Genomic DNA, 144,179 nt, shown 5'->3' on the forward strand with positions numbered 1-144,179 from the left:
TTACTTAGTCAAATTTCACAATCAATATCCACTCATTTTTTATATTTATTTTATATAGTGACATTTTTTTCATAAAGCACATAAATTAGCATTAGGTCCACATTAGTTTAGTTTAGTGTAGACTAAGTCCATAAATTTTTTTTACATTAAATAAGATTTTAACTAGTATTTCGACCCGAGCGTTGTCCAGGATCGATATTGTATTTTCGAATTTGATATGCATTTTTTTTTTTTGCATTCCCATTAAAATATATTAAGGAAAACTCAACATTTAATTAAAAGGTACAAATATAATAATATAGACACTTAAGGCATGATTAAAAGTTAGTTGAGATGGTAATTGTGTCATGTATAATAGCAAGAGGTCACAACTCACAAGTTCAAATCTTGGTTTAAGGTAATTTTACTTTTGTTAATTGATATGACTTATGTATACATTGACAGTTCATATAGAGATTAAGTTTTTTTTTTTACGAGAAAGAAATAGTGATATCAATTGATAGAAAGTGTTTGTCCGATCATACTTAAGTCGCAAGGAAAGTGCAATGCATGCAATGTTTCTAGTTGAAACATGTGGTGTACACGTCAATATTGGGTATTTTACTCAAAATCCTGGGTCTAAATAGGAGGATTATGGGCTAAGGATCTGTTTTTTCCGGCGTAAAACAACTGAACTGAATTAAATTGAATTGAATTGAACTGAAATAAATAGTGATATGTGAGAGTAAAAATAATGTCTAGAACTGAATTGAACTGAATCGAATTAAACTGAACTGAAAATAAGCTGAGAAAAACATAATAAAGTCAAGGACTCAAGGTATTGTCTATATGAAAATTTCAAAGTAAATTTATTCTTCAAGAACATCATCGTAGCTCTCAGACTATCATAAAATGTGAAATCTTATCAAATTTTTGATATTTCATCCACCCTCAAATTTTTTTTGAGGGGAATAAATTGACTCTATTCATTAACTCACTTTAGCTCTATTTTCTTGCTATTATATAAAGAAACACTTAATTACGTGGAATTTTTTTAAATTTGTCTCAATTTATACTTGCAAAATATCAACGTTTTATAACTTATACTTATTCATAATTAAATATATCAATGATCAAATAAGCGTATTAAATTATACGAAAAAGTGAATGTATTACTTATTTAAAAAAAAAACCGAGAAGTATGTGTTTACGAACAACAAATATATTCATAAACTAATAGAAGTGCATATTATATCTCATGCTAACTCACAAGTATATTATGATAATTATATAGGCGTGCCCACAAAATGAAGGTGCACCAAATTAGTAGAGATAGTACCATTAATGTTTTTAAGCAATCGAGGAGTACGTTAGAAGTCGAAGTATCTTATATCTTATATATCATTTATATCTCAAACACAACAAGATATTCATATAACCGAGAAGTATGTGTTTACGAACAACAAATGTTTTTCTTTTCTTTTTTTGTTTTCTTTATTTTATCATTTATATCTCAAACACAACAAGATATTCATATAATTCGGAAACTTGCTTTTTTATTTTTTTATCTGAAAACATAATGTACTACTGAAATTATAGTACACATGGCACATTTGCAAATCAATATACATAAACTGAGATGAGATCAACCTCCTTTTATTTTTATTTTTTCCTTTTATATTAGGTGACTTTTTTTTTTATAAACAATATTCATATCTTCACTCTATCCTAACTTACACAATACTTTCTTTTTTATCTCCATTTTTTTCTTATTTTTTTGTCTTATCCCTTGAGTTGACTAGGCAATATAATTATCCTGTCCTCTCTCTTTTTTTTATTTATTTACTTTTCTATGTTCCTTTTTGCTTTTGTTTTTCCTTTTTTCCTAGGAGATGTTTACAATTTAGATTACTTTCCAACACCAATACACCATGATATCTTCTACCATGTCAATCACGCTATTTATGCACCATCTTAATTGTTCCATTCTTTCATTCTCTCTCCTCTCATTAGGGATGGCAAAGGATCGGTCTTGGATCAGATTTACATAATCCGACTTTATCCCTATAAGAAGTCATATTTTAAATTTTTAGTTCGACTCCTATTCGGACATCCTACTCCGAAAATTGAGTTTGATCCGACTTAAAATTCTAACATACAACTCGATCGATCCGACATATTTTTAGCCCCATTTTTAATAAAAAAATCTTCTACAATACATATAATCTAATTATTACTATTTTATTAATAATTCGTATGAAAATTATATATAATTAAATAATCTAAACATTACTATTATTTTTAACAATCATTTCTTCAGTAGAAAAATCTAAATAACAATTGTCTTTAAGCCAGAGCCAGAATTATACATACATAACACATTAATACAAAAATAAAAGGATTAATTGCCTTAAAGTCGGAGTTGGATCCGGGTGTCGGATTTTTTATGGTATCCGACTCCAACCCTCCTCCGACTCGGAGTTGGACTTTTTAAACGAAATCGGATCATTTTTTTTATTGCAGTTGAATTCCATTTTTTTCTTTCGGATTGGATTGTCATCCCTACCTCCCGTGTTTGTTCTATGCTCCCTTAACTCGATTTCAGAAACTGCATTTTCGCGGGCCAAAAGGAATGATCTCTAATGAGTAATGCATGAAACTTCTATGCAACCAACGCCTCATTAGCTGATTCACAAAATGGGTCTTATGCATCCCGTCTTTGACATATTTTTAAGTTATTTCTTCCGTATCAAATTAAATGCAACAATTCCCTTGACACGGAGTCCTAGGTAAAATTTCTTAAGGTAAGATTAATGCAAAAGTTTAGCATGTGTGTAGATTAATAAGGAGAGAAAAGGGGCCAAAAAATAAAGGGGAACCAAAACTGGGGAAATTTTAAGGGGGGAGGGGAGCTATGGGGACTGCATGTGGGAGTAAATTTTGGCTCCAAAATTATTTGCTCCAAAATTTCAGATTTTTAGGACATAAATGTTTTGACACGTAAATTTCAAATAAGCAGCCCACATAAACATTCAGATAAATCATATCAACATGAATATTTAAACAACACGTGTTATCGTAGACACATGAATTTAAAGCAAAATTTATGACAAATGTCAGCATGCATGGTACATTTATTATAAAACTGGTATTCAATATATACTTACACAAACACACACACACAAACACATACACACTCAAACAAATACTACCACAACTTTGAAAATATTGTTACTTGTAATGGATGAAACACATCGAGTAATGAAACAAGCATTAAGATAATTTTGCGTGACATGCTTATACAACTTAATCTACCAGTGCCATATATGGAATTCATTCTGCCACTGATGACAAACTGAAGGCATACGTTGAAATTCATGGAGTTCCAAACTTTCCACATACACTAAGATTCGTCGGAATGACTTCTACAGAGGTCAATCTTTCACAAGAAACTGCAGCTCAAAAGCCATTAGCTTTCTTCGAGAATACATACAATGTTGACATTGGAGATTACAATTATTATCAAATGAAATTGCTGGAAGATAATTACCGACACTTACTTTTTCTGTACAACAAAATGTTTTAGAACTTATTTGTGTTATTACATAATGTATCCGAATCTCATAAGATTAAAATCTATGTAACAACTATATAAGATATGGTAGAATATGTATTTACCTTTTTTTTACAAGTATTAATATATTTGTATTATGTTTTTTAAGATCAGATTGTTTTATTTACTACATCCATATTGTCATAATTATTTATCTAAGGGTATAAATGTTCTGACACGTAAATTTCAAATATACAGTCCACATAAACATTCATGCCAAATCATATCAAATGAATATTTAAACAACACGTGTTGTCGTACATATATGCATTTAGAGCAATCTTTGTGGCACATGGCAACATGCATGTCTCGTACTCAATATATATTCACACACACACACACACAGATAGAAAGAAAGTGAAACACATACACACTCATTCAAATACTCACAAAACTTCGAAAATATTGTTACTTATAATGGGTGAAACACATCGAGTAATCGAAACGAACATCAAGATAATTTTGCATGACATGCTGACACAACATAATTTACAAGGGCACACTATGGAATTCATTCTATCACTGCTGACGAATTGAAAGCATACGTTGAAATTCATGGAGTTCCAAATTTCCCACAGACACTAAGATTCATCGGAATAACTTCAACAGAGGCGAATCTTTCACAGCAAACTGCAGCTCGACAAGCCATTAGCTTTCTTCAAGATACATATAATCTTACATTGAGACTACAATTATTATCAGATGAAATTGTTGGAAGACATCACCGACACTTACATCAGCTATACAAAAAATATATAGAACCTAATTTGTTGTTGCATAATGTATTCATGTTCAAAATTAGATTTTATGTAATCAACTATGTTTTATTAACTATGTAATATATGGTACAATATGTATTTGTCTTTTTTCACAAATACTAATATATATCCATTAAGTGTTTTTTTTAAATCATTTTGTTTTATTTACTACATCCATATTATTTCATAATTATAGTTACTTTAACAAATATTATTATATAGAAATGACAACAACTCAATTTCTTTATCTATCCTTAATACAATATTATAACAAATAAAAAAAATGTATATACATAATCATATGCGGATAACTATCAACATTTTACTTAAATCAAAGTCATTCAATACTATGACACCTTTTTATAACTGATAACTGGTTGACACATATACAACAACTTTTTAGACACGTATAATAAAAGTTTACATTGAATTGACCACCTGTCTTACACGTATTTTTGTAGATATCTACATCAAGACACGTAGCTGAAATTAAGTTTGTTCATAGTTTACCTTTCACAAATCTATTTCAGTTCCTTTTGTATTCTATATAAATACAAAAAAAAACATCAACAAGTACAATAGTTCGTCCCTTACATAGTAATTAAGAATGTACTCATACAACTTACATATCTTAAAATCTCAAATACTATATTGCTTATAATTGATTAACACTCTCCTTTTCTATTTCAGTATCAATGGAAGAACCACGTCGAGTAATTGAGGTAAATATCAAAATTATATTAAATGATATACTAATGCAGTTAAGTCTACCACATGCAGATTTTGGAATTCATGCGGCAATTCACGACAAAAATAGAAGCATATGTCGATCTTCATGGAATTCCAAACGTTCGTGGACCTCTACGATTTATTGGATCATCATCTACACAACTAGGCCCTCACAACAAAATGCAGCAAGAAAAGCAATTAAATTTCTAGAAGAAACATATAATATTGAAGTTGCAGATTTCAACTACTATGAGTTCAAAATATTGCAAGATACAAATAGCCATCTACTTCAAGAATACAACGACTATATCAAGATCAAAGATAAAAACTTAGATGTTGCTATCTCTTAGAAAAGTATATTTTATGTAAAATAATATATCATAGGAATGTAATATTTGTTTTTTCCTTCGATGTTTATATCTTGGTCTACATGTAATTATGCCCAAAATTAAGCTTTTATATATGTTATCTTATAAATAGGTGTGTATGTAAATATATTTATATATATAACTTATTATATGAAAAATATTATTCCAAAATTGAGATTATTGTTATAATTCATGTTGGCTACCGCGTGCGTAGCACGCGGTGGTCCAACTAGTATAGTAAAACTAAAACAATACTATAGAAGGTTGTCAAAAGTAAGTTTTATAAATAATATAAGGTGGTCAAAAGCGTGTGGATTACGGTTACAATCATAGCCGTCGAACTAAAACAATAGGGGGGAGTATAGTTTAACACACGTAGGTATATATATCGTGAGCATAATACACCTGACATATTTTTGTTCATTACTCTTTGAAATCATCCAAAATAAGCAAAACGTAGAAAAAGAAGTGATCCAAATGAACATATATTAATTTTGGGTGTACCATATACATGATATGCCCGAATTTACGATGAATGGACTTTAAAAAATCCTAGATTTTGTTTGGTCGTAAAACCGACATTGCTTGTTGTAGTTGTAGGATTCTCATCTCATAATTGTCTGGGTTACACGTTGGAATCATACTATTAGAATTTATAATTTCTTGAAGTAGTTGAGATTCTCTTTGTGAATGTTACCTCCGTTTCATAAGTCCAACCAGTAGGGGAGCTTATCACACGAGCCAAGCCCAAAATATATTAAGCCGGCTTGGCTCATTTATCATTTAGCTCGGCTTATGAGCTCGATAAGTGAAGCTCAGCTCGAGCTTGTAAGCTTCTCTCAAGGCTCAAGCTCGACTGTGCTCGAGCTCGTAAGCTTCTCTCAATTTCTTGAATTTATAATTGAGATTATTCTCTTTGTGAATGTTACCTCTGTTTCATAAGTCCAACTAGCAGGGACGCTTATCGCACGAGCTGAGTCCAAAATGTATTGAGCCGGCTTGGCTCATTTATCATTTAGCTCAGCTCGAGCATGTGAGCTTCTCTCAAGGCTCAAGCTCGACTCGACTCGAGCTCGTGAGCTTCTTTCAATGCTCAAGCTCATCTCGGCTCGGCTCGGCTCGATTTGAAACAAATTAGGAATAAACCAAACAACATTAAATTAAACAGAAAATTCATTTTTAATATTTAAAAGATTTTTGACATATCTTGTAGAAATAAGACTAAGTTCAAAAAGCACCACATATAAACATATTTTATTTACTTTCACATGCTAACCAAATAAATTGCTTACAAGTATACATAAAAATCGACAAACTAGATTTAAAAATATACAAAAGAAAAATAAATTGTTCAATGTAAAAAATGGTATAAAAGGAGAATTTTTTCCTTGAATAATGCTAAAAAGGGGATTAATTCCCAAAATGTGCCACAAAATTTTTTATTTCCCTGCGTACCGTCCACGTAGGACGGCACGCGAAAAAAAGTTTTTTTTTGTTTTAACGGAGATAAACCGCTACTCGGAGTAGCGGTTTACTTTAAAGAAAACCGCTACTCCGAGTAGCGGTTCATTCACATAAACCGCTACTCACAGTAGCGGTTTTAATGAATGAACCGCTACTCTGGGTTTTCTCCATCGGGTAAACCGCTACTCCGAGTAGCGGTTCATTCATTAAAACCGCTACTCCGAGTAGCGGTTTTGTACCCATTACACCCCACACTGCATTGTTTCCACATAACTGGCCAACTGCCAGAAAGCCAAAAAAATTCCAGCAATCCCAAACAAGCATCCAACCTCCAATTCCAGCAATTCCAAACAATTATCCAACCTCCAATTTCAACATTATCCAACCTGCAATTCCAAACAATTATCCAACCTCCAATTTCAACATTATCCAACCTGCAAATCCAGCACCAAATTCCATTCAACAACACCAAATATAAGCCACACATTGATCACTCATCACCAAGTTCATACACATTCAAATGTATGTAAAAAAATTTTAGTTACAAGTTAGAGTGAGAAAATAATGTTAACTAACTACATAAACAATAAATGAAACTTCTAAAACCCTCTCTTCTTCTTTTGTGAAGGTGTAGATGAGCTAGGTGTGGTTTCATGAGTCTCTGCAATGGCATCAAGAGAAGGGGGAGTAGTGTCAGAACGTCGTCGATAGGCCCTCTGAGTGACTGGAGGTGAAAGCAAAGCTGACGTGGTAGATATATGGGCAGCAGACGTAGAAGATGTAGAAGTCGATGTATATCCAGCAGAAGTAGGCACGCCCTGTACGATGTGGCCATGTCCAGCTCGGCCAACAGCATCAACACACAGTCCCCTCATAGTCTGCAATGTCTGCGCATACAAGTCACGCACCATATCTGGAGGCAATGACTCAGAAGCCTCTAGCACAGTACCGCACCTATGAGCAATATCAGATAAAGTATGTGCCTGAATAGAAAGAAAAAAATACATATTATATAGTTGTATAAATAAATAAAAGTGCAACTAAAAATCAGTGAACTTACCAGTACTATATCTGCAGACGCAGGCTGATAATGTGTAGAAGGTGGTCGCCTCGATGGATTCGTCAGGCGTAACCTCGTGATGCGACGAAACCATATCATATACTCGTCAAAGGCATGAGTACGACCACTAAAAGGAGTGCCCTGAACTATGTGTCCCTCGCGCTCATCCCAATGTGCAATGTAAGGTCGATGTCTGAGCGGATAGTTCTTGTTCTTCGACCTCCGATCAATGGCATGAAGGGTTGTGCTCGTATCAGAAGGTGCGGGAATCGTCTGCTCGAATCCGAACTGGCGCATAACTCGACCAGGGAAATGGAACTCTACAATGTCGAAACAGATAAGTGGGGCCATTGTGCGCCATACATGTCGATCAGCTCGACATATAGCAGGTAACAACGCCAGTATCGCATCAGTATATGGCTGCCAAGTCATCTACAAAAAATAGAATCTTACAAATATTAGGCAAAGAGTCTACCAATGTATATAAGTTAGGCAAGTACGAGCCTATGTACCCTCGTCCGTCTGATGGTCAAGTGCATCCCTGTAGTAAGGAAGCCCACCTGCTGTGTGGGACCTACTGATGTGTACTCGAAGCCAACTGAAAAGAAATATACGTCATTATCCATGAGAAAAATGAAACTAAAGAATGTCAACAAATGTGAGACATTGAATCTTGTAAACCGCTACTCAGAGTAGCGGTTCATTAAGGAAAACCGCTACTCAGAGTAGCGGTTGATTTTAAATATAACCGCTACTCTGAGTAGCGGTTTTTATGCATTAACCGCTACTCTGAGTAGCGGTTTTACTGTAGTTTTTTAAAAAAAAAAAAATTTCGCGTGCCGTCCTTCGTGGACGGTACGCAGGGAAATAAAAAATTTTGTCACACATTTTGGGAATTAATCCCCTTTTTGGCATTATTCAAGGAAAAAATTCTATAAAAGGATACGTATAATAACTTTTAAAGTGTTTTAGTATATAATAACTTTTTAAAAGTTTAAGTTATATTATTTTTTTTTTATGTAAAATAATAATCGAGCTTGTTCACGAGTTTTTTTAGTCGAGCTTGGCCTAGTTCAGCTTGACTCGTTAAGATCTCGAATCGAGTCTGAATCAAGCCGAATTACCATAAATCGAATTTTAATCGAGTCGAGCTCATTTTTCCATGTGCAACCTTGAAAGATAAACACCTTTAACCTATGCCATATTTTTTGTCGATTACGATTTATAAAAAAAGTTAGTCATTGCAGTTTTGAAAGTTGGGCTTGTATACATGCGGATAGGGTGATGTATCTAGTTAACTCTTGAGCATATCACTTCCGGAACTTGGGCTTCTTAACAATGAGTTTTGTACAGATGCGAAGATATTTGTAGTCATCCATGAGTTGCATCACCGCGTATCTCAGCCCATTTATAATCTTCTGAATTCAGTTAAAATGTGCTTCTATATACGATTTTTAACGTTTTCGTAAAAAACTCTTGCACTTCTTATCATTGATGAGTGATGACCGATGTATGTCAGCATAAAGCCATACACTCACCAGTTGAGTAAGTGTGTGGGACTCTTAAAATACATCGGATTTGGAGGTAAGTTCCTAATCACGCAAAAAATTTAGAAACTAGTATTTGGGTTCGAGTGTTGTTACGGATTGATATTGTTTTTCGAACTCGATACGTATTCTTTTTCCATTTTAAAATATATTAAGGAAATCTCAACATTTAAAAGGTACAAACATAATAATGTGGACACTTAAAACATGACTAAATTTTAGTTGAGATGGTAATTGTGTGATGATATAATAGCAAGAGGTCACGAGTCCTAATCTTGTTGCAAGCTAATTTTAATTTTGTTAATTAGAGGTGTCACGTGACATGTATATATTGTCACGCAACGTTTATATATATAACTAGTTATTAGGCCCGGACTATACCCCGGGTAAGAAAAAATTTCATTATTAATATAATACTTTATGATAATAGCACTAAATACAACTTAGTCTAGTGGTTAAGACTTTGGTATATGTATTTGAAGTCTCGGGATCAAGCCCTATACTACGCAATTTCTAATTTTTTTTTTGTTGTACATGTTTTACATGAAGTAAAACTCCCTAGATAGGGAGAGCGTCACGTGGCACAGTTTCTTGTTTATGCACGCCTTTTAATATATTTGTATAGATACTAGTTTTTTTTTTTTGCCCAGGCGATGGCTTAAGCCAGTTACAATAAACAAATATGTTATTATTTTAAAATTTCATAATTTATTTTGTTACTTTTCGAATTTTTATGCATTAAGAAATTGAAAAATTCACGTTACGACCTGATAAGTAAAAAAATTGAAAGCTTTGAGTTTGAAAACAATATCTTAAAAGGAATTGGGGTAAGAGATTATGATAACAATATTTTCTTGTAAGTTACGTAATAAGAGTGTTAGAAATGTATATACTTGTTTAAGTCTTTTTAGTTAATTACAATTATTACAAGATTTTATCATATTTTATTTGAAACATTAGACAACAAAGTCATAGTATATTGATGGTTAAACTCATACTTTTCATTTAATATCACGTGTTCGATACCTTGTACTTACATGTTTTTTTATATAAAGTGAGGAGTACATGTAGACATAAAACATTTGCATTAGAAACATAAGGAAAGTGTCATGTGACACATATGCTTTCTTTCACACACATTTTAATATATTTGTATAGATGTTTATATGTACGTGGGTATTAAGACCCTGTACTTATTTTCAGTACAGATGTTCATACTTTCTTTTGTAATATTTCAATAACAAACAATAAGTATAGGAAATGAGATTTCTAGAATATGCGGCTTTGTATTTTTCAATGAAAACAACCACTAAGTTTTTTGGACCTGATCATGCTTCATTACTTCTGCCGAAGAATGTTGGCCCAATACCAGCCCAGATCGTGTCCAACTTTGAAAATGCGAATCTGGGGCCCGGACTCACATGCTCAATAATTGATCCGAGTCGTTAAGCTGCGATGGGTCATACTTTGATTGTGGCCCATAAGAGCAGAGCCACTCATTTTTTTAATCATGAAAATGCATCATGGAGTGTGATCTAAAAAAAAATTGGTCTTTCATTCATGGTTTTTGGATGATCTAATTTGGATCATTCGACAACATTTTGCAAATTTATCACTTCATAATCTAAGTCATGAAACAAGTCATACAGCAAGTAAGGTGGGACCCACATACACAATTTATAATTTGAAATTTGTAATTAAAATATCTTAAAAATTTAGAAGTATGATAAAAAATTTATCAATGGTCATAATTTTTTGAGATTTATAACGGCTTGATGTACTTTTGTTGTAAAATTAGAGTTCATTCAACCGATTATATGCGATTTGCGAAGTACTAATCGTCGTTGCAATCCCGCACAAAATCCTACCACTAAATCAACTTTCAACTGGAGTCAAAGTCCAAATTCCGCTAACATGGAAAGAAACCAACATTAATCTTTGACATATACTTCATCCGCTCTATGAGATTCATCTAGACATGTACTTCATTCGCTCTATTATTATTGCAACATTAACCTTTGACACATTGTTTTAAAAAGTCATATGAAGAGCAGAGATCGAAATAAATTAAAGGTGGAACCCATGTGATAAGAGAGAGAAAGATAATATTAGCAAATAAGAAAACATTGCAATTAATATAAAATTTGTAAATAAGGTAAACGTTGCAACTTTTAAAGAATGAATGAAGTACTTTTAAAATATCAATTTTTTAAGATTTTTACTAGAGATATTTATGATTAAAGTTATGTGCTGTCAAATGTGTCTAGAGAATCATTTTAAGTAACATGAAATAGAGGAATTATTACCTCCATTTTCTTTTGTTCTTTCTATATTTGGGTTTTTCACCATTTACCCCTAACAAATTTTTGTTTGCATCGTATACCCTAGTAAGTTTCCAAATTCACCATATACCCTCTACTTTTAAAAAAAAAATATCTACTTACCCTTATGACTAACGGCGTTAGACTTCGTTAGTCATTATGCTATAATCTCCCCTAAACCTAATTAACTAACCTAAACCTAAGTCAAACCTCTAACCTCCTAATCTAATAATCTAACCCTAACCACCACCCCTCCCCTCTAGCCACCCACTGCCCCACCACCCATCCCCCTTCCACCGCATCCCCTCTCTCATCCTCTTCCCAACCAGTCGCGCCGCCCCCATGACCTTCCCCTGCAGTCGCATAGCCGCCCCTCCCATCCCCTTCCCCGCAGTGCAACCCCCTCCCCTTCCTTTCGCGCACCCTTGAAACCCCTCCAAACCCTCGCACCTGAAACCCCTTCAAACTCCTCCAAACCGTCGATTTTTTTTTCATTTCAGGGGAAGGGGAGAGGGTTGTGCGAATTTGTGGGGGGAAAGGGATAGGAGGGGGTCGCGCGACATTGTCGGGGAAGGGGAGGGGAGGGAGTTGCGACAGGCAGACAACAGGGGAGGTGGAGGGGGGTCAGCCGGAGAAGGGGAGGGGTGGTGGTGAGGAGGTGGTGTTGGTGAGAGGGTGGTGGTGAGGGGGTGATGGGGCAATGGGGGGTAAGGGGTGGGGGAGGGGTGGTTAGGGTTGAGGCCCAAGTTAGTGTATTAGGTTTATGATTTGGTTTAGGTTAGTTAATTAGGGTCAGAGGATGATTAGGGCCTAATGACTAGGAAGTCTAAAATTATCAGTCAAAAGGCCCAAGTTAGGGTATATGGTGAATTTGGAAAATTGAAAGGTATATGGTGCAAAAAAAAAATTCGAGGGATATATGGTGAAAAAATCGTTCTATATTACTCATTGAGAAATTTCAATATGTTGTTCTTATTTTGAATTTCATATACAATGTAATTTTACACTTAAATTCCCTATTAGTTTGAATGTATAATAAACTTGTTCAAACTATTCAATAGTCATGTTTTACCCTTTTACTCTTTAAACTTTTGTCTCATTGGTTACCGTATATAGAGTAACTCAAAGATTTAGAATCTTAATTTTATTCTTTGGGGCTATGCCAGTCCTGTGCACCAAAAAGTTTAATTTAATTTGATTTAAAATAGTGGTATCTAGACCATTTTTTAAGTTCAATAGTTTTTTTCTCCGGTTTTTTGTAGGAACAATAAAAGAAAAGGCATGGAGAATTAGCTATCATTTTATGCATATTTCATATTAGTTTATACGTATCGGTTTAAATATTATACTAGCTTTTTCTGCACACTATGCGTGCGGTGACATTTTAGGTATAACTATTACTCAGTATAAAAAGAAATGAAAAATAAAATTATGAAAGTATGTATCTACATTCACCTTCATTTTGTGAGTAAGAAGTATTTAAATACTTACAAATAGTATATAAAAACATTTTTAAAGTAATATAAGTGATAAAATTGCATATCCAAGTAATGAAAAACTGAATTTATTTTGGAGTTTGTATTTGTGATTACTATTGTACATGAGTTGTCTTTATAATGAGAATGTCATTTTTTTATTGTATGTGGTTATTAATTTTTGGTAAGTTCTTGATTATGATTTTTTTTAGTTGATTGAATCTTTTTTATTGCCAAGTTTATGTGATTGACAATTATATGAGTTGATTGGGTTTAATAGAGATTTGCTTGATTTTTGTTTTTGGTAAGTTTATGTGTGTAATGGTTTTAACTTGGAAAATTTCCCCAGGTACTCCTGAGGTTTGACGTAATTCTCAAATTGCCCCTCACATTTGGAGAATTCCCCAGATACCCCCGAACTTTGACTTTAGGTTCAAAATACCCTTACTATTGACAAAACCCTAACATCGTTAGGGTTTCTTTCTCTTTTTCCTCTCCATTTTCATCTTCTCCCGGCCACAATTAGGGATGGACATGGGTCCAAGACCCTACGCAGACCCTGTTGGACCCGACCCTAATTTAAGGGTATGGGTCCAACTTTTTCAGACCCTAAGGGTCCGGGTCTGAATCCAAGTGAATTTTTTAGCGCCCGAGTCTTAAAATTTTGGACCCAGACCCGACCCTTAGACCCTAAACTTATATAATATATACATTTTAACTTTTTTTTTAAAAAAAAATCTGGTTTTCTAAAAGGCTAAAACACCAAACACCCATTCTGAACTCTTATGTAAGTTGTGTTTGTTTCGTTATTTTCAGTTTGTATGTTTGTTTCGTTTTTTTTCAGTTTATATGTTTGTGAATTGTGTTTGTTTCGTTTGTGTTTTTTTCGTTTTTTTCAATTTATATGTTTGTGTTTGTTTCATGCCAATTCTTGTGTTTGTTTCATGCGATTTTTTTTGTTTGTTTCATGCGAATTTCAGATGATTATTAATATTAATAATGCTGAAAATCTGGCTAAATAAAGAATTTAGGCCTAGACCTCTAGACCCTAAGGGTCAGGGTCCAAATTTTTCATACCCTTAGGGGTCTGAGTCTGAAAAAAAAAATAGGGTCCTGCTGGACCCGACTCAGACCCGATCCTTGCACATCCCTACCCACAATCCTCCATTAGTGACACCTCAAACCTTCAATTTTCTCCTTCTCTTTCGACCTACATGCCTCTCTCTCTCCTTCCCATCTTTATCTTGTGAATTTCTCCCGTTTTTTACGATGGTAAAGTTAATTCTCTCTCCTTGTGAATTTCCCCCAAATTGATGATGGTTATTGTTGTTGTTCTTATTGTGAAGCTACTATGAGAATTTCTAGGTTTTAGAAATGGATTTTACACACCATTTTCATGGATGTAGTCATAGAAAATTGGCCTAGGTTTTATTTTCTTCTTCTCAAAGTCGGGGGAGTTGGGTTTTCTAGGTTTGTGCTGGTATTATGACAACAACGAGGAATGAAGTTAAAGGGGTTGTGAAGTTTAGGAGAGAGAGAGATGAAGAAGATTGAGAAGAGGGTTTGAAAAAGGATTGATGGGAGACATGAACATGAAGAGAGATGAACAAGATGAAGATGGGAGGAGAGATAAGGGCATATAGGTGGACGAAGAAAGAGAAAATTGAAGGTTTAGAATGTCATTAATGGAGGATAGTGGGAGAAGATGTGAAGATGGAGAGTGGCGGGAGATAGAGGAAAACCTAACGGCGTTAAGGTTCCATCATTAGTAAAGATATTGTAAGCACAAAGTCAAAGTTCAGGGGGTATCTGAGGAATTTCCTAAATGTGAGGGGCAATTTGAGAATTACGTCAAATCTCAGGGGTACCTGAGGAAATTTCACTTTAAACTTTTATCTTGTGGAGGGGTGAATACGTAAATTCAAAGGGGGACACCATAGCCCCCCCCCCCTTGCCTTATAGAATAGAGATATGTATAAATTGATAGCAGATCTAGATCGTTATCATTTATGTATAAACTAATATGAAATATGTGTAGTCCAATATACTTTTTTAAAGATAAGATAAAGTTCCTTACAGGGGGGGATTGGGGATCCCTACTTGAATTGCAAGGGATAAGATTCGATTCCAAAACCTCTGGGATCGGAGGTGATGCCAACACCACTAAGCTATCACCTGTTGCTCTATGTGTAGTCCAATATCCTAACAACAAATATGTACAAGTATAAACTTATAACACTAGTGGAAATATAAGGAAGGGCTGCGCTAAAAAAGGCCCGTAGGGCTGCATATTTTGACAACAACCCTTTCCATAGCAGCCCTTCACTTTTTAAGTAGGGCTGCGCTTTTCAAATGCAGCCCTTCACAATGAAGGGCTGCGTTTTTGGCCCAAAAACGCAGCCCTTCATTGTACAAAAGGTTGCGTTTTTGGCACAAAAACGCAGCCCTTTTGGCCCATAATTTTTTTTTTTTTTACATTTTTTTAATTTACTCCTAAACATACCAAGAACAACTAAAATTTACGAACGATCACAATGTGCACAACCAAATATGCCGCAAAAATCATCTATTTGTGGCTCAAGAACATACAAGTTCAATTCTTCATTCTTTTTGGCATACACATCAGATCAAACGTGCAATGCAATAGACCATATATATGTAACATCAAGAATGTCTGAATGTTCTAGAAAAACCATCCATACGAGAATTAATTGAGAGCAAGATGGTCTGATGTGACCGCAACATTATAGATGAAAAGATCAAATGAATACTTCAACAAAATGAAATTATAAATTAACAAGAACATCAAATTAGTTCCACAAAAAATGAAAAAAATAAACAAAAATGAAAAAAAAAATCCTAAAATTATAGATCTGAAGTTCCTGCCAACAAACGAACGAAAATAGAAAAAAAAAGGAACGAAAATAGAACAAAAATGAAAAAAATGAGCAAAATAAACGAAAATAAACAAAAATGAAAAAAAAAACCCCTAAAATTATAGATCTGAAATTGCTGCCAACGAACAAACGGAAATAGAGAACGAACAAACGGAAATAGAGAACGAACGACGAACACGAACCCGACGAATGACGAATTAAAGATTGAGTCGTGAAGATCCGTGAGGGAGTAGAGGACGGTTTTTTTTTTGAAGAGAAGAGGAGAGAGAGAGAAAAAAAATGGGAGAGGAGAGAGAATGAAGGGCTGCGTCAGGGAGGAGAGAGATTGAGCCGTGAAAATCCGTGAGGGAGAAGGAAAGACGTGAGAGAGGAGAGAGAATGAGGGAGAGGAGAATGAGCCCGCTTAATATGGTAAACCCGCGAAAATTGTTTTTCAAAAAAGCCCATAAAGGGCTGCGTTTTGTTTACAAGCGCAACCCTTCACTTAGTAGATCTACGCTTGTAGAAAAAGTGCATCCCTTCTGACTGTAAGAAGGGCTGCGCTTTTTTAACAAACGCATCCCTTTCTCAAAAGGGTTGCGCTTTTCTTCAAAAACGCAGCCCTTCAGTTATATAGGGCTGCGCTTTTTTTAAAAAACGCAGCCCTACAATAAAGAAGGGCTGCGTTTTGAAGAATGCGCAAACTTTCCAGCGCAAACCTTCCTTTTTTCCCCCTAGTGTAAATTGATAGGTAATATAGAAATAAATTGATATGTAATATAGGGGTGGCCACACCTCGTTTTGCTGTTTAGTAGTTTTATTTTGTACGGACTTGACCCTCTTTTGCATCAAGAAAGATAGGTAATATATCGTATAGAATCAATATACTGACCAAGAATATGTTAACCATGTAGCCAAGAGAAAAGAGACCGCCCACTCTCTTTCTTTTTTCTCTCTAAAACCCTAGCCTCCCCTACCATTTTTTTCATCAGTTAGGAACTGTCATGAATGAAGTTAGTCATGTTAAGCTCCTTTTCCTCTTTTATTTCCAGTTTTTAGTTCATTTTTTTGTAATGTTAAATAATTTAGTATCTCTTTATGAGATTTTTTCAGACCATGTTATGGAGATTTTAGTCTCTGTTGTGGAGATCTCCTTCTCCCACATAGGAGTTGTGACTATGTTTTTTTTTTGTTTTTATTTATGAGAAATTGTTCTCATTGGTTGAAGTTCGAGACTCAAAATAACGGGTCGGGTTTTGGGCAAGCCAAAAACGACTTTTTAATCTATTTTTTGGCCCGATCCGTTTTGGCCCGCAAAGCCCGCTAATTTAGGCACGAAATAGCGGGCTTTGGACACAAAAATTTGGCCCGATGGGTAATTTTTTTTGGTCGCGGCCCGGCCCGAACTCGGCCCGGCCCATGGTCACCTCTACTCAAAATGAAGGTATTTGAATCTCAGATGCGGTTAACATGGTTCGATAAAAAATGTAAACTATGTCATAATGATAGACTTCGTCATCAATAGATGTTTGATTCAACAAATAAAAAGGGGCTATGCTATATTGCGAATTTGATTTAACCTTATTTGATTGTATCTTGTTGTTCTTTAATATTTATTTTAGATGCCGTTTGACTAGAGGTGATCATGGGCCGGGCCGCGGCCAAAAACATTTGCCCAATGGTCGGGCCGGGCCTAAATTCGGGCCGAATTTTTGTGTCCAAAGCCCGCTATTTCGGGCCTAAATTAGCGGGCTTTTGCGGGCCAAAACGGGCCGGGCCAAAAAAAAGTCGTTTTTGGCTTGTCCAAAGCCCGCCCAAAGACAAAAAAAATCCTAGCAGGCTCGGCTCGGCCCGCGGGCCCAAAAATTCTGCCCAAAACCCGGCCAAAATGATCACCTCTACGTTTGACACTCCATTAATAAAATTTATCTTTTAAAAAAATACATTAACCATGGTTTTTGTCAAATATATGGCATGGCTCACGGGGTATATTAATTTTTCCCTGAATTTAGACTATATAATTTGACCCCTTTAAAAAATAAATTCTGAATTTTGGAAGGGTGATCGACTACCACCAACTTTCAAGATTCTAACGGTATATACTTGTCAAGACACACGGGAGCCAAATTTGAAAACTCATGTTATTAGTGACAACACAAATAGTGCCACCCCCACTTACTTTCGCTTTCCCATTTTGCATACCAACAAACAAAAAGAAACTCAACGATTATTCAATTCCTTTTCATCTCAAAACTCAATCAAGTGTAATGCATTCCCACACAAACCACCATACACTCCCCAATCACATTTTTTTAAAAAATATTGATAAGATAAATTGCATTAACATCCTCCTACTTAGGCTATGTTCAGTTCACCTTATTTTTGCTTATTTCAGATCTAATCAGATCAGATCAGAAAAAATAAGTTCAGATCAGATCAATCAGTTTTTAAAACTTATTTTTACTATTAAATATCTTTCATTACATATTAGTAAAAATTATAATAATTGAATATTAATAAAGTACTCATTGAGACGAATCAAACAAGACCCGACGTGACTATATTTTTTCTTATATATTGAGAAAAATCTAAAAAATAAGATCTTGTAATCAGATCAGATCAGATCAGAAAAAATAAGTTCAGATCAGATAAGTTCAGATCAGAAAATTTCAAGTGAACTAAACATAGCCTTAGTACATAGTAAATTGCAATTTTATATTTGTACGTTTAACGTATTGCTTATGTGAGCAAAATATATGACAAATGTGTAAGGGGGCGTTTGGTTCATATAATGATATGGGTTTGGAATCAGGAATGAAACCAAGTTGGTATGGGTTTGAAACTTGATACTTAATACCTTGTGTTTGGTTTCATTTAAGAATGAAAAATATTCTTTTATTTGATACCTAGAGGTAAGGTATGAGCCATACCCCCCCCATGGGTTTCTAAACCCCATACCTTATGAGTTTGAGGTATGGGCTTAAAATTTAGAAATAAGTTAAAAAAACACTAGGTATGGGTTTTGTTCATTCCAAACCCATACCTCATACCTAAAACTAGTGAACCAAACACCCCCTAAAAAATGTGTTTGAGAGAGTACATAGTTCTAAATTGGATTCAATCCCCTTGATAAGAATCAAACGCAAAATAAGTGGACGAAAGATGAATGAACTTACCATTTTCAATAATATTGAACGATGTCCTTCTCTTTACCTTAACAAAATAACTTTCTTTCTTTCAAAAAAAAAATAACTTAGATATAATAAAAATTAATTAGATTCAGTTTAAGTTTGATGAGGCATGAACATGGTTTCACAACTCACGTTGTTAGGGGTTCGGGGAAAGGGACGATCATCTTTTCCCAACAAACAATTGGATAAACAACAATAGAGATAACAACAATGACAAATAAGACACACATATTTAACGCGGAAAACCCTCTCAAAGGGTAAAAAACCACCAAACAATATTACTAAGCACAAAGATGAGTAATACATCATACTACACAAAGCGTCCCGAATGACTAGGTATAATACCTATTGTCTCAAACAAGTGACTCTATCCTCTAAGCCACCATACACCAACGCTCGTGTGTATATTAGTTGTGCACGTCCCATTATACACCAACTCCAACCCATTTGGTGTTTACACTCGCAACTCACGCAACACATGTGTTTCCCATTGCCTCACCCACCAAGCTTCCTCAACAATGGTCGTCAACTACCACTCGTTGCCCGTACGCGTGTTTCCTCAAGCACCTACATTGTGCCTCACGGTGGGGTAAAAACATTCTCTTTCACAATGAGTCTATAAGCTCCTATATATAAGACTTTATACAACCTAAACTAGACCAACTAGTAGTAGGAAAACTAAACAACCTTCGTAGTACAACCACTAGATATTCTCCATAATATGTAGAATATCTTACAACTTTTCTAAATACAAACAACTAGTAAATAGGAAACAATAACTAGGAATAGTGCAACCATTACAAAGAAGAAACTAATTAACATGTCGTAGAGAACAAATCAACCGAAGCTTCTTGTAGCTTTTCACGCGGAACAACCCATGGATTGCTCCATGGGCCAACAACTCAAAACCCGTGAACCAGTTGACAGACCACTTCTTTACTTGGTTCATCTACTTCGTTTCTCTTCGAACAATGTAATGGACAACTATACTGGGCTTGTATTCCTAACACACATCTCCAGCCAAACACATTGAATTTTTTAAAGTTTGACAAATTAGGCAGTGTGCCCCAAAGGCCCAAACCCATGCCGTGTCCTATGCGAATTTTTTCCTTCAATCACCCTACAATCTTTGTTCCAATCATGGTTAAGACCCAAAATTTAAAGATTGCTTCACTATCTTATTTCTCACTCATGGTTAATGGTACTCTGAGAAGAAGCAATCCGACAATCTATGGGTGGAATATGAAAGGGCATACCGCCCACAATCACATTGAACGATATATTCTCTTTTTCTTAAAAAACTTCAATCCAATCAAATTTAATTACAATCTGTCTATATTCAATGAGGCATGAATATAAGGCCTTGTTTGGTTGAGAAAACAAATCATGGGAAGTGCAAATTCCTAGGAAGTAGAAGTATATGAAGTTGTTTGGTTGGCAAAACCATGGGAATTTGCACTTTCTAAGAAGTTCTACTTCCTCCAAAATGGAGGAAGTTACTTACCGAGGTCACCCTAGGTAAGTAGAGTTTCCCATAGGAAGTTCTACTTCCCATTATCAACTAAACACAATTTTACACTTCCTAAAAATTTCAAATACATAGAAAAAATAACTTCCTAAGAAGTATGACTTCCTATATACAACCAAACAAGACCTAAGACAAAATAAAAGATGATTAAGTTCAATTAAATCTAATAAATTTAATTTAGATAAATTACGACCTTTAAATCATCTCATGATCTCATCAATGATTTGTTGGAGCTCTTATTTATAACGTGGTTCCATGTACATTAGATAACAGAAAACAACAAAAAGTAAATTTCAAAATACAAATTTCAGATAAGAATTTGATTTTCCACAACATTACATTTTATTTTCTACACCCTACAAATCTAATCGTCAAAAAAAATGGTCCGTTGGAAATAGTGACAGAAGAGGAGGAGAGAGAAAATAACATTAGAAACAAACAAACCCTAAAAACCATTAACATACCATACAAAGCTTCAAACAATTATCACTACTATTAAACCAGAAACCCAAATAAAAATGGCTGCAATTGAAGAAAATCCGAAAAACCCTAACCCTAGCGAAACTCCAAGAAAGAGAAGAGCAAGTTTACCTGAGCTGTGGTTTAAAGATCAGCAATTGAAGCACGCAATCTTTAGAATGCAGCAGCTTCAACAAAATCATACCAATTCAAAAACCCTAATTTTAGGTTCTGATCCTCTCTCTCTCATTTCCGATGAATCGTTAACTTTAATTCTTTCCAAAGTACCAATTTCGCAGCATTTTACGAATTCGTTAGTTTGTAAGAGGTGGTATTCAATTCAAGGAAGATTAGTTCGTTCAATTACACTGTTGGATTGGGATTTTCTTAATTCGGGGAGATTAACGAATCGATTTCCTAATTTGAGTGAGATTAATCTTACTCCAGCTTGTTTTAGAAGTTGTGGGAGTTCCGGGATTTTAATGTCGCATAAATTGGTTTCGATTCATCTTGATTCGGAGGTTGTTAGTGATTGTTTGATTGGTAGAGAAGGTATTTTAGGGTCTGGGTTGATTGATAGAGGGCTTAAAGTTCTTGCTAATGGTTGTGCTAATTTGAGCAAGTTAGTGTTGGTTAATGCTAGTGAGGGAGGGTTAGGTTTTCTAGCTGAGAGATGTTTGATTCTTCAAGAGTTGGAGATACATTGCTGTGAAGATATGTCGTTGATGGCGATTTCCGGGTTTAAGAACTTGCAGATACTCAAATTGGTGGGTTGTGTTGATGGGTTGTACAATTCGGTGGTGACGGATATTGGGTTGACGATTGTAGCTCAGGGTTGTAGGAGGTTAGTGAAGCTTGAACTTAGTGGATGTGAGGGTAGCTATGATGGGATTAAGGCCATTGGCCAATGCTGTCAAATGTTGGAAGAGCTGACCCTTTGTGGTCATAAGATGGATGGTGGGTGGTTGGCCGCGCTTTCATTTTGTAGCAATTTGAAGACTTTGAAGTTCCAGTCGTGTGAGAGTATAGATAGTTGCCCCGGTCCTGATGAGCATTTGGGTTCTTGCCCAACACTGGAGGAGCTGTACTTGGAGCGGTGTCAAGTTCGGGATAAAGGGAGTGCTAAAGCTCTGTTCTTGGTGTGTGATTCTGTAAGAGAGATTTCTTTTCAGGATTGTTGGGGATTGGAGGATGATATATTCCGTTATGCAGCTCTTTGTAGGTATGCGTTTGGTTTATTGCTTTATGTTTGTTTTCTACTGTACATTGTGCAATGCCTTTTTATGGCAGGATCATATTATTCATTTCCCCCCTTGTATAGCTGTTTCCTGATTTTACCGTTGTTTCAAAGGTTGGGTTAAGCAAAGTGTTGGATAGGACTTATATTTTCAGCTATGAATTGCTTTTGCTTTCTACTTTTGTACTTTGTAGATGCAGATTGCCTTTTTCGCATACAGTGGTTTACCTGTCTATGGTTCTAGCAAGAGCTCAAATGTTTTTTTTGAAGAGACATGTTGAGATTGGGAGACTATTATACTACTTGTTACTGAGAAGTGAATTTGGACATGGATGTGTTGTCACACAAGACATATTAATTACGTCATCTCTGTACTTGAATTAAGAAAAACTACGTCATCGCTTCCTTTATATGAATTTTATATCAGTTGAGTACTTGAGTGATGAACATGAAAGGGTTATCTAGCATTAGCATTCCTTGAAGCAAATAATGGAGCCACCAAGCTACCTCAAGGCCTACTTCTATGTGCTTTAGGTAATATGTATGTTGCTTTAAGCCTCTGATTTAAGCTTGATATATGGGGAAGGTATGTCTGAGTGAAAAGACCATAATTCAGAGCAGCGGTTGCATATATGTTGTTTGTGATGAGATGAACTTTGTGCGGTGTCCTCTATGTCGTTAGATAACATTTATTTCTCAAGCGTGAAGATAAATTAAGTTTGAAACATGCTCGTACGGTTGTACTGCTCTATTGAAGCTTCATTGCCAATATAAGAACATTGGTTTTTAAGACATGTCAGATTTCTTCTGATGATATATTCTGCTACTTGTAAAGTATTATAGTATTATACTGACTTCTTTTACTACTAATCCATTGTCCAAAAAACTGACCTTTTAGACAGCCGTTTTAGTTTTTAGTAGTCCTTAACTGGTCAAAAAATAAAGCTAATATGGTTAAATCCTGCCAAGACATTCCGTTGAGGGGGAATACAGTGCATGTTGATGTATTTTTTTAGTGGTTTCTGAAGCACAAGCTGAGGGAATTAGAGAATGGGGCTTTGTTGAAAGTGAATTAGATATGCTGTTTAGGAGCATGCATGGTTGCAAAGTATGTTGATGGTAGTATTGTACTATTGTGTTACTGCTTGATTGACATCATGAATTCTTTAGCCTGAACTGTATTAAGTTTTCAAGCTGCAGAAAAAATGTGAAAAGAAAGCAAGGGTCAGAGGTAGGATTGAGTGCAGAGAGATATGCTTCTTGTAGGGAATATTGCAATGTCAAGGTAACTTGTAGTTGTAGGAATCCCAATATCCCACTATTGGTTAATGGGTACTGCGCATATGGACAAATCGTTGATGTTGATTGTATAATCAACCAGGAAAGGTTCTCTTATTCAAACTATTTTAACTTGGAAATGCAGGTTTGAGTAGGCTAGTTCCTTACTAGGTTGGAAGTTATCAGGAAAAGTTGTATTCTGGGTACCATGTGACACAAGCTTGAGTTTAATTCAATGGTGAGAATTGAAAGTCTATAATCCAGCACACGCAGTGCATAAGGTAGATATGGTTACTTGCTTCACAATTCGCCATAAGTAAACCACGGGTTTTTAGAATATTGATTTGCTTGAAATGGAATATTTGTTTTGCTTTCTAGATCTCTGGTTGTTGATTTTTATGATCGGTTTGCTCTTTGTTTTCATGCTAAACAATGATATGAAATCTGACTTGTTTGAGAATTGAAGTAGAGGCTTATGGGAGTAGAGGAGAGGAGTGTTGAACTTGCATGCATTCTTTTTTTTGCTCTTGACTAATGGTTGGATCAGGAAGATACTAGCTACTGGGGTAAATTGGAGTTGGTTTTTATAAGGTAGCCTGGTAGACTGTAAATTTGTAAGTGACAACTCGTTAGTACTCGTGTACCTGAAACTTTGGAAGGGGCATTTGTTCTGGATGGTGTAGGTAAGTTATCGGTCTCTATGACCAGCAATAACTACCTCTTGATTCATTTTTCATTTTTTCAGTTTTTTTTTTCTTTTTAAAAAATATGCTTTATTGTGAATCTTTGACTACTGTGCTGTCTTTACCGGACCTGTCAGAAGTCAGAACCTAGAAGCGGATCTCGCTCGGATCATGTTTTGTCCATTTATTGGGTTTTCATCCTTCTTGTTGTTCTTTGCTCTTATAACTGTTTTTTAGCATTGGATTGGTGACAGCCTCTGCTGTCGCTGTGGTAATGCTGCTTGCATATGATTCCCCTTTAATTTGCAATAGGTGGGAGCCTCAATGCCGGCGTTGGGCTATTATTGATGCTGTCATTGTTAGTGACGTTTGATACTTTTGGGTGGACTGTCTGAATCTGAGTATTTATGATGGTCATAATTTTTTATAGGAGGGTGAAGTCTCTATCATTGGAAGGATGCTCCTTGCTGACAACAGAAGGTTTGGATTCCATGGTTCAGAGTTGGAAGGAGCTCCAGACACTTAAAGTGGTGTCATGTAATAGTATAAAAGATTCTGAGATTACTCCTGAGCTGGCCACTTTGTTTTCTGTCTTGAAAGAATTGAAGTGGAGGCCAGATTCCAGATCTTTACTAGCGTCAAGTCTTGCTGGCACTGGAGTGGGAAAGAAAGGCGGTAGATTTTTCAAGAGGGTATGAGGCTTTACTTTTAACCTAGTGGTGAGAGTTTAGGCTTCAATGTTTCTATCCAACTGTCTTGGACAGCCACTTTTAAAGGTTTAACCTAGGTGTTGCATATGTACATTTAATCAATATATGCTTTAACTAGCTTATTTAATTCTTTTCAGATAGTCACAATGGTGGACAAGAGAAAGTGATTGACTTTCTACAAGCTGCCTAGGGAGCCATTGTCAACATTTGTATATACTCTTCGTGATCCCAAATCTGTATGTGGGGTTCCATTTTCTTATGGACTTCAATAAGAACAATTCTGTTCATGTATTTCTTTAAAATGTAGCTAAGTTATATTCTATTTAATTCTGTTTAGTTGAAACAGTTAACTGGCAGTACTGTGCTCAATAAGCCCCCTACACTGTTATATGATTATATGATGACTGAACTTGATTTTCTAATCTTTTTCTGAAACCATGATGACTCTAAACTTTGCAAAGTTACATAGATAACATAATTGCTTTAAAGTGGCTACATTTACCAGTAGAAGGCCATTATCCCTATCTGAGGTAGTTTTTCTGCTAGTTTGCTTCCATATGAACTAATACCAACGGGCTCTAAAAATCTTACAGATGTGTGCCATCCATGTGGTTATTAATATGCTGTCTTAGGTTCCTAGGATACTCTTTTGGTACATGACCCCCTTGTTATGTTTTCTTGTGCCCTATTCTATTGCTGTTCTATTTTGTAAATACCGAAGTAATTGTCTCCTGTCTCATATGAAGGTGTCTAAGGTCCAGATTATTACGCTCTACTTTCTGCATGCATGCTTTTAATTCCTTAAAAGCACGCGATGTAGAATTTCAGAACTTTAGATTGTGAGTCTATTAACTTTCAATTTGGCAAGTGGAGAACTTTTGAACGGTGGAGCATTCAGAAGGATAAATGACGTATCTTGGAGCAATGAATCAGAGATGCCTGCCAGGTAATGTTATTCTTCTTCACTTGAGCAATTTTGTAGTTTTGAACTTAGCATGAAAAATTCTGTCTTTCAAGAGCTAGTTGGGAGTTGGGCTAGAACTATAATCACTAATCAGTGGAGAAGCTTGCCATTCTGAATGTCTGATTGCTTGATGTGTCTGCTACTAGTTGATGTTGACCTAATTGTTTATGTAGTTATCCTTGTTTCAAGGAAGTGTGAAATGTTCATTACTGTGCAGTAATGAAAATTTCTACTTAATTCATTATGGTTGCTGATATCAAAGAGATTACAATTCATTATGGTCACAGGTTCAAATCTCTTCGAAGTTATCTTTCCTAATTGCTCTTCTGATGGCAAATAGTACCACACCCTTCTACAGATGCTCGTCTGCTTATCATTTTATTGGTACGGTAGTTCCACAAGCGGGCACGGGACAGAAGTACTTGATTCCACGAGTTACTGGTTTCTGAGATCATCTTCATGGTTCAGCTCAACACGAGAATTAAAGACAAGATGATCCAAGTATGTATTAAATGTAAAGCACTCTGCTGCATTGTCTTTCGTTGATGAAGTTCCTATAGTTGTAAGAATGTAGTAATGCATCACCGACTGTTTCAATGACTTTTTGAAAGCAATCCTATCTATGAGAGAAGAATGAGGGTTACCAAGGATGTTTTGGCCTAGTGGTTAAGATTTGAGGTGCTGTAGGTCACAGGTTCAAATCTCTTTCCCTTCTTTGTACTGCTTTCGTGGCTCATATGGATCAAAAAAGAAAGAGAAGAATGAGGGTTAAGTGAAGTTTATACCCTCGATGACCATCAAGTAAACTAAAGGTTCATTCAGACAACAAATTTTGGAACGCATAAAATAGATGTCAAAAGATTTGTTTTTTTTTTTTTTTTTTCCTCTGTTTGTTTTTCTTTGGAACTAGGCATATAACATGATGTTTAGGAGGTGAGTGACTTTTAATGAAAATTGAATACTTCGTGAAGATGGAGAGTAGTGATAAAAAGATGAGATAATTGTATGAATATATGATATCATGGGCGGATCTAGAGGGGGTACAAGGGGTACAGCTGTACCCCCATTATTTATGGAAAATAGTGAAAATAAATCAATAAGTTGAGGTTTGTCTTGTTGGTAGCAAAAGGAAAAAGAAAGATCCATGAATTTATGAGGAGGTCTCGAGTTCAAAACCCCACAAAGTTCTTTTTATGCTTTTAATTACTTACCCTTTGACTCATGTTTAATTTATCTTCAACACTTTTACTATATACTACTCTCTATGGGCCTATGGCTATTAGTGTGAAACTAAAAATTTATTAGTAAGCTTACTCTGCAACTACAAATTCATAAGCCCACAAAAATAAAAGCTCCGAAATAATAATTTTGTCTCTATTCTTTTTCCTTCAAAATTTCCTCATTTATATACTTAAACTACTGTTTTTAAATTGAACAACTTATTTTAAAGATCTGGTTATTTAAATTGAAACATTGAACACTTAAATAGTTAGCAATTATATCTAAGTTCTTACTTAAACTTAAGGAGAAATATTTTTTCTCATTTATATACTTAAACAACTGTTTTTAAATTGAACAACTTATTTCTAAAGATCTGGTTATTTAAATTGAAACATTGAACACTTAAATAGTTAGCAATTATATCTAAGTTCTTACTTAAACTTAGGGAGAAAAAAATGTTAATAAAGCTTTATTTTGAAAAAAAAAAATTAACGAGTCTAACTACTTACGTATTCGTACCCCATGAGTAAATTCCTAAATACGCCACTGTATGATATATTCTTTATTGCATGCTATGATACTAATATCTGATATGAACTTTCAGATTATTGACGTGGTTGTCTGACTTGAGATGATGTTCATACATTAGATTATTGATGTGGTTGTCTGACTGGAGATGACGCTATGATGCTAATATCTAATACGAATATCCCTTGCATGGGAAAAAAAACACGTACTGCAAAGTGAAAAAATAAATAGGAGATAGGTCTAATCCTAACTGTTAGAATCGATTTTAAGATTAACATGCAATGAATGTATAAAACCTTATATTTTTTTTGGTAACAAGTGAAAACAAGCACAAATAACAGAAACCAGTTAACAAAAAAAACAAAAATCATGGTTGGAGCTTTCCTTTCAGTTTTGTGAGAAGAGTTCGATTTTTGCCTCTTGTAAAAATGGGATCTCTAATTTTTCCCTTTCCCCAACTTGTATAAGAGATATTCGTATTATGTTTATAAAAAAGAAAAGTTGGAAAAAAAACACAGAAAAGACACCCTATAAGGTACAACATCTTGCTTGTGTGGCATTAGCAGCTCGTCTCGATTTTGGGTGTATAAGAGTCCTATCGACATTAAAATCCAGTCAATAAAGCTCATAAACTAGCTATGGAGGGGGTGTAAACGGTAAACCTACTAGAGAATGTTTAAATACTTGTTACTGATAGTGTTTTATCATCCCTCGATTTGTTGTGTTAAAAGAAGTCTGATGCTATATTGAAATGTTAAATAATGTGTATCAGTGTATGTCATATTTGGACTATGATTGGACACTCCTCATTTGATAAGATTATTAAAAGATGTCCAACTGTCTATGAATTAAGGCTGTCAATTCGTGTTAGTAGGTTGTGTTCGTATTTGGTTTCGGGTTGATTTTAGGTTGGTCCCCGAAGGTTTCAAAAATGATATAAAAAGTAGAATAGTTGCATAATATACGACACATTTCTCTTTCATTGCACGAATGGGGGTTGACCTCGTGTCATTCGTGTGTGACGGGTTCATGTTTCTCTCGGTAACTTCAGGTCGGGTTCATGTCGTGTTAGGGATTGTCAAACCTACCATTAATCCTAATTGTAATTATAATACTCCGTATTTTTAATGAGTTATTAAGTATAATTTTTAAAAGGTTTTATTTACTCAAAAAGGGTTATTATTTATTATAAAGGTTTTTAAATAGGCTTTTATAATATACTCCCTCTGTTTTTTTTTATCATTCCTACTTTTCTGTGCGCGTCTTCCAATGCACGTTTTAAAACTTTAATATCTTTCATTATATATTAGTAAAAATTATAACGATTGAATATTAATAAAGTACTAATTGAGACGAATCAAACAAGACCCCACATGACTATGTTTTTTCTTATAAATTGAGAACATTTGAGAAGATTCTCTCTATGCATGAATAGTGTCAAGATTCCAAGTGAGAAGGATAAAAAAAACAGAGGGAGTACTATGGATTTCAATTAAAGTATACCAAATTAAATATTGAGCGGAAATTTACTTGCAGTTAAACCCAAGTACTTTGTTTTAAATAAAACTAAAAATATTTTAAAGGCAAAATCCAAAAAGATTTAAAAAGAAAATAAAGAAAAATAAAAAAAATAAAAAAAATAAAAAGCTAGTTGCCGGCGCATAGCTCACGGTCACGGCCATTGAGTTCGAGATTTTTGCTTATTTCAGATCTAATCAGATCAGATCAGAAAAAATAAGTTCAGATTAGATCAGTTCAGATCTTGCTTATATTTAAAAATTATTATATCTTTCATTACATATTAGTAAAAATTATAATAATTGAATATTAATAAAGTACTCATTGAGACGAATCAAACAAGTCCCCACATGACTATATTTTTTCTTATATATTGAGAAAAATCTAAAAGATAAGATCTTATAATCAGAAAAAATAAGTTCAGATCAGATCAGAAAAAATAAGTTCAGATCAGATAAGTTTAGATCAGAAAATTTCAGGTGAACTAAACATAGCCTTAAAGTGATGGTTACTTTATTTTTTATCTTTTGAATTCTAACTTATAGATTATTTATCCTAGATAATATTTCCTAATCCTAGCTATATGATTTTTAAAAATAGTGGATCATCTCAAGTTATTTATCTTTTCTCTTAAAATTCATCTTTTATTTTTGAATTCTATTACGACTATATGCCCAACCTTTTTTTGAAGGGAATATGCCCAACTAGTATAAACAAGGACTCCACTCCTAATTCATATTCTACTTCCAATTAATTAATAAAATTAATTAATTATATTGATTAGTATTATTAATAAAAATATCTTTTATAAAAATAATCTTTTCCCAAAGTATTTTCAAATATTTTTATCTAACCTTTTTAATATATTTTTAAACAATCTTTTTACAAACCTACTAGATTTCGGAAACATATTGCATCCCAACCACCTAAACCTATATATATATATTACCCGCCCTAACCTTTCTCATCCCTCAACACAAAAAATTCTCTCACGGCCCTAAATATTCATCACACTCCTGATAATATCACATCTTCACGTCTAACACCAAAATATACCAAAATCCGCCATTGATATAATTCACACAGCACATCACCATCACCATTCACGCCAGACATCCATACATAATACACATTTACTACATACTACCTCCGTACTTTTTTAGTTGCACCATTTGGTTTGGTGGCACTATTCATCAATCAACTTTGTTAAGTTATCTCGCATTATTATATAAGAAAAAACATAGTCAAGTGGGGTCTTGTTAGATTCGTCTCAATGCGAGGATTCCAAATATCAAATTTTTATATTTTTTACTTGCACCCAATAAGAGATATTAACGTTCAAAGAATCGTCTCGGCAAATGTGAAAAAGCAAATGGTGCAACTAAAAAAATACGGAGGTAGTATCTACTGCCATAATACACCGCCTAATTATCCTAAAGTCTCAAATCCCTCGCACCACAATACAATTATCTTAATATACAAAACCCATACTATAGCAACTAAATATATAACAACATCATACTTATTTGATACCAAAAGCCACGATCAACACCTGCTATATTACAAAACAATCGTACAACAATTCAATCCGAGATCAGTATATATATACGACCTCGAAAGGTGGTATAATGTTTGAGGGTTAACTACATTAACTACTTATTTTATTTCTTTATATATTTTTATTATTTTCTTGAAGTTACTAACATTTTATTTGTGATAATTGATGTAGATTTTTGTTAATGTATTTCCGCGACGGTAGGTATTGTATATTTATATTTTATTTTCTTATTTTTATTTCTTATTCATGAGCATATTTATTTTTTTGCCTGATTGTAATATATATCACCTTGTGTTTATTGTTAATCAAAGCCTAAATAACTGTTCTGACATTGATTAGTTAATTTGGAAAACCATCTGGGTACCTGTAATTTAACATTCTATTTGTGATATAGATTTTTGTTAACGTATTCCCGCGACGGTAAGTATTGTATATTTTTATTTTCTTTTCTTATTTTTATTTCTTATTCATGAGCATATTTATTTCTATGCCTGATTGTAATATATATCACCTTGTGTTTATTGTTAATCAAAACCTAAAGAACTGTTCTGACATTGATTATTTAATTTGGAAAACCAGTTGGGTACCTATAATTTGATTGCATAATATATATCACTAAAAAGTAGTCTTTTATGTGTTTTTTGAACTAATCTAAACTAAATATTTTAGGGTGTTTAAAACATTATTAGGACGGAAAAATCTACATTGAATAAGTCCGTAAGTTGTCCTTACGATTCCCATATCCAATTAGGTTTATGAGTTTCCTTTATAGACGTGTTGGTGACTTCAAAACGTATTCAATAAAACCTTTACAATGAGATAGTCAAATACACGCTCATCATCCCGCGTAGGCGTAAATAAAAACATGCCTAATACACCTACCCTTTTTCTTCTCCATTATCAGTTATTAATTTTCAAAGTGTGTGTATATTAAATCTTTAATTATTGTTTTGCATACGTAGTATATATCATGTTTTAGTGTTATTTTAAATTGAATTACATATTTTTGTGAATATTATGAATTTACATGAGTATATTAATTTTTTTGACTTACTATATACTTCCTCCGTTTCTAAATAAGTGCAACATTTCTTGTTTTCACGTTTGCCAATGCATTATTTTAACCAGTAATATCTTCAATTATCAATAAGTAAAAATTATAAAAAGTTGATATTAAAAAAATTCACATTTAGACGAATCTAACAAGATCTCACATGACTATGTTTTTCCTAAAATGCAAATCACTAAAGCTAATTGAAGTTTAAACTGTGAATAGTAAACACTATGCAAATGTTGCACTTATTTAGAAACGGAGGAAGTAAGTGCAGAAGATCTTTGTCATCATTGCCATATTGTTAGGTTTCACGTTTCAACTAATCTCCAAACGTAACTATGCAGTATTGTGTGGATTTTTAAGAGGATTTCATAAACAAGTTATTTTATATCTTTATATGACTAAGGGCCTGTTCTCCCCAGCTTATTTTCAGTTCAGTTCAGTTCAGTTCAGCTCTAATAAGTTCAGTTCAGTTCAGTTCAGCTCCAATAAGTTCAGTTCAGTTCAGTTCAGCTCCAATAAGTTCAGTTCAGTTCAGTTCAGATCAGTTCAGTTCAGTTCAGTTCAGCTCTATTCTTTTATAACCATTTTGTTAAATATTATTATTATTATGTTGGTATAATTTATTTTACTAATTACTATTATTATTATTTAAATATATATCATTACTATTAAGTATTATTATTATTATTATTATTATTATTATTATTATTATTATTATTATTATTATTGTTGTTTCTATATATTTTTTTTATTGTAGCTTTACTAATTATTATTACTATTATTATTAGGAGGAACATGGTTTAGGTCAAAGCACAAATAAACCCACTTTTTTTAGCCCATAAACCAATCAAATCGCGTCAAGACGGTTTATTGTATAATTTCGCGGTCCAACCCAATCATTATTTTTATTACTAAATATTTTTAAGTTATTAAATATAATTTAAAATAGTAATATTAATTTACTTCTTAGATATTATTGTTATTATATTTCATCGTCAAGTATTAATATATTAATACAAATAATATAAAATAATTATTATTAATTATCATTACTATCATTAATTATTATTATTATTATTATTAATTTATGATTATTAATATTATTTATTTATAACTATCATTTAAAAATATTCAAAATATTACTATTATTATTATTCATTATTATTACTTATCATTATAATTATTATTTAATATTTATATTATTATTGTTTAAATTATTATTTATATATTTATTACATTCAATTTATTTCAATGTAATATAATTCAATTCAATTCAATTCAATTCAGTTCAGTTCAGTTCAGTTCAGTTCAGTTCAGCTCTGATAAGTTCAGTTCAGTTCAGTTCAGCTCCGATAAGTTCAGTTCAGTTCAGTTCAGCTTTGATAAGTTCAGTTCAGTTCAGTTCAGCTGTTTTATGCCGAAGAGAACAGGCCCTAAGTTTATAAGAATTATTATTGTTTTTAAAGGCAAATTATTTCCAATAGATTTTTTATTAGATATATAATACTTTATGATCGTAAATTATAAAGAATTCACGGTCTCTTATTTATTAGCAAGAACATTATCACGTGGCGTTAATACTCTCAAGTTTCTCACGGATTTTATATTATAATATATTCTTCAAAAAGAGAGAAATTGGGGTGTTACAAAGTGGTATCAAGAGCCTTTAGGTTTATTAATGAGAGTTTGGGTAGATTTAAAAATGGCATATAAGTTAGAATGTCGTATTTTTTGTGGATAATATTTTGCATTTTATGTGCATATATTTTTTATTATTTATGCAGCCTAAAAAGTTTTATTTCCAAGTATAAATATTTTCCAATTTATATATTTTGAAGAAAAGAATACTTGTATTGATTTATTTTTCCGAGAAAAGTTATGGCTCAGAAAAGACTTGGTATATAAGTTGGCCGTTTGTGCCGCACCTCTCTTTCCTTGGAACTCCCTCAATTAACTTTTCCATGCACGAAAAACCTAGTAGTCAGAATAAAAATTTACCATATACATATTTATATATACTTAATTTTTCGAAAACACAAATAATTTGATTTTTTTTTTGGTTTCCTTATCTACACTTGCATTATTGATACTTATGAATAATGTATGACATTTTGTCGAGTTAAATATGAAAATATTATTAAATTTTCATAAGCAAAGAGATTTAATTGTCTTTATGACAGTATATGTGGTACTTACTATTTGTAATTTATTTTACCACAGATTCATTATGAAAATTCATATTCCATTTTTTGTACCCATTCTAGTAAAAAGATCTGAAGAAATTATGACTGATTATGTGCATAATATTTTGAAGTATGCGAACTTTCTAATAGAGCAAGGACACCAACAATTTTATTATCATGGACCAACAATTGCTCTACTTTTAGATTATTTATCTTACATCGAAGCATATCATTGGTTATACAATAAATATTATAATTTTGTTGAATTTGTTGGATAAAAAGCCTAATATGGTGGATCATTAACAAGAGGGAATTTGGCTCGCTACTATACCATACTTCATGATTGACCTCTGATATGCTGAATTGTGGAAAGAGCAACAAGAAGTATAAGATATGATTAATGCATACCAAACTCCGAGCCATTCTTATCATGAATCTATAACTAGTTCTGAAACCTCCAATGTTCAGAGCAACCTGGCAAGCATAGAGTGTAGTCCATCATCTAGTGAAAGAATGTGGTATAATCTTCTTAGTGAATACCTATTGAAAGAAGGATTCGAAAATAATCAAATCAGTCCTTGTGTATTCATTAAGTGATCTAAATCAGGATTCACCATCATTGTTGTTTATGTCGATGATTTGAACATTATCGAAAATCCTAAAGAACTTGAAGTGATTACAAAGTAGTCGATAAAAGAATTTGAGATGAAAGATCTCAGTAGGAGGACAAAATTTTGCCTTGGCTTGCAAATGGAAGATTTGAGAAATGGAATTTTTTTACATTAATCAAACTATACAGAAAAAATTATTAAACACTTTTTCATGGACAAAGCCCACCCAATAAGTTCTCCAATAATAGTGCGTTCCTTGAATGTGAAAGATGATTCAATTTCATCAAGGTTTCGAGAAGAAAACGAAAAATATTCTTGGTCTTGAAGTACCATATTTAAATGCAATTGGTGTCTTGATGTACTTGGTTAACAATACTCAACCTCACATAACTTTTTCAGTAAACTTGTTAGCTAGATACAACACTGCACCAACAAAGAGACGTTGGAATGGAGCCAGACACTTATTACGTTATCTTCGAGGAACACGAGACCTTGGATTATTCTATCAGTCGAAACCAAATGTGTCATTTATTGGTTATGCAGATGTTGGGTACCTATCAGACCCACATAAGGCTAAGTCTCAATCTGGATATCTGTTCATTTATAGAGGCACTGCAATATATATCTTGGAAATCCACGAAGAAGATCTTGATTGCTATATCATTAGATCATGCAGGACTAATGCTCTTTATGAAGCTGAACGGGAATGTGTATGGCTAAGGTCAATGATCAAGAATATCTAAGAAGAGTGTGGAATGGAAACAATGTAACACCCCGATAATTCTCTCTTTCTAGAAAATACTTTATAATATAAAACTTAGAGAATTACCCAGGCATTATCGCCCGTGTGAAAACGTTTCGGCTTACTCAGAATTTTGCAGCGGAAAACTTACTAAAACAAAAATCAACTTTATTAAACTTATGAACCAAATGACAATGTCAAACTTAAACACACCAACTAAATAACTCAACTTAATAAAGATGTTCCTACGAAACAACTTAAGTAATACTAATGACATAAAAGCCTCTCCATTCCAGATTCCCCAATGGTATGCATCTTCGAACCTGTAATGTCAATGCTTTATTGACTCTGCTCCCCCGAAGGATCACCACAGGATCAATAGGCAAAGCCATGATCACAAACACAGCAAGCACGTAATCAGCAAAGCTGAGTACTACATATCAGACAAAATAATCCTAAACATGATACTACACATAAATTGCAGGGATAAATATATAACATAAATAAGTAATACTCTGCAGACGACTCTTACTGAACTAAACTTAAATTAGCTTTTTATCACTTTAATGGAATAGTTATTAGACGAGTTGTCCTGCCAATAAAATGAAATGGGGCGCGACTCCGCATTTAGAGTGACCTGCGATATCGAGGAACCTTTGAATAAAAAGGATGGTGATCAACCCATTCCTAGAAAACTATGGCACGCTCACCATAACCCCAACCCTTATGTCCAACTCTAGACGTGCACTAGTCTAAAGTCTATAACTTATTCTCGTTTCACTTTACGTTGCATTCTTTTAATACTTGTGATGACACCACAACAACCAAATAATACACAATTCATAATCACATAATCATAACAAATTCCTTTTATCTTTAGATTAACAAGTGTTCACAACTTATCAATCAAGACTCCTTTTATTTCTTTTATCCTTTGTTGAACCCAGCCAACAGAAATCGTACCTTTACATAGGTATAATCCATACTTACCAAATAAGATCCCGGTTCTTATAAGATAAATAATAAACTCAAAGAATCCATGATTCCAATTTACTTACATTAATTCACTCACGAATTAATACCAAACTAAACTTAGTTGCTTGCATCAAACTTCCATACAAACAAGTCATACTTAACATATTCTTAGTTTACATGTAGCATCACAGCAAATAACATGTAAAGCCATCATAGTAAATCATATATATGAACTACAAGGTCCTATACATGATACTAAATATAAAAACATCCCAAAGCATGTTTCTAACCATTTAGCACGTAGACTATGTACGTACCTCGTATAAACGTAACGGTAGGCCACTTTTAAGCACTAAAAGTCCCCTACAGTGAATTCTCCGCCTAAAACAACCAAGAAATCGAGTAAATACTTGTACTAAAAAAAATACAGCAACTTTAAAACGTCCCAAACCCTTTAAACTTCTTTAAAAATCGTTTTTATAATTTAAACTCTCATTATTTTTAATCCCTAGTATAGATAAACTATTCTAGTGATTAAAAACCATTAAAAACCTTAAAATTAACTTTCTGAATTTCCAGCAACTATAAAATTTTCTAAACCTTCTGAAAATATTTTAAATGAATATAAAAATCGTATTCCAATCAAAATTCATATTCATACTCTAAATATACGATTTCTAGTGATTTAAAACCCTAAAAATCACATCTTTCATGATTAAAACTAAAAATAATAAATCTGAAATTTTTCTTTTATACATATGATCCGAAAAATACATATTTCATAATAAAAATAATAACTCAAATCGAAATCATGCAAATAATAATAAAATAACAATAAAAATTAGAACTTTAATGGAATCTTAAAGGAGAAGTAAAGAAAACAACCAAAATAAGAGGAGGAAGGGGCGCCGAGCTGGGACAGCAGCAAGGCCGGCGGAAATCATTTTTCGGCTTCAAGAAAAGGTTTGTGACGTTTCTTGTTCAACAAGAAACGTTACTTAGCGAAGAAGAAACGATTTTTGAGAGAAAAATGAAAGTCACGCTCAAGAGGAAGAGGAGAGAGAAAATGTCGAGTGAGAGGAAGGCTCAAAGATCACGTGCAAGTGAGGAGAGAGAAAATAAGTGTAGGGCAAAAATTCGGGTTTTAGGATATTTAAATAGGCTAATCCTATTGGGCTTAGGAAAAAGGAAATAATTAATATTAAAACAATAGGCTAATCCTATTGGGCTTAGGAAAAGGAATTCAATAATTAAAACTTTGATGACTAACAAGATGGGCTTGTTAGGACTTTAGTCATCAAATTATCCTTTCCCTTTTTATTTCTTTTGGGCTTTCGATTCCATTAAGTTTCTTTTCAAATATACTTTTAATAATTAAACTCTTATTTAAAACACGCTTAATTAAAATATCAAACTTTATTAAGCTTAGAAAAATATTTTTAGTTGACTTTTAAAATAGTCAACCCTTTTTAAAAGTCAAATCATTTTCCAAACTCATTTGGATTTAATATAATTACATAAATAACTTAATATATTTATGAAAATCCTTTAAAAATGTGGGGGATTACAGTCTACCCCCCTTAAAAGAAGTTTCGTCCCGAAACTTAACACAAAACCCTCTTGTTTTCGAAAGTCTAACTCATCATTTCGAAAATCTTTGAAGAAAAGATAGTGCCTCTTGTGCACTTTCCCATTTTTAAACACTTGTGTTACTTATGAACACTTTTCTTATGCGGAGACTCTACTTCTTTTGCACTAACATGTGCAAATTGCCCAACATAGGCATACATATACATGAAAATGTCATAAAAATAGACAAAAAGCGCGAAATTTATCGCATTCTACCCCCCTTAAAGAAAACGAGTTACGCCCTCGTAACTCACCTCAAGGAATAGGTCTGGATACTTTTTCTTCATATCCTCTTCGGCTTCCCACGTTGCCTCTTCTGACTCGTGGTTAGACCAAAGAACTTTGACAATATGCACATCCTTGTTACGCGTACTACGCACTTTCCTGTCGAGAATCTTGACAGGTCTTTCCTCATAAGTGAGGCTACTATCTATCTGCACTCGTTCAGGCTCTAACACATGGCGCTCATCAGGGATATAGCGCTTCAATTGGGATATGTGAAACACATCGTGCATCTTTTCAAACTCCATTGGCAATGCCAATCTATAAGCTACTTTCCCAATGCGCTCCAAAATTTCATATGGGCCTACATATTTAGCACTCAGCTTGCCCTTTTTCCCAAATCGCATAACGCCTTTGGTGGGTGATACTTTCAGGAATACTTTATCACCTACAGCGAACTCATCTTCGCGCCGCTTTAAGTCTGCGTAACTCTTCTGCCTATCTTGCGCAGCTTGAATTCTAGCCTGAATCAATCTAACGTTCTTGACGGTCTCCTCAATGAATTCTGTCCCCAAAACTACATTCTCACTATAGTCGTTCCAGCAAATGGGACTTCTACACTTCCGCCATATAACGCCTCAAAAGGTGCCATCTTGATACTCGCATGGTAACTATTATTGTAAGAGAACTCAATCAAATCTAATTGGTCCTCCCAACTTCCTTGAAAATCTATAGCACAAGCTCGCAACATGTCTTCCATAGTTTGGTTAGTCCGCTCAGTCTGACCATCGGTCGCAGGGTGAAAGGCGGTACTCATCTTTAATGTTGTCCCAAGGTTTGCTTGACCTTCTTCCAAAACTTAGATAGAAATCTAGAGTCACGGTCTGAAATAATGTCCTTTGGGACTCCGTGCAATCTCACTACATGCTTGATATAGGTTGTAGCGAGTTGCTTCTTCTTCCATGTCTCCTTAATAGGTATGAAAAAGCGGACTTGGTCAGTCTATCCACTATAACCCAAATGGTATCATTTCCACTCCTCGACTTGGGTAAGGCAGTCACAAAGTCCATAGAAATCGAATCCCACTTCCATCCAGGAACCTCTAGTGGTTGGACTGTCCCCATGGGCCTCTTATGGTCTATCTTCACTTTCTGACAGGTTAGACACTTAGACACATACTCGGCTACCTCTCGTTTCATGTTCGGCCACCAATATATCACCTTAAGATCCTTATACATGTTGTCACCCCCAGGGTGCACAGAATATGGAGTATGTGCCCTCATCCATAAGACGTCTCTTTAAGGTCTTGACATTCTGTGGTACACACCACCTCCCTTAAACCTTAGACTCCCATCTCATGAATCTTGAAGTCTACTTCCTTACCTTGCTTCATTTTCTCTTTTATCTTATCTAGATGCTCATCCCAACTTGACCCTCAATGATCTCATCGAAAATTGACACTCCCAAAGAAAGTTACTGAGTCTAGCCTCACTTTCCCCAGGATTTAAAATTTCTAGGTTCAACCTTTGCATATCTCTACACAACTCCTCAGGAACTATCAAAGCCTCAAGCTATGACTCGATTTTACTCAAGGCGTCAGCACCACATTCTTTCCCTCATGATACTGGATGTCTAGATCGTAATCCTTAATCAACTCTAGCCATCTCCTTTGTCTCATATTCAAGTCTTTTTGGGTAAATATGTATTTCAAGCTCTTATGGTCTGTGAATATCTTGCAGGTTGCCCCATAAAGATAATGTCTCCAAATCTTCAATGCAAATACATGGCAGCTAACTCTAGATCATGGGTAGGGTAATTAGCCTCATAGGTTTCAGTTGACGCGATGCATAAGCTATTACCTTCCCATTCTGTTGCAATACACAACCCAAACCATTCTTCGAAGCATCACTATAGACCTCAAATCCCTCATTCCCATCAGGTAGGGTTAAGACAGGTGCAGTGGTTAGACGATCTTTCAAGATCTGGAAGGCTTCCTCACACTTCTCATTCCACTCAAACTTGGACTCCTTTTTCATTAAATTAGTCATAGGTCTGCTATCTTTCGAGAAATCTCTCACAAATCTCCTATAATAGCCAGCTAAACCCAAGAAACTTCTAATGTCAGTCACACTCTTTGGAGTTGGCCACTCACTCACAGCTTGAATCTTAGCAGGATCTACGAGACTCCTTCCTTAGACACAAAATGACCCAAGAATGCTACTTTCTCCAAACGAAATCACACTTAGAGAACTTGGCATATAGTTGGTTCTTCCTCAAGGTTTCCAAGATAGTCCTCAAATGTTCATCATGTTCGGTTTCATTCCTCGAATATATCAAAATGTCATCAATGAAAACCACTACGAACTTATCTAAAAACTCATGAAAGATTCTATTCATCAAATCCATAAATATAGCAGGAGCATTTGTTAACCCAAATGGCATTACAGTGAACTCGTAGTGACCATAACGCGTTCTAAAGCAGTCTTAGGTACATCCTTATCAGCTACCCTCAACTGGTGATATCCTGAACGTAAGTCAATCTTCGAGAACACACTAGCTCCGTTAGTTGATCGAATAGGTCATCTATTCTAGGCAAAGGGTACTTGTTCTTATGGTAACATTATTCAACTCCCTATAATCATACATAACCTCATACTCCCATCCTTTTTCTTCACGAACAAAACAGGAGCTCCCCAAGGCGATGCACTGGTCTGATATAACCCTTATCCAAAAGTTCTTGCAATTGCGTCTTTAACTCACTCATCTCAGGAGGTGCCATTCTATAAGGTGCCTTAGATATAGGTGCAGTTCCAGGAACTAAGTCTATGGTAAACTCGACAGCTCTTGCAGGCGGCATACCTGAAATTTCACTCGGAAAGACGTCCATAAACTCATTCACTATTGGAACATCCTCAAGTTTCAACTCGACTTCTTTACTCACATCTTGCACACTACAGAAAAACAGCTCACACCCCTTTCTCATCAACTTCTGCACTTGTAGAGCAGAGATCACCCCAAAGTTTTTAGGTTTCCCAAATCGTCTATATGAGGTAAATTTTCCCGAAGGGTTTCTCAACACTACTTTCTGGACAATATTGTATGTATCACCTAAGTAAGCGAAGAGTACATCAAAGGAGACCAAACTAAACATTTATCACTAAAACTCTTTTTCACTCATGAACTCCAAAAGGAAGAGACAATAAACATCCAACATATCCAATCATGTGAAAATCTTCCAGATTTATTTATGAAATCCCTTCCAACGAAGAAATTTGAAGAGTTAGTCTGAAAAATTGGAATGCGTCACCTTCGCGATATATGCTAGATTCAGGGGAGTATTATATGTGTTGCACTCTTTTTCCATTCAATCAGGTTTTTATCCCACCGAATTTGTCTTGATAAGGTTTTTAATGAGGCAGTTAATTTTAATCATATAAGGATACATAGTAGTTGTATTTTTTCCCTAGTTATGGATTTTTCTCACTAGATTTTTCCTCACAAGGTTCCTAACGAGACAACTAATATCCTATTAAATATGGGCATTCAAGGGGGAAGTGTTATGAAGTCAAAAGTTGAATGTCATGTATTTAATGCATGACAAGTTTTTCCTAAACCTATATATTAGGGTAATGTACATCAAAAATTATTAAAAGAGATAATCTAATTTTAATATAAAAGTAGATATAGTCACTAAATGTATATATTAAACTTGTCACTGATGGGTTTTAAAATATACCGCAAGTGCACGGTGTCTGTTTAGCAGAGATTCATGCTCAATTATCTAACTACTTCAAAAGAGGAAAATAATTGAGGAATTAATAACTAAACTAGAATAAATTAGAACGCAGAAAAATGGGAAGTTATCAAATAATTAAAAGCCTAGGGCAATCGATCGGTCCATCATGCTCATACCAGTTTAATCAATATAATATAGTTCAACAACACTTGGATTGAGGTTCGAATAAATAAAGTATTTCGTTAATCCTTGGTCAGGCATTAACAACTCTTAGATTAACATATGCCAGTACGATCGCTCAACATAATCAAATCTACATATTGTAACAAACCTCTAATGAATACGATCTTTCGATTCTAATTCTTATTAGCTAAACATAACTCATGATATTGCGCAATTACATGAATTAAACAAGTATAACAAATCAACATGAATTATTCTAATTCAATCCAATTATTGAAGAACATCAAACCACAATAAAAAAGGTATAAACATGGCTTCCCTTTCTAAGCCCTAGAAATAGACTACTCACTCATGATAGCAATAAACTCAATAAACATAATCAAACTAAAGGAATTCATTAAATTAAACTAAGTAGATAAGAATACTGAATGATTGAAGAACAACGAAAACGCTTTATAATCTTCCAAATCAAAAGTTAACACAAGGTAGAGAGAGAAAAAATAAGTATTTAGCCATAAAAAACGTAGAAAATAAGATAGTCTAAACGAAAATATCAAAAACCTATTTATACTCTTTACAAAACCGGTTTAAAAACCCGAAAAAACGCGTCCAGAGAAGCCGCCCGGTCGACCGGGCGAAATCCGCCCGGTCGGGCAACGGTGATTAGGAAATTACGACAAAGAAGCAAATCCGCCCGGTCGGGCGCGCAAGCGATTTTGGCTCTTTTCTCACCCGGTTGACCGGGCTAATTTGCCTTGCATCGTAGTGAAATTTTGATTTATGCGAAGGCTGTATCTCTCAAACCAGAAGTCGGATTTGAGCATGTGACCTATCATGGGAAAGCCCTTGAAGTCTAGTTTCCAACCCAACTGGAATTTCTTGATTATCAATTTTCTATCAAAAGTTATGATCAAAATAGTGAACATGTGTCAGTTTAGACACTTCTTTCACTAACTCTTTGCTTCATTCTTACTCGAAATTGTCCCGAAAAGATGCATTGTGATCCTTGTGCAAGATATCTTCATCTTCAATGATTAATAAACTTGATCTTAGGTAATCATAATCAATTTGCATCAAAGTAACCTGAACATGATAAAAACACGCAAACGGGGTAGTAGAGCACAACTTACGTAATTCATTCCATTATACACCTAAATGCTCTAAAAGGAGTTCTAAATGCAATCAAAATGCATCTAAAAACTACATATAAATGTGACATATCAGTCACAGAAAGAAAGTAAGCTAGTCATTATTGAGTTAATTCTCTTTTTATTATTGGACTTACCATTGCCTAATTCTAATTTTAAAATAGACGGTCTCTTACAAGACAAACTCAATGTACATATATTGACTTGTAGTATATTTCTTGTAGTATAAATATAACATTTGGCATAAATAGTAATACGAAAGAAATAACCACTTCTATGCTAAATTTCACTCTATAATCTTCTGTTCACCATGTTCAGGGCCGGTGAATGGGCTGTGCAAACAGACCCACTGCACAGGGCCCCCAAGTCAATAGGGCCCCCCAAATCAGTTTATAATCATGTTGTTGTGATAGAATAGTAAAGGTTTATGTTGTAGCACATTGGTACTACCTTGTAATGATTCCTTGTCTTCGTATTCAGTCAATGGTTCGAACCTACGAGGTAGCTTTTGAACCCCTTTTTTCCTCTTTTATTTATAGACAATCAAACTAATAAAAGCAAGTATGCTTTTCTCAAAAAATAGTCAAGGATCATTTTCGTAAAAAATTACCAACTCTAGAAATTTATCTTTTTTTTTTTTACCAAATTAACTCTTAATATTTTTCATTTTTTACATTCAAATTTTAAATAATGCCAAAGATTCTCATTCTTAGGTAGTATTAGTTTATTCTCAACTATGAATTTTGTCGTTTGAAATAACAATTATGATATTATATGCCTCGTATGTATTTTTACATATGTCGTAGTTATATATTCTAAAAATTTTGGGACCTAAATTTAAAATTAACACAGGGCCCTGAATTGTTTAAGACGGCCCTGCCCATGTTTAATTTCACAACAATATGCATATTTTTATACATAATAATAAAGGAAAAATTGACAAAAATAAGCCAACCTTTGGCCCATCTTCCACATATAAGTCAACTTTTTGAAATTCCAGAAATAAGTTAATCTTTGCATCATTTTAGCCAAATTTAGGTCAGATGACTTGTGACCGGTTATATAGGTATAATTTTGTTTTATTTCTTTAATTTTCTCTTTATTCTCATTTTCTACTCTTTATTTTTCTCTCTCCTCTCATTCAATCTTCTACTTCCTCTCTTCTCTCTCCCTTTTTCCTCATCACCCACTGGACATCCACCCACCGGATCGCCACTCATCGGATGTCCACATCCACAGCGGACCTCCTTTCTCTCTCCCTTCGATCTCCTTTCTCTCTCTCCTTCGAAATCTTCTTACATTGGTTTAAAGGGGGTGGTGTTTGGTTCGAGATGGGAGTTTCACGATGAGGGTTTTGGGTGGTTTCACCGCATGGGTTTTGGGTAATTTGATGGTCGGGGTTGTTTCGGGGTTTTGGGTGGTTTCACGGGTGGGGTTGTGGTGGTGTCAGGGTTGGTTAGGGGTTTTGGGTTTGGTGAGGTGGGGTGGGATGTTCGGTTGTGGGTGGGTGTGGAAGGTCTAGGGGGTGTTAGGTTCGGTGTTGGGTGCGTGGGTTTTAGGTGGTGGTGGCTGGTTGTGCGATGGGTGGGGTTGGGGTAATGGTTTGTTGTGACAGTTGGGGTGGTGGGGTGGCAGTTAGGGTGGCGGAGTGATCTGTTGTGACAGTTGGGGTGGTGCGATGGGTGGTGTGTTAGCAGGTAAATGAAAAGCTCTAATCTAAATTTGACTAAAATGATGCAAATATTAGCTTATTTCTAGAATTTCAAAATGTTGGCTTATTTGTGGAAGATGGGCCAAAGGCTGATTTATTTTTGTCAATTTTTCCTAATAATAAATATCGATATGAATTATGCACATGTACTTCCACCCACGTCTAGGACGTTACCTAACACATTGATTCACGTTTCTTTTTTTCCTTTCTCATACAATTTTCAACTCAAAGTAAAATTCGGAGTATTTGGGATCAACGCGTCATACGTGGCACCTAACTATTGGCTCAATCTATGTGGAGGCTTCATTACTCTCGTTACCTCTGCATATATAAACTTACTAACTGAAAAAAAAGGGATTGAATCAAATATCAATATTATTATTCAGCTTTTTCCTTCGATCGAAAATTTTCTACCCTTGTTCTAATTTCTTAAATCTCTTTCCCTTAAATCTTTACTCGAGAAATTCAGGTCAGTTTTTATTTCAATCTTTAATAAGTATAATTTTTTTCTAGATTTAGCATCTGTTTAATCTTTGATTTTTGGGGTTCAATTTTTTTTTTTTGCATGTATGAATCTGATTTCTGATTGCAAATTACCCTACTTTTCGATCTGGGTATTATGTTAATTGAAGACCCAATTTCTTAATTTTTCAGATAAAGACGCGTTTTTTTTAGTTCCTTGAAGAAAAAAAATCTAAATTTTTGGTGCAGAAATTGGAAGATAGTAGATCCAAGTAGAATAAAATGTAAAAACTGTGATTTGTGTTGAATTTGATCTGTTTCTGTTTGTTAATGGTGAAATTAGTGTACTTTGTTTTTAGCCGTTGATTTCTTGTTGAATGGTAGATGTTGACTATCTATGAAATATTGAAATTCTCTCTCCAATTTCATGTTGTTGGATTTGGGTTTAAGTTGTTAATTGATTGGATTTTGATATGCCCTTTACTCCTTTAGTGGTTTTGGTATGATTTGCTGCTAATGAAAGGCGATAATTTGTGTAATGTGTTTTAGATTTTGTGGGTCAATTTGATTTGTCCAATTGGGTGAATAAACTTAGGTAACTTTGTAGATTGGGAGGGTTATATGTAGGTTTTTAGCGCAATATGATTCTGTATGATTGTGAATTGCCGGATAAATTTGATTACTATGGAAGTAATATTGAGCTGTGATGTTAAGTTTTTGAAATTGAGGTTATGATGCTGTTAGTCTTGGGAAAAATTTCCTGTTTTAGTAATAGGGCTTTGTCTTTGTTATATGTTGAGTACTTTCTCATCCTAGAGGGTAATAGTGCATAATTAGCTAGTTTAGTGAGTCGAGAGACGGAGAGATGAGAGATGAGAGATGTAGAAACGATCAAAATACAGATGTGCATTCAAGCGAAGAACACTAGAAGGATGATGAGGCTGTTACCTCCTCTACTTTACATTGTAAATAGAGATTACATTTTTGTTGTTTAAGTTTATGTGTTGTCGTTGTTGATAAGTTTGTGTATTAAAATTGATCTTAGCGGTGTTGCATTATACCTATATTAAAATTCATCGGTTTCCGTTTGCTTGTGATTGAAGGCCATGATTCATGAACATCATTTATATCAGTAATTGTTAATGGCAACATCAAGAATCCCATGTTATTTATTTCATTCGCTTTAGAAGTTTGAGTTGTAAGAAAAGTATGCTAAGGGAATATGGGAAACGAGGATCAAGTTTCCACTTAGTGGTTGACCCTTGAGCTTGGCTTGGGAATTAGTGGTTGGCCCTTGAGCTTGGGGATCATCCGCTCTTCACAAATCAAACAAGGGAAAATCAACCAGGAACATGTTGTCCTCCCTTTCAAACACTCTCTAAAATGTGATCATTGAAGAAGAACAACAATCGTTTAATCTGTTTGGAGATTGTAGTGCTGATTTCACCTAGTGCTCTTTTTTTTTTTTTTATCCCTCTTTTAGCAAACCATGGAAGAAAATGTTTTTCTCTTTGTTTATATGGTGAAATCATCACTAATGCATAATTGGATGGTTCTCTTTTTGTTGCTTTAGTGTTATGACTAATCCACCCTTGTAGGTTTATCTTTGATGTCATCAGGTTCTTAAGCTGTGTTATGCCTTTTGCAGATATGGCCACTGGAACAGCTCCCCCAAGAGGAAGTGCAGCTGCCGCTGCCAGCCTTAGGAGAAGGAGGCCAGCAGCCGGAGGGGCAGCTGGAGGAGGGGCTTCTGGAACTATGCTGCAATTTTACACCGATGATGCTCCGGGTTTGAAGATCTCCCCAAATGTTGTTCTTATGATGAGCATAGGTTTTATTGCTTTCGTTGCTGTACTTCATGTTGTGGGTAAGCTCTGGTTGGTCAGGAAAGACTGAAGAACCCATAAGATGGCTAGGCAGGCGTTGGTTGACTCGAAGTTTAGACAGCTTTGCAGTGTTTTTTGTTTTGTATTTTGCTTCGATAACCACAATAGAAGTCTATGGTTGAAAGTTTAAGAATCATCATGTTCTATTTGTACCAAGGAGAGATTACTGTTTAATATATCAGGCCTTTGAGTTACAGTTTTTATCTTCGTCTCATGAATCTGACCAAGTCACAAACCTTTGAAGGTCATTATTGCTTCTTTTGGACATTGACTGTCTTATAATTCTTGGGATCAATATTGGGTAACATATGTTCTTACTCTTAAAAACGGAAAAAAAAGGGTAATTTGAAGTCTCTTGCAAGTAGGGGGAAAATTTGGGGGTCCTTACCAGGAAGGCTTGACATATGTTCTTAAAGTAGAACGCTTAAAACCTAAATTTAGGTTTTGACAAACACAGATGAACATGTTGGCCTCGAAGTGAACTCCTTTTATTAGTTAAGAAGAAAATTTTTGGGTTGTTATTAGGAATCCATTATAAGTTAACACAAATTATGCATCTCCACCCATCTTTACCCCTTAAATTTCAAGCAAATATGTAGGAGTAGAAATTGAACCTTACACTTTGCTAGTAAAGATGGAAAAGATTACCACTTAAGCTTACTCTTGACGTTGAACTTTAGTTTCGTGAATGTATTGGCATTGAATTTCACTAATCAGAATATATTGGCCTTAAACTTCGCTTGTCTGAAGTTGTCGTATGAGTTAGAGTAGCTTTTCTCAATATTGTCCCAGTCAACTGTTTCATCCTATTGTTTCTGAATTCAACTTACCAAAAGAGGGAACTTTAACTTATCTGAATTGGTGAGCTGAGCAAAGTCGAAGTACTTCTCTATTTGTTCTTACCTAAAAGATTCCAAACAATTGCAACAAGTCATCTTGATCAATACTACATTTCTTTGTACTTGCTAAATCGCTTTTTTATTTGGTTTTTAACCCAACTTATTTTACTTGTATAGGTTAGAATAGGTCCTCTTGATTTTTGATGGACAATATTTTGTCTTTCTAAGCTCATCCTTAATCAACTGGCAGACTTTCTTTGAACATACATACTATTAATGAATTATTGAAAGTGCTGAAATCCAACAAAATCTGATTATCTGCATAACTAAACTATAGAAAAAACGTTTTAAAGGGAAAATCATTAAAATCATAGTATTATCATTAAGTTGACTAAACTTTTGACCCTATTAGATGCATTTTCTTAACTACATTTTATGTGGAGTGCTCAAATATTTTATATGTTGTTTAGCTAACTAAATTTAACCAAATAGAATTTTCTAACATTTTCAACTTTTTAAGAAAAAAAAAAATAGTGGTACAAGTTACTTAAGAAAATAAGTTGATTGCAATCACACGAAAATTATAATATAAAACGTTAGATGTTGAAAGTATCTAGAATTGGGTTAGGGATGATAGTTCGATTTAAAACCAATTTGCAAAAATAACCTAAATATGAAACTATGAAAAGAAATCATAATGTAATAAATTGTGGAACTCATGCCAAATTCGAAGTAAATGAAATTAATCAATTATAACTTAAATCTCATCAGTTAATTGATTAAAATTATATCGTAATAATATTGTTGCCTTTTTAGAAACCAAACAATCTAAAAACCAAGATTGTAATGCTAAATGACAACATACTCCGATTCATATCAAGTCCAATTCAATTAAAAGAAAAAAATCCAATCCAAGTTTTGAGAAACAAAATCAAATAATCATCTAAAATATCGAAATTCAAACAGAGGCAGATCGAATATGGAGTATGGTAAAACCAACCTCCCAAAGACCCAAACTAATCTGACTTACTGCTATCCCAAATCCCCATCTCAAACATGTAAGAATTAATTTGGGGTAGTGATCTAGATGACTAGATCATAAATAGTTGCACGAGTTCATTCATCATACACCCAAGATTAATTTCTGCTCATTTGCTTCTTTGAAATTATCTTTTTTTAGTATATTTCGCTTGAGAAAGAAAAAGCTTGAATATACGACATTTATAGGTCATAATATAATCGAATGTATGATAAAATAATAAAATATGTAATATTTGGGCCACTTGTAATAGTTGCGCACACAAGACATCTGTTTGCATCACTTGAAAATTGAAACCCAAGTACCCTTTTTAAATCACAGAAAAAACAAAAATTCTGGCACACTCAAACACAAACCTGATTTCAAGAAGAAGAAAGATGAAGGCTAAAACAGAGAAATTGGTCACTGAATCCAAGAATCCTGTAGTAAAGAACAATCATTTGATAAAAACCCAGAAATCCCAAAAAGCTGAAGATCATGTTTTTGATAATAAGATGATGAACAAAGAATGGAGTATGAAATCTCTAATGGCGGAACTTCCTCTCTCTTCTTCCCCATTTCCCATTAACTGTGAATCACCAACTCTTCCTTGCGATTCTTGTCGCCCTTCTACTGTCTTCTACTCTCCAAGATACCAGGTTTTTTATTTTATTATTATAATTTCTCTCTGTTTTTATGTTTTTTCACCCAAGAACTAAAATAGCACTAAGAAAACACAAATCTAACAATGGGAAACATTTATTTTACAAATTTTATGAGTTTTTCTTTCTATACCAGGTTTTTTTTTTTGCTCTTTATTGTTCTGAGTCTCTTTTTTTCTCTTACTCTGTTTCTACTTTTTTTTTTCTGCATTTCTTTCATTTAAGAATGAACAAAAACACTCAGAAATCAGAATACACAATTTAGACAGTAAAGAGAATGTGTAGTATTTTTATTTTTTTCAAAATTTGAGTTTTTCTTTATCTGGGTTTTGCTGTTTTTTTGCATTTGGTTTTTCCATTATGATTCAGTTTACAAGATATGATAGAAAAAAAGGGATAAAACTGAGCAAGTTTTGCTGATTTTTGCTTCATCTTCATATTTATTCTACAAGAAATAATAGAAATAAAGGGTAAGAATCAAAATGTGGGAAATACTGGTTATTTTCACTTCATTTTCATTTATCCCCCATGTATTTCCTTTTCTTTCAAGAAATAATTGAAACAAAGGTAAAAGAAAAGAGCAACTTTGCTAATTTATGCTTCATCTTTTTGAATATTTTTGGACTAGATAAACTGTAAAACAATGATATGATTAATTTGGGTGTTTTAGGACATAAATAATTCAAGCAGTTTCTCACATCCAAAGAAGCAATTTCCCAACTTGATGAATATCTCAAGTTCATATGATTCAGCAAGTAATATTGGATTTTATGGAAGAGTTGAGAGCAATGGATTAGATAAATCAAGAGGAAGATATGATTATGAATCTTCAATTGGAGTTACTGATGATTACAGTCAAGTATTATATTCTGTCCCTCCAACAATTTCTGAAGAGGATTCACAAATGCTAGGAACTCAATCTGGTGCTTCCAAATATGATCAGTTCGGAGAGGCAATACCGGTGATGGGTGTGGAGCGAAACGAGCATCGATTGAACCACCGGCCTAAGGCGTACCAAGAGTTTTTGGATGAAGTTCAGAACCACAAGCAAAGAGCTGAGTTTAATGCATTGAGGAACACTACATATACTCATCTGCTTAGAAAGTATGTCTGTCTCTTTACTGTGTATGATATGCAGTATGATTTGTATGAATGATATAATAAAAAAGACTGTTTAATTGGTCAGACTGACAGAGAAGGAAGAAGCCATTGATGAGTGGGAGTCAAGCCGTAGGAGAAAGGCAGAGTTTCAGCTGGACAAGCTTGAGGTTTTTAACTTTTTTACTACATCATTGAAAATAAAACAAGTTACAGCATGATAATGTATTCCCTTCTGTATATTCACTAATATATAGAACAAATGTTTTCAGTTAAAATGTTATTAAATTTGTCTTCATGTTTATTTTCGAAAATATCAGATGTTTTATAGTATCTTTTTACAAATTAACAAGTAAATGTACTACCTGGAAAATTACAAGTTTAACAAATTGAAAGTCAAAGTCATTGACCAATGTAAAAGTCAAAATGATTAAAGTAGAAAACTGAGTAAGTATAAGTGTATGATCCTATAGATATTATGCCAAACTTCCATTTTAACCATCCGAAAAGAAAGGTAACAAGACACTTTTTTTAGTGTTAGATTTCAAACTCTCTCATGTTACCTTTCAGATACTCTCAATTAAAGAGTCCTACAAAAAAAAGTGTTATGTTAAAGATGGTAGAATACAAGAAGTGGAAAATGTTTACTGTATTTGAATTAATTCTCTAACAATGACCTTAAATCGATGTAGTCTACTGTATAGGAGGTAATTTTTTTTTTTTTTTTGATGAACTATATGCGTGATTCAAACAGCAGATATAGTTCATTTTCAATAAAAACTCGATTTGCTAAATGCTAATGGGTGATTGCTTCTGGAATAACAGAGGAAGCTGGAGAAGAAACAGGCAGAAGCAGTCCAGAAGGTGCACAAGAAACTTGCAGAGGCAAAAATGGAAGCTCAGAAGAAGAAAGCTAAGGCGAGACAGTTAGCTTTGAAGGAAATGGCGAAACACTGTTCACAGCTGAATTGATTGACATCAACAAGGCTTCTGAGAAATGCAACTTTCTTACAGAATCAGCTCAATAAAGACAAGTACTATATCATTTCCTAATGTAAATTTAGCTTTTAACCGACTACAATTCAAAAAAAAAGTTACATATAAATTGTCTAGTAGGTCAAAGTTGCAGCTAGAAACTTAAATGTACAAAATGAACAGTGATTTAAGAAAACGCGTTAACTATACCCATCTTGTTGGTACATCTGAAAATGTGCAATATTCACAGTTCTGTTACATTTTTACAGCCCCTTCTAATCATGTTAGAAGACTAATTCTAACTAAGACATTTACAAATAAAGTTTTACTTCAATGGGCGCTTTCGGACAAACCTCCTGAGCCAACCATGCTTTCATTAACAGGCTTTTGGCCCCCACATGATCTCGAAACAGACTCAAACAGTTTTTCAATTTCAGGTGCACACCTAGTGAAGGAACGGTTCCAGAAATTGTATCCAGGGTTCTGTACATAAAGCAAACAGCATTTAGATAAATAAAAAGCGATGACCATATCAAATTTATGGAAGATTTGTACTTAGAGTAGGCGTTAACCTTGATTAATTCGATAAATGTAATCAGCAGACCCCACGGATGTGGCCTATTTACGATTAGCCTTTCTAACAATACTCTGGTAATTTGCTCCTGAGCAATTTCCTGCAGAAGACATGTCATTGAATAAACCAACAGGCGCTAATCTTATAAATCATATTACTACTTCATATCTGAAGGTAATTCAATGAATGGCAATTTGATGTTCCGGAGCAGCAGAAAAAAAATTCAGATAACCTTCCATTCCAAAACAGAAGGACGAATCCAAATCTAAGTTATTGTACTTACACTTCGTTTTCAAATCTAAGTTATTTTATGTAAACTTTGTTTGGATAGGAGGCATGGAGGAAAAGGTAAGGGGAGGGAAGGGGCAGAAAGGAAGGTGAGGCCGTGAGGGGAAAGTAAACTTGCAATTTCCATATTTAAATTTAATCACGTAAATAGGAATCAATAAATTATAAATTTGTTTAGGAAAGAACATTCATGTCTGTTATAAACCAAACATTACTTGGTTTGGTGGTTAAGGCTTTAGTGTATAAGCTTGAGGTCATGGGATCAAATCTTCTAAGATGCATTTTAAGGATGGGAGTTAGCTCAAGTGGTAGAGCGCTCCCCCTTGGCCCTTGAGGTCAGGGGTTCGATCCTTACCCCCAGCATATGTTGGGGTATTTCCTTAGCATGCTATGCATGCCTTACCAGCCAATGTGTTGGTGTTTCCTACAGGCTAGTAGCCTTGTAGGGGTTAGCTCTTGGGCTAACTTAATTTCCTAATCAAAAAAAAAAAAAAAAAAAAAAATTCATGTCTGTTATACTATCTTAATAGTTAATACCATTCCACAATTTCATATTTGACATATAAATAGTTGAAGTTTCTATACATATACGACCTTTCCATAATAGTTCCTCCGTAACAAAGTAGATGTTACACTTTCAAAATTGCACTATTCACCTAATAAATTTGACCATGTGCATTTTTTATCTTTAAATAAATCAATTGTTACTATATGATATCATTGGTGTGTTGTTGGATTCCTCTCAATATATAATTTCGTAACATTAACTTCTTATAATTTTTACTAACACACAATTAAAGTTATTTATGGTCAAAGTACTGCATCTACAAGCGAGAAAGTCAAAGTTCAACATCTATATCGTTACGTAGTAAGTAATTAATCTGGATCAAATGTTGTATACTTCCTCCATTCTTTTTCTATTGCAACATTGGGTTTGGGCACCGTTTTTAAGGAAGTGATAAAGGTGGGCAGTTTAGTATAAAGTAAATCTTTAGTAAAGTAAAAACAACTTTATGAGGCAAGTGAGTAATTAATGATGGTTTTAGCAAGATAAAGTAAGGGCAATATCATCAACTAAAGTTGCTTTTTTTTTACCCAAAAGTTGAATTGATGCAATAGATGTTAACCTACCCAAAGCGGTAATTGTTGCAATAGAAAAAGAGCAGAGGAAGTATTACTTAGTGCAATTAATATATATAAAAGTTTTAAGTTTTAGACTTTTTAGATAATACATATAAAAGTTTTAAGTTTTAGACTTTTTAGATAATATATATATATACATGTAACAAGAATTTTAAAAGTGTATAGCATGGTCACAAGTCTAATCTCTTAAAATTTCCATGTTTTCTTGCATTAAAGCACTAAGTTGCATCTCAAGTATATCAAAAACAGCTTTTTCATTTAAATAAGATAAATCCAAGCACATCATTTAAAGGTTAGGGGAAAAAGATACCTGGTGTGCATCAGTGAATAAGTAGAGAAGGACGACGGAAAAGTAATGTGTTTGAGTATTTGGATAACGCAACTGATTAGCAATCGCATTTAGGAACAGATAGCGGCCCTCTGTATCTAAATCCCTCATCAAAGTCTGAAAAATATCTAACGCTGCTTTGATTGCCAACGGATCAGAACTGACTGGTTGAGATTGGGACCGATTTCGTGCCTGAAGAAGCTGAACTGCCTGTAGTAAAATCAGAGGTAAATCTTTAAAAACAAAAACCCACTATAAACAACAAATAATATACAACTGTGGGTGATCCTGCCAATTGATCTATTTCTAGGAGGTTCAGATGCACCATCTAGCACGAGAACAGCTGGGTTTCAGAAATGGGAAAACTCCACCTCCCAGCCATTTCCATGCTTCATGGCAGACGCATGTAGACTGCAGTCCCCTCTAATTAGTTTCACACAATCTGTCTAGTATAGAGGGTAGCTTCACTTTCGGCATGTCCCAAGCTTAGGACAGTTATCAGGGTATTGAATTCCATGCCAAATTTGTAGAGTGAATATAATATCATATAGTTGAAAGTTATATACGCAATGCAATTGTTTCCAATTTGAATGTAGGAAAATGTGTTTATCTCCAAGAACATCAACAAGTCCCAATTTGTTGCGAGCTGGACCACTTTAGGATCACAAGTCAGTTAGACAATGGCTATGAACTATTGAGTTTGAATCAAATAATCCAGAGTTCTTCAGTCCTAAACGTTGAGAATACACTTGAGCAGTTGAGCTTTTGCAATTTTCTATTTAGGATTTGCAGGAGAACTCCACGTCAAAACCCCCCAAAAAAAAAAAACATTCACATCAAAGCACCAACCGGTCCTCTGCAGCAGCTCAATAAGGCACATATATAACCAGAAAGTTACAGCAACTTGGTGGTTTTATAAAAACTTTCCCCTGTGTCATAAACTAGCATTTGCTATTGATGGAGTGTTAAAATATATAACATAGCATACAACAATCACCTGAATTCCAACATACAGCACAAGTGAATTGATCAGAGGTACATTATAACAGGTCCCAGCATGTGTGACCTCACTAGGTGGAAGTAGAAATCTCTGCTTCAGTTCACTGAGAAATGGAGACGATTGTTGCCTTGTCTGCAGTTGGTTTGAGAAATAGCAATCAAAATAATGAGATAATTCAAGACTAACTGATCAATTTGGTAAGGATCAAATATAATTACCCTGAGATACTCATCAACATCTGCTTTCATTTGCTTTGCCTTCAGAACTGCATCCACATCGGACAATATACGAGGTGCTTGGCTCATCTCTTCCAGCAAATCAATCTGAAGAGTAGAACTCACAATGGTTGGGACGAGTTGTTGCTTAAAAAAATAACTTTTATAGGGTGGACAAAAACCTTCAAATTTGGAGTTGAAGGATCTGGAAGTCTCATGTTGCGAGGAAAAGCACTGAGGATAATATTTCGCATCTGTATGCAGCTAGGGGGAATAACATCACAAAAGCTGAAATGATAGTCGCACAGGAATTCTGGAAAATCATGCAGCAGCACAAGCAGCACTCTCAGAGTTCCTTTGTACAGAAAGCGTATCTTGAAATGAAACACGGCATCTTAATTAATATGATGATAATAGAGTAATTAAAAGAAAAAGGGATCTATAAGATACAAAAGAAAAGGGGATCTATAAGATTCAAACCAATTCTCCCATTTCAGCATTCCTCAAGAAAGGCTCCATGAACTGGAACAAATCCACCAACAAACGGTGAAGCAAGGGCCATCCTTTCTGAGAGTTCCCAGCAAGCAATTTAGGCATGAAAGTTCTGTGACTAACAAGCTCAAGCCACGCAAAGCTGAAGACGTTTATGAAAGGAAGAGACGTTAAAAGTTGATAGACAGGCAGTCTATATTTATAATAAATATTTAAAAAAACTCCGACATATAGATTGCCAGAAGTCGAAAAACAGTACAGCAGGTTGTTAAGAAACATATCAATGACTTGCATAAAGACAATCCAAACTTTCATGACCATCAGCATAAAATTGACGTTCTTCATTTGAAGTAAAGACGGCTTGATATCCATGACAACCAAGTGACCAACATCCAATCACATTGGGCAAAGTCCAATACAAGGGTACCACTTTGGACTAGTCAAGGAGGCTAGGATAGTCAGTATACTTGACTATAACGAAAATTTACTCCAGGATTCAAAACCACTACGTAACATAAAACAGAGTAGTTCTGTTTTTCATCACAACTGAAACTAAATAATCTACATGTATCTTAGACCAATAAGCAAGTTCAGCATACTCTACTTAGCTAAAGTAATTGAACTTCTAAAATTTTAATTACTGACTGAAACCACGTTTGCCACAACTTCACTCGGAAAATACAACATTTACCCAGCTGACGTTAGCCTGCTTACGCTAAGATATAAATTTGAAGACTATGAATGTTGCAGACAATCAAAAATTTGGGACCAAGTCAGCTTACGTATCTTTCTGAAGCTCAGAAGACAAGGATAGCAGTAATAAACTGACGTAAAGGCAACTATAGTTACCTGAAAGCAGGTACTTTAAGGGGCTGCAAGGCATGGAATGCATTTGCAAAAGCTGACAAAACCTGGAACCAGAAACCACAAGCAACCATAACACCAACAAAGAACTATTAAAATGGAGCAAGAATCAACTTCCAGAGAGAGGAGAGTAAATTCTGTGGCAACTAAGATATACCTGGAAATTAATACCATCGTGCACAGGGTCTAATGAACCAAAGTCTAACAACCAATTTATAAAGAGCCTATAATATGGCCTGGGATTAAATTCTTCTTTCTTTTCATCCGCATCTTTTTGAATCGATCTGACAGTTACCACTAATATCTACAAGCAAAAACAATGTATTATACACTAAACGCAGTAACATATAAACCAAGAGATTTTGGGTATTGTAAAGAGATATATAATAATAAACCAAATATTTGAAGTTCAGAAAGAAACCTTGGGTAAGAGAAACAGTTTGCTAGTTCCCTGATCCACTGGGCAATGCTACAACAATTACAAGATTTAACAAAGTCAAAGACAATACTATACAATCAAGAAAACATTCCAGCGAAAAATGAAGATACCTTTAAGATTGAATATACTAGTTTAGCATAGCTATCAATGGCAAGGAAGGAGGTCTGGATTAGGTGAGGTGGTTGTTTAGGTGATTGTTGCACCACTTCACCAAAATGTGACACAGATATTTCCTGAAACAAATATCAATTATTCATATAGGATTGAAGTTTAATAATCAAATAATTAAAACCCAGCTCAAGAACGGAAATAATAATCACCAAAAGAACCCGGAAAAAGCGGTCTGTTATATCATCCCCTCTAAGTAAACCACTTTGATGTAGCTGTAGAACGAATCTCATGCATGCATTATCAAAACCAGAAGAAACTTCACATATCTGGTACCATTCTGCAAAAAGTGGAGAAACCTGCACAAGCATTTGTCAGAACTCTGTGAATACTGGCTTATAAATGTTGTGGTTGTTTGTTTGGTCTGATACATATGATACAACAACAACGACAACAACAAAGCCTTAGACCTTAGTCCTAAAATGATTTAGGGTCGACTAACATGAACCATAATAAGAAATCACTTCCGTGAAAAATGAAGCAATAAAAAGAATAGAATAAGTCAAAGTAAACAAAAACAAACTGAGTAAGTGAATGTGAGGGAAGTAAGAGACAACCAAAATATGGGGATATAAGATAAATTTTGAAGAAGTCTTATTAATGAGGGTAAAGATAAAAAAATATATATGAGAAAAAATAAATGAAAAAGGTTTAAGAAAACCTTAAAAGGAGAATAAATAAATATACGCTTCACGAAGTTTACTTCGCAAAAACACAAGGGATAAATATAGAGTCAAGTCGAGTCATCAGCATAGATTCTCTCCTTCCACTCCGCCCTATCCAACGCCATGTTCTCCTAAATCTCATGTTAGTCTACTTGATTGACAACAAGGTCTCAGGCATGAAGACTAGGCTGAATAATAACGTCAGCAAAGCAAGAAAATAAAATTGAAAAAACTCTTCCAGCAAGACCTTTGTCAATCAAGTATTACAAAGCTTATCGGTAAAAAATACTGAAACCTGAATCTGAAATTCAATCGATAACCAAGAGGACTTATACCTGCTTCTGGAAATTAGAGGCATCGGGCTCCATGACCTCTAAATTGTTGTAGCCGCCCCTACTTGCCAAAGATTGAGAAACCTGTCCCAAAAAAAAAAAAAATCAATCTTTGATGACATAACTAAAACATCAAGACTCTTCAAATGATTGTCATAAAGTCTGCTAAGACCTTTTTGTCTCTAGCCTGTCTGTTCTTATCATCTTTTCCAGTATTAGGACTGGTAAGGCCACCAACAGTAGCAGCCGGATTCTTCACAGTTTCAACTAGTTGCTGCAGCAACTCAGGAGACCCAGGCCTCACAGCAAGCTGCTATTACAATTTTTTTATATATGAAATGATTATATGCAAACTGAATTCAGCACCCTCACTTGTAGTGTAGGACTAGACTAACCTTTGGTAGAGCTTCAACTAAATTCTGCAGTTCTGAAATAACCTTAGGTTCCTCATTCACCAATGTTTGAAGAAGGGAAACAGCAAATTCTGTCGCAAGTTCTGTATGATACAAAAACCTAATAAGATATAAATCCTTGGCCATAATATATAGGGAAATGTCAGTGTACATACTGTTCCTTCCTCCATCAAGAAGCTTTGCCATATGAATATTATATTCAGCCAAGTTCAGCAAGTCTCTTCTTATAAGGCTAACAGTAATGTCCTTATCAAACTTACGCTCCTCATCTGAGTAAATCACCTACAAAGAAAATAAACAAGTCCAGAGTCCAATAAATCTAGAGACAAACTCAGCTTTAAAAGAAAGCAGAAGGTCAAGAGAGCCAGTTGAATATCTTTCCAATATAAAGGTAGCAGCATAACACGACAAAAAAATATATAAATACAAATATATATATAGATATACATATTCACATAGACATAAAACATACCCAGCTAGTAAGCTCTTTCACCACAAGCTTGCACACATCACGGATAGCAGATAAAATTGCAAGATGAGCAGTAATGTGCAAACTACTGCCTCCGTTCTCATACAAAGCTTTGTAAACCTGCACCAGGACATGTAAACAAAATTCTTAACGCACAATACAGGAATAATCCAAAAGAAATTAAGATATATATGCCATCTTAGAGACCTTTTGTGCAACAGCCACAGCAGCTTCATCTCGACTGACGCATCTCAGTATGATCTGTGGAACTTCCAGGACAATAGACTACAAAAATAGTAGAGAAAGAAAATCAACATTGGGTGCCAAAAAATGTGTATATCACGGCACGGAAACCACCCAACTACACACGGCAAAGAAGAATAATGTTTCTAATGAAATAGCGAGGATACCTGAATCTCCCCGTCTCTGACATCATTAGCTAGTGCTGTTTCCAGCTGCATTCAAGAAGTAATAATCCAAAAAGTGTCTCAGAATGGATGTACAAAAATAGGTAGAGCTCTTACAAAACAGGAAAGTAAATAGGCAAAGTTCTTATAATCAGTATCAGACAAATTGTTCCAAAGCACAATCAAAAGCTATCCCCTGCAGACAACCTTGGGAAATAAAAATCTACACCTCTGCTCTACTGTATAACTTGCCCATAAAGTATAATACAAGATAACACAACCATTTTCAGGCAATGTAACATTCTTTTAGAACTGGCACCATGTAAGCTGTGCCTCAAGTAAGTATCGAGGAGTACATATTCGTACAGAAAGATCATATGGACAACATTCACCCATGACGCTTAAGAAAGATAATAGGTATTAGACAAAAATGACAACTGCGTGAAATGAAATATAACCTTCGATTCAACTATCTGGTATTTGTCCAGCGCATCTCCAGTTGTCAATAAAGGCTCTGAAAGACCAGTTCCTATAGGTGCAGATCCCAGAGGAAGTGGCTGAGAGGTTATTCCAGATTCCTAATATTACAAACAACTGTCAGTGGAAGAACTTGGGCACACAGAAAACAAACTGACAAGAGCATCGCCGACCTTAATACTTGCAGTGGATTCAGCTGATTGTGGATCCAGAAGTGGCCCAGCAGAAGAAGAAACAGGTGCCGAATCAATCTCAGAGCGCTGAGAACCCACACTATCAGAAGTTCTAATCTGGCTTAGGGCAGAAGTGCTGCCATGAAAAGAAAAGGCATAAATTCTTAGTGCACAGGAAAAGGGAAATAAATCTGCAGATGCCGGATAGGGGAAGCTGCTGCAAACTGAAATAATTGATACGAGAAGGCACTATCAACATATATTCAAGCATTTTATGGCAAACAGCATTATGCCAGCATCCGCTTTTGGCGAAGTCAATAGTTCAGCTAAAATGTTAGACTAATAGAATCATGGATTAGAATATTGGACTTGAAACTCAATTTTTGCATTATTATATAGACAACATTATCAGCATGTTTTAAACCCAACAGCAAGAATAAGGATAATAATAACTATCGTCTTAAGGGCTAATAATAAGAATCATATACATTACCATAAGTGGTACTCCACCCTCACTTGGAATCTTAACACTATTCGAGATAATCTTCTAAATTGTTCTCAATATATCAAAAAAAATAGTCTTGTTTGATTCGTCTCAATGAATACTTTATTAATATTCAGTCGTTATAATTTTTAATAATATGTAATAAAAGATATTTAAGGTCAAAGAAGTGCATTGGAAAACGCACACTCCAAACAGGCAAAATCAAAAAATACGGAGGGAGTATTATATTTGGAACCCATGATAAGATTGAGCATTGATTGGTACTAATTATGCTTCATTATATGCAGCCTTAGGCTGCAATATATCATTTTCCATAATTATAAGCTAGCTCAATCAACAATAAACACGCAGTGCATGCCTATGTTATGCAGCAAATACTAAATGCTAGCTGTTTACTTTATTAGCCAGACAAGATGATGCACTCTGCAAACCACTAAATTAACTACTAACTGCTGATAACCAGACAGGGCCTTAATAACTAAAAAGAAGCATGGAAGTTATATACCAAACAAAATCCCACTCCCTCATCTACTCCAAATACGCAAAACACGTCAATTATTTTGTGTTTCAACAAGCACCAAAAAAATAAGAAAACATGCAACAAATTGGTACTCAGGCATGATCAGCTCCTGTTTTGGTACAGACCTTAGCATCTGAATTGATGATGATTCCATCTCCTCCGAAACCAGATCAATGGACTGAGAACCCACACCAAACCCAGTATTCCCTAGTCCAGAGGAGTAAACATTCGCACTTGGTTGTCCTGAAGATGCACTAAATGCACGTGGGAAGCTCCCACCAGCAGGAGAAGGAGAATGAACAGGAAGTGCAGGGTTAGCACTTTGAGTTGACTGTTGGTTTTGCCACGGAAGCCGCACAAAATCCTGCAGCAATAGAAAGTGCTGATTCAGAAGCTAAGAAGAGAAAAGCCAATGCAAATTACAGCAACAGCTAATTCAGAAGATCTTGGCAGAGCGGAAAAAGGAAATAGGTGTCAGGCTCAGTACTGTACCTCATAAACACGTTGCTGGGAAACAGACAAGCGTCCAGGGGTAGGACGAAGAGTTTCTGGTAGGACACCCATTGGACCTTGTGCATATATGCTAGCATCGTATATTGAGGAACCAAGACTTTCTCTATGCTTCCTTCTTAATGACAGCTGTTGCGAGATGTCCCCATCAATAGTTTGTACAGCCTATAGCAACAAAAGAACACATCTTTTTAAAATGAGTCCAATTTTCTACCAACCGACCCCATGAAAAGCAAAACAAAAAAAATCCTGTAAAACGTCGCTTAATAATTCAGGAAGCATATCCGAGAACCAACCCATTTCCCAACCTGGCCTTTTCCCTCCATTAGTGAATTGTTCTCCTAAGACAAGGTAATAAAAGCAACAAAGCAAATATTACCGACGACATAATAGAACATTCACTTCAACATCCCAATGAAAGAACAACGTTTGGGGGCTCTAATCATCTAAGCTAGTAGTAAAAAATCCGGCATTTCATCGGAATGTCGGATGCATTAACAAAAATCCCCAAACACAAAGGTCAATGTCACTCAACAAGAAGATCTCCATCACCATGTATAAATTAATCCAAGGAAAGAGAGTACACTTAGGAAGCTTAGATCTTAACCTTCTCTGTTGCTGCTTGTTCAATTATGGCACAGCCCAAGTCAAGGTTATCATTGGTCACAAGCTGCACATACTGTTCTAAAACTTCACTTCCGATATTCACTCCCTGAATCATATTACGCAGCTGGCTAGATATTGAGCCTCGCAGAGGTTCCTGCAGTAGAGAAAAAAAAACTCTCAGAATCACTGTGTCACTGCATATGAGATAGCAAGATACGAAGATCATCTCCATAAGGAGGATAAATCCAAATATCATAGTAGCATCATATTAACATAAAGCACTAGAGGAATGTCACACCTTGCAAGTCACATGAGCTAGGCTTCCAGCAAGACTAGCAACCATCAAATGTGCAGCATTGTATATGCGGCTCTCATCCGACTCCAAGGCATAATCCTAAAATTTGAAAATATATATGTATGTAAATATAATAAATAACTCCGAGTTAAGAGAAGCAGCAAAAAACAATTAAGCAATTCAATAGACCCTAGTGGCATATATCAATTCAAACAGAACCTTGATTACAAGCTCCTTAGTTGTTTGATTTGCAATGGAAACACTACGCTGCACTATACCAGGCACAATTTCTTTGATAGCTCTATCCATAGCAAGTGGAAGCACCCTGCAAGAAAGAAAAAAAAAAGAGAGACAGAGAACAAATTCAATATCACACAGAATTACTTAATTCTAGACATGACAAAAAAGCTCGGAGGAAATATATACAGACCTTTGAAAGTGCACGTGTAGGCCCATACTATTGAGCTTCGAATTCACAACGACATGAGCTCCAAGACTAGTAATTGAAGGAGGTAACTGAAATATCATGCAGGATTTAGTTGCTAGCAATTAACTATGTAACAAATATAAAGGAAAAAGAAAAAGGATTTGATCCAACACACAGTATATAAAGAAGTCTCTTTCACCATCTCCGGAAACATTTTGCTGTATTTAAAGAACTAAGAACTCAAACCAAACAGCCAGAACTTAATACATTGCCCCTTAGGCAAACTAGAAAATAGTAGACGTTTATCACACATAGAAAGATAGTTAACCATACTCTTAATCTCTTATTCCACCTATGCTCTTCACTGCTGCTATTCTTCAAAGTAAGCATAAGAAGGAATCGATCACACTTCAAAAAGTTTTGTCGTACACTCATCATATCAGAAACATTGACCAGCTAAAAGAAAGCACTAGGACTTTTTTTCATTTCGAAATACAAATCTTAATTTTTATAGATCAGGACACTACAATAATTTCTATGCAAACTTAATTGCTCTAAAACCGATGACCTCAAAACCTTCCAATGGATGGTGGACATGCTGATAGCAATTTCCTATCTCTAAATCAAGAAGTTAGCATTTTTGTACTTCTGTAGTCACCTTCAAAAGATTAGACCAAAGGTACCAGGCAGTAGAAAAAAGATGTTTTGGCTAATTGGTTATTCAACCAAAAGGCTAAGAGTACAGAAGGAGTAATATTATTCATGAAACAGAAAATAATTCCAAAATCTTGAATTATCCTGAAACCGAGGGGAACATACAGCAGCAATAAAGCAGTACATCCTCAGAAGATCTTCCAAGGAAAAGAAATTTCAGATGTTGGAAATGCAACCTTTACTAGCAAGACGAGGAATTCAGATCCTCATATTTTACATCCTTCCCCTACCAGTGGCATTTGACAATTTCTTTTCTAGGGTCTTTGGCGTTCAACCAGAATAGGTGACTGTTCTTCTGGCAGTGCAGTAAAGGTCAAAGTATAAATTAATACCTGGGCCTAAGCTCAACAATAGAACCTCACCGATTTGAGGGTATATCTTATTCTTATTCATGTAAAGCTTTCATATTATCTTGGATATGTAGCTATAAACTTTATTTGCAACATCACAAGTCATCTTTTAATCATGTGTGTTTCTTTGGCTAGAGGACACTAGTATCCGGTACTTGTATTTGTCACTGGTCTCTATACTTTGAACCCCTTTCTAAGTTGAGGAATGAAATCTTAGTCCCAACTCCCAAACCATCTAGCCTCTCATCTGTAGATGGGTGAGCCTCCCCCCCCAAAAAAAAAAAAAAAACCCCGTTTCTTTATGATACCTTACTGAAAAGGGGCAACAGCTCGTTATATTCCGAAGGTATTACCCTAAACAGGGAAGGAAGAAAAGATGGGGAAAAAACCAAGACCACAAGAGGATGAATAAGAGCGGGATTTCTATCAGGGAAAAAAACATACAATAAAGAAAGGTTAAAATGATCCTAGCTGTATTCTCGATTGAAAATTCTAATGAATAGTGCTTAAACCAATATTTATCATGTCACATAGCTAGCCTCTGCCTTAGCAAAAATCAGCAAGTTCAATAGGAAACACTGAAACAAAAATAATATCACTATACCTGAGTCATATTGTACGGTGATTGAGAACTAGTAGATTGGAGCAATCCTTGAGCAGAAGGAAGCTGATCAGAAAATCCCATACTGCCCACTTTATCATCCTCGGGAGGAACAACATACTGAGCAAAGAACAGAAAATTAGAGTATTACAAACACACAATATCAGCAAAAATTCAAGAAACCTTCGATAATACTTGTGCACAGACCGGAGAAATTGGAACAGGAAGCTGGGATTTAGGAGGCTCCATGGGCTCAGGTATTACCACTTGATCTTCAGAAGAAACTGGTGGTTGTGGTGCTACAAAATCTTTGTTTGAAAAATCAGGATTTCCTTCAACTACCCGCACACGATCTCTCAAAAGAGAAGTGGGCGTCACTTCTTTTATCTGAACTCCAAGGTTTTTAAACAGCACCTATAAATAACAACAGCAAGAGCAACAATACAATAAACACGTCAGTGATATTGCATTAGGAAAGCAATAGCTCTCAAAATTAACACTTCAGATCATGTCGAAGTCAATAACCTCAATGTCAAATTTAAGATTCATCTTTAAGTTTGGCATTGCGTAAATTTCAGCAAGCAAAGCAAGAATCCCCATTGTCCAAGGATTTGGAGGTTGATAAGCTAAACTGCTTTGACATGGTTCCAATATCTGAAACAATTAAGAAGATTCAATAAGCATTTACAGAGAAATATGACAGACACGGAACTGGTGAGATAGAATTACCTTGGAAGTAAAAGGAATAACAGCAATCATCAATCCTTTCTCATAGGCCTGTGAATAAGAATCACCATATATCCAAGATATCAAATGCGAAGTACAAGAAAATAGTACAAACTCACGAACAGAAAAAATACAAATTATCATTCAATGCCTGTCCAATAAGAGGACAGTGGAAAGATGTGCAAGGATAAAAGATATAATGAAAGCCATTTCACCTCTATAATCAAAGATTTGGGATCAATATCACGAGCCCTAAGAACTTGATTTCTGCCAATTGTAAGTCTCCCAAGCCAGCTTCCCAAGTTCTTTAGCAAAGAGCGCTCTTCAGAACTTGATTTTATGAGCTCAGAACCTAAAAGAACCTAAAACATTGAAAAAGACACTTAAATTCCATACATGATTCGAAGCAATAAAACAAAAACTATCAAATAAGTTATCCAGCTACAAACCTTGCAATTCTCATATGTTGCCTGAACAATTTCCTTATTCAGCGCTTTTAAATTTACTTTTTCCAGGAACTTTAGGTACATCTCTTGAAAATTAAGCTCAATGCTAGCTCTGCAAAAGCAAAATTCTGTGGTATGAAAGATGGGGAATAAAGAGGTAGAGTAGCAAAACACCAACACATAAAAAGCAGACATCAATTTCCAACCTTTTCATCACCATATATTGTGCAAACCAAGGATAGCATTCCTCCTTTAGAATCTCTGAAAATTCTTTGGCTTTAGCTTCCATGTTAGTAGTAGAGATGTTGTTGACGATGAATGAAATTTTATCCTGGGCCTCAGACGATGGCTGGAAATTGAACATGCGAGGATCAGATGACAGAGAAGGTGCTCAAAGAATGAAATAAATAGATACCACAAGACAGCACAGATTAGAATACAAGTTTAGAATTGAAAAGCTCTTTCCTCCTATCATTGCTTCAATTTTATGTAACTAATAGTCAGATTTGCACCTCCATTGGGCCAATCTCAATGATAGTCAGGCCATCTGTATATGATGGAAGTAAGGGCAAGAGCCCAAAATATACCAACAATAAAGTCTGCCACTAAGGATGCTATGAGGCAGCCTCCCCTAGGACGCTAATAACCAGTGGATACAACGATAATAAGGCAATCCCTAGGACAAATAAAAGTTTTACTTCGAGAAACGAGAACCCAGAGATTTTGGGCATGACAAAGCTAACCTCTACAGCACCATTAAAGTAGGGCAATGTAGAAATGTAGGGAAACTGAAGGAAAGAATACTCAACGATTTTCCTATCTACAGTTCATCTACCCCAAGATGCCCAGACAGAAAAAATATATATATATTATAAAAAAAAAGCTTCCTCACAGAGGATTTTTTTTTTCCCATGACCCTCTGCACTTCCAAATAACGAAATTGAAAACCCAGCAAACAGGACAACCACAACAGAAAGTAAGCAACTAATAAGCAAAGATATATGGTATCGCCACCTCTATTGGAGGATCTCTTCGTTCTGCTGCAGCAAGGAGTGTCTCTATGTTCAACGCCGAACCAAACCCTGAGTATGAGAGTGATATCAATATGAAAGCACGTATGACACTAAGGGCCCGTTCGGCATCATTGTAAGTTTCAGTTTTCCGTTTTATAAATATAGAAGTCATATGATATAACTAGGGGTATAATAAGCTTAAAATTAATCATACTTGTACTAAGCATGTCAAATTTGAGAGCTGACAAGAAAACTGGAAACTACTTATTCTGATTTCCATATTTTTGTTTTTGGTTTTGGTTTTCAATAAAACTGCAAGCTGGAAGCAGAAAACGATAACGAACAAGCCCTACGACAAACACAAGTAAAAATCACTAAGACAAACAAATTCAATAGAAGATAATTACTGGCATTGGTAACTCCTCGGCTACGAGCAATCCCTTGAGATGAAGACAGCATACCAGGTGCAGTCAGTGGACTCGGAATCTGTTGAAGAAAGAGAAAGATCAAATTAGGTCTTTCTTGAACACATAAATCTCTTTTTATTTAAACCAAATGTACCTTTGGAACACTAACTGTTTCTGCTACAGATGTAGCAGTAGATTGAGCAGAAGCAGCTACAAATGGCTTTGTGAAGCTATTCAGACTTGAAGAAGTCTTAGTTCCATCATCAACCAGCATTGGGGGCCTTGGTAGGGTCGGTAGTGGAGAAGAAAGCGTTTGCCCCAATTGTGATGCAGTAGATCCAATTATCTGCGAAAAAAGGATGTTCAGAATATTACAAAGACACTTTCCCTTAGCACCGAAAAAAAGTCATGCCGGGTCTTTCAGAAACAGCCTAAGGGTAAAGAGCCAGTACAACTGAACTTCCCCAAGCCTGCCATAATGCAGTTGCGGACAGATTCTCAGAGCATATTGAATCGAGACATTCAAACTCTGCTTAGTTTACCACAGTATTACTATTTGAAAGGTATGAGAATGTAAGTAAGGCGTTCTCTCTCTGTTCAGGAAGGAGGATTTGGATTATAGCAAATTGCATAAGGACTTCCCTGAAGAAAATTTTGAAATCAAAAGTTCAATACTTTAATCCCCCACCTGCCCTTCACCACACACAACCAAACTGCATTCTCCAATCTCACCCTTGGGAAGCAGGGGAAGAAAGACACGAGGAAAAGATATATAATTCTCAGATGCCAATATAATATTACCATTACATTACAGCTACTGCAATCATACGATGATACCCTATAACATGCACTCAGCAAATAGCAGAACAGATCGAGGCACTATAAATGCATGGCATTAGATTCTTTATGAACCCACTTCATAACTCAGAGTTTCACATATATACAAATAAAAGGAAGCCAGGACAGCATAAATCAGTTCACTGTTACCTCACTGCCCGTTGTTCCAAGAGATGAGATATTAAGTTGGTCAACAGGACCGTTTCCACCATGAGACTTACGGGTAAGAACCCCTTCGATATATGCAACGAGTTCAGGCTGAGTACCACGAAGGTGAGATATCTGCAAGATATGATTGCAATATTGGGGCCACTCATCCAGACGATTGACAAACTGTTCCAAAGCCTTGGTACCAAACGCAAACATCTGTTGCAGAAATTTCAAACTTTAACTTTCCATCTCCAGAACCCGAGAGCATATATAGGCGAACTTAAAAAGAAAATAGCACACCTTTGAGTCAGCAGGCTTTCGTAATGCGTCCAAAACACAACGAAGTGCAATTCCAAGCGGCAGATGAGTAACTAGCTGATGCTTGATGATAGAGCCTGCAACAGGTCAAAATGCCATCACTACTCGGCATATTTCAAGCCAATGTGGTAAAAATTATAAGCTGAAAAGTCTATGCATGAATGAAGTCTTACCAAATAACAGAGCAGCAATTCCAAGCTGTCTCTCAGGGTATTTAGGAAAGAACCTGTACTCTTCAAATAAATTGGAGATCATGCACTCAAAAATGGATTGTTCCCTGCCATTCGACATATGGTGTTTGTTAAAAATTATGGCATTCACATCAATATTTAGTAGGTATCAAGGGTAATAACACCGTCATTATCTACACAGAAGCAGCCCATTTTCTTTTTAGATAAACATTAGAGAGCCAAAAATAGCTTCATCACCTTCATGAGTCACAAAGCAAGAGATCTCGAATCCCATACATGTAAGACGTACCTAAGGAAGGATTAATAAAAGAGACCAAATTATACAAGATGCTAATCCTATCCTGAGAACCTTCGCCTCCTAGTGTGGAGAAGAGGAACAGAAATAGAAAATTGAAAACCATCCACTACTTACAACTTCAACAAAGGGCAAAAAAACCAGTGGAAGTTGGTTTTAGATGGAGAACATTATTGTAAGGCTCGGTTTGGTTTGATGGAAATTGGTTTTAGATGGAGAACATTTCTCAAAGAAACGTAAATGGATATTAGTTTTCCTTTGTTTGGTTTGATGGAAAACTATTAAGTTAAGAAGCGGAAAATGGAGAAGTTGAGTTCTTGTCAGCAACATAAGCCAACCATCTCAAAAAGAAAACATTTTTGTAAGGGTCCGTTTGGTTTGATGAAAATAATTTTTCATGGAAAATATTTCTCGGTAGAAACAAAAATGGCTATTAGTTTTCCTTTGTTTGGTTTGATGGAAAACTATTAAGCTAAGGGGAAACTAGAGATGTTGGGACTCACAACATGGACGAAAATGGTTTTCCTTCAAATTTTGGAAAAAAATGTTTACAAAGGGGTGGAAAACTCTTTGAAACCCTTCTTGGGTAGTGGGGGATGACTTTTTGTACCTTAAGACAAATCTTTTCAATTAAGGTAATTGTTAGAAATCGGATATTTTGTCAAGAAGTAAATTTATAGCACATTTTTGTGAAAAAAGTACTATCTATAAATTCTTTGTTGTCAAAAAGCATCTTATTAGACAAGATCTTTGAAATATAGAACCTTAATGTTGGTTTTTGGACAAAAAGTCAGCAATCCAATAAATGACCTTTTTTCCACTTTCTTGGCATAAACAATCAGTAATTCTTACTTTCCTTCCATCAAATGCACAAAACACTCGCCTACATTTGGTCATATTTTTCTACTACTTCATCCTACGCCTAATATATCTTCTAACTTCGGAAGATAAGTCTATAGTTTCACACAATATAACACATGAGCAAACTATTTGCCAAATCAGCCCATGCGCTCAGCTAAGCTCTATCTACTAAATTTTGCAGGGACAAAGAGAATCAAGATCACTTGAAAAAGAAGGAACAAAAGCATGGATAACAAACACTATGAAACACAGTAAACTAGTATAGGTGCACACTTAAACTCAAGGGGAAGAGGATATAAATAAATTAATTGAAAATTATGTATTCCCTCAATTTGAAGAAAAAAAGCCGAGCTGAAACAAGGCAAATGAAAAAGGCCAACATCAAAAATTACTACTTATATAGGTGGTCAAACAAACCAAAACAGATGGTGAGACATTCGATGAATAATAGCGAACATATGGTGACACATTCGATCAATAATAGTGAAGGCTACTTACTCCCTACATCTTATTTTCAAGCTGTCAAATTAAAGAAATTGAAAGAAAAAGGTGAAGAATAAGGAAACATCAATCATTGTAAAGCCTTCCAAGTTCCAACCATTTCAACAAAGAAAATAAAAGGGGGGGGGGGAACAAACAAAAACTTCAAGAAACTTATATTCAGAACTCTGGCTTACAAAACAAACTGACAACTACTAAACGACAAAGGGTGTGCATCTCAGGGGAAATCAAGAATCTCTATTATATAAGGCAACACATGGGGGACACCAAAAAATAGAAAAAGGAAAAAAAGAAAAAAAATAGAGGATAACTAACTCTTTTATTTGAATAGAAAAAGGGGGGGAAAGTAGGACATTTAAACTGAACATCAGTTTTTTGAGAAAATAAAATATAAAGACATTTTTTCTACCCAATTAATTTTATTTACTATTTGATTTGTTATCATACGTTATCGCACGCATTGCGTGCATGTAAGACTAGTAGCTTTAACCAGGGTGCAAGGAGGAACCTTTTCTCAGAGGATTCTTTAAAACACCCAAGCATTTGGACCATCTCATCAATAGTAAGCTGTTGTGCAAACATGCTCTGAAAATAGGAATTTGCCTCTGCCTCAATATCATCAGAATATGTATTTGAGGAGGATGTATCATTCACCCCATCATTCTGCTGAATCAAACTGCCATTCATCACAGATACATGCATTTTCTCGATTTCATCACAAAGACCTTTGGAGGTCATTGTGCGAGCATTGGCTTGAAGGACCTGCAAAGTGGCTTTCACTGTCACTACTACAATTCACACACAATTACACGGCAGGGGGGGTAGCAAAAATCATGAAACACAAAATTGATACAACTGAAATTTTCAACCAAGCAGAACCTTCAAGATAACAAGAGCACTCTGCGAACCAAGATTAGCCGATGAAGCAGTTTGATGCAGCCTGTTAGCATTTTCTTCTGATACAGCTTGACTCTGTATCTCTTTAATATAGTTAAAGCATTCCTGCAAGGTGACATTTTAGGTGTTAATCCATGGATTTTGAGCTTGTCAAACTAATTTGACACCAACAACATATGGTATCATTAGAATTTAGTGTTAAGTACCTTAAAGAAAGTGTCTTTACTTGTCATTAAATTATCACTTAACCATCTCTCAAGATCTAAAAGCTCCTTTTGAGAAGCAAATGCAGCCAGTTTGATAGCAAAAGAGAAAGGCATCCGCTCCAAGACATGGTTGAGAATCTATATGAGCAATAACAAGATAGATGAGCAATCAAAAATAAAAACAGACTTTCTTGAAGTGATCCCTCGTTGACAAGCAAACACTGAAATCAATGAGAACAAATATAGGAAATGTCAGTATGCTATTACTCTTTCCACATCAAAAAGAAGATATTACAGTGATGTTTCTGATGCCTTTTAAGTTCGCTGACACGATAATCAAGACCGAAGGTACCGTGTTAACATAGGGATGTGAAATTTATTAGATGTCACACATGATGTGAGCAATTGGACTCGTCCTGCAATATAATCATCAAGATCTAGTGGATGTGTCATAAACTATATTCAAGAAAAACAATTGATCTGAAGAAAACGATGACATGTGTTAAGTAGGTTCCACACACACTTTAAAAGTTACATAGTCCTGGATAACCAGCAGTATAATTCTTTTGATATTATACCTTTGTTTCCTGGCATATATCTAAAATCCTGTGAACGCTGTCTGAACCACTAGCTAGAATATCAGCAAATCCACGCAATACCAACTGATGGTTGATGTGCCAGAGGTGAAGGATTACTCCTTTTCTGCTAGCATTAGCAATTATCATTGGTAGAACAGTAGAAGAAACTTCATGCTGAAGAAGATTATATGTTGTCTGGAAAAAAAGAGAAAAAACAATGATAAGGATATGTAAAGGAATCTACACGGAAATTTTGACAGCTAGATCAGCAGAAAGTTAGACAGGGAAACATTCGAAAATCCCCAATTTCAGCATCAAATACAGTGAACACACTATTCAGAGTCAGAAATGCAAACTGACTACATTACACAAGGATAACAGGGAAATTACATAAATCACATTTGACGAATAGATCAATTCATCAATCAAAACAAACAAGAAGCTGAAACGTAGAGCAACCAATTTTTGCACCTCAATTGAAGTCACTCTCGTTATCAAAAGCTAACTCGTCATGAGGGAGATCATGGACTTTACAATAAATTAATAGAGTGCGCTAATCCACACATTTAGTAAGGAGAGAACGTTACATGGATTTGTGCTACCCCGAGAAGCAGTACTTCAGGGCAGTGCTTAAGAGGATACTCAAGCATGGACTGAATAGTAGCAGCATGGCCCCTCTCAGCCAACTGGCATATTACATCCAAAAGATCAAGACAAAACCATGCATGATTTGATTGTCCAGATTGAGTTTTCAAACCAGAGACTTGATCAACAGAACCCTACAAAAAGATTCCACGTCGAAATTAGTAGAGCGAACAGCAACAAGCAATGATTCCAAATGTAGCCCAGTTCACCTCACCAGTTGCTTAATCGAATGTGCAAAGGTAAATATATCAGGTGATGCAGATACTGCATACTTGAGAAAGGAGAGTTGCCCCTCAGAATTCTTCCAAACTGACCCGCATATAGCATGGAGAGGAAAGGAGTCCTGAGAAATTGTTATCTATCATTAGTGCCCCATCAGCAAGAGGTTTACACACTCAGTAGCAGATTTCATCAACTTCCTCTCCCTAACATGACTTACCTGACAGGCATGCTTGTAAATGGTCATAAAAAATGCGAAGGCGTTTTCGTTTGGGATGTGGAATCCCTCATGGTCCAGATTCTCCATGACTTCTACCCAATTGGTTTCAGGTGCCTGTATATTGACATATATGCAACAACAGAGCAGAATAAGAACAATATAATGTTTGGCAAGATCCCCGAAAGCTTCCCCCCTCCTTTCATGGATTAACAGGCGACGAGAAGGGGACAGTGAGATCCCAAACCCACATCAGAAGTGTGGGAGATGGGAATCAAACCATTGATTTACATCTTACCATTAATATAGAAAGCACAAATAGCGTGAAATCTGAAGTAGACATACATGAAAAGTGAAAGCTCTGCATATGTAAATGCAACCTATCTTATGGGGGTTAGGTAATATGGAGCCCACCCTTGGATAAGGGGATAATCCGCCAAAAAGGAGCTTGTTGCACCTATAACTCGGAGGTAGAAAAACCTATAATACTTGGAAAGATTTATATGGGGTTGTATCACATGCCGGCGAGATGCAAGACCTAGAAAACTTTGATCTTTTGTCATACGTGAATTCAAGCTTCGATGTCTCAAAGAAACTGACACTTGACCAGCTAACTCAAATTTCACTCCTCCAAAGTCCAAACACTACAAAATCTCTTTCAAGTTATGATTTCTAGTCCCAGCTGAAATTATATATAAGAGACACTTTAGCTCCTTGGTGTCATGATGCCACCTCAGGCCTGTCTCTTTGGTGTTTAAATTAGATGATGCTGTAATATGCATCATGGCTCCAGCAGGGAAATAAAAGAAATTTTAGTGAGGACAGAAAGTATAGCACATTCTTCTTTTACACCAATGTGGGAAATTGTGGGGTTTTGGTTGCTTTTTTTTCCTTTCTCTTTCTTCATTTATTTTCTACCATGTCAAACAAGCTTCCCCTAGTCTTTGACATTGTTAATTTTCAAATATTCCTTACAAAACCAAACTTCATAGTCAATACCGAAAAAGGGGGAATTTATACAAAGACTACCAAATGCATCCTTCAGAATGGCTCCTACACTTACGTAAGGAATACACAAGAACCCACATACAAATTATGTAGCTTAAGTGAGGCTTAAATTATAAAGGTCATAATCAAAAGAAATATATATATATATATAGGCATAAGGAAGTAACTCACAAGCAATTGAATTGTCTCAACAAGAATATTAACATCCCAAGAACTGAGGTATGGGAGATCAGCCAAAGGGTTGCTACCAATTGCAGATAGGAATGACGAAAATGTAGTTGTATTGTCCTCAAGACCAGCATGAGTACGGACAACAATGCCCAGAATCCTAGCAATGGTTGCTTCAGTAAGTGGCATGAAAAGAGACAATATTTCCTTGCATTTTGAGGCACTCATCGTGCATCCATATCCCAATTCTTTCATGACATCTGCCATACTGATCTCCTTCTCCATTTCAGCAACAATAGCATCAAAGTCGTCCTCATTAGAATCATAGAACAAATCCATGCTCCTGCTGGTCGTCGTAGTCATATCGATGTGGAGAAATTACAACTTGCTCCAAGTATAATAAAACAGAAATAAGTGGCAACAAAAGATTACAAGAGAAAATAACCTGATAAATTTCGTCTCATTCAGATCATCTGGGAGCAGGGGAGACAAAACAAGTGGGACCCCCTCTTTCAGCTGCATCAAACTCAACATCTGCGTAAAGGTATCAACATGCTTTGAGAGACCCTCACATCGGTGAAGGAACATAAAGATATTCTGGATTTGCTCAGTAGGTTCAATGGTGCTGGGATTGCCAAACAACCCCTCAATCTGAGTCATGCAGAAGTTTGTCCCTGCATGCAGCAAAAGTTGCTTCACACATAAGAAGAAAAAAACAGCTTTGAAAAAATTTCTCAACAAAAGGTGATACCATACCAATCAGTCTGGCATCAGGGTTTTCAGACTCTGAGAATGCAAGACCAGTGGCAATTTTTTCAGGAAGTGAGAGCCCTAGTGCATTTGATAAATCATCAAGGAATCCATCTCTGATTGTGACATGTTTAAGACACTGACAGAGAACAGTACTGAAATTTGGTTTATCCAAAATGAATCTAAATACTGAAGATACAACTGGGTGCAGATGGACATTCTTTACATCTGTCCCACATAAATTCATATAATCCAAGCAGCTCTGCAGGATCAATAAGCTTCCTTCCAACCCATGTTCCGTAAACTGTAACACCAAAATATTATAAACATATGTTTCAGTTTGAAAGGCACAAGATACTGCCAAAATTAGCAAAAATGCTCCCAAGTATAAGGACTGTCATGTATTATGTTTAACCTACAACTAAAAGAAGCATAGGAAAATGTGTAATGTAACAAGTAAAGGAAATGATCCATTACTTTCATGAGCTGCATATTATATTTTCACTATGATTGGTACCCTATCAAAGTAATCCTTGTTATCGTCCATACTAATACCGTGAACTAGATCTAGTATTCTCAAATAAGAAGACAATTAGCAAACCTTTTGATATCAACCACACATCATTCTTTTCTTAAAACAGCTTTTATAACAATAACGCCCACGAGTCGACATTCAAGTACATTGCAAACTACTGTTCTTAACATCTGCTGCTAAGCTCGCTGAACAAAAATTGAGTTTACACCCTACACTAACCTTAACCAATCTAAACAATTCCAGCATTCCAACAAAACCATCTTACAAAAAAAACACTAAATCCATACTTCCACTCTAGCTAATTAAATCATGAAGTGAACTCAACCTAATGCAAACCTCAAAAACCGAAGTAAACGAACACGAATCAAATCCTTCAAATACACAAAATTCACCGAGCAAAATAAAAGTCAATCAGAAAACAGCTAGGGTTTCCTCATCACATAACAGTATCACAACAAAATCATTTCCACAATCAAAATTCAAAAACATCCAGATACAAAATCAGTAAATTCAACAAATAACCTGACATAGTTCTCGAAATACAGCGTCAGAATTGGATCCATTCAAGCTCTGAAGAAGAAAGCGGATATGGCTGGAAACTGTCGATGAGAATTCCTGCATCGTAGCAGAATGATGAAGGAGGAGAGAGAAAATCAATTTCTAGGGTTTTTTTAAAGAGAGATGAATGAAGGTGGGAAATTTGCGAGAGTGAAGAAAGAAGAGAGCAAAAGTGAGGTTGAGTTTTTGAGTGTTAGTTTTTGTTCTTCTGCTTAAGTTCGATCAAAGCAAAAGAGAAGAAAGAAAGTAAATAAGGGTGTGGTTGGGGTATTTTTAAATTTTAATGGAATGAAATGGAATGACATCCATTCCATTGTTTGGTTGGGCATATTTAGGGTAGAGTCTCATACCCAAAGGTGTCTATCTCCACCCCATCCCCCTAGAATTCCAATCTCCCCTCCCCCTAATTTCTAACTCCATTCCACCCAAGTTTCAAACCCTAATCTTTGTGGAAGGGGAGAGAGAGGTTAAACCCTAGACAAGAGAAGCTAGCAGTCGTCGACCACCCATTTCCGACCACCATCGTCGCCGACCACCCTTTTCCGACCACCGACCGACGAACGTCTTATTTGCAGAAGGTATGTCCTCTTTTCGTCTCCAATTTCTTGTCAATTACAGTTTCGAATGTTGTTGTTCAATTTCGTAAAGATTTCTTGATAATTACAGTGTTAATAACATATTATATGCTATAATTATCAGATTCTATGGTCAGTAGTTATTTTAAAGTTATCGACACTAGAATGTATTTCAAAATTTATGTCTGATAACCTGGGGAGCCCTGTTTTCTTTTCGAAAGGGGTCTGGGAAACTTTTTTTTGAGGGGTCTGGGAAACTCATTGTTGCTTCGATTTTTTTTTATTAGAAAGCTACCAAGTGGTCAGAGCCTTATCCGTCCCCTTTTCCTTTTCCTAATTGAAAATATTTTCATCTACTTTGCCATTGCCTCATCTGTTTGCATCCGTAATTGAAAACCATATTTTTTTTCAAGCATCTTTTTGCATTAATAACACTTATAAATGATCTTAGGAACTTCCTTTAGAAATTTCGATGATCCAATATAGGATGTAGATTTTGAGATTTACCAATAATATACTGCGCTCTTCTGCAGTTCTCTCTTATTCTTTGGTCGAACACTGATCTGAAATTTCCTAAAGGTTTTTCTTCCTGCTTTCTTGGACAGGTCAGATGTATTCAGTTTTGGTGTCATCCTATGGGATCATAAATTGTTATATCTTTATATATTTCTATAATAACTAGTATGAGTTCAAGTATAGTTGTATTAATATAAATTGTATGTTATTGTCTACAGAAAAGGCTCCAACTCAATTGACCATAGTAAGGAGATTAAAGAAAAAACAAATAGGATTGTTGTTACTTTTCATGGTAGTTAACATTATTAACACAATAATGTATTTGGTGATGTGTATGATGGGTGTAGTTACCCATCAAATTGAGCGACCAAGATATAGTAAGAGTGAGAAGAAATTTCTAAGACAAGAGCATTTGAATACATTAATCAAACATAGTGATATAGCTTGTAAAAGTGAACTTCGCGTCAATAGAAAAACCTTTTATGTCCTTTGTGAAATGGTTAGAGATATTGGAGGTTTAAACGGTACTAGAAATATGTCTTTAGAGGAAATTGTGGCCATGTTTTTGTACACATTGGCTCATCATTTAAAAAATAGGACAATTGGAAGTCATTTTTTTCGAAGTGGAGAAAGTGTGAGTAGAAATTTTCATCGATGTCTTCTGGCTATTCTGAAGCTACATACACACTTGCTTAAAAAACCGACACCTATAACACAATAATGCGAAGAGAATAGATGGAAATGTTTTGAGGTAATAAAATTACTTTTTTTTATCATTCTTTAAAAAATGCATCGTGTTGTTGATTGTGAATTTATTCCTCTTAATTTGTTGTTATGTAGAATTGTTTAGGAGCTTTAGATGGAACTCACATTAGTGTTCAAGTGCCAAGTGAGGATAGACCAAAGTATCGAACGAGAAAGGTTCTATTGCTATGAATGTTTTAGGTGTATGTAATCCTAATTTGGAATTCATATATGTGCAACCTGGTTGGGAAGGATCTGCTCATGATGGACTACGTGTCCTTCGAGATGCTATTAGTAGGCCTAATGGTTTGAAAGTGTCACAAGGTATTCATATCTAGACCTAAGATTTTATGTTGTAGTATCCGAATAACCAATGTCATGACTAATATTTTTGTCGTATGTCAAGGTGCCTACTATTTGGTAGATGCGGGATACACAAACTGTGAAGGGTTTTTAGCACCGTATAGAGGTCATCGATATCACCTTAAAGAGTGGGGGGACCGACAACCAATTAGTGCAGAGGAATACTTCAACATGAAACATTCTAAGGCCAGAATTGTTATTGAGAGATGTTTTGGACTTTTGAAAGGAAGATGGGGTATTCTAAGGGCCCCTTCCTTTTTTCCAATACGTACTCATGGGCGTATAGTTCAAGCATGTGCCTTGCTACACAATCTTATTCGGAAGCATATGCCAACAGATTACACTATGTATTTTGATTCTGATAGTGATGAAAAAGTGATGATGAGGATGATTTTGATGATGAAGTTGAGTATATTACTCATATAGCGACTTCAGATGCTTGGACTAATTCTAGGAACAACTTAGCACAAAATTTGTTTAATAATTGGAGAGCTAGGCGTAGTAATCAAGCATAAGTTGTTTGTTTGTTTCCAACTTTTGTTTAGCATCGATTTGGTTGTATTGTTATGGTGTAATTTTTTCCTTATGTTGTGAAAGAATTATTTTAGTATCTTTTTTTTGTATGACAATATTTGTTTCTGTCATTAGTATGCAAATACTTTTTCTATTTTTCTTAAGCTTATTTTTATATTTATCTTGTTTGTTCATATATGACATTATTGAATAGGATGGATGTTGGTCAAATTATTCAAAGTGAAAGGGAAAAAAATAAGCGATCATGGACTAAACCCGAGGAAGAATGTTTAATCAATGAATTGGTAGAAATGAGTGCAGACCCATCATGGAAAGCAGATGGGAGTTTCAAGAGTGGTTTCAAAAATAAGTTGGAAGAGAAAATGAATGAAAAATTCCCTGGATGTGGGTTGAAAGTCGTTCCTCATATTGAATCGAAAATCAAATGGTTCAAGGATAAGTGCAATGTGCTCACTGAAATGTTTCGTACTTATGGTTTTTCTTGGGATAATGAGAAGAATATAATTGTATGTGAGAGACAATCATATGAAGATTTCTGCAGGGTACTATTATATCCTAGTTACTTCAATATGTGTAGTTTTAATTTCATCAAATATTAATAATTTTTTGTTCTTGTTTCAGCAACACAAAAATGCTCAAGGATTGTGGAATGTTCCTTTTCCATTCTTTGAACAGTTGGTGGTTGTTTTCGGTGTTGATCGAGCTACTGGGCTACAATCTGAGACTTTTGTCAAATCTATTGACAACCAGGAAAAAGAGACTATTGAACTAGATAAAAGATGGTAGTGATGAAGATGATGAAGCTGATGATAATGAGTCTGTAAATCAATCAAAGCAATCAACTCCAAGTGAACCTTCTTCAAAAAATGAAAGAAAGAAAAGACTCCAAAGGGACAAGGAAGGAAAAGAAAGACTCCTTAGGTTGTGGACTTGACTTCTTCTTTTAACAATATGTCTTCTAGCTTTTCAGGTTATATGAATGAAATGAACATGCACATGTCGACTATTGCAAGTGCCTTCTCCACCACACAACAACATGAGCAAGCCATAATGGCTCGTGAACAAGTTAAAGAAAATCAAAAGAGTAATTTGATAAATGAATTGCTTAGCAATCCTGGGTTGACAAGATTTGAAGTAATGGAAGCTTCCAAAAGATTGGCCTCTAATTCAAGTGAACTATCCCTCTTCTACCAATGCCCAGATGATCAATGGAGAAAAAATTTTATTGTCAACCTTATTCATCCTAACTTGGGAACATGAAGACACAAAGATGCTTGGTTTAACCCTTGTTTAGATTTCATGTTGGATTTTTACAACTATGTTGGACTATTATGTTTTGTGGTGCTTTTATCTTGGTTTAGACACTTTATATTGATGTTTTAAATGCTCTTGTAGAACTTTGATGTATTGAATTTGAGCATGATTTAGGGATTTTGGACACTATATTGATATGGCTACTTGGATGCAAGTTGTGAAGTATATATATATATATATTATAAGTATATAATTATATTATATATACATATAGCTGGTACAATTATATTAAAATAAAAACTGGATGCAGAATCCATTCCAAAAGTGAACCAAACAGCAGAAATGGACATTGAATCCATTACAGGATTGAACCAAAAAGTTTGAAACTGGTATGGAGTTATGGATCCATACCACTCTGGTATGGATATCCATACCATTCCATTCCAGTTCACTGAACCAAACAGGCCAAAGGGTTGCGCAAGGTGTTGCGGGGGTGTATTTAAAGCATTAGTGGTGGGTTTAATGGTTATTTGAGAGATGGTGATTTGGAGATTGTCATCTCTTTTTATCATCCTCGAATCTTATGGAGTAGCTTTCATCTTCATAACTTTCAGATAGAATTTTATTGTGATAGATCAATTGTACTTCTAGGTTTTAGATTTTGGAGATGGTACGGATTACGAACATATAATAATGAGTAGGTTTATTGGCGAAATTGATACTAGAGGTTTAAGGGGGCGTTTGGTTCATATTATGTTATGAGTTTGGAATCAGGAATGAAACCAAGGTGGTATGAGTTTGGAACTTGATACTTAATACCTTGTGTTTGGTTTCATTTAGGAATGAAAAATCTTCTTTTATTTGATACCTAGAAGTAAGGTATGAGCCATACCCACCTCCCCCCATGGGTTTCTAAACCCCATACCTTATGGGTTGAGGTATGGGTTTAAAATTTAGAAATAAGTTAAACAAACACTAGGTATGAGTTTTGTTCATTCCAAACCCATAACTCATACCTAAAACTAGTGAACCAAACATCCCCTAAATAGATGAAGTAAATAAATCATGTCTAATCTTCTTTATCTTTTTACCTTGAGAACAATGGCCCGTGAAAAGATCTTGCATAGCCACAACATTTCCTTAGTAGGAGTGTTCCATTGTCGCAACATTTCTTTAGTAGTTCATTGTCGCAACATTTCCTTAAAAAGTTTGTTGTCGCAGTATTTCCTTAAAAAAGTCTGTTGCCGCAACATTTCCTTAAAAAATTGTTGCCCCAACAATTTCTTAACATATTGTTTCAAAGTAATACCTCTGCAATTTGATTATAAAGCCTCACTAAATATACGAATACGTATAATTTGTACAAACGTAATAATTAGTGTATTCGCCCATTAAAGACCTTGGAGACAAGCCTTACATTCAGCATGGAGTGTCATCGTGGTAGCATAGTTTGTTATATGACAAGGAATACTTTAGCAAGTGAGTGAAGACGAAAATGAAAAGAGAACTTCATATCCACACGAACGTACCACGATAACATGATATACGTACAAGATATTTCCATTTGGGAAGAACATCCAGGTACCATAAAAGTTCGTGAGAATTAGTTTCAACCACTTCTATGATTATTAGAGATATAGTTAGGGGGTTTTAACGTTGATGATATATTATGAAAATGTTTATGATGTTATCATATGAAAAAAATAGTTGCCTAAGAATAAGGTAGTTTAACTTGTGGATATATATGATGTAGTTTTTTTTATGTAGCATTGGAACAGGGAGCATTAGCCGCATGAACTCAGGGAAAGTAATAAGATGGGGATTATGGTGATTCAATACTTGCTTCTTGAAAAAAGTTTGATTTTGAAGTATACTTTTTTAACTATCTTCATCTCAACCTGCACTTAAATCACACATGCATTAGAGGAACTGTGGAGGCTTAAGTGATTAACTAGTGATAGCAAACATGGTAACTGTTATCATATGAATATGGTGAATTGAGTTGATAGTTAATGATTGATCGTCATTGACATGAGATTTGTTTTAGACGTTTACTTTGCTCCTGAAAAGTATGACAAGAAAGTTGACGAAGGTATGAGAACATTGAACAATTCATTCTTTAGGGGGTAAGGAAAACCTCAATAAGGGGAGTAAATGAGATCCCAACTTGCAAATAGTGTGTTCTGATCATGAGACCTACGAGAACCGTGAGAGATGATCTAACCCCTTAATCATCCTTCACTCTCACAACAACATTTAACATAAGCGGGGAGGACCATGGCACTAGAGAAAGGGAGAAATGCATACAAATTGGGGGATGGAAGAAATATGATGCAAGCTTTTAGTTAAATATGAGCTAAAAAGGTTGCAAAATTCAATAAAGAAGGTTGTCATTCGTCTCCTTTGTTAATCTTTTTTTTTTCATTTTTACTATTTATAGTAAAACAAGGTTAACATGTGTTTTTAAAGGTAAAGAGAAGACGCTCTAACCAGACCGGAACCTCGCACAGGTCAACTCGGCCCGGGTTTGCAGGCAAGGTCCCTTGGGAGTAGGGGGAATATTAAGGGAAAATCCCCACCCCCAAAGTGTCCCTAGTAGGATTTGATCCAAGGTTGTGAGATACAAACCAAATCGCTAGACCAAGTACTACTTGGTAAACAAGGTTAACATAAGGTTTGAAGTTCTCATATGTATACGTACTTACGAAAGTTCTCAAGCATCATGTATGTTTACCTTCATCTACAATAAGAATAGGACTAGATGTAATTAGAATAACTCTAACTTCTTTATTGCATTAAAATTTTGAAGAACAAAGTCTATCTATGCTAACTCACACTTTTATAGTGTGTTAAACCGTTATAGACCTATACATATTTCAATTGAGCAAGTTAAGGAATATCGATTTATCAAATAATCAAATTCGCGTGACCCACTTAAATAAACTGCTATGAAAGTCTCAATTTTACTAACCTGCTCATTTTCATATATAGTTCGTGTCTATCAAATTTTAATAACTTGTGTAAGTATAAAATTACATGAGATTGGTTAGTAAAGTAACAAAGTTTGAAGGAAAAATAAAGAAATTAACAAGAATAATAGAAGACGAGGCAAGATGCCCTAAATTTCGAAGGCAGGAATCTCTGTGATATGATTAATCCGAAAGATCATTAAAAAAAGAAACGCAGATTACGCGGAAGTAATAAACTATAATAGGTGCTAAAAAACCGAAAACACAAAACAAATGCGAAAACCAGAATAAAAGGTTCGCAACAATGGAATCCGTTGAAGAATCATCTCCATCTTCATCAATTGAAAATCCGCCATTAACGAAAAGCGACAATTACTCAGTGGAGAAGGCATTGAAAAGCTTGGAGCAAACAAATCCATGGATCCAACAAGCTATACAGCAAGCAGTGATTGCTCAGAAGACCGTCGAACAAACCTTCGATTCCACCATTTCTGCCGCTCATTCTCGCTTCTCTAGGTTTCGTTCCACCGGTTCCGCTCATTTCCAGCAAACAATTGTTAGTATTTCACTCCGTTTCCTTATTTTATATGTGTGTGATTGTGATTAGGGTTTTTAATGAGGTTAGGTTTAAATGCAGGAGTCAGTTAAGGATGTGAAGGCAGAATTTGATGTTTATGAAGCTAAATTCTTTGCCAAAGTTAAAGGTTTTAGGTTTTATCTTATTTATTTATTGGATTTTGTTCGGTTTTGTATTTTTAGATAATCAAGTTCAATGAGTTTGTTTGCTATCTGTTTGATTTTGTGGATTGGATGCAGAGGGTGCATTTATGGCGGCTTCGCATCCGTTTATTGCTACTGGAGCTGCTACTGGTTTGGGGTTTTTGGCACTAAAAGGTATGCAATGTCGTTAATTTGATTGGTAAGGACGTGTTTGTTGGTGACCTTGCCCTTCTCCTTCTTATCTGTAGAAGTGATTTTTCTTGATGAACTCCTCCAATTGTTGCCAACTTGTTATGGCTAGCATATTGAATTATAACGAACAGGGATATATTATGATTTACTTGATAGCTACTTTATCATGAAAATTAAATTAATAAGATGCTTCACACAGTCCTTCTGAAAGCAATATAGCGGACACAAGTTGTTTTAGCATTTTAAAAGATATTTCTACTTGGCTTTAGAAGATGAGTGTTCTTAGGTCTGAGACTCTCAATTGGGCGAGAACTTTAGATTGTCCAATGATATGAAACAAAGGCTTTATAAAGACTAGATTTGATGAGTCCATGTAGGCATGTATGCATTGTGCATTAGTGAGATGTCCCACCTTGGATAACATGATAGAAAATATCCATCATATAAGTATGAAGAATATTCCTCGCATTGCAACTGCTTCTAGATTGAAATCTCACTTGATTTGTAAATGGTCCAACTCTAGTCCTTCCGCATGTGTGGGCAAAGACAATTATGCCTCCCATTCCTTTCCTTCTTATTAGAGTTATTATTGTATAGTGAGTTAGGCATATTCTAGGCCCTTCATCACCTAGAAGAAAGGAAAGTTGAAAGAACATGAAGATTAGCAATGGAGAATAGAAGGGTGGTAGCACAATTATCGTGTAAGTGTGATCATCTCTTTCATATTCCTCCATTTGTGGAGTAGAATAGTGAATCTATGATAGATGGATCATTGTTTTAAAATAGGCTCCTATTGTTGAAGAATTGGTGGTTTGCTTGAAAGGTTTTTTGAGGGGATGAAGTTGAGACATTATTTCGAAGTGGAGAATGATAGTCAAAGCTGGTCGTTTAGAGTACGTGGTGTAGCATTAGAATACTAAATGGATGTTAAAAGGTGTGGTGGATAATACAATGAGCTCTAGGTACTTATTTGGTTTCTAATGAGAATTGTTTGAACTTTGAAGTGCTTTGTGGTTAGGCGTATGCGTTTTCTGCCACTTGATTTTGGGTTTTAACTGACAACTGTTTATGAGTTGGTTTGGTGCATTAGCAGTGGTGCCTTGAGAGTCTTGCGAAGGAGCCACCCATATCTTTTCCTGTTTATCTTGGTGGTGGATGTATGCTTAGTAAGTTGAGGAGGATTGTCGAGAATATAGAGTGGGTTGAGCGGAGATCTGTAATTTTCATCTGTGGTTTTCTTTTTGGTAACCACATGAGATATTAAGTCCTTTAATTAGATTTGCATTCAGCAAAAAAAAATTCTTGAGTGCCAGACTCGTAACTGACACTTGTTTTCGGTTGGCACTTGGCACTGCTCAATTGTTATACTTTATGATGTGCATAATCTGTTTTTCCAGCGTTAGGGCCTTTTGAACAATAGATGCGAAGCTTCTTCAAAGTGTTTGATTTAAGAAAATGTGGCATGGCATAGTCAATCTGAACAGATTTCAGAAATATATCGATGGAGATGGTACACCCAATAGCATATGGTATACTCTGGTGTGGCAAAATCAGAACTGATAGTGTGCCTGCATCTAAATTACCTTACGCCTTAGTTATCTGTTCAGCTTGCAGAAGCACAGACTATTTACTTCTTGAAATTGCTTATTTTCCGCTAATTTACATTTCCAGCATATTTCTTGCAGGACCAAGGCGTTTCTTGTATTATAGAACTTTGCGGCTATTTTCTACCGAAGAGGTAAGTGTTAACTTTGAGTGACATTTAAAATGAAAAAATATTTTTACTTTATTTCTTTTAATAAACTAAGTAAACATAATTATGTTAAAAATCCACATGTACTGCCTTTTTTACCAATACTTTTGAGTTTGCATATGTTCTATCTAAGAAACTTATTCATGTTGCTCAGATTCATTCATTCTTTATGTATCTTGTAGTCAATGTACTTACTGCAGACTTTCCTGTCATTGCTTGGTGATACAATGTTTACTGTCACATCTGTTTGCAATTTTTTTTCTGCACATAATAGTGAGTTCTTGTTCCTTGTAATCAGCATATTTTGCCAGTTCTTCTTGCTAACTAGAGTTATGATGAAATGCCATGTTAGATCTTAAGTGGCTGTCGTGAACTGGCCAAGGGAAGATATGATGGAGGTGTCTTTGAATTCAGTTAGGAGTAGATTGAGGAAGAAGTGGATGTATAATTGAGGCGAGTAGGAAAGGGGTACAGATCTGTCTATAAAAAAAGGACAGTAGAGTGAGTGGGATATAATCAAAAGTTTGTTGAGAGTTTAGTTTGTTTAATTGTGGGAGAGATTGGATCCTCTCTAGAGCTTGAATCTATCTTTGAGGTTTTGTAATTTTGCACTTTATCAAGTATATATTTTTTCCTTAGTTTCCATCTACAAAGTTTTCAGTTTATGACAGCAACAAACATTTTGCTCTCTTTGTAACTTTTGTTTGGTGGGTAGGGTTAGGGCCATTAGGCAGCTTGTTTTGCATCATTTGATTAATATGTCTCGTAGAGGGAGGACTTATGATGCATCAACACGCTATATTCGGGTGCAGGCCTTGCTTGCTCGAGCTGATGCCAAAGTGAAGGAGCTGAAGCAATCGTTTCAAAGCTTCAAGGCTGAAACTGAAAAGTTAGAGGTAACACTTTCTGTTGACTTTTGTCTTTCAATAAGTGTTAGCTGAGACAGACTTACAATAACTTACAGTAAGATGTTAAAACTTATCATTATGAATAGTAAGGAATCTCCTTAAAATAGAAAAGTTACCCTGGTCTTACGATAAATTTTTGTAAGTCCGCTTCATATGATTTTCTGTTTGTCCTTGCAAAAGTCTCGTATGAGATGGTCTCGAAACAACTTATTGTGAGATTGTTGTGACTTTTCTATTTAGGAGAACTTTCAACAGTTTTTGGAGCAACTTTGAATTTCTTAAAATTAGTGTGAATATATCTCAAAAAAGTTTGAATATATCTCACCTAGACTTGAGAAACTTTTTTAGGTAACCACCATGCAGACTGATTACGGTATTCTTTTGAATTTAGCTTCTTTCTTGACCTCAGAATAGATGTAGAATGGAAATTTTCAATCGTTAGACGGGTTATTTATACAACAAATTGCAATGAGCCAATGACATTAATACCTTTAAATCTATACCCATACAACTGTAGTTGACATGTGGTTTGATCTAATATACTTTGTAGTGGAATGATTTTTGTAATAATGCTAAAAAAAATGATATTTTTTTTCCTTTTCTGCATGGATCTTAAAATTAAATTACAGCAACACCGCCGGCATAGGATTGCTGTCCAAAATTGCTTTTGATCCCATTCCACTAAATTGCTTGCTGGATATCGATAAATGGCCCAACAGAACTTTTGTAAATCATGTGCGTGCCGAACTGATTTCATCTTTTGGTAGCTCAGTGGTTGGCTCTGTATATGAGATTTATATGTTCTGTAGGTGGGGGTTCAAACATTTCCACATGCTTGAATGATTTCTCTCTAGATTAAACCTCTATCTCAGGTACTGGTTTTACCTATATAAAACAGCTCTTTTTTTTTTTTTTTTGAGAGGAATAAAACAGTACTCATGTAGTGGTGGTTACCTAAATAAATAAATTTGTGTGCTACTTCCGAGACTGCATGGACGATATTGCTGTAAGTAAGTTTACACCAAATGTGAAATGGGATTACTTTTTTCTCAAAAAGTATCTATGATAAGCGTTTATAGTAAAGATATCAACAAACTTTTTGATGTAGATGACGAACTTATGAATGTACCTCATGCCAGCTTCAGATGTCAGAAACTTGTTCAAGACATGGTTTCATGAGTACATAAAAAGTTTCTGGATGTACATGAACAGTCGTATATATGTACATATCAGAAGTATATTGATTAACTCAGTGATGCTCATTAATAAAGCATCTATCTGTAATTCTGTAAACAAATGAAGACACATACAGTGATAACTTGATAAGGTGTGATTCCACTGGAAAATAAAAAAAGGGAAAGAACCACGGTTTTGTTGTATGGGTGCTGTTTTTTCCCCCTTATGATCGTCAACCTGTTTGTATCCGGCTACACTCTTTTTTAAAGGGGTGACGTGCAGCTGCGTAGGTCACGTAGAAAATATAATTCTTTTCACATTATATTAGTGGAGCAGGTTGTGTGTTTTAGGTCCAAGTCTAAACTGGATAATAGGGGGTTTCAAGTAGGATGATGTACTCTAAGATGACATAAGAACGATATTGCTAAACTCCACTTACCATGAATTTGTCTCTGTCTTGTGAGATTCTTCTCAGTGTAGTGTTTGTAAATTTCAGAAAAGGGCATCAATGGCAGAGGAGGAGATGAAAAGAGGAAGAACTAAACTGAGGTTTGAGTCTATATATGAATTATATTGAGTGACGTGGCTTTGTGATCAGATATTTTCAATTAGTAATACATATTATGGCAGACATGCAGGAAATCAGATTAGGAAAGCTGTTCTATCTGCTGATAAGATTGACAAACAAGCAAGGGGTACGTAAAAGTTTGACTCAATCGTTTACATTTGTTAATTGTCTAGCTCACCTTATATTAGTAGGGAGCTCATTTTCCATCTGATGTAGATTTATTTGTAATATGGGATGCAGGCCTGAAGGACATCCTTGCAGACCTTCCTAGCGCAGAATCATCTCGATTCAATTCACAGGTTGGCTTCTAAGTTAAAAGTTATTTTTCTGATTGTTAAGCATGGGTGTCCTTCCTTGTGTGGTATTGAATTGGCTTGAAAAACTACTACCAAGTACCACCTAGTGCGGGGTATGTGCAAAATAAAAAATCTCATCGTTATTCTTTTATTGGAAGTGGAAATAGTTTCTAAATGTAGAATACAAACCTTGTCAAGAATATGTTGGAAAAACTCTACCGCCATTGACCTCCACGTCACTTTGCACAAATGTGTTAATAGTTGGTAACAGTGAGAGCACATCAACAAATTCTCCAATCTATATCATTTTGCACATGGGGACTATATTTTGTATCATCTGGTCGAAATTGATATAATTTTTTCTGCTATTCAACTGTGTTAAATTTGGCAGATCAAGAAAGTAGTTGCTGAGGCGAATCAGGAGCGGAAAGTACTTGCAAAGGAGGTCACAAAGATAAGCAATTATGGGATCTCCATATGAAAGCTCTTTCTACGTTGTCGAATGTGACTGCTTGTGAATAAAATTGTCAGGAGGATCGGATTGAGTGAGAGATCAGTTCCTCATGTCTCCTGCTTCTTCCGCCTTATATCTTTTGGAAGTAAAGGTCCAGTTGATTACTGAAATTTTGTGTCAGAGAATATTGTACCAATTGTTCAACTAAGAGATTAGGATTTGCTTAAGATTCTGAACTTCCTTAAAAAGTAGCAAGTCTGTGCTAATGTTGCGAGTTGCAACTATACGCGGACAACATTAATTTTATGTGAGACGCTAAGATTGCGCACTAACATTGGGTCAGTGACCCATGATAGATTTCTTTGTGTCCGTACATGGCACCTCCAGATTTTTTTTTTTTGGCAAAGGACACAACAACAATTTGGAATAAGTTCAAGTTTTTAGCTACTTTTGGTTAATATAACAATTTCTTTTAGCTACTATGCCAGTTATTATGATTTTTTTTTTTTTTTAAAAGGAGTTGCTCGTCAGTTCTGAAAACTACTGCAATGTACTTAATTCTAAAAGGCTTGTGAATGAAAATACACTCAGGGAACCACACAAGTTTTCTCTCTTTCTTTTTTTTTTTCAAAAATTTCGCCTGACTTTAAATTATTCCAAAAAACTTACGAATGGAGGGAGTTTGGTTTAGATAATTGGAAGGAAATGATGTATGAATGAGAAATATAAAATTATCTTTATTCAGAAATGATAAAGCTGTGACATAAAGGTAGTTTTATCCCAGTTAAGAACCTGTGAACAAATATTTTAAGTCTTAAAGTTTCAAGGGTGTGTTCTCTTCACCTTAAATCAAGATTAATTTTATTTTTAATAAATTCGGATAATAAGTTTCCATAAGTTTAAATACATTTTGACAATAAATCTGGCTACATGTTAATAAATGTAGCAATTTATAAAGTACAATTGGTTATAGGTTCTTCTAAACTACAATCCGAGTAAATGAGGTGTAAAACACTATGTGAATTTAGAGATTTTGCCTTGTTAAATAGTCCGTTGATGCTAAACCTATGCTTTATCAGTTTATTCATCTTAATATCTCTCTTGAGAGGAATGTGTCCTAACTTTGTACGTTATTTAAAAAAAAAATATCTTTATTCTTTGTTCAACCGCATCTTCAAAGTTCTAACGGCCATAACTTCTCACCACACTTTATTTTTTCTCTCTTCCATCTCATGGCCTCATCAATGTCCACATTCCTCCATTTTCCCGCCAATTCTCACTCTGCTTTCTCTCATAAACCCTTCTTAAACCCTAACTCCACAATCTCCAACCACTCAATTTCCCCCAAAATCCCTAATTTTTCTCTCTCTTCATCTCAATCTCTCTCCGCCAAAACTCACCTCTTAAACCTAATCTCCGATCAAAATCGCGGCCTTAAGACTCAACAAAACCCTAAAATTCAATCCCAAATTATCGACGCAATTGAATCTCTCGCTGTTCTCGGCAAAGATTTCATCACAACCGACGCTTCTCTTTCTGGAACTTGGCGAATGCTTTGGACTACAGAAAAAGAGCAGCTTTTCATCATAAAAAATGCCAGTTTTTTTGGTACCAAAGTTGGAGATGTTCTTCAAGTAATCGATGTTGATAATCTTAAGCTCAATAATGTCATCACTTTTCCTCCTTCCGGGGTTTTCTTCGTTCGATCGAGTATCGAGGTTGCTTCCGCTCAAAGAGTGAATTTTAGGTAATTCTTTTTTGTGGTGTTTCTTGATTTTTATTTTCGTGATTTATGATGCATTCCATATTTAAATTTGAGCATCTTATGTGTGTGTGCGCGCCGTGTGTAAATTATTGACAAATGGAAAATGTCTTTTGGTTGGTTGGTGAATTATACTGTTGAGATCAGATGAAATGCCAACCTATGAGTTGTCGCGTATATTAGACAAAAAAAGCGAAATAAACCACTATATAAGCTGATGGAGTTACCCGATTTATTGCCAATTGGTTTTGAGATGGATACTCCTTTGAGCTTGTAACACGAAAAAATGGAAGTGATTGATCATGCCATATACAACAAGAACTTAGACATTGCTGTCAAAATAAAGTTTGGACATTATGATTTATGAAAGAAAATGTTTGACATTGGTTTTCACAGGTTTACAAGTGCGGTATTGCGAGGAAAGGATTGGGAGGTCCCTTTGCCACCATTTGGGCAAGGATGGTGAGTATGATTTTGTTAAAGTTTTGATCAACTGTGAGTATTTTAGCTGTTGAACATCTACATTTTCAGGGGATGCTCAAGTAATTTTAAGCTGATATGTGATGTAGCATTCTATTAGATTTATGTGTTTATGATGCTTATGTCTCGTATTTTTAAATTTTGCTATTGTTGGATTTTGACTGTCTGTGGGAAATTAATGGATTATTTTGTCATCAACAGTCAAGTCTTTCTAGAGTTGCTAACTATATTAGTAAGTTACTTGCTTTATTGCCTTGCTTTTTTTATTTTCTAACTCCTGATGCTGGTGTTTAGCTGCGTTTCTAAACCAATCAGCCTTTTGTTTCACTCATTTACATACATCTATTGCGCTCAGTAATTCTAGTTCTGCAAGAATTATCCTCACTTTAGCTGTAATAGCCTTTTATCTACAAATAATGACAATGACAACCTGTGATGTTTATTGTGATGACACTTATGTCTTATGGTATCTTGTAAGGTGGTAAATTGACTAGAAAAAGTACATGCGAAGTGGCTTTAGTGAAATATCTTTTTATTTTGTGCTCTGGCATACTATTGTAATTTGTCTTAGTAATATTCTACTATTCTGCTGCCACTAATATTGTTTTATTCAGATCTTCTCTAATATGAAAAGTGCTAGTTTATTAGAGCTTTAAGATGTGTAGTGTTAGGCATCAATCTCTAAAAACTTATGTTGCTCAGACTTGGATAAAGTGTCTACTTGGATACAAGTGTCCTAGTGTTGGACTCGTCCATTTTGTAGAAAATGTCTAAGTTTTTTGTTTTGAAATGAAGTAGTGTCTTATTGTGTGGTCTTGTCGGACATGACATGAGTCGACATGCGACACCTGAGATAAATGAAGGTCTCGTAAGTAAAAGAGCTAAAGTCTTCTTCATACAGAGTACAGAGTGAGAGAGAAGAGATAGATCATAAAACTATTTTCTGAGCATTGTTGATTAATTGTATATATACTGTTGCCAGGCTTTTCTATCACATATTCACATCTTATTGAAGAGGGAACTGTTGACAACAGGCTCTTGAAGGAGAAAGGGCTGTTTTATCTGTTTTCATCCATTTCTGTCTTTCTTCCTCTAGGCGACTGGGTTTATCTAATCACACATATATATGATGCTATTCTTTATTTGATCTATTGATTTTAACTAGGAATAGAAGCAGATATAAGCAATGGTATTTAAATGGGCTTCTGCTCTACGAATAAGTGTAAATTGTAGTGACGATTCTTCTCATAGTGAGATAGGTACCAAGTTATAGTAATCCTTTGTAGTATAAGGAATACTGGTAATTACTGGATCCCGAAAACCTTTCTGTCCTCTGCTTGGTTTCACTGGAGGCTCTGCGCCAGTTTGTAGTTGCTGAAAGCTCTCAAGGGCTTTTAATGGTGTGTTTGGATTGGGGAATTTGGTGGGAAAGAAACGGAAAGGAGAGGGACTGGTTTATTTTGCTTGTTTGCATATACATGGGGGGAAAGGAAGGGAATATAATTTGAATAATTCATTCTACTTTCCCTCTTCATAAACAAAATCCTTCTTATGTTTGACAGATTTGAAAGGAAAATGTGTAGTTGCTGAAAGCTCTCAAGGGCTTTTAATGGTGTGTTTGGATTGGGGAATTTGGTGGAAAGAAACGGAAAGGAGAGGGACTGGTTTATTTTGCTTGTTTGCATATACATGGGGGGAAAGGAAGGGAATATAATTTGAATAATTCATTCTACTTTCCCTCTTCATAAACAAAATCCTTCTTATGTTTGACAGATTTGAAAGGAAAATGTGTAGTTGCTGAAAGCTCTCAAGGGCTTTTAATGGTGTGTTTGGATTGGGGAATTTGGTGGGAAAGAAACGGAAAGGAGAGGGACTGGTTTATTTTGCTTGTTTGCATATACATGGGGGGAAAGGAAGGGAATATAATTTGAATAATTCATTCTACTTTCCCTCTTCATAAACAAAATCCTTCTTATGTTTGACAGATTTGAAAGGAAAATGGCGCGCCACTCTTCCTATGTTCGAAAGACTTCGAAGGAGAATGCTAGCTCATCTTCCCTACGTCCTTTCCCCCCCTCTCCTCTCCTATCTTCTGTCTTTATGCTTGCTACCGAGAAAACGTGCAATGTACCTTTCTAGAAGACAAGGCAATACACTATTCCTCTTCAGCTACTCCTGCAACTACCTGATACTGTAACAACTAGTTTTGCCAAATAGGCCCTAAATAGTTTTGAAGTGACAAAAATGTTAGAAAAATATTTTGGTCTTAAGATTCTATAACCAGACACTGTTGTCTTAGGTTACAAGTTGCAAAGTACCTTTTGGACTTTTTGATGTGATTTTTGCCAAATATCCTTCTTACATCTTGTGGTATCTTTAATTCCCTTCAGATATTTTTCTATGCTTTGATTAAAACAAAGATAAAGCAGGCATGTCTGATTTTTCAAATAGTACATGTTCCTTGTATGATACTCCCTCTGTCTTTTTTTATTTGCTACAAGCACTTTTTCACAAAGACCAAGGAGGGAGTGGGGACCATTGACATAAATGGAATTAACAAAAAAGCAAATAGGTAAATTGTGGGACCTATGTATTATATATGGAAACATTTACAAAATCAAGAAGAGAGTGATGGCAAATTTGTAAATAAAGTGTGGGACCTATATACTATATATGGAAATATTTGCAAATGTAGCAAATAAATTGAAACACCCCTAAATGGCAAAATGTAGCAAATAAAAAAAAACGGAGGGAGTATTTTATATCAGAGAATTTTCATTTGCTTTACGAATTTTCCTTTGTACACTTGAAATATATACACATACTACATATATAATCGTCATTTCAATTTGTCTTCCAGGTTTGAATCAGTTTATTTGGATGATGACATTCGAGTTGCAAAGGATATACGTGGAGATTATCTAGTTGTTGATCGTGCTCCTTATGAATGGAAAGAGTGAGATAGGAAAACGCTAAACAGGTTATGCATGATCTAAACTTATTGTAATCTTGACAACTCTGTTTCACTGTAATTCTCCTAGGAAATTATTTACTGTAGATAACGTAAATATTTGTAATTCAAAGCACTCATAATTTGAATTGATTAGCACATCACATTGAGTTTCACTTGAACATCTACCTCCTCAGATACAAGGCACCTGTTGTTCGTGGCCCAAATAAATATTTCACCTTTTGACTTTGAGTTATCATAGATTCAGCATAGACTCTTCGTCCCATTCTGAAAAATTTCTCCTCTAGTCATCTCAACATGTTAAAATGGTGAGAAAGTACTGTTAACATAAAATAATTAATGCATCCTTTATGCTAGTTGAACCACATGAAAGTACAAAGTGGGAAGAGGATTGGAATTGGCATAAAATCACCATTGACTTCTCTCTTAACTACTAGCATATTTGCGATTCTAAGTGCATGCCATTTAATTTTGTGATGGTGGTGGTGGTGGTGGGGAGCGGGGGGACCATAAATAGGTTTATAAATCGGTTAGATTGGCGCACTCTGAAAAGACTTTAGAGTCCCCATATCAAAAACTAATGAGGGTCACACATAGATTGTGGTGGAACCCTTATTCGTCGGTAGCCATATGATGTGTTAATTTGTATAGGCTATGAATGAGCTGCCTTGACGTATCGTATGTCACATCTGATTCTCAGGACCCTCTTACTCTTAGGGTTGCTTGGAATCAAGATCTTGATAGAAGCTGCATTGAACATTAACATGTCATGGTTTTGGTGACATTATTATGGGATAAAGACTTAAGAGTATAGTATATGCTTTTTGGTGGTTAGTCATATTTCAATTTGCATGAAAAAGGTGTGGGGGAAATACGGCCCCATATGACAAGCAGCATTTCGACTTTTTGCTGGTGTCTTATGTTCTGCAGATTGCAGTGTATGATTTCCCCACCATTCCAAAAGCAGTTGTGGGCGATGTTGCTTAATGAATCATCAATCATGCTTGTGCTGTTAGTTATATCCCTTTTTGAGTGCATTGCCAGTGCGAGTTATGGAGATTAAGAACCACTTGGGGCCAGGAGTCTTATGTGGTTGTCAACTTTTATAAGAGTATAATCTTAACTAAATTGACTTAAAATGATATAAAGTTCGATCGTGTACGTGGCAGTGGCGGATCCAGGAATTGAGCCATGTGGGTTTGGACTAATTTTAACTAGTGTTACATGCACACAATGCGTGCAATAACGTGTGATAACAAATGAAGTAGAGAATAAAATTAATTGGGTAGAAAAATTGTGTTTATATTTTATTTTCTCAAAAAAGTGATAGTTTAAATGTCCTCAATTTCCCCCTCTTTTTTCATTCAAATGAAACCGTTACTTATCCTCTATTTTTTTTTCTTTCTTTTTCTTTTTCTACTTTTTTGGTGTCCCCCTATGTTGCCTTATATAATAGAGATATAAATTTCAAATTAAATTTGTTTATTTGGAATTGCAATTTTTTAAAGCAAAAAGGAGAAAAAATCAACTTTCAACAATTGTACTTAGCGAGGTTTCATTCTTGATTACATCATTACAAAAAAAAATATGATACTTGATTTCTTGAAGTAATGAAAGACTAGCAATTTTTTAACAAACTATATAGTTATGCAAACTACGAATCGAGTATCAACTATTAAGACTTTTTTCATTCAATTAACTTATCAATTGAGTGTTATACACTTATATGTATAAGAAAAATATGAAACTTTAACAACTAGCTAGCACAAACATGATGTAGACAAAAAGATAATGTGAATTAACCAAATTTATTAGCTTTTTCAATATTTGTACTTAGTGGGAGGGGAAGATTTATAGATAAAAAAGAGAGCTTAAAAAAATAAAAGGGGATTAAAAAATAAGGAAATAAAACACCAAAGATATAATGCAGTAAGCCAAAAGAGAGGATAGAAAAAAAAGAAAAAAGACTAAGGATATAATATAGTAAGTCTAAAGGAACTAAGGGAGGATAAAAAAGGAAAAAAAAAGACAAAAAAAAAAAGACAAGAAGATAGCACAAACATGACAGACAAAAAGATAATGTGAATTAACCGGATTTTGATCAAAAAGAGGAAAAGAAAAAACAAACAAGCAACTCCATCGAGATTTGAACCTGAGACCAGGTAATAGTATGCACATCAAACTTACCGCTGAGCTACCATGACTTTAAGTAATATAACCTACTTTGTTTAATATATATTATATCATTTTTTGCCCAGTTTCCTTGTTTTTGTCTCGGATCCACGTGGGTTCAGTTGAACCCACTGAACCCACGCTGGATCCGCCCCTGGTACGTGGAATATGATCTTCACCGGATAGATAACTTTGAACACCATTAACAAGCACATACCAGGGGTGTTAATTAGTCGAGTTGCCTCACAAAATTTTCTAGAGCCGAGCATATTTGAAAAGTTCGTGAGCAGGCTCGAAATATGTTTTAGTTATATTATTTTCCATATTATAGAAATTAAATGGAAATTATATTTAAATGTGGCACAATACTTGTGAAAAAACTCAAACTAAGTAGTCTAAACCTATTCATACAATATATGTAATATAGTTTTTTAACTCAAGTTTAGTTTTCAGGTAATTGAACTAGAAAACTTAACCTCAAAAAAGCTCGATACTCTGCTAGAGTTCGAGTAAAATTCTAACGAGCCGAACCTAGCAATCCCAGACTCGTCTCAATTTGGCCCGTTATGCCACTAAGCACACCTTGCAAAGAGAGATGAGGTGGAACCTCTTTAGTCTTGTGAAGTGGACCCTTTCTTCTTATGCGGTCCACTTACAAGTCCAAAGGAGGTTTCATACTAAAACCAATTGAAAATAGTAAGAATAGCTCATCTAACTTGTAATACAAAGCGTGGATTATGCACTAGGATGCACAATTCTTATTGTGCACCCAAAAGAACATATCATTCATATAAAAGAACGCACAATTTAAAACTGAAGAACATGTAAATCTCTGATTATGAAAGAACATAGGTCGTAATGAGAAGAACATAGAATGAATGTAAATCTAGTCTAAAATTCTGAATTCAAGTTTGATAAAGAATAATATATCGCCAACAACCGTCTTTGAAAAGGTAATATAGGCTGCAAGATTTAAGGAAAGAAAAACATTTTTCTTAAAATCATGAACTCTAATGTTAAAAGTTAAAACTATGTTGTTTAGCAGAGGGTGCAACATCATATACATGCACTTGGTTGGTTGCATGTTCCTATTTGCTGCGCTCATAACATGGTACTTTCTCTCCTTTTTCTCCACTAGTCCTAGAATCCTGTAGGAGCTACAACTTCTTATATCGTTTTGTACAAACAATACAGTTGGTCTTGTAAAAGACTGTATAGTTTTAATTTAAAATTAGACAAATGGTCCAATCTCAATACTAAGAAGAGAACAAACTATCTTTCTAAGGCTTTTTTTTTCTTTTGGATTGAATTAATAAAAAATCAGTTCAATTTAGTTGAGACAAACTCATTTCAGTTCAGTTCATTTCAATCAGTTAGTTTTCTTTCACAGTTTTTATTCATTTTCAGTTCAGTTTAGTGTAGTTTAGATTAATTTTGTCCAAAAGAACAGTGTCTAAATATTGTCAGTATTTTAATCTATTCAATGACCAGTTTAATCTATCCACTATCACGTTCTTTTATGTATCTAGTAACTAGTTTAATCCATTATGTAATATTACAAGGTGATTTTTAAAATTATCTGTTATAGTTCGAGATTCAAAAGGAAATAAAGGAAGGAGAAGTGAAGGGGAATTAAACTAGGTTGGTGCGAGATGTAGATTTGGTTTGTGAGGAAAATGTATGTTTGAATTTGTCTAATTTTTTTTGTTAAATTAGACCGTTTGTTTTAATAATATGTGCAAATCATATGATACTTGGTAGTTGGTGCTATTGTCAATGTTGAATATAAGCGCAAACAAACTGAATAATAGGAGGAGATCATGTGTAATAGATATTACGAGGAACTTTTCATAATATTTAACTCACATGGTTGTTAATTTTCTTACACGAAACAAAAACGTGGAGTTTTCATTTACTATCAAGTGAGTTAACGTATGATGTACATGAGCTTTGATATATATTGTCATACTTTCTTTTTCATACATCAACAAACAGACTTTGTTTATATACAACAAAATTTAGGTAAAAATTTATGATCATCTATACGTAATGCATAAAAGATCATCACTATAAAATGGTAAAAACTAATAGGGAAATCACATTGTTTTAAGGGTAATGTTATATGTAGCCCTTAGGGCTACATATAAGCATTAAATACATGTCTTAAAATGGAAACAATTTATGAATTTATGACAAAATTTCACATCATTTGAGGTAATTAATGCTTGATTCAAATTTTTATTTCTATTTTAAACTTCTTATACATAGCCCTAAGGGCTACATATATCATTTTCCTTGTTTTAACTATAATTTCTCGCATTTTCAATCTGTTCTGATCGTATAAAAAGTTGTTTTTTTAATATCAACCAAATGAGTAGATAACCATTATATAGCTAAAGTTAGTCTAACTAAATTTGGTTGACCTAAAGCTTAAGTGGATTGTGTATCATGGCAATCTCCAAACACTAACCACCTAAGCTTAAGTGGATTATTATGTTTATGTTGAAATTAACTCATAAGATGAATTAGTTATAGTAAATCTTAACTAGGTTGTTCCAAGCTTAGGTGGCTTGGGTATGAGTGGACGATCTCCAAGAGCTTGGCTCATACCATTAAATCATCAAGCTATTTATGAACCAGAAATGACCAAAGCAAGAAAAAAGAAGTTGACAAAACAACACAAAAAAAAAAGCCAAAGAGATTTAAAGAAACAACTACCACGATTGAATGCATGACAGATGTCCAATCACCAAGAAATGATACATGTTGTCTGTACTATTCCTACTATATGATGGTACTGTTTTTTCTTTTGTGATGATGGAAAGTTATTAATTTTGCATTAATGGGATCAAAGACTTTTTACTGTGCTTCTGAATCATACTAGTAATATACCATATGCTCTTTTTTCATTCCAACCATTTTGTAAGTGGGTTTGACAATGCATGACAAAGTAGTACTACTAGTCTACTAATACTAGATAATTCAAAGAAAGTAACAATACTAGTATTAGTGGGTGCCTTACACTTTTGTCATGAGATTTGGCCTACATAGATCTTCTCCACCTCCACCATGGTTTTGGTGGAAGGACTATTTTTTTTGTTTTTTTTTTTTTTAAAATAGATTTTCTTATAATAATAAGGATGTCATAATTATTTTCATTTATCGGATCTTTGCCAATTGTATTGGTTTTTTTAAATAAAACTTAATAATATTATTCTGATATTTGTTTTTCTTGAAATAAGTCAAAATAGTGAATCAATACTAGGAATGGCAACGGGTCGGACTTGGACCGGATTATGCATAATCCGACTCCGACCCTACAGAAAGTCGGATTTTAAATCCGAGATCCGACTCAGACTCCGAGATCCGACTTTGAAAATCCGAATCCGACCCGACCTAAAATCCGAACATCCGACTCCGAGATCCGACCCGACTTAAAATCCGGACATCCGACTTAAAATCCGAACATCCGACTCCGAACCTGATCCGACTTATTTTTCTTCCAATTGTTTAATCATTTTTTTCTGTGGAAAAAGCCTATATAATACAACTGGCTGAAAGTCGAAGTCAGATTATACATAAATAATACATTACATAAATAAGAAAAAAGGATTGATTGACTCAAAGTCGGATTCGGATTCGGATGTCGGATTATTTTATGAGATCCGACTCCGACCCTCCTCCGACTCGGAGTCGGTTTTTTTAAACGGAGTCGGAGTCGGATTACTTTTTTGCCGGAGTCAACTCGGATTTTTTCCTTCGGATCGGAGCGGACTAGGGTCGGATTCGGATTGGATTGCCATCCCTAATCAATACTTGTTGATGTTCACCTCAGCTATATTTTCCTTATTGAAATCGGATATTATTTTTTATTGTTTTCTCATATAAAGTTATTCATTGTAATTGATTTTTTATGTTAAACAATAGAAAGTTTAATTTTCGAGAATTTTATAGGATATAATAATTCAAATAGGATCTATAATTATTCAATTGGTGGTAAAAGTTAGAAGAAAAACTTTGCGTAGAACATCTAGTTTTAAAGGTAAAATAAAGAAGCATTAGGAGATCCTTCGCTCGAGGGAACTTCTGATGCAAGGACATCCCGCTTATGTATAGAGAATGTTGGCTTTTAAGGGGGGGGGGGGGGGTAAATCAAAGATTTCAAATAGCTGAAAAGGAAGTACTTATTGTATTATGTATTATTTATTTGTCAATGAAGTAGTAGTAATATCTGAAATATGATCAATTTCTACATGCTTCAAAAAAAAAAAAAGTTTTGCTATATGATTTCACGCAGGATAATTTTATAAGTATCAAATAAATTTTCTATCACAAAAGATATTGAGCTGATCATTATATATTCTCTTTGTTTGAGAGGAGATTATTATGTATTGTAAACTTAATTTACGTATTAAAATTTCCAGATCTAAAAACAGTTTGCATCATTACCATATGATTGTTGACTTGATGCTCAAATTACGAGGCATCTTAATCATACGTACACAAATTATTATAATAGACGGTCTAATTTTATTATAAAATTAGACAATCTAAGCCTACATTCTCCTAATAAGCCCATTCAATTTCTCTCTAACCTAACACTATTTTTAGGTATCTTGCACCATCATAGTCGTCAATTTCTTCTCCTTCCTTTATTTCCCTTTGAATTTCGAATTAGAACAAACACTTTTTAAAAATATTCCGACAGTCTTACAGAATGGATTAAACTAGTCACTAAATGGATTAAATCAGTCACTAAATGAATTAAAGAATGTTATTAATGTAGATTAAACTGGTCACTAAATAGATTAAAATGGTCACTAAATAGATTAAACTAGTCACTATATTGAAAAAGATGATTTATTCTCTTCTTAATATTGGGCTTGGGCCGCGCCTACTTTTAAATTAAAAGTAGACGGTCTCTTACAAGACTAACTGTCATACGTAACTCAGATCTGGAATCATCATCATAACATGATTGAAATGTGCATTAATATTAGTTGCACATAAAATTTGATAGGAATATGAGATGCAGATTCCCATAATTATGCTGCAGAGATCCAAATCTGCAACAACCAAATAACACTATATAGTTCTCCATGTTTGGCGTGCATGTCATGTTCAATTAGCTTACAAATATTTAACAGAAATTGTGTAGAGAGAGGAGGCATTTTCCCTATTTAACGCCACCATGTCTAGGTTTAAATGGGTTTATTTTCAAGGGAAAAGCTAAATGCAGCCCTAAGGGCTGCATATAAGAAGCTAAAAGTGGAAAAAACAAGCATTAACTAATCATTTATTACATAGATTAATGCAAACTTGTGTCATAAATTGACAACTAATTTCCATTTTAAGCAATGTATTTATGTCTTATATGCAGCCCTAAGGGCTATATAGCATAACCCTATTTTCAATAATCACGAACATTAGTCTAAACAACCAACCACCAACAACCCACTTCAATTTATTTTCTTTTACAAATTCACCATGTCGCTTGTAAACTAAGAGTAGCTAGCTAGTAAATAAATTAGGAAAGAGTTAATAAATAATAGAGTTTTTTTTGTTGGAAACAACCTTTTATAAGTGTCATTTTGTCAGAAACAACCTTATAAATTTTTTTTTGTCAAAAACAACCTTTAAACTCATTTTTTTTGTAAAATCAGACCTGGTGCCTATTTTCCGGCATTGACTAAGATTTTCCGGCCTTGACTTTATTTTTACCCCCCTCCCTCTCTTTTATTTTACTTGGTATTAACTTTCCCTCCAATTTCATTCTTATAACCCACCCTTATATAACTACTTCTTCTCTCTCTTCCTCATTAACCCCAAATTCGAAAATTCCCCAACCAAAATCCCTAAATCTGGTGTGCTCTATATTAGGGTTCTTCAATTGGTAAGTTTATGATTTTTCATCTCAATTAATTTCTTCTTGTTCATAACATTTAGGGTTATCTTTTGAATTGAATTAGGGCTTATCTTATCAATTGAATTAGGACATTCCTTTGAACTTAATGTAGTGCTATGGTGAAATGCGGTTGTGGATTTGCAGTTTCAACAAGGACATCATGGACTCATGATAACCCAGGCAAAAAGTTTAGAGTTTGCAAATTTTACAACCATGAAACAGGTCAAAGGGGGTGTAAAACGTTTGACTGGGTTGATGAGGGTCAAACTGATTGGCAAAGAGAAGTCATAAATGTGCTTGTTGTAGAGAAGCATAGGTTAGCCACTGATAACAACATCATCAAGGCAAGGCTGGTTTGTGTGGAGCATGAAAAGAATAGGCTAAATCATGACCTTGAGAAGCTGAGGAAGAGCCATTAATGAGGAAGAAAGAATCTTTTGCTAGGAATGAAATTGTAGGTTGCAAAGAGAGGAGAGAGAAAAATAGGGTGGGTTGGTTTTGAAATGGAGTGGGTTATAAGAATGAAATTGGAGGGAAAGTTAATACCAAGTAAAATAAAATAGAGGGAGGAGGGGTAAAAATAAAGTCAATGCCGGAAAATCTCGGTCAATGCCGGAAAATAGGCACCAGGTCTGATTTTACAAAAAATTTGAGTTTAAAGGTTGTTTTTGACAAAAAAAATTTTATAAGGTTGTTTTTGACAAAATGACACTTATAAAAGGTTGTTTTTGACAAAAAACTCTAAATAATAATCATAACATATGGTCTTGGGCAAGTGTAGCTAGTTAGTTACTACTATTGAGTTAGAAAAGAGGGAGTAATAATCAGAACAAGATGATCTTGGGCAAGTGACTGTTTCATAGATTAATATGGAGTTATCAACAAGCTAATTCGCATCTTAATGAGTTAGTTCTCAACAAGTATATAGGTGCGACAATCTAACCCCAACAACGAGTTAGGTAAACGGATTACATCATAAATTATATAGGTGCGACAATCGCGCAAAAGTTATTGTAATATCACGTTGAAACTATGTATGTGTAACTTGTAAGTAGGAAGTTTACAGATAAATTTTAGCACATATGGTTAATGCCTAAAAAAAAAGAGAGAACTTAATATAATATGTAAAAATTTACTGTAGAACGCGAGAAGAGAGTAGAGTAGGTCTATTCTATCAAATAAAATTACAAAACTCCTCCACTCATTTTAGGCCATGTTCAAAGGACTTAATGTCAGTTCAATTCATCAATTCAGTTTCTGATAGATTAGTTTTATTTAGTTTCTCACAATTCAATTTAATCTCTCGCAATCTAAAAAAACGGGAGACTTATTTTTCACGTTACATCTTTCTTATGTCTTAAAATAGGCCGACGCATGTGATAATATTGGCTCCGGTCATTTGTTTTACATATGTATTGAAACAAAACAGCAGCATACTAGCTACTCTGCATATAGTATTATAGTACAAGTGTACAACTACAACTACAACATGAATTTTGGGCGTAAAGCTAGGCTCAACTTTAAGCATGAACTTTACAAGAATGAGATAAGTTCTTAATTGATAAGTTTTGGTAATACCAACGGCCCAAAACCCAAGGAGCAAAAGACATATATATACATATGAATATTATGATCGAGCATGGGTTTGGATAAGTGAGACTATATAAAGTTCATGTTCTTCACGTCACACTTATCCTCAGAACCATGTAATCCATTAATTAATTATATTCATAGTTAGAATCACACCTATGATTTTTATGTACCACACCAGTCACTAACTTAGACACCACCAAACTTTAGCACACCATCTTTGGTTCCTACTTGTATATAGTTTGGATTATTTTATTTCACCTTGCTCCCACACTAATGATGGTGTTACTGAGATTAAACTTTTTGGTCCTAGTATCGCTTTAACTTCTTTTTATTTTGCTTTGAGCTACGAGATCATTATAATCCTTTTTAAAAACAATAGTGTAACCCTTCATTTTCATCTAAGAGTTCATCAAAATAAAAATAAAATTTACTATGTAAAATATTGTTGTATTTACCTAAATATATATAGTCTATTTAATAAGTTATAATAGAGGATCAACTTTCTTTATAAGTTATCTCAAAGACTCAAATATAGAATATACTACATACTAATATTATGTGGACTTGAGGAAACCACATATTTATTGTAAACGGCATCTTTCGCCTCACTAATATCAAAAATAATATATTTTTTTCTTTTTTTTAAAAAAATCAAATTCTAATATATAATAATTAAAAAAAATTTAATAAATAAATAATATAAAATAATAAAAAAATCTTAATAAATGAAGAATATATATATGTTAGATTCAAATGCATGCAATGCATGCTTCAAGTTATAATAAGATGTATAATAGGCATAGTATATATATTAACATCAAATAGTAAATTTTTAAAAAAAATTAAATGAAGGGAATTTAATTAAAGTCTTTCAAGTAGACAACAAACTCTTCAAGAGTTATCTTATATAACAGAGTTATCGTTCCTATTTTTTTTTTACATAACCAACAATAAACACTTTTTATCTACTTTTTTATACTTCTAAGAAAGAAATTAGTATCCCACACTAATAATCATCTAAATATCATACTAAGAAAGAGGTTAATTTTTATATCGAATAAATTGAGTATATACTAAAAAAAATTGCTTAATAATTATTTATATAACTAAATATAAATCATCAAAAAAGTGTCTTACAAACCACAATAATGCTACAACATAATTTAAAACTCGGAAATAATTTTTTCTTATATTACATTATTTTTAAGATATGAATTTTATTTATGATTGCAGTAGAGGATGGATTACCTTAGCACCAAGGCAGTCGACTCTCAACTGCAAGCCGCTTGATTATAAATGACTTCATATATTATATCCCTAAATTTGTCCTTGAAGATATACACAACCAGTATGCAGTATTGAGGTGACAAACTTGACGAATAAGTCTCGCATTTAGTTGACACAAAACACTGTTTTAAACACCCTTTAGCTTCTTTTTTGGGAAACTTTTACCCATCTCCTCTAATCCATAGCCAGTCTCATCGATCTGGTGAAAAGATGAAATGAGTTTTGCATGCAATATTTACCATTTATTGTACGGTCAATACTGTTGTCTACTTTGTCGTATGCTTTTTTTTGTCACATATGTATACCTATAACCTATGCCTGGTTAATGGCTGAAGTACATCAGAGTAAGATTAAATTATGTAAATGGGAGTATGGCTGTATAGGACATGGTCGAGGCAAAATGGTAGATTAAAATTTTTGTAAAAGACAAAAGTTTTTTTTGGGGTTGCCCATCCGGTTCACCGGAACTTTGCTCTGACAACATTTAAGTCCAACTCGGGTTGCACATCTGGCTTTGGTGGGTGAGTCTCCCAACAAGAGTTTCTGCATACAGCGAGGATCGAACTTGAAACCTTCTTTAAGCGACATCGAGCTGCTTATCACTTGGGTCAACTCTTGTTGGTGTAAAGTGGCATGAAACGGATTGTAGGTATATGACTTGGTTTACCTATCTATTTTTATAGATGCAACATTTGATTATTTTAATATATTTACTAAAAAGACAAATTGTTACATTTTAAAAACAAAGGAAGTATATTGTGCGTTTCTTTTTCTATCTTTACTTGCTTGTTTGGGGCGATGTTTTTTCCTTTTCTTTATTAAGGTAAGATGAAGTCTCTTGCAAGGAAGGGGGAATTTGGGGATCCTTCCTTGCAAGGGGTGAGACTCGACTCCGTGACCTCTGGATTGGAGGTGATGCCAATACCACTAGGCTATCACCAACTGCTCTGTTTGGGGCGATATGCTATCAACTTATTATCGACTTATAATATGTATGTATCAATTCGATTTGACTCAATAACAAAATTTGAAGATGCCCATGCTTAGGTTTTTACTATTTAGAGCTTTGTTTCTAGCATAAATGGTCAAATTATGGATTTTTTCAATTAAAATACAAATCACCGGCCTTATGCTTTAATTTTAGTAGTTGGGATTTCAACATTGTTGGATAATATTTTCCATCATATGATTTCCATCCCTTTATCTAAGAAGTAACTAATTGACTCATAATGCTATTTATGTTTCAAATCAATCTATATACTTTGCTTTTCACTATAAAAAGTAAAATGTAATAATATGAGAGAGGGAGGGAAAAGTATAAGAAAGAAGAAGGGTAATCAGGAAGTAAATCACGTGGGAATTCAATTGGATCGGATAAAGTGGATGGAGCTCATGTCGAAGAACTAAAAAGTATAATGTGTAGATTTTAGATTTAAAGTGGATAAAATTGAAAAAAAATAAAAAAGGAAAATGAGTTAATTAAAATAAATGAACGGATTTGACTTATTAATTAAAATTAGCTAGAAAGCAATATCCTTTCCGACCTACTACTTAGACTTTTATTTCAATTCAAATCTAATCATGCTTATGTTAATTGTTGCATACCTGTTGCAATCTAAGGTTGTGCTATCATAGAGGTCATGGATATGGATTTGAGGACTCTACGTAGAGAAGTTATTATATGGGTAGCATATATGGAATGGCAGCTAAACAACTTGGACCATGGATAATATCTTGAAAGTGGATGACTTTGAACGTGTACTTTTAAGCATAAAATGAATCCTTAACTTGTACTTAGGTTTGGATCTACTTGTTCATCAACATCAATCATTTTTTTTTTTTAAGGATGAGGAGCTAGCTCATGTAGTAGAGCACTCCCCTCTGATCTCTAAGGTCAGGGGTTCGATCCTTACCCCCAGCAGTATACTGGGATATTTCCTTGGCATGCTTTGCATGCTTTACCAACCAATGCGCTGGTAGTTCCTACAAGGCTAGTAGCCTTGGTAGGGGTTAGCCCTTGGGCTGACTTAATTTCCCAATAAAAAAAAAATAAAAAAATCAACATCATCATTTTTGACATGCCTTAAATCATCGCGAGATCTGATCCCGGGTTGACTTTTACCATGTTCAACATGTTCCGTGGAATAGGGCTCCTTAATTGTGAGGGCCAAAATAGAGAAAGTCCAAGTAGTAAAAAGAAAATATTTATCTACTTATTTGGGCTACTCTTTTTTCATAATATGATTATACGAAGTGAAGAATCATGAATGGATGAGCTATAACATTATTGAATTCTTCAAATATGAGTTAACACAGGTCCTCTATGTAGTTCGAGACGGGCCTGATTTGATCAATACATAATGGGAGACCGCAATTTCCTATTGAGAAATTACTACGAGATTAGAGGAATAATACAAGTGCGCATCTGAGTCTTTCTATGTTATACACTTGTAATTCTTCAATTTTTACGTTGTATCCTAATTTTTCGAAAATCCGGCCAATACAATACTCTTAAACTTGCATTTTAATGCATAATGTCCGTTGTTATTTAGACGCTATTAATTTATAATCTTTTGTAATCTAGTGGAACTAATTTAACTTATAAGTAAGTTACATATATTTTCTCTTAAGAGTTAGTTATATATAGGTTATAGCTGATATCGAAAGCATTTTGCAGTAAAAAAAAATATAAGTTTGAGGATACTATATAAAATCGAAGAAACTCAGAAGTCCAACTTAGAATATAGATATACTCCTTCCGTTTCTTTTTACTTTACTCACTTCATTTTCAGGAAGAACCAAGGAGGAAGTACAAAAATATGAGAGAGAAACAAAAGAGTTGATTAAAATATTAAAAAGTGAATAACAATGGTAGAAAAAAAGGAAAAAGTAAATGTGCGTGATATGTTACTAAAAATAAAAAAAGTAATAGTGTGTACGGTATAGATTAAAAAGAAACCGACTAAAAAAGATAATATGTAGATTAAAAAGAACCGAGGGATGGGAGTAATTTTATAAGGGACTATACTCTCATGAGTCATGAGTCATCCCTACCACTAGCCTAATACCGAAACATTCTTCTTAAAGTGGTCCTATAAGCTGATGCCTTCTATGAAGTTCAACTCATAATAGGATTATTCATTTCCCTTTACACCACGTGATGTGATCTTCAACCTGTAAAAGATACATACCACTGCCACTAGCTAGCCCCCACCTATGCTTCTCCTTGCTAATTTCTGTATATACATACCCATGCATGATGCATTACAGCATTAGACCATGCATCTACACACATGTATGTTCAAAGTTAAATTCATCTTTTTGGTTTATGTGAGAGATGGAAGAGAATTAAGTAGATAAGATAAGACGAGGCTTTATTGGTATAGAGAGAGAAATTTACATAGGATGAATGATTATAATCCACAGTTTCGCTTCTCACACGAGTAGCATAAGTCAAGAAGTTAATGAAGAAGCATAAAAATGAGGGGAAACAAATAAACTAATAAATGTTTTTTGTTTAAAAATAATTTTTATTTTGTGTTATCCTCCAAAAGACCTCTTATTCTTTGAGAAATTTCTAGTCATATTTTAGCTGAACTTTGTACTGTGTTACTTTGAATTTTTTCTTTTTTGATTGGGAAATTAAATCAGCCCAAGGACTAACCCCCTACCAAGGCTACCAGCCTTGTAGGAACTATCAGCACATTGACTGGTAATGCATGCAAAGCATGCTAAGGATATATCCCAACATAATGCTGGGGGTAAGGATCGAACCCCTGACCTCAAAGATAGAGGGGAGTGTTCTATGACATTGCTTATATGAGATACACTAATAATCGAGATCAACAAAAAATAGTGCATGATCAACTTATTAAATAATACAAGTTCAACAAGTCAAATATAAATCGTGATATAGGAGAATCAGAATTTGGCCACATAGGCATATATATATGAGTTCATATGAGAATGAATGCTTACATGAGAAATGAGAATGAATTTTACGTGCTATAACTAAGTAATGTAACTTTAATGAAAAAGTAGTGTAACTCCAAAAAAAGAATATTAGAAAAAAAAAAATTTATATATTTTTTTGAGATCAAAATTTTTTAAGAGGGGTATAACTCTAATGAATAAGTGTTGTGACTCTAATCCAATTGTGTAGTAGAGATTCATTTTCATTTCTCATATAAGGAGTATTCTCATTGATCTTACACCCCCCCCCCACACACACACACACACATATATATATATATATATATATATATATAGGAATGAGATCTTGTGAAAACAACAATTAAGCTGAAAACTGAAAACGGTTAATCTGAACCGTCGAATTTATAAAATAATATTTTGGACGGCCACGATTTAACGACATATGCGTGCCTAGAAGCTAAGTTTCATTCCTCCCACCTGATTTTCTTTCTCTTACTCCTCATTCTTCGAAATTTCAGTAAGTGTTTGAGTAATTTCTTCATCTTCAACCACAAAATCTGCCATTTTCGCTCTCCAAGCTGAAGGCTTCGACCTCTTCGGTTAACTCAACCTTAGTCAACAATGGCGTCGCCGCCATGGATTCACCTTCCTTGCACCTTCAATTCCGACAACATCTCTATCACTAATAATATTTCATCTTTATAAATGTGGGGTTGGAAATTGTAGTATAAAAGAATTTTGGCAAATTTTGATTGTTTTTTATTTATAATGATGGGTTTATAAAATTTGTAGAAATTGCGTGTTGGATGTACTATGGTCTCTGGTGAAAGGCAAGCAGGAGCATTGAGAGAGAAATGTTTGGAGGCAGTATTAAGACAAGATGTGGGGTTCTTTAAACACTTTCTCTCTCCTCTCCAATCTCCAATTCCTCAATTTTAAACCTTAGGGGGCGTTTGGTTGTAAAGGGGTAAAGGGAATGGAATCAAGAAAGGGGTAGATGGGGAAAGGAAACCAAAACCCTTAGATTTAATGTGTTGTTTGGTTAGTACATTATCTTTCCTCTTTCTTCTTTCTTCTTTCTTCTTCTTCCACCCTAACACCACCATATCCCCCCTCTCTTGATTTCCCCCGCCACCTCCCCCACACCCCAGTGCCGCCGCCGCCCCTCCCCACCCCAGTTTCGCCGTCGCTACCCCTCCCGTTGCCGTCGCGACCACCACACCACCACCCTTGTTGTTGCAACCCCGTCAATTCCACCTTAGCCCCTTGCCATCGCAACTTTTCCCCTCCCCTTGCCGCCGCGACGTTCCCCTTCCCCTTGCCGTCGCATCCTCCCCCTCCCCTTGCCTTCGCGACATTCCCCTTGCCGTCGCATCCTCCCCCTCCCCTTGCCGTCGCTGCATCTTTTCTCTCCCCTCCCTTTCTCTCGACTCTTCCATTTTTCTAGGGTTTGTGGGTGGGTGGTGGTTTGGGTGGTGGGTGGTTGTGGCGGATTTCAAGTGGTGGGTGGTTTTCACGTGTGTGTAGCTTGGTTGGGCGGCGGTTGGGCAGTTTTGGTGCCGGTTGGGCGGCGGTTGGGCGTTGGTTGGGCGGTTGGTGGGCAGGTGGTGGTTTCGGTGGTTGGGCAGTTGGGCGGTTGGGTGGTAATAGTGGTTGGGTTAGGTGGTTAGGTGATTAGGTGGTCAAGTGGTGGTGGTGGTTGGGTGGTCAAAGATATGGTCAATGATGAATCAAGAAAGGGTAAGTGAAACCTTGGGGGGGGGGGGAATGAGAGTAGAGGACTTTGGGGGTAAGGGGTGGGTAAAGGGAATCATTAAATTGAGCAAACAAACAACAAGTAAGGGAATCAAGTAAATTAATTCCCTTACCCTTTCCAGAATACCCCTAACCAAACGCCCCCTTAATCTCTCTCCTCCAATTCCTTAGAATCACATCATCTACTTCACATTCTCCATTCTAATCGCAATTAAACCTTTTTATTTACTGTTGATTTTGTATTTTGAAATTCAATTAGAACATTATTATTTTGCTTCAACTATGTTATGATCACTGAGAATGATAATTTTGAAGGTCTGATTGTTTAATGATGTGGTTTTCCTTCTGGAGATCCAAAAACCGATTCTCCTTGAAATATATATGGTTATCCGTTATCTTAGATGTGGAAGAAGTTACTCTTATAGTATATAAAGTTACCCTAAAAGTACTTAAAGTTACCCATGAAATATATATAAAATTACCCTAAAAGCTAAAAGTTATCCTAAAAATGGTAAAAGTTACACTACAAGTGGCAATAGTTACTCTTATAATAAATAAAGTTATCCTTGAAATATATAGAACTACCCTTAATATAATAAAGTTACCCCAAAACTGGTAAAAGTTACCCTAAAAGTGTTAAAAGTTACCCTAAAAGTGTTAAAAGTTACCCTTGTTTTCAGTTTTCAGATTAAGAACTGTTTTCAGCGGATCCTACCCCTATATATATATATATATATATATATATATATATATATATATATATATATATATATAAAACTAATATGTTCTATATTAAAGTCAATTGATGATAATAAATGGATACGTAGCACACTATATTAAATGTTGTCATTCTCATTTTTTTTGCAATTTAGGAAGATCACCACTTCTCACCAAGCCTGCGAATAACATTATCCAATCAATAACGTTGAATTTTGTGTTTCATTTAGATAAGTACAAAAAAACAGGGCTTAAATAATTCTTTGTTATACTTAGATAAGAAGAATTCACACTATTTATATATATTTTGTTCGTTTTGGCATAAGTAAAACACTTCTATATATCCCAAAGTAAATCAACAACAATTATATAAAAATGAAAGTAGACAAATTTTCTTTTTTTTCTCCTTTTAAGGTACAAAGAATTAAGGATGAAAAATAAAGTTATAAAGATGCCTTTTTTCCGATAAAGTTTTTTTTTTCATTTTATGCAGAACTCATATATATATGCAAGTTGTAAGGATAAGAGTTAGCTCAAGTGGGTAGACCGCTCCCCTTTGACCCCCAAGGATTCGATCCTTACCCAGTATTTCCTTAACATGCTATGCATGCCTTATGTTGGTGTTTCCTACAGGCTAGTAGCTTTGTAAAGAATTAGCCTTTAAACTGACTTAATTTCCTAATCAAAATAAAAAATATATATATATGCGAGTTGTAGGCCACTTATCAGCATTGTCTCCCGTCCCCAAGAGACATGCTCTCTAATTTCAACATATATCCCATTATAGATTTTGGTTCACTCCTAATTCCTAAACACTACCTCAAACAAAATAAAATAATTAAATTTAAAATAAACAATTTTTTGGTTCACATCTTTATTTCCCTTTCACTCTTTGCCTGTCTCTGTAAAACATGGCCCACACTCCCAACTGAAAACGACTGCAAGCAACCTGTGGTCTACCCCTGCAACTTATTACTTCTATATTAGTATAGTCTTAAATTAAATTAAATAATTTATTGAATTGGTACACTCAATTTTTTGTTTCTAATATAAATATCCCGTTGTTATACATTGAGAACTTTGACTCACATCATACGCCGACTCAAATCCCATTTATGCTCTCTCACTCTCTTCCTCAACCACCACTCACCTCTTTCTCTCTCCAAAATACATGGCGGATCAAGATAGAGTTTGCTGCATGTGTGGTGATATTGGCTTCGCTGACAAGCTCTTTCAGTGTCCCGGATGCCGTTTTCGCTTCCAACACCTGTATGTTACTTTCGCTTACTGGCTCTGATATCATGTTAGAATAATAATATTCGCTTATTGGTTCTGATATCATGTTAGAATAATAATATTCGCTTACTGGCTGTTATATTATTTTAGAATAATAATAACTATAATAAGTATTTATATAACTATCATATGTATCAAAAATGTCTTGGTCTACTAATTGAGATTGAGGTGCTGTGAATAATATATCTTAGAATTTAAATTTGTAATGCTCGTGTGGATAAATATATAATTATCATATCATATGTGATTGTAATTCATCTACTTATATGATCATTTTAAAACAACTACTTTCTATATACGATACTTCTTCCGTTTTTTTAGATATTACATTTTATTTAATTTTTTGAGAAGAGAGATAGATAGAAAGAAAACAAAAGTCCCATGTGAACATATGATAGGAGAAAGATAGAAATAAGTTATTAATCAAAATAAAAGTGTAAAATTTAATTTAAAACTTCCTAAAATAGAAAGTGTAACTTCTAAAAAGACGGAGGAAGTATTATATTTCATCTGCTCTGATACCATGTTAAAACAATTTTATCCTATGATATTATATAAACTGAACAAATCTTCGTTGTTTGAGTACATATATAGGTATTGTAGCAACTACTACTCTGGCAATCGTGAACTATCATCATCATCGTCGTCATCATCATCATCCATATGTGATTGGTGTCGAAGTGAAGGTAGAAACTCCTCAACTAAAACTGGATCTTTCAAGAGATCATCATCATCATCATCAATGGAGCATAACAATCATCGTAATCTTCATATCAGCTCCGAGTATACGTCAGGAGAGAGAATCAAACAACATCAACATCAAGATCATTTGAACACTTCCACTACTACTACTAATAATAATAATAGTGTTGCTGTTTCTTCAGGAGAGAGAGGGACTTCCAAGAATAATAACAACAACTCCGGTGTACCATCGCCTCGCCCTAGTGCTCATCGTCGCTATAAACTTCTTAAGGATGTCATGTGTTGATGATGATGATGATGGATGATGATGGACATGGACATGATCATGCATGATGATGACATAATAATCATCAGTGATCGATTTTGTGCTCTTCCTAGCTATAAAGTTGTAAGCTTTTTTTTTTTTTGGTGTGTGTATGCGTGTGTTAGCTAGATTTTTTTTTAGTTTTTTATGTGATGATAAATGTTTGTCTTGTGTGAATATTATGTTTAATTAGAAGCTTGATCTAAATCCTCTTATGTGAGTGTACTTAGATAGTTAATCATATATATATACTATTAATGTAGTATTTGCTTTTTTTATCTTTTCTATTGCTCTTTAATTTATTTATTTTTTGAGGTTCATTTTTCATTACATCAGCAAAATTACTGGTTTTGTTTGAGCCGACTTTGTCCACCATCTAATATATTTTATAGGAGCCTATAAATATAATAAAGAATGAGATTAAAGTAGGTTTTTGCAATGAGATAATACATTTTTAATAAACCCGTTGTTTCTTTTGAAACAGAAAGATTTTAAAACCTTATAAGAATTTTTTTTTATAGTTTGTTTACGAAGATACATTGCGAATAACTTGTATTTTATTTTATTTTGATAAGAAAATTAAGTCAGCCAAGGGCTAACTCCTACAAAGCTATTAGCAAGTAGGAAACACCAACACATTGGCTGATAAGGCATGCATAGCATGCAAAGGATATATCCCAGCATAATGCTGGGGGTAAGGATTGAACCTCCGACTTCAAGTGCCAAGGGGGAGTGGCGAAGTGCTCTACCAACTTGAGCTAACTTCTATCCTTAATAACTTGTGTTTTATGTTATGGTCTTTTTTTAAGTACATAGACAAATAGATTTTGCTAATTCTTAGTAATCATGTAGTTACATTTAAGACCAAATACACAATCTTAACACTTAACACACACATTCTTTGAGATATTTGCAAAATGTTTGGTATGGTTAAAGATTTTACAAAACTTTATATGTCGAGTGGGTAATCAAGCCATTATGAATAGAGGTAAATAAATACTGAAAACCAACTTAGTTAAATAAAGAATTATATAAGTTTCTATTTATAGTAAGTTGATTATCCACTTAGTGGAGTCCTGTATGCATAAAGCGTGATGTTTTGGAGATAATGAACTTACACCTTTCTCTTTCTTTCTTTGCTGTGATTGAGTCTCTTGAGAAGAATTCAATGCACTTTTTTTTCTCTTGTCTTTTTGTCAAAGGGTTCATAGTACCTAAAGCTGCTAGCTTTCTCATATACATTGAAGGTAATTTATTGATACCCTCAATTATTAGTCTAAAAAGGATTACTACTATTTCCTTTTTCGGAGCAATTGTTATGATCATGAGGTTTAACATAAATGACACTGTTTTATGGAATTAAGGTAGTTGTTATCATCATTTATATATCTTACAATGAGCTGCTTTCTATGAGATACATTGATAACTTAGGGCCCGTTTGGTATTATTGCAGTTTCCTGTTTTTTGGTTTTTTGATTTTCAAAATCATATGATATATGTCCTATAATATATAAAAAATTAGTCAAATTTATTGGGAACATGATGATTTTGAAAACTAACAACTGAAAAGTGAAAACCACTTTTTCTGGTTTTCAGTTTTTGATTTTTAGTTTTCAAAAAAAATTGAAAACCAAAAACGATAACGAACGGGTCCTTAGTAATGTGATATTGGAGCTCTTTTTCAACCTTTATGTTAGTGAATTAGGGTGCGTTCTATTCAACTTATTGGCCCTGAACTTATTGGACCTTATCTGAACTGAACTTAATTGAACCTGAACTGAACTTATTGGAACTTATTAAACCTGATTGGACCTGATTCAACTTATTGGACCTGATTGAACCTGATTGGAACTTATTGGACCTTATTAAACCTGATTGACCTTATTGAAACTTATTAAACCTTATTAGCCCTGATTGAAACTTATTAGACCTTATTGAACCTGATTGAAACTTATTAGACCTTATTGAACCTGATTGAAACTTATTTGACCTTATTAGACAAAAACATTGTCCATGAATAACATAAATATTACCACTAACGTAAATACTACCCCTCAAAATTTTTTATGGAGTAATAATTATTATAATTCGTCCTTTTAAAAATAATGATTATTAATTATCTTTTATGATAATTAATTTAACAAAAAATTTTACTATTTATATATTTGCCTATACATAACTTTCACCACTAATATATCTAATAGTCTTGTTTTGATTTTATAAAACACTAGTAGAAAATCAAAAATTAATTAACATTTATTGCTAACAAATTAAAATTAGCACATATGAAAAATTGTCACTTCACTTTCATTAATGTGAAGGTAAGTAGATAGCATGAACTCCTTCCTTCATTTCTTCTCCTTTCTTCTCCTTTCATTTATATGAATGTATTAGAAGATAAAAAGAGAACAAAAAGAAAGAGAAAAAAAATGCCCAAAATCACCGTAGCTTTGCAACATTGCTTCATTCATTTCTTCATCTCCTTTCTTCTCCTTTCTTCATTCTGTTTTTTCTTTTTTTTTGCTTTTCTCCAATACTCTTATACTCCATTAGAGACACAAACACGAAGTCACCAATCATAATCTTAATTATTTGACCATGATTATAATATTATTTAATAATAATATAATCATCTAATAGTAATATGAATAATCAAATAATAGACAATAAAAGTATAATACTATACATTATGGTACTTTAATAAAAAATTATAATAATAATATAATCAACTAATAGTAATATGAATAATAAAATAATAGACATAATACAAATAAATAATAAAATAATAGATAGTAATACAAGTATAATGCTATATAATCATTGTGGTACTTTAATTGAAATTCTAATAATAACATAATCAGCTAATAGTGATATGAAATTATGAATAATAAAATAATGGACAATAATACAAATGTTTATTAAACATTGACTATTTGGACCTTATTAGACCTGATTGGAACTTATTGGACCTTATTAGACCTGATTGGAACTTATTGCACCTGATTGGAACTTATTGCACCTAATTGGAACTTATTGGACCTTATTAGACCTTATTGGAACTTATTACCCTTATTAGACCTTATTGCAACTTATCTGAACTTATCTGAACTTATTGGACCTGAAACTTAATTTTTTAAGTTGAACAGAACGCACCCTTAATATGTAATTGCAATTTATTGGAAATATTCAAGAGAGTATATATATGTTTAATAATGCTTATTGAATAGTATATTTTAGCTAGATATCTTATGATAATAATACTATATACCCTAATAATATCATTAACATACAATATATAGAAAATATACTATCATATATATAATTTTCTAATATCTCCAATATTACAATATCATAAAATAACATGTTATATATGTTTTACTTAGTCAACTTCTTCATGTTGAAAGATAGTGAGTCTACTTTATAATTTATTTGACAAGATGAATCTCATCTTGTGTTACTATAATCAAGGTAAACAAATTAAGGATGAGGAGCTAGCTCATGTGGTAGAGCACTCACCTCTGATCCTTGAGGTCAGGGGCTCGATCCTTACCCCCAGCATTATGTTGGGGTATTTCCTTAGCATGCTTTACCAGCCAATGTGCTAGTAGTTCTTATAAGGCTAGTAACCTTGGTAGGGGTTAGCTCTTGCACTGACTTAATTTCCCAATAAAAAAAAAAAAAAGTAAACATAGGTTAAGCAATTATATATACCACTGTTTACTAGGGGTGTTCAATGTCGGATATCGGATCCGATGCAAAATTTTCGGATATCCGAACTTTTCGGATTGGATCAGCGGGTTTTCGGATCGGATACCGGGTTTTCAGATCGGATCACCGGTTTTTCGGATCGGGTACGTTGAAATTTTTGAAAAGTCCCGATCCGTATCCGTTCCGAAAACCCGAATTTTTTTCCGGATTCCCGATCCGAAATCTTAAAATCGGATCGGATATCCGAAATTTCGGATCGGCGGATTTTCGGATCGGATATTTCGGATCGGATATTTTTCCACACCCCTACTGTTTACTTGTTTCGATCTCTTCATAACTCAATTGCTATATAGTCCTTAATTAGATTATATTGTAGTTAATACTAAATAAAAACATCTACATGATTGAGTATTTGAAAAGTTCCACCTTTGAATACATGTGTAGGCAAATGGCTAAGGTTGTTGGAGTGTGGGCTCTTGTAAAATTAAAGTTGAGAATGAATAGAGTGCAAGCAAGTGTTAAGTGTATGGAGGATGGTGTGGTGCGTATAGAGAGAGGAGAGAGAAGGGTTATTGCTTCTTGGCCATTCAATCCTCCTAAATGGATGAGTTTCTGTTAAATTAGGTTCAATTTTTAGTCATCCTTTTCATTCATCACAATAAAGTATTTATACATTTTACGGACAAGAGTTCTAACACATATGATATTTCTAATCATATACATATAATATTTTAATTTAGAGTTCTAACATCTCCCTCGAGTGGGAGCGTGTAAATTGTGAACACCTGATTTGGACAAAAAAAATTCAAACTTAGTCTTACCAAGTGCTTTAGTAAAAATATCTGCCAACTGAAATTTAGTATAAACATAAGACGGAATTACTAATTCTTCAGTCACAATATCACCAACAAAATGACAGTCAACCTCAATATGTTTAGTACGTTTATGAAACACTGGATTCTTGGTAATATATAACGCAGATTGACTATCACAATATAATCTCATCCTTGCAATATGTTGAACTCCAAGATCATCTAGTAGCTGCTTTAACCCCTTTAATTCCCTACAGTGTCTCGAACCACTCTCAGAGCAGCCTCGCAATGAACGACTTTAGGAGCTTGCATAAATTGTGACAAAATATGAACATAATATGTCAGATTAGGTCTAGTAATAGCAAGGTAAATCAACCTGCCCATCAATCTGTGATATTTATCTACATCATCAAACAAAGGACCATCAGCCAAAGCGAGCTGTTGGTACTGCTCCATAGGAAACTCGGATGGCTTGGCCCCCAATAAATCGGCCTTAGACATTGATATCCAAGGCATATTTGCGTTGACTCATAAAAATTCCATGCGGCCCCCTGATAATTTCAAAGCTTAGGAAATATTTCAAAGCACCTAAATCTTTCATTTTAAAACATTTGCCAAGGTAAGCTTTGAAGTTCGGTAAAGCTTCCTGATCATTCCCTGCAATAATCATATCATCCATATAGATAAGAACATTCAGCTGAACATTTCTACTGTTCAAAGTAAACAAGAATAGTCAGAATAAGACTGCTTAAACCCATATGCTTTCAAATCAGAGACTAATTTGGCAAACCAACACCAAGGCGCCTGCTTCAAACCATACAATGATTTCTTCATCTTGCACACCAGATTAGTATTTCCTCCATGAAAACCAGGAGGAATTTCCATATACACTTCTTCCTCCAAATTACCATGTAAAAATGCATTATGGAATCCATCTGATGAATATCCTATTTTTTCACCGCTGCAATAACCATGAAAGTACAAATTGTTGTTGTTGTAGCCTAAAAAATCAACGGCTACTGTGCTGCCACGTGGCCCCATCGGAGCCCTACATGTGGCATGCATGCAGAAAGGTAAAAGTACAAAGGGCTTGGAAGTGTCAGGCCTACAAGGACATTTCTCTGAAGGAAGTGTACTAGAGGCCCCTCTTCTGGCCCCAAAAATCGTACTTAGGCCCAGTAAAAATGATCTACACCTTTTTATGAAAGTGAGGTGTGCTGACCAATCAATTACTGCCACGTGTCCCGCTATTTTGATTTGCCAATCAGATGCTCCCAAATTAGGGTGACATCAAGGCACAGCAGTCATTTCAAACAGTATAAATAGTCCTTGATTTCAGGGTGAAAGGTGCGTTTTTTCAGAGCATTGTACTGTTACTCTGCCATAAATTCTTCTCTCTCTCTCTCTACTTTCTCTCTCTAAAAGTTCCTTTACATCCCTGATATCTGACTTAAGCATCGGAGGGGGAAATACCACCCAAACCTCCAGGGTGGGTCCCTTTTTTGCAGGTTGCTGGTCAGGAGTTAGCATTGGGATTTGAACCAATCATTGTTGCACAAGTCTCCAGTTCTAAGAACCTATCTTTGGGAGTTGTGATATTAATTGCTAGTTTTACACTACATAACAGTTGTCATTTTTGCTAAAGGGGAAAATGTTTCATTACAATCAATGCCTTCCACCTAATGATGACCAAATATAACTAATTTGGCCTTCAACCGCTGTAATTTTCCCTACTCATCATATTTTTTAGTATAAACCCACTTACTCCCCAAGGCCTTCTTGCCTAGAGGAAGAGGTTGCAATTCTCATGTACCTTGATCCTCTAGGGCTTTTATCTTACGTCCCATGACTTTAGGCCACCCTTCATGCTTCATAGCTTCTTTAAATGACTTTGGAGGGTGCCCTGCAGTTATGGCTACAAGAAATCTGCGATGTTTATCAGAAAACTTTTCACAACTAACATAATGTGTAATAGGATAGGAAGTACTTGAGGACGATGCTGAAATAGGTGTCTGAGTTGATGGACTTTTCTTTTTCTCTACAATATGAGTCACATAATCCTGCAACTTTTTATTTGAGATTTTGATGTATTTTCCTCGGCCCAAATGTTATCCATCATCCTCCCTTCACCCTCCCTACGCACCAACATCCATGGCCACACCTGCAGGGCTCGGTGCGCCAACATCTAACACACGTGGCTCAGCTTCCCTAGCTGGTGCCACCTCGACGTGTGGCTTGACCTCTTGAGCTGGCGCCACCTGCACTTCACCTCCTACATTAAGTCCTCCTTCAACATCAACGGGAGCTTCGAAGCAATATGTTGCCTAATTAGACCGTGAATTGCAAATGTCTGGAAGAGCTCTGTTGCAATTTCACGAGGCAATCCACATTGATGTAATGAAAGTGAAGGGCCTACGACAATGACGGAACGGCCAGAATAATCGACCCGTTTACCAAGTAAAGTTTCACGAAATCTTCCCTCTTTACCTTCAATTACATTGGAAAATGAATCACAAAATTCATCCACTCCTGCTTGTCCCCCAACAACCAACTCCAGGTTAAGACACACCAAAAGGAAATTTATTTTCGTGAAACATCACATCACGGGAAACAAAGTATTGTTTGGTCTCTAAATCATATAATTTCATCCTTTCTGAGTATAAGAATGACCAACAAAAACACATCGACGACTTCTACTGGCAAACTTATCTCCGCCATGAGAAATATTATAGGCATAACACGAACACCCAAAAATATTTATATCCATCATTGTTGGGGCTTACCAAACAAACACTCATAAGGAGTTTTATAATCAAGGACAACATATATATAGAGTTCGGTTTATTAAATGACAAGCTGCCTACACACAATCCCCCCGAAATTTTAAAGGTAGATCGATGAGCCTGAAATCTCAAGGTACGTGCCACATTTAAAATATGTTGATGTTTCCTTTCAACCATCCCATTACGTTGCGGAGTTTTAACACAAGAAGTTTCATAAATAATCCCCTGTTGCACAAAGTATGGTTTCAGGCAATTAAATTCAGTTCCATTATCATCGCGCACACATTTGATTTTTTGTGAAATTGGCGATCAATCAAACCCCAAAATTCATAAATATAGTCTCAACTTCCAATTTATAAATACGTTCAAACAGTGCCAGAAAAATCATCCACTATATATAGTTAAAAAATATGAAGCACCACAACTTGACATAGTTCGATATGGCCTCCATAGATTACAATGAATTAACTCAAAAATCTATTAGCTCTACTATTACTCTTAGGAAAACTAGTTCTAGGTTGATGGGCATGAAAACAAACATTATTGCAACTACTAACACTAGAAGGACTCACACAGGTTAAATGATGTAAAACTTTCTCCGCAGGGTGACCCAAACATTTATGCCAAACAACAACAGAAGCCATGCCATCAACAAACATGATTTTTACCTTTGGAATACCCCGATAAAAGAAAAGTCCATTTTCTTATTCATCCGCTCCAATCAACGTCCTCATTCTGCATTCCTGTAAGACATACACATAATGTTTTAGTGAATTGGACAATACAATTTGTATAATCCAACAATTGTAGAATAGAAATCAAGTTACAATCAAGATTAGAGACAAATAGAACATTAGTAATTTTCAAATTTCGGGGGAAAAACATCTCACTCGTGTGTAGCCTCTACAGAGCTATCATTAGGCAATCCAACTTGACAACCATTAATTCTCCGCACATCATATAAATGTGAGAAAGTGTTTGTGACATGATCAGTGGCACCCGTGTCTAGAATCCACAAAGATCTTTCATTCAATCGATCTTTGGGTTTGTTAGAAAGAGTTAATAAATCCAAAAGATTTTGCCATGGTTCAGTAGTAATGCCTACTAAACCTGCAGACATAACATCACGAGGCGGCGGAGAAGCAACTCCACCACCCCACGCGCGCCGCATGGACCAGCAGCGCAGCGTTGGTGTGGCTCGTGCGTGTCATCGTGGCACCACCGGCGCCGCTACTCAAAGAATTTATTATTGTGAGTAAAAATTTAGATACGTACTTCCTCCGTTTTTAAGCTATACTCACTATTCTTTTCTGTCCGTTTCTTTAAAGTTCTACACATAACGTTTTAATTTAATTATCCTTGACCCACACTAATCTCTTACATGCTCTTTACCCCCTTAAAATATAATAAACTTGAACTCTCTCTCCTCACGTAAAAAAGTAAACAAACCAAGTGGGTTCACTTTTTACACTTTTTCTAAATTGCTTTAAAAGTGAATATCTATAGTAAGCGAGTAGAACTTTAAAAAACAGAAGGAGTATATGTCATATGCATTTAACTTTACCTTTATAAAATAGGAATATTATTGTTGGCTTAATTATAGATAATCAAGGAGTCACATTTACTCTTCAAGTGATTTAAAAAAAAATACTTTTACTAATTAAAATTGATTCAATCGATTGTATTGATTTTTTTTTATTATGAGACTGATTATTATTACTATTATATATATATATATATATATATATATATATATATATATATATATATATATATATATATATATATATATATATATATATGGGCAAGATCACATGAGAATGCTTCTTACATGAGAAATGAGAATGAATCTCAACCACACGATTGGATTAGAGTTACAACACTTGTTCATTAGAGTTATACCCACCTAAAAAAATTTAGAGCCAAAAAACAGTTTGAATTTTGAATTTTTGTTTCTAATATACTTTTTTTAGAGTTACATCACTTATTCATAAGAGATATATCGAATAAACTTCTTTCTCATTTCTCATGTAAGTATGCATTCTCATATGAACTCACTTCTACATATCAGTTCGATCGCATGAGAATGCTCCTTACATCAGAAATGAGAATGAAGTTGAACCACACGATTGGATTAGAGTTACAATACTTGTTCATAGAGTTATACCCCCCTAAAAAATTTTGAGCCCAAATTTTTTTTTTTGAATTTTTTTCTTCTAACATTTTTTTTTGGAGTTACATCACTTTTTCATTAGAGTTACATCACTTATTCATAAGAATTAGAGCGCGTAAATTCATTCTCATTTCTCATGTAAGTATCTATTTATATTATATATATATATATATATATATATATATATATATATATATATATATATATATATATATATATATAATATATATATATATATATATATATATATATATATATATATATATATATATATATATATATAGGGGTATGTAAGATCACGTGAGAATGCTCTTTACATGAGAAATGAGAATGAATCTCAACCACATGATTGGATTAGAGTTACAACACTTGTTCATCAGAGTTATACCCCTAAAAAATTTTGAGCCTAATTTTTTTTCTAATATTCTTTTTTTTGGAGTTACTTCACTTTTGCATTAGCTAGAGTTACATCACTTATTCATAAGAGTTATATCTCGTAAAATTCATTCTCATTTCTCATATATATATATATATATATATATATATATTGCCAATTGAAATAACAAATTAGTCCTTAACAATGCCATCATTTAGTTACTTTTAATTTGTTTCAATGTACTCTATATACTAGCAACATCATTTAATTTAATTATAAATAAACAATTTAAAGAGAGATAATACAGTCTTAATTCTTATGTTTTGCCACTTGAAACGTTCTTTCAATAGTCATGTCAACTTCATACAATTTCAAAAATTATAAATATAAAGACTCGAACATGTAACTTTAGGTATGGATAAAAGAGACTTTTACCAAACGACTACTACACTATTATAACTTATAATAATAATAGAGATATTATTAGCGTTTAATAGTAATATTGTGTTTAGGTTACAATCATTTGAACTAGTCTTGTATGCACGCGATGCGTGCGAAAACAAGCAAAGGTCAATTGCGTAATAATATATACGAAAAATTATTCATAAAGTTCATTATATATTTTTTTCTGTTTTTTGAAAACCAATAAATCAAGGATGATGTAAATATCTTGTTAATTAAGGGTATAATGGTAGAAGATGGTGATTTTGTATTTTATTATTTAAAGGTATAAAAGGGCTTACCATTTTTTATGTCTCCCTCCTCTTCCTTATATTTTTTTTTTTTTTTTTTTCTTTTAGCCAGAAAGAAAACTAGGGAGGGGTCCAGAGGACAGGCCACCCTAAAGCATCCTTACGGATGATTGTGGAAAAAGTAGCATTTTGTGACTCAAACCAATAACAAAGATTTGCCCAAGAGTGACCTTGATTAGCCATCCAGTCAGCTGCCATATTGCTTCACGAAACACATGCTGAATTTCATAAGAGTCAAAATTATTCAATTCTTTTTCAGCATCACCAATTAAATTATCAATTGACCACGGAATTTTCCAAATATGCTTAATAGCCTGAATAACCGACATATTATCTCCTTCAATAATAACATTTTTGCAACCTAAAAACAAAGCACCCCGAATACCTTCTCGAAGACCCCAAGCTTCTGCCACTAGCACAGAGTGAACAGGAGCAATTCGACTAGCACCACTCAGCAGAAGATTACCTAAAGAATCCCTAATTACAAACCCATACGCAGTACTACCGTCATTAACCTTTGAACCATCAAAATTAATTTTAACATAATCAGTTGGTGGTAAAACCCAACTAACATTTTTCCTATGAGCTTTCCCCCCTGAAGCCAAGTTAGCTAAAGGCATAGAATTACAGACTAGATTTACCCCCTGAGTAGCCTGGTCCCAATTTTTAATAAATGTTCCAATCATATGAGCTAAAGCACTAGGCGAAATAGAGTGTTGCCTAAAAATAATATTATTCCTAGCATACCAAATAAACCACCAAACAATAGAAATAAAGCTGATTGCCTTCATAGAAAGCACTCGTTTTAAATTACAAACATAACGATAAAGCAAGAGGAACTCACCATAATGGGCATCTCTGAATGAGAAGGGATCCCCGAAGTCAGAGCAAAAACATCTTGACTATAGGGCAGGAAAAGAAAAGATGACACGCATCCTCCGCATGATAATTACAAAACACACATTCTAGAGGAAGAAAAACATGACTAATCTCCAATCTTTTTTTGTCGGAAGACCATTCTGACAGATTTTCCAAAGAAAAAACTTAATTTTAGGGGGGATATCCACTGACCAAATCCAGTCATAAGTAACCCGTCTAGATCTATCATCTTTCAAACCTTGAAGAAGAAGCGCACCAGACTTAACTGAATATTCACCATGAGCTGTTAAGCCCCAGATTACCTTATCCTCAACGATATTAGTAGGGAGAAAAATACTACTTATGTCATTAACCACATTTGTGGGGACAAAATGTGATAAAAGATCATGATTCCAACTTCCATTTTCAGAAATAAAGAAGCTAACTTTGATAGACTCAAAACCTTGCCGTATCAGAAACTTCGCACTAATGGGCGTATCATAAACCCAATTGTCATTCCAGAAAGAAATAGCCTTACCATTACCAACATCCAGCGAAGACCTCTCCTAAACGGAGCCCTAAGAGCCATAAGCTTACGCCATTGCCAAGAGACATTTGCCTTTGGTTTATAGAAAACAGAGTGTCTTGCTTTAAATATTTCTGTGTAACCAATCTTACCCATAAATTAGAAGGCATACTAATCAATTTCCAAAGTAGTTTAGTTGTAAAGCTTGGTTGTTAACTTTAGCTTTCCTTAACCCTAGACCACCCATTTGCTTAGGCAGACAAACCTTATCCCATCCTATCAAGTTAGGGGCTTTAGACTCAGGGCTCTTATTCCATAAAAAATTTCTATATGATCTATCCAAGGAAGAAAGAATATGGGGAGGTAACGAGAAGCTCTGCATCTGAAAGCTTGCCTTTGCCGCAAGATTAGATTGAATCAAAACTGTTCTACCAGCCTGAGAAAGAGAGTTAGCACGCCACTTGGTTAACTGGGCAGAAACCCGTTCTTGAATCAAAGAAAATGAAGCATTGGTAATCTTACCACTAACTAGCGGACAACCTAAATAATTCCCTAAGGAATTTGAATTGGACATATGAAGCACTCCACTAAAGACCGAAATTAATTCCTCCGGAGTATTAGAAGTGCATTGAAAAGCTGATTTATGAAAATTTACTAACTGTCCCGACATGAGACAATATTTATCAAGAATAGATTTAATAGCACTACAACTCTCAAGTTTAGCTTTTGCAAAAATCATTGTATCATCTGCAAAAGTAAGAAACGGAATATTACACCTAGAATGACCCAGAGTGACTCCAATTAATTTAGGAGGTTGAATGCTAGCTTGAAACAAAAGTCTTGCCAGCATTTCCGCACATAAAATGAATAAATACGGAGATAAAGGATCTCCTTGGCGAATACCCCTGGAAGGGTAAAAAACTTCTCCCGGAATGCCATTAACTAACACAGAAAATGAAACAGTCGAAATACATTGATCTACCCAACTTACCCATTTTTCACTAAACCCCAGCTTCCTCAAACAAGCCAACACATAATTCCATTCTAACCTATCGTATGCTTTTTCCATATCTAATTTTATGGCCACCCATCCTACCCTTCCTTTTTTCCTAGTAAAAGAGTGGAAAACTTCATGAGCTAGAAGAATATTATCCTGAATCAATCTTTCTGGGACAAAAGCACCCTGCAGTGGATGGATTATTTTTCCTAGAACTGCTTTCAATCTATTAGCCATGATTTTCGAAATGATTTTATACATAGTGGAACAAAGGCTAATAGGCCTAAAGTGATTAGGATTTTCGGGGTTATCAACCTTAGGAATAAGCGTGATAAAAGTATGATTTACCTCTTTAAGAAGTCGACTCGAGTGGAAGAAGGCCGAAACTGCCCTAAAAATGAGTTACCTACTAGCGTCCAGTACTTTTGATAGAAAAAAGGGGTGAACCCATCAGGGCCAGGCGCTTTATCAGGAGCAAGTCAAAAACAGCATTCTTAACTTCTTCCAACGTAACAGACGCACATAAAAGCTCATTATCCTCCTCAGATATAATTGGGGATAACAACTCTAGATCGATCTCTGGAACAAGCCTACAACTTGCATTAGATTCGAATCTAGACTTAAAAGCAGAGGTGAAACACTCTTCAATATCTTTAGGATGAGCGAGAGAAGTATTTGAAGCATTCTTAATAGACGAAATGATATTACGGTTTCGCCTAATCGAAGCACAGGAATGATAGTATTTGGTGTTAGCGTCACCTAGCTTTAGCTGATTCGATTTGGCACGAATTTTCCAGTACATATCTTGAAATTCAAGAAGCTTACTATGTTTAGCTAGCAGTAAAAATTGACGATTACTCAAGTCGGGATTAACACCTTGTTCTTCTATACAGGATTGTAACAGACCAAGCTTTAGTTGACTGAACGCAATTGCGATTTATATTTCCAAATCTTGTAGTGACCCATTTCTTAGAAAGAGATTTTAATAGCTTACATTTTTGAACTACACAAAACATATTAGAGCCTTGAAATTTGTGGCACCAAGCTTTTTTAATAATAATATCAAAGTCTTTACGGGTGGTCCATAATTTATCAAACCGAAAAGGAGGAAATTTCAGATTTCTTCTGCTTTGAAGTTCAACCGAAATTGGGCAGTGGTCTGACGAGGTAAATGCATGGTGTTTAACTTGGGCATTAGGAAACATACTTAACCAATCTAAACTAACTACACCTTTATCAAGTTGTTCAAAAATATTCGAAACACTATCTCGAGACTTTCGCCAAGTAAATCTATGGCCATTACAGGGAAGTTCATAGCAGTCAATATTAGCAAAAAAATGATTCATGCATGCAAGTCGAGAGAAGCTAAACACTGCACCACCTTTTTTGTCCAAATGAGAACTTAACTCATTGAAATCCCCCATTAGAAGATAGGGTCCAGAAATTGTTGAATGAACGCAATTAATTCTTCCCAAAAAGCAAATTTTAGATGATAATTTGGCGGTGCATAAATAAAAATCAAAGTAAAAGAGAAGTTTAATTCTAATAAGTTTATATTACAAGACCAAAATCTATCATATTTTTTAATAGCTGAAAGTCCAAAAGGATTACAAGAAGGGACTTTCCAAAATATCCACATCCCACCTGCTAAACCAAAGGAAGGAATAAGATAATCAGAATGAGTGAAACCACACCTTCTAACACAACCATCTGTAGGAGGCGTAGAAAGTTTGGTTTCACACAGCATCATAATAGTAACATTATTATTCTTGCAAAAAGCTTTAACTTCCTCCAAAACTAAAGGCCTCCTAGCCCCACGAATGTTCCAACTACTTATTAACATAATTAACAGGTGGATAAAAGAACAAGATCTACTGTTTGTTCCTCTTCAGATCAGAACATGCTGAATCTGCTTCTACCATACCTTTTCTTCTCTTCGCAGAACTAGAAGATGAGAGGTGCTCAGACTGACTAGCCCCTTCAACCCCCAAATGCTCAATATGCTTAACTATAGAGTGATCAGAATAGATGGAATGGAAAGAGTTTTCAGGCTGAGAAATATACTCATCATCAACATCAGCATCAACCATTTCATCCATAAGATACGTATCATCATCATCAACATCAGACTGATCAGGCATATCAGCAGAAAAAAATTCCTTACCATCATTCTCATGAAACGGGTCAGCAGGAAGCATAGTATCAGCAAACAATTCTGAAGGGTAGACAACTCTCAGAGGGACCGGGAGAGTAACCCATCAAAATCAGCAGCAGCAGGAGGGAGGGGCAATAGAACAGGCTCTCCCTGAGGCACAGAAGAGTGCACAACCAGGGGAGAAATAGCACTCACTTCAGCTGCAAGAGAAGATGGAGGGAGCACAGCAAAATTCGTTGATTCATCATCAGAGGACAGAACATCTACCACCTCATCAACAACCACTTTCTTACCTTTATCTTTCGTAACAGCAGGAGAAAGCATAGCTTTCTTAGGAAACTGAACAGGAGGTTCATTGATTGAAATACCTTTAGCAACATTCTTATTAACAGAACCAGCAAAGACTTTAGAAGGATACTTCTTAGAACCAGCAGAGAAAGAATTACCAGAAGGGCCCAACCGTGGCCTTGATACATGCCTAGGCCTAGCCTCCACCACATTAGCTGGCTCAGCAGTGGTAGGAGGCTTTGCTTGCCTATTAGCATTACTCAAGAATTCGGCTAACCATTTCTTCTTAGGGTTTTGCAACAACAAAACCTTTCTTTCAGACTTAGGACGAGAGAGCACAGCACAGAAGTCAATAACATGATCATCATTACCACAAAAGCTACAGCCAACAGAAAAATCCTCATACCATATTAAATACCCGCTTTCAACCCCACCAGCACGTTTGATTTCTGCATACTCAATCAAAGGAGCAGTGATATCAACCCTAATACATGCACGAGCAAACCTAATCTTGTGTCTTAACATAGACCTAGAATCAAGCTTAATCAAGGAGCCAACAAAGTTTGCAGCAAGCAAATTAGCAATAGATTCAAAGTTTAACAACTCAGTTGGGAACCTAGGGATTCTAACCCACAAGTCTACCCACTTTATTTCCTCCACAAACGGATCAAAATGAGCCTTCCAAGGATAAATCACAAATAGTTCCCCCATAACATGCCACGGCCTTTCAGACCAAACTAAAAACAAATCACCAGGATTAGCAAACCTAATTAAGACCCAATGATTCCCCATATCAAGATACTCAACATCACCCTTACAGAAGCTCCAATCAGCCCTAGTCCTTGAGATAATAGTTCTCAAGTCCACAGGCTCACCTAACATTTTACCAACAAGACAAGATTGCGAGAGATCATCAATATCTCGCTGAACTTGAGGAAGATCATCCAAAATGATCGCCTCAGGAAAAGAGGGGGGACCAGGAGGATCAAAACAAACATCTTGCAACACATTCTTACCAGAGTTTTCACCAGATTCTAACACTTTAGGGCTAATACTAACACCAGCACCAGAAAACTCAGAACCAGAATTTTTGATCAGAACATCTTTAAAAGATGACTCTAACGACATATTGAAACAAACAACCAAGTAACAGCACAAGAGAAGTAATGAGGGAAACAATTTAGAGAGACAAGAAATTATATGTGAAAGATAGCAGAGAAAGTAGTTATACCATTTTACCTGAACTGAAGCCAATTTATAGAAGAGATACCACACACACAAACCTTTCGCAAAAAACCACAAATGAATCCTATCAGAGAAACCTCTAATCGCATTAAATGCAATGACTGAAATAATGGATAAAGCTCCAAGAACAGCACGCCAAGTAACAAAGAAATAGGTTACCCATAGCGAAATGATTACAGTAAACCAAAAAAATTTAAGAAGACACTCTCTCACTATGTGGATTAAATGACCCATCACTTTCCAGCCCCGAAAAACCCTAGCTTTAAGATGAAATTTGTACTTGATACTAATAAATTGAATCCACCTCATCCAGATTAACAGAAGATGGAAGATTTTCGAACACTCTAGCAGAACCTTAACTCCAGATCTACACGCATAGGCCTGCAAATCTTGAAAGATTAACTTAGCAGACCTACAAATAGGGTGGCTTAACTCACAATAATGACAGAAGAGAGGGAGCAGATTAGCGAGGAATTTGGGCAAACCAAACCCTACAATTAAGCTTAATAGCAGAACTTGAGTGTTTAAGAAGCATTGATAACTAAGAAATTTGGCGAAAATCAAGTGCAATTGAATTGGGGATTTTTTGCTTTGAGCTAGGGTTTTTCGGACTAGGTATTGAGAGAAGAGGGGATTTTGACTTATCTCTCTAACTTTCTCTCTCATCTTTTTTTTAGTCTATGATTTTATTGGTTGATCCCTCCTCTTCCTTATATAATAGAGATATTTTTTTTTCTTTCACCCTGAATATATATTCCTACAAACACCAAATTAACATCATATACAAATCAATTATATATAAGACACATAATAACATATACAAGACATCAATCGGACCATATACAAAAACGTGCGATCAGAATTATGAAAAGGTCCATCGGCAATCCAACCATTCTACTAAAATGAGAGAGATGCACTATTCGATAATATACGGACAAGTTTTTTCTCTATATGTTTGGACACTTACGAAAAACCAACAAAAAGTTCGTGTCTTTGAAATGACAATGTGACATTATTCAACAAACCCTTGATCAACTTCAATTCGTATCACCATCACGTACTTCCTTGTCGTATATTAGCTTGTTTAGACATATCGCAACGTAAATCATGCTTTTGAGATTGATTAGTAGAATGGTTTGTCCATAAAAAGGTAAATAATTTTTGAACAAACTCCATTTAGAGATCATAGTGGCAATAAATTCTATGTTTTGTAGCTAAGATAATAGGGCAATAGTTGACACTCGCATGATAATTTAGAAAAAGTTTCCCTTCACACTTTGTTTATGAATTATGTCTCTATCATCCTTTTTTTTAGAGGTACAAGGATAATTTGGGTTTATCTTATCTCAAAGTCTAAGTTAAGATCAAATTAACAAACTCAAACCTCCTTCTCTCGTCCTCAATTGTCGAATTTGTTTGTATTATCTTTCTTGTGCTATCGGTATTATTATAAAACAATGAGATCTATACTCGATCAAAAACATCTACCACGCAATTATCTCATTATACAATTAGCAATTACATAAAACTAACCTAATAATGGTACAAGAATAATATAAATTATTTTTAGAAATTTATTCACACCACTTTTTCTTTTCTCAGTTTATTTAGTGCATAGAGAGCTATGTGATCTACCAGTATAAAGTTTTGAAGTTAAAGAGACTTGATCTAATTCCAAATTTTAATTACCAAATAAATACGTACTCACGGTTGTAATTGCGGGTGTGCAAAAAGCCCCTGCACACAGGCCCTAGTCCAATTTTTTTGTTATATTTGAAAGCGCCCAATTTGAAAAATATTATGCCTTGTATAAACGGCAAACACTCCACACCTTCATCTCCAGACTTCATAATTCACGCTATCCCACTGTCATCTTCCTGAATCTCTTTCACCAAATATTCAACCTTCCATATCTTTAACTTTAGTATTGTCATCAATACTTTTTCATAGTTATCAATAATAAATTAATCCATCAATTAGTATTGATTCTCTCTACTCTTTATGAAAAATTGTGGTCCTTTTCTCTCATTAAGGGGAAAGAAAGGGCCCAATTTCCATTATAAAATAGGGTCCACATAAAAATTCAAGACGGTCCTGTACGTATAGTATCATATCTTTCTGTATGCTTAAAAATGGAAAAGGATCTAACGCATAAATTATGGCATAGGGCATGTTCTCTTCGACATCAAGCAACTGAACTGAACTAAACTGATTACAACTGAATTGAACTGAACTGAACTTATTGTAATTAAACTGAACTGAGTGCAATGAAATGAAAATAAACTGAGGAAAACAAGCTCATAATTATAGGAAAACCACCTTTGCCATATAGTATTTTCCATTTATTTAGTTCTTCCTCAAACAAAACGGTCCCACTCCCACCTTTAAAAATAATTCAATTTTGATTCATGTGCATCTCTCAAAAGAAATGCACATAATATGAAAATGTATCAACCTAGTATTGTTTCCTCCCTTCCAATCTCGTGTCACTTTCTGTCTCCTTAACAATTTGATATTTCACATGATAGTACTTGCATACATTTGAACATCAAGCAAAGTCACGACTATGCTTATTTAGGGGATCACATTTCAATGAATTTCCTTTTACTATCTCTTCACACTTTTTCTTTTGTCTCCTATTAACTAAGCATTACATTTGCATGCATGTATCAAACTTGGCCACATGCCACATGCCACATGCTAACCGTACCACCTCTCACTCCACAGCGTCAATCATGTATTTTCTTGCCTAATCTTACAATTAATCAAATCTAAGCTAAAATAGTCAAATATTTTATAGTCAATAAGCTTCTTAAATGAGCTATATTCCGATTATTCTTCGATCATATGATTGATCTAGTTTTCAATGCAAGCTTAATGTATTAGCAATCGACATTATAATGATGTAGTTATGGATAAAACAAGTTTTAGGTGTTATTGTCTCACGTGTTCTTATGGTCCTAGTGATTTAATTTTAATTTGTAGGTAACTATCTATTATGATTACAGCAATTTCTTTTTTAATAGTGAAAAACACTATTTTATTCTCCTTTGAAGTGTAAGTATATTAGGAAAAAAAGAACAAATTGTTACGCTATAATCGGTTTTCTTTGTTTGCAAGTCTTTTAGAGCTAGCTATTATTGTTGATATATCCTTAAGACACCTCTTTATTTGATCAACTAATGATATAGTGTCACTTAAACTTGCAACTTCTAGGATAAGTTGGCGTTATCTCCATGACTCCTTCATTGATTTAGTGAGTGAATTGATCTATTTGTGTTAACTCGGAACGAACACTACAAGAGGGGGTGAATTGTAGTGTAGAACCTATTGTCCGAGTAATGCAGAATTTATAACATAAGCAATAAGGAACTGAAAATGCAAGAAAGATTTTTACGTGGAAACTTTTTGTCCCAATACAAAAAGAAAAACCACGACCTCCTCAGGATTTAAACTCTTCACTATAATAGAGAACCTCCTTTGTTATAACCTATTACATGCGCAAGTTCCACTCGGAAGAATTCCAACTTTATCACAAGTTCCACTAGGAACTCTAACTCTCTAGACTTAACTCTAAGTCCCTTGAGTGTTCCCACAACTCTTTACAACAGGTTTACTCAAACCATTTACATCTGGATAGACTTCACCCCAAGTCTACGCATAAACAACAAGAACTTCAAGTTCCCATTACAAGAGTTCACTCAAACCTTTTAACCCCAAACTCAAATACAGACGCTTGATAATTTGGTTTAACTTTAGTATATAGAAAACGAAGATCTGTAAAGGAACGTGGCACTCGTAAGAACTTGGAACTCACAGGATCTGACTCAAACAAGGAATAGAAAATATAATTCTTTTGTAAAGTTATTCCTTAAGCCAAACCTTACGGAATGACATAAGTCAGACACTATGGAAAGGCACCAGTCAGACAATTTGGAATGAATACATAAGCCTCAATTTATAGCATGTACAAGACTTGAGCACTACTTCCACTTATTTCTCCACTAACCCATGATCAGTTAGTTGGGAGAAACTTGAGAAAGAAGCAGTCAAAGACTTGGCCATTACTTAAATCACGTTTACAGTAAAATAGTTAGAGTAAAAATAGGAAATAAAAAGAAAATAAATACTTGGAGAAAAATCAATGTTTTATCATAATATAATCTAAGAGATATTTTTCGAAAACTCATTTTTTATTTCTTTTCTTATGCAAAAATTTTACTGAAAACTTTTTCATAAACCTAACATAAGTACACGAGTTCCTATGCGTACAGGAAGTCGCGTCTAAGTTCCTGCAATCACAAAAACTCATTATACGTATTATAAATCTAGGCTTTTTATTTTTCAAAAACTGATAAGATAAGATTAAATAAACTAAAGATATAAAAATCAAAATCCTAAATTAAAAACGGTTTTATTTAAAACTTATCTTTTATTTTAAAACTAAAACTTATCCTAAAACAACGAATACATATTATTTAAAAACAATTAATCAAGTAGATCGAGATTTATTAGGAAATAAATTCTAAATAAATCCTACAGATTAAGATAATAATATGCAACAGACTCTTAAATACTTTTGACTCTAAGTTCCACAAGTTCCTTTTGACACCTTGTTTCATTACCTTTCACATTTCCATATACATACATGCCTTCGTGCTCCATGCTGCTCCAACTCAAGAACTGCATGTTGATAGCTTCTGGAACTTCAATGTGCTAGTTCCTTTAAGGACCTTCGCACTCATAATTCCTACTGCTCAAGAATAGTTCCTGCTTCTCAGGAACTTCTTGTTTCCACTATGAAACTTCAGGAACTGCTCACGCTCAAGAACTGCATATTTAATGTTCCTCTTAGGATATACTTAAGAACTGCTTTGTTTGTGTTCCTTTTAGGAACTTTATTTGTGCTTGCTTCTATATCATTTTTCTTGAACTCTTCGTGCTTAGTTCCATCTTAGGAACTTACATAAAGTCTAGTAGCAAATCTGTATAATTGTTTCTCCTCTCTTTGGATTTTTTCCTCAGGAACTTCACTTATTGGATTTCTTTTAGGAACTCTTTATGATGTTTGTTCTATGTTAATGTAATATGTACATCTCAAACACACATATTAGTTAGATAATGATCATTATTTGTTTACAACCATCAAAACACTACATGACTCAACAATACTACACGAATTGTAACAAATTATATATGCAAAATATCTTGTGCGTGTCAACATTAAAGAGGGATGACACATGACAAATAACATAACCATAAGCCAATAGATATTCATATTCCCCTCAATATTGTGCTTCTTTTAGGGTTTCAAATAAATTTTATCTAGTTGCGATATTTTGTGTATCGTTTCTCTACAAAAAGGCAAGACCGATTATAAAATACTTCAATCCTATGTAAATTGTGCCACAAAATTAATTTGGTACTGCGAACTATGCATGCATAAATTATTAATATTAGAATTATAATTACTTGTGCAATTGGCAATGGAGTAGTTTGTTGGGACTGAGGATGGAGTCGGTCACGGTCGGCAATCCATACCAATCAATGCGAAGCGTAGAGGTTTGCAAGAATACATAGGGATTGTCGTCCTTTCGAACTTTCTTGAACTAAGAGAGGTGTGCTTGCTACGTGGAAAGTAAGAACAAACTAATTCGGTAATTGGTTAATTTGTTTTTGAGGGGGTGGTAATTGGTTATTACTTATTACTCGGTTTCCTTCTTCCGTTCCAAAATATAGTTCTCATTTTCCTTTTTTCACGATAATTTATACAAGTAGAACATAAGGATATGTTTAGTTCACCTTATTTTTGCTTATTTCAAAACTAACCAGATTAGACCAGATCAGATCAGACCAAATCAGAAAAAATAAGTTCATATCAGATCAGATTTAAAAATCATTATTACTATTAAATATCTTTCATTACATATTTGTAAAAATTATAATAATTGAATATTAATAAAGTTCCCATTGAGACGAATCAAACAAGACCCACATGACTATATTTTTTCTTATATATTGAGAAAAATCTAAAAGATAAGATCTTGTAATCAGATCAGTTCAGATCAAATCAGAAAAAATAAGTTCAGATCAGATCAGATAAGTTCAGATCAGAAAATTTCAGCTGAACTAAACATAGCCTAAGAGGGACAATGCTACATCTATCCGGTGGGTAGTTAACCCACTAGAAATAGAGCATTGAAAAACTATTAGAACTGATGAGTTAGATTCCACTATTTATTTATTTCTATTAGTAGTGGATTGTTGACCCACTGGGTAGATAAAGTCTTTCCATCTAAGAGGGATAGTAAAGAATTTTTTATTTATTTCAATAAATGTTGTATGGGAAAAGATGATTTTAGGAGAGAGAATAGAGAATAATTGGTGAAAGAGCATTAATTGTAACATTTTGGTTGAATAAACAAAAGAAAAAACAAAATTCAAGAAGCAAATAAATGATGGGACACGATTTTTCTAGACAAATTATGGAAAAATGTGAAACTAAAAATGGAAATGGGAATTATATTTTGGGATACGACACCGTCTCATAATATAAGTCCTGATTCTGTTTCTACACGCAAATTAAGATAAGGTGGAATCTTGTTTTATTTTAATAAAAAAATTCATTTTTATTGGAAAACATCTATATTGTTTTTTTTCTTTTTAACAAAAAATAAAAACAAAACATTAGTGTTGCATGATTTTATGTGTAGAAGAGTTCAATGGGATACATTCTTTTCGGTTTATTTTTGCTTATCTGAACTTATTAGACCTCATTAGTCTTTGTAAGACTATATCTGAACTTTATTTTATGATTAAACTTATCTAAACTTAATAAATTTTATTAAACATTGTCTAAACTTATCAGAACTATGAGTAATAACATGTGATTTCTTTATTTTATAGTAGAGTTTATACCATTACCATCATTTATAACTACTCATCAAATGAGTCCGGAAGTTTGATGAATTTATTTTTTCATGTCGGGTCCCCGGAGTTAGAAGACGCCGACAAGGAATATCATAAGTCTGACGCACGTTGTTGCTGTTAGTAGATGGGGGTGTATATGGTTTGGTAAACATAGAGTAAGATTGAAGCTAAGCTTAAACAATTCTGTTCCACCTAATTTTTAACCAATAGTATAAACTTGCACTTTCCATATCAGATTTGGTCAAACAAAGATCTATCTCAACATAGGCTATGTTTAGTTCACCTGAAATTTTCTGATCTGATCTGATCTGATTTGAACTTATTTTTTCTGATCTGATCTGATCTGAACTGATCTGATTACAAGATCTTATCTTTTAGATTTTTCTCAATATATAAGAAAAAATATAGTCATGTGGGTCTTGTTTGATTCGTCTCAATGAGTACTTTATTAATATTCAATTATTATAATTTTTACTAATATGTAATGAAAGATATAATGATTTTTAAATATAAGCATGATCTGAACTGATCTGATCTGATTAGATCTGAAATAAGCAAAAATAAGGTGAACTGAACATAGCCATAGTAGATAAATGAGTATAGGTATATACGAATTATAAATCATTTATTGTTGTGGGTATAAAATATAGGAGCCTTACGGTTCCGATATGGAATAAATGATAGGGAATGAACCGGTATAGGTGTAAGCTAGTTTAGTGTCCTACAAAATAGAGCACGTAAACTGATGCCTAAGTCAGTAATAATGGGTAATAATCGGTATATCTCAAGTAGGGAGTAATAATTTATGTGAACGTACCTTTTGACTCAGATCAATGGGGTATTTATAGGAGCCGGCAGTGTCATTGCTAAGATAGGAATCTGCTCGTATTGGTTGGATACAATTCTATTTTCTTTCAATACTTATCTTTAGGCCCATATGTATATTAGATAGTAACTGGATCAGGCCCAGACCTATATAAGAATAGCACAGGTTAGGAATACCACCAAGGTACGTAGCCTGATAAAATCGGTATGACATAGTCAACAATCCTTTAGCAAATACATTAACCATGACGATCCTTAGCGGTCCCTGAACACCGATATGGAACTTAATCAGCCCCATACACTTACTAAATCACTTACTAAATCACTTTCTTTGTAGGTTGGAGTATATGAGGATTCAACCTCGTGCAAAAAGGTGGGGGTGGATCTACCTGATCTCAACCACCTCCTCAAGGAGCTTTTTTCTCTAAATTTTTGGTTATAAACCTAGGTACTTTTCCAAACTATTTTCGTAGTTCATTTCATTTCGTCTTTGGATTATTATGTCTTTCACCACACTTTTAATATAGACAAAGCTACTATGTAAAATGATGTTTGTCTTGTTCATTTGTATCAATATATATTTTGCAAAATATTAATTATTATACACGTAAATATTATTTTGAAATAAGTTGAAACACTTCTCTCTTTTTATGTGAGATTTTCTTAAAAGAAGTGTATCACTTATTTCAGAATGGAGAAAGTACAATTTTTATTTTAAAAAAAGTTAAAAACATTAATGGTCAAAATTTTGTATTGCCAAACTATAAAAATAATGGAGGGAATATTGATCAAACTACGGACCTATGTTACTTTTTTTTCAAAAATAAATAAAAGTACGTAAGAAATAGAGATAAATTACCTTACCCCTTAAAAGTAAAGCTCAACTGTGTAATATGGAAGTATATAATTAAAATGTTCCTAAACTCAATATTAGATCATATGCTAGCTAACCATGAAATATATACAAGTATATATCAAGAGTGGAATGAAAATAAAACTATCCCAATTAACCTACATGACTAACATGAGCTATATATATATATACATATGACCATAATCAATTTGCCCAAGATATATCATTAGATTTCATTGAACAAAAAGAGGGTCATAGATAGAAATGTATGATTAAAATCACCAACAAAGAGGCAAGCACTTGGAACACTTTCCTTGAATCAATGGATTGAGATGAAGAAGTTTCAGATTCTATCAAAGATCCAATAGTAAAATTAGGGTTAGAACCATATAGATATTGCACTCCTTCTATATCATCAAACCTTAATTTTATTTTCTTCTCCCTTGGCTTTAAACTTGGGTACATGACTGATTCCTTGACATTACTATGAGCCAACCCCAACAAATGCCCTATTTCATGCAATGCCACAGACTCCAAATCCACAGCCACATTCGAATCCTCCGAATCGAAATCAATTGTCCATCTTTCAGCTGCATCAAGATGAAATCTTCCATTTTCTGGTGAAAATGCATGGGCTAACACCCCTAACACCCCATCAAAAGGCTCTCCATCGCCATGATCACCATTATAAAACCCGATTTTTATGTCCGCGAAGCCAAGATCTTGAGTCTCAACAAAGTTAACTGGAATCACTGATGCCCATTTTGAGAAAGCACGTTCAAATGCACCTTTTATTTCATGCAAACTTAAGTAAGTAATCAAGTCATCTAGAGAATATGCATATGTAAGAAGCATAGGTATTTCGCGGTTCCACCTTGGTCTTCCGGGAAAATATAAAAAGTGTTGTGAAGTATGCAATGAAGACGAAATCTTGACACTATTCATACTGTTGTGGTCCGGCATGCCACACCTAGGAGCCATAATCATGGAAAGTGTCTTAGGATTAAGTGTACCAGTTACTGGTAGACTATAGTGTTGTTGGTAACGAGTTATAACGTGCTCTAATTGCTCGTCAAATTCGTTGGTGAACTCCATTTTCGCGTCTTTTTTGGAACTTAGAGGATGGTAGTAACCAAATTTTTGAAAGTAACTCTTAAGCTCTCCAATGTCTTCAATGTGACTTCCTTTCCTAGCATTAGTGAGTTTTTTGAATTTATGCCATGCATGAGGGTGTTTGTGGTGGACTTGTTGAGGTGATTGAATCATGGAGTTGATGGTAGAAAAGGAAGAAATGAATAAGAGGGGTAAAAGGAGCAAAAGAGGCAAACTAGAATGAGATATAAGAAATGTGAACATGTTATAGCAATGTTCTTAAGAGATGTTGGAATAAATGTTGGAATATATTTGAGAAAGGAGTGTTTTTTTTTTTTTTGGCATACATAAAGATAGTGGGAAGAAGATGTAACGTAATAGTAAAAGATGAACAAGTTTCAGCAAACAGATATATATATATATATATGTTCATATATGTATGTTGTGGAGTTAGTTCATTTAGGTTGGTAAACCACTTTTATTTGCTTGTATGTTCTTAACTAATTTTGATCTTCACCACTTACTCCTATAGTATTAGTTGTTACCTATAAGATATAACCCACTTCCTACGTAAACTATATATAGTCATATAGTGATATAGATAGAATAAGTTATAACTTACAAGTGATGCCTATGAATTGTTGGTTTTTAGTTCTCTCAATTTCATATTATCTGGTTAGTGAGTTGACGTTTGTTATTTTATATTATATGTATCGATTGAAGAATTATTAATAACCGTACTATTTTTTTTTAAGTATTAATATTTTATGAATTGTAATTAGTTAATTAATTCTAAGTATTAATACATCAGTACAAGTTTGTAAGACATGTTAGCGCGCTTAATATAAAATGGAGGAAGTGCATATTTTTTTATTAACTACTCCATTAGTCTAATTGAGTTGGATATGCATGATAAATATTTTAATTTCTTGGAGGGTCCAGAAATCTATTTGGCCAACTATATTATGAGAAATGATAAACATCTAATTGCTAGATGTTTGCCAAACATCTAACATTAATGTGGCAACATGTGAGTGGTACACATGTCACTATATTGTTTATCCAAACAAATTACTTTTTCCAATTTTTTAAACTTGTATATCTCAAAAAATATATTTTAAAAAAAATAAAAAATATACCAATATTCATATATTTTTATTCTCTACAAATAGACATCCATCTTGATATAATTTCATCATATTTTTATTTTACTCTTCTCTATCTCTTATTTAGATATGTAAAAAAAAAAATACGAACACTATCTGTTTATACACAAACACTAGTGTGAGTTGCATAAACACTAGTTATAGTTACACGAACACTAGTTCTAGTAGCATGAACACTGTATATTAGCATCGGAATCTTCTGACAGTGTCCAATTAAAAAAATACGAACACTATCTGTTTATACATAAACACTATTTTTAGTTGCATAAACACTAGTTATAGTTACACGAACACAATTGTAGTAGCATGAACATCATATATTAGCATCGAAATTTTCTGACAGTGCCCAATTTTCGAGATTACTTTTTTGTTTGACTGATAACTTTTTTTCATATATATTGACAATTTTACCCCTGCTAGATGTTTATAAACATCTAGCAATTAGATGTTTATCATTTCTCACTATATTATATGGTAGCTGAGACCTGAAACTGCAATTCCTAGTGTGAGCTGGTAAAGGGGATGCTTGTGTTGCGGTCTAGAGATAAAAGTCAGGTTTTTTGTCATGAGGGGTGGTCTTTGCAAGTAACGGTAAAAGCCTTGTGAAGCAATGTAACCACTAGTTGTTGCATGTTATTATTACACTTTGGTTCATGAAACTCCCGTTAACCCATCACATTAAGCTTATGATAAAATTCCTCCGTTTATAAATAGTTGCACCGTTTCGTATTTTCACGTTTGTCGATGTATGATTTCAAACGTTAGTATCTTCAATTATCAATGAGTAAAAATTATAAAAAGTTAATATTAAAAACATATACGTTGAAAGTGTATAAATCACTAAAGATAATGATAGTGTAAGATGTGAATAGTTAACAATATACCAATGGTGCAACACTAACTATTTCTAAACGGAGAAAGTATACCATGATCCACCTGCAAAACCCAAAGAAGATAAACTACTCTTCATTTGTTTCAAAGAACAAAATTCTTTTGGAATTGTTTTTTTTTTTTTTTTTTTAAAAGAAAAGGGATTTCATTAATATTTCGCCAAACGGCACTTACAAGTCATTTCTGAAAAACATAAAATTCTAATAGAAATACATATCACCCTAGAAATGTAAACATCGCAGATTTGACTTAATTTTGCCTTAATAAAAATCTTCATCTGAAGCAATGCAATCTGTGAGTTCGCTCTGGTTCGGCATACGATCTGCAGATGCGGAAATTTTGGGATGAACGTACTCCAATAGTCTTCCATAATTTTACAGAAGTTGTGAAACCCTAATTCTTCAGGTTGAATCTCGAACTTCAACCAATGAGAATAATTTCTCATACCTAAAAACAAAAGAACTATACTCACAACTCCCATAGGGGAGAAGGAGATTTCCAAAACAGAAACTAAAAACCCCATAAAAGGGTTTGAGAAAATCTCATAAAGAGATACTAATTTATTGAACAAAACAAGAAAATGAACTAAAAACTGAAAATAAAAGGGAAAAAGGGGCTTACCATGGATGAAAACATCCATGGCAGCTCCCTAATTGATGAAGAAGGGGTAAGGGAGGCTAGGGTTTAAGAGAGAAAAAAGGAGAGAAAAAACCCTAACGTCCCTTTTGGAATTGTTCTTGTAAGTAAATAATTACTAAATATACTTAGTAAATAATTAGTGGTGACTTATGTGTCAGCTAGTATGCATGTCACATGCACTTTATAAATATGTAACACACTAACACTTAATTATTCCGTTTTAATAGATGTGACATTTAACTTTTCACACTTATTAAGATACAAGGTTGACTTAAAATATCTCTAATTATATAATTGTAAAAACTATAGAAATTACTCCCTCCGTTTCCTAAAGATCTTCCTTGTTACTGTTCCTACAGATACCAAGGAGGATTCACTTGTGTGGGGTGTGGGGTGGGTAAAGTAGGAGAGAGAAAAGGGTTAAGATAAATAAACAAATAAAAGTGGGTTAAAGTAGGAGAGAGAAAGGGAGTAAAATTGAATTGATAATGTAATGGTGGACCAGATG

The 144,179-nt window shown here is 34.5% G+C and overlaps 9 protein-coding genes across 20 annotated transcripts; 6 read left to right on the plus strand and 3 right to left on the minus strand.

The window, feature by feature from the left end:
* Positions 1 to 7,510: 7,510 nt before the first annotated feature.
* On the minus strand, positions 7,511 to 8,322 carry LOC104905338 (serine/threonine-protein phosphatase 7 long form homolog). The gene is made up of 2 exons (XM_010693849.4): positions 7,972 to 8,322; positions 7,511 to 7,894 (listed from the first exon to the last, which is right to left on the minus strand). Exons 1-2 carry the CDS (start codon positions 8,320 to 8,322, stop codon positions 7,511 to 7,513), a joined length of 735 nt encoding a protein of 244 aa, XP_010692151.1.
* A 12,916-nt stretch (positions 8,323 to 21,238) lies between these two features.
* LOC104905337 (F-box protein At5g51380) lies at positions 21,239 to 26,890 on the plus strand. 6 transcript variants are annotated; one of them, XM_010693843.4, is made up of 5 exons: positions 21,240 to 22,590; positions 24,997 to 25,258; positions 25,414 to 25,512; positions 26,023 to 26,222; positions 26,528 to 26,890. In XM_010693843.4, the coding sequence occupies exons 1-3, from the start codon at positions 21,428 to 21,430 to the stop codon at positions 25,441 to 25,443; spliced, it is 1,455 nt and encodes a 484-aa protein (XP_010692145.1). In that variant the 5' UTR covers positions 21,240 to 21,427; the 3' UTR covers positions 25,444 to 25,512; positions 26,023 to 26,222; positions 26,528 to 26,890. The 6 variants fall into 6 exon arrangements, with proteins under 6 accessions (XP_057250578.1, XP_010692145.1, XP_010692144.1 ...); XM_048640469.2 differs by having other exon boundaries at positions 21,241 to 22,590; positions 24,997 to 25,285; XM_010693842.4 differs by having other exon boundaries at positions 25,414 to 26,222.
* An 18,680-nt stretch (positions 26,891 to 45,570) lies between these two features.
* On the plus strand, positions 45,571 to 47,813 carry LOC104905336 (protein transport protein Sec61 subunit beta). The gene is made up of 2 exons (XM_010693840.4): positions 45,571 to 45,731; positions 47,373 to 47,813. The coding sequence occupies exon 2, from the start codon at positions 47,375 to 47,377 to the stop codon at positions 47,618 to 47,620; it is 246 nt and encodes an 81-aa protein (XP_010692142.1). The 5' UTR covers positions 45,571 to 45,731; positions 47,373 to 47,374; the 3' UTR covers positions 47,621 to 47,813.
* Positions 47,814 to 49,541: 1,728 nt separating this feature from the next.
* On the plus strand, positions 49,542 to 52,411 carry LOC104905335 (hypothetical protein). Its single transcript, XM_010693839.4, has 4 exons — positions 49,542 to 50,126; positions 50,800 to 51,233; positions 51,316 to 51,397; positions 52,053 to 52,411. Exons 1-4 carry the CDS (start codon positions 49,866 to 49,868, stop codon positions 52,197 to 52,199), a joined length of 924 nt encoding a protein of 307 aa, XP_010692141.1. The 5' UTR covers positions 49,542 to 49,865; the 3' UTR covers positions 52,200 to 52,411.
* LOC104905333 (uncharacterized) lies at positions 52,249 to 76,936 on the minus strand. 6 transcript variants are annotated; one of them, XM_019252147.3, is made up of 51 exons: positions 76,668 to 76,936; positions 75,617 to 75,914; positions 75,306 to 75,534; positions 74,864 to 75,203; positions 73,688 to 73,801; positions 73,463 to 73,591; positions 73,191 to 73,382; positions 72,604 to 72,798; positions 72,026 to 72,163; positions 71,802 to 71,924; positions 71,431 to 71,684; positions 69,248 to 69,351; positions 69,057 to 69,151; positions 68,757 to 68,972; positions 67,924 to 68,115; positions 67,770 to 67,848; positions 67,364 to 67,431; positions 66,556 to 66,698; positions 66,353 to 66,461; positions 66,119 to 66,265; positions 65,907 to 65,954; positions 65,703 to 65,831; positions 65,385 to 65,591; positions 65,181 to 65,297; positions 63,516 to 63,601; positions 63,305 to 63,410; positions 63,089 to 63,184; positions 62,792 to 62,944; positions 62,167 to 62,349; positions 61,800 to 62,038; positions 60,650 to 60,785; positions 60,458 to 60,577; positions 60,003 to 60,047; positions 59,800 to 59,877; positions 59,596 to 59,712; positions 59,279 to 59,405; positions 59,106 to 59,206; positions 58,883 to 59,020; positions 58,714 to 58,794; positions 57,866 to 58,012; positions 57,656 to 57,778; positions 57,528 to 57,575; positions 57,264 to 57,410; positions 57,092 to 57,153; positions 56,231 to 56,384; positions 55,933 to 56,124; positions 55,754 to 55,858; positions 55,533 to 55,667; positions 54,518 to 54,745; positions 52,775 to 52,876; positions 52,249 to 52,685 (listed from the first exon to the last, which is right to left on the minus strand). In XM_019252147.3, the coding sequence occupies exons 1-51, from the start codon at positions 76,764 to 76,766 to the stop codon at positions 52,533 to 52,535; spliced, it is 7,167 nt and encodes a 2,388-aa protein (XP_019107692.1). In that variant the 5' UTR covers positions 76,767 to 76,936; the 3' UTR covers positions 52,249 to 52,532. The 6 variants fall into 6 exon arrangements, with proteins under 6 accessions (XP_019107692.1, XP_010692138.1, XP_010692139.1 ...); XM_010693836.4 differs by having other exon boundaries at positions 58,883 to 59,023; XM_010693837.4 differs by having other exon boundaries at positions 58,883 to 59,023; positions 67,939 to 68,115; positions 74,864 to 75,206.
* A 6,817-nt stretch (positions 76,937 to 83,753) lies between these two features.
* LOC104905332 (hypothetical protein) lies at positions 83,754 to 90,207 on the plus strand. Its single transcript, XM_010693833.4, has 9 exons — positions 83,754 to 84,214; positions 84,296 to 84,362; positions 84,475 to 84,552; positions 86,256 to 86,308; positions 87,136 to 87,219; positions 88,904 to 88,956; positions 89,038 to 89,102; positions 89,216 to 89,274; positions 89,663 to 90,207. Exons 1-9 carry the CDS (start codon positions 83,963 to 83,965, stop codon positions 89,750 to 89,752), a joined length of 801 nt encoding a protein of 266 aa, XP_010692135.1. The 5' UTR covers positions 83,754 to 83,962; the 3' UTR covers positions 89,753 to 90,207.
* Positions 90,208 to 90,334: 127 nt separating this feature from the next.
* Positions 90,335 to 95,124, plus strand: LOC104905331 (probable plastid-lipid-associated protein 11, chloroplastic). 2 transcript variants are annotated; one of them, XM_010693830.3, is made up of 3 exons: positions 90,335 to 91,472; positions 91,884 to 91,949; positions 94,828 to 95,124. In XM_010693830.3, exons 1-3 carry the CDS (start codon positions 90,958 to 90,960, stop codon positions 94,925 to 94,927), a joined length of 681 nt encoding a protein of 226 aa, XP_010692132.1. In that variant the 5' UTR covers positions 90,335 to 90,957; the 3' UTR covers positions 94,928 to 95,124. The 2 variants fall into 2 exon arrangements, with proteins under 2 accessions (XP_010692132.1, XP_048496390.1); XM_048640433.1 differs by lacking the exon at positions 94,828 to 95,124 and adding an exon at positions 93,953 to 94,330.
* Positions 95,125 to 113,353: 18,229 nt separating this feature from the next.
* LOC104905330 (hypothetical protein) lies at positions 113,354 to 114,880 on the plus strand. Its single transcript, XM_010693828.4, has 2 exons — positions 113,354 to 113,569; positions 114,191 to 114,880. The coding sequence occupies exons 1-2, from the start codon at positions 113,472 to 113,474 to the stop codon at positions 114,582 to 114,584; spliced, it is 492 nt and encodes a 163-aa protein (XP_010692130.1). The 5' UTR covers positions 113,354 to 113,471; the 3' UTR covers positions 114,585 to 114,880.
* Positions 114,881 to 139,907: 25,027 nt separating this feature from the next.
* On the minus strand, positions 139,908 to 141,353 carry LOC104905557 (metalloendoproteinase 4-MMP). Its single transcript, XM_010694146.4, has one exon. The coding sequence runs from the start codon at positions 141,237 to 141,239 to the stop codon at positions 140,136 to 140,138; it is 1,104 nt and encodes a 367-aa protein (XP_010692448.1). The 5' UTR covers positions 141,240 to 141,353; the 3' UTR covers positions 139,908 to 140,135.
* Between the last annotated feature and the right edge of the window lie 2,826 nt (positions 141,354 to 144,179).

The sequence above is a fragment of the Beta vulgaris genome, chromosome 1 (genome assembly GCF_026745355.1).
Source record: "Beta vulgaris subsp. vulgaris cultivar EL10 chromosome 1, EL10.2, whole genome shotgun sequence".
In the NCBI taxonomy this organism is placed as follows: Eukaryota; Viridiplantae; Streptophyta; class Magnoliopsida; order Caryophyllales; family Amaranthaceae; genus Beta; species Beta vulgaris.

Coding starts and splice junctions, on each gene's coding strand:
- LOC104905338 (XM_010693849.4), bottom strand. CDS start 8,322: ATGGCCCCACTTATCTGTTTCGACATTGTAGAGTTCCATTTCCCTGGT. Junction 7,895..7,971: donor CGTCTGCAGATATAGTACTG/GTAAGTTCACTG, acceptor CTTTCTATTCAG/GCACATACTTTATCTGATAT.
- LOC104905337 (XM_010693842.4), top strand. CDS start 21,428: ATGGCTGCAATTGAAGAAAATCCGAAAAACCCTAACCCTAGCGAAACT. Junction 22,591..24,996: donor CGTTATGCAGCTCTTTGTAG/GTATGCGTTTGG, acceptor AATTTTTTATAG/GAGGGTGAAGTCTCTATCAT. Junction 25,259..25,413: donor GCGGTAGATTTTTCAAGAGG/GTATGAGGCTTT, acceptor AATTCTTTTCAG/ATAGTCACAATGGTGGACAA.
- LOC104905336 (XM_010693840.4), top strand. CDS start 47,375: ATGGCCACTGGAACAGCTCCCCCAAGAGGAAGTGCAGCTGCCGCTGCC.
- LOC104905335 (XM_010693839.4), top strand. CDS start 49,866: ATGAAGGCTAAAACAGAGAAATTGGTCACTGAATCCAAGAATCCTGTA. Junction 51,234..51,315: donor TATACTCATCTGCTTAGAAA/GTATGTCTGTCT, acceptor TTAATTGGTCAG/ACTGACAGAGAAGGAAGAAG. Junction 51,398..52,052: donor TTCAGCTGGACAAGCTTGAG/GTTTTTAACTTT, acceptor CTGGAATAACAG/AGGAAGCTGGAGAAGAAACA.
- LOC104905333 (XM_010693834.4), bottom strand. CDS start 76,766: ATGCAGGAATTCTCATCGACAGTTTCCAGCCATATCCGCTTTCTTCTT. Junction 67,432..67,769: donor CCGAGGAGTTACCAATGCCA/GTAATTATCTTC, acceptor TCTCATACTCAG/GGTTTGGTTCGGCGTTGAAC. Junction 52,686..52,774: donor CATTTATCGAATTAATCAAG/GTTAACGCCTAC, acceptor CTTTATGTACAG/AACCCTGGATACAATTTCTG.
- LOC104905332 (XM_010693833.4), top strand. CDS start 83,963: ATGGAATCCGTTGAAGAATCATCTCCATCTTCATCAATTGAAAATCCG. Junction 84,553..86,255: donor GGGGTTTTTGGCACTAAAAG/GTATGCAATGTC, acceptor TATTTCTTGCAG/GACCAAGGCGTTTCTTGTAT. Junction 87,220..88,903: donor CTGAAACTGAAAAGTTAGAG/GTAACACTTTCT, acceptor TGTAAATTTCAG/AAAAGGGCATCAATGGCAGA.
- LOC104905331 (XM_010693830.3), top strand. CDS start 90,958: ATGGCCTCATCAATGTCCACATTCCTCCATTTTCCCGCCAATTCTCAC. Junction 91,473..91,883: donor GCTCAAAGAGTGAATTTTAG/GTAATTCTTTTT, acceptor TGGTTTTCACAG/GTTTACAAGTGCGGTATTGC. Junction 91,950..94,827: donor CCACCATTTGGGCAAGGATG/GTGAGTATGATT, acceptor TTTGTCTTCCAG/GTTTGAATCAGTTTATTTGG.
- LOC104905330 (XM_010693828.4), top strand. CDS start 113,472: ATGGCGGATCAAGATAGAGTTTGCTGCATGTGTGGTGATATTGGCTTC. Junction 113,570..114,190: donor CGTTTTCGCTTCCAACACCT/GTATGTTACTTT, acceptor GTACATATATAG/GTATTGTAGCAACTACTACT.
- LOC104905557 (XM_010694146.4), bottom strand. CDS start 141,239: ATGTTCACATTTCTTATATCTCATTCTAGTTTGCCTCTTTTGCTCCTT.